Source organism: Polypterus senegalus, chromosome 18 (assembly GCF_016835505.1).
Source record: "Polypterus senegalus isolate Bchr_013 chromosome 18, ASM1683550v1, whole genome shotgun sequence".
NCBI lineage: Eukaryota > Metazoa > Chordata > Cladistia > Polypteriformes > Polypteridae > Polypterus > Polypterus senegalus.
Genome location: NC_053171.1, coordinates 21,424,756 through 21,568,934, shown reverse-complemented (window position 1 = coordinate 21,568,934; position 144,179 = coordinate 21,424,756). Strand labels below are relative to the sequence as shown.

General features: G+C 39.8%; 2 protein-coding genes across 3 annotated transcripts; both read left to right on the top strand.

Moving 5' to 3' along the window:
* The first annotated feature begins 14,709 nt into the window (after positions 1 to 14,709).
* LOC120519003 (cation channel sperm-associated protein subunit beta-like) lies at positions 14,710 to 70,246 on the top strand. The gene is made up of 23 exons (XM_039742074.1): positions 14,710 to 14,723; positions 16,477 to 16,540; positions 16,841 to 16,993; positions 17,418 to 17,510; positions 17,591 to 17,706; positions 23,661 to 23,693; positions 23,798 to 23,864; positions 24,028 to 24,068; positions 29,100 to 29,246; positions 29,334 to 29,477; positions 35,654 to 35,798; positions 35,971 to 36,122; positions 46,660 to 46,811; positions 54,309 to 54,478; positions 54,998 to 55,312; positions 56,158 to 56,297; positions 61,503 to 61,700; positions 61,998 to 62,108; positions 62,274 to 62,384; positions 64,124 to 64,265; positions 64,848 to 64,948; positions 68,198 to 68,272; positions 68,463 to 70,246. Exons 2-23 carry the CDS (start codon positions 16,495 to 16,497, stop codon positions 68,700 to 68,702), a joined length of 2,892 nt encoding a protein of 963 aa, XP_039598008.1. The 5' UTR covers positions 14,710 to 14,723; positions 16,477 to 16,494; the 3' UTR covers positions 68,703 to 70,246.
* A 6,972-nt stretch (positions 70,247 to 77,218) lies between these two features.
* Positions 77,219 to 143,918, top strand: smek1 (SMEK homolog 1, suppressor of mek1 (Dictyostelium)). Of its 2 annotated transcripts, none has more exons than XM_039742107.1 (15): positions 77,219 to 78,034; positions 91,023 to 91,078; positions 92,207 to 92,305; positions 94,906 to 95,523; positions 104,880 to 104,957; positions 107,724 to 107,840; positions 116,810 to 116,926; positions 119,467 to 119,598; positions 126,414 to 126,516; positions 127,089 to 127,247; positions 127,338 to 127,507; positions 130,803 to 130,945; positions 135,529 to 135,719; positions 136,120 to 136,337; positions 142,780 to 143,918. In XM_039742107.1, exons 1-15 carry the CDS (start codon positions 77,893 to 77,895, stop codon positions 142,900 to 142,902), a joined length of 2,466 nt encoding a protein of 821 aa, XP_039598041.1. In that variant the 5' UTR covers positions 77,219 to 77,892; the 3' UTR covers positions 142,903 to 143,918. The 2 variants fall into 2 exon arrangements, with proteins under 2 accessions (XP_039598041.1, XP_039598040.1); XM_039742106.1 differs by having other exon boundaries at positions 126,414 to 126,537.
* The last annotated feature ends 261 nt before the right edge of the window (positions 143,919 to 144,179 follow it).

Here is a 144,179-nt window from a genome sequence, read left to right as displayed (position 1 = left end):
ATCTCAAAGACATGCTGCTTAGATTTTATGACAGCTCGTGTGACGACGTGATAATCCCTGCTGTTGTCACAAGCATTGGAAACACGGAAAGCAAGTTTTCTGATGTTGAAACTTTCACTGCTACGAGATGGGCATGTTTGATACGTTTTTAGGCTTTCGCTTTCAGGTTGTGTCCCGTGCCCCATGGCTTCCATTGTGAAATGCAATGATGAGTTAAGAATTATTTTTATAATTTATAGAAAACGCTTAATATTAAAGCACAACTTTGCATGGCAAATGCATATATAGTAACTAACTAACTTTGACGTGAACAATACTGAACTTTGTCCTTTAATGCAGATGTTTGAAAGAAGCAAAAGACAAATGCACTCACGAATGCAGAAATATTACACGCTGCTGTCAAACGAAAGACGCTCCAGAGGGTGAGCGCCATCTTCCTCGGCTGCAGGTTCTGAATGAACAGGGACTTCTGGTGGCTTCTTGCTTTTTATAGTGCCAACCTGGAAAGGGCGGAGGTTCGTGGACAGAAGTGGAAACAAGGTCACTTGTCATCCGGCTGGCGAGACACTGTACTGTGGGTGAAAAAGGAGGCCGTGGCAATGCCCCCTCTCTATTCGGGGTGGTATTGCCTGCCTTCTCAGTGCATTGAAGGTGTCTCCTGCGGTGACATTGGAAGGAGCGTATCCAGAGCATTACCTCCCCCGGAGAGCTAGGTGGCAGTCCCCCATATTGTAGTGGTGCCTTGGACTCCCGCAGGGCTCCATGGGAAGTAGAGTTTGGTGTAGCCCTGTTGGGTTCCGTGGGCGCCGCCAGGGGGTGCTGCAGCTGCTGCTGAGCCCTTAATTGCAGAATTTCCACCACACCCAGAAGTGCTGCCAGATCTGGGACAACAAGCACCTGGTGCATGTCTTGGTGCCTTATTAAAGGAGCCAGCAGCCACCACATTGAGAGTCAGAGTCGAGTGGGAGAAGACGAAGCCTACCAGGAAGAGCGGAGGCGAAGAAAGAGAAAGAAGAGAAGGAAAAAGAAAGAAGAGAAGTATGCTTTTGGCTGTTGTGACTGTGCTGTACACGTGGGAAATGGGGGAAGGCGTTTCCCACGGGGAAAAAAATAAAAACGTATGCCCTGAACTTGTGTCCCACGTCTGTCTACGTTGGGTTTGGTCAGCGATGCGCCCCCTTGGTGGTTCACATTCCTAAGTTCTCATGCTTGACGTGCTGTAGCAATGTGTGGTGTACCTGGTGGTACCAGTTTATTTAGGGGGCCTCACACGTGGAACTCATGAGATGTGACATGAACCAGAGGACTCATGAGGTGGATGGTGTGCTGACCAGACCTCACAAAAAAGCATTTGAGATGAATTGATGACCACAGGCAGCATAGCGAGGGGTCGAGCACTAGTAACGTGATCTACACTGTGAAGAAATAAGATGGAGATGGAGGCTCAAAGGAGAAAATCAGGCATTCCCCGGTTTGAAATTCTTCTCAGAAAACGGGTGTACTTTTCATAGTGGCTTTCTTTTTGTTTCAATTCTTCTTGTCCATGCCACACAATGGTATGCTTTCTCTTCCTAGTGGCCACTCCTGCTGCTCGGGTTTCACTTGACGACAGTTGCTGCCCTCAGCTCACCCAAGTTTTAATAAAAAAAGGATCAGGCCTGATGAATGGAGCATGCTATGGTAACCGAGGCGTGATTTCAGGCGTCTCTCTGTTCCATTTCCAGGATGTTAGTGCCGATTTTCTTTGAAGTCAGACCCAGCGTGTCCAATTCAAAGGTCTCCCTGTTAAACAAAAAAAGAAAGGACTTAAATATTTGGCGAGATCAAGATGAAGGCTCCTTGCTGTGCCTCACCTTGACCATACAACTGCCATCGAAAAGTGAAAAACCCCGTGACGAAGGTCAAGGGCCTGCATGCTGCCATTCTAAGTGCCGCTGGTCAGCGTAACATGAGATAAAGGAATGGAGGTTGGCATAGTAGACAGGGCTGCTACCCTGCTGGTTCCAGGATCTGGGTTTGATTCCTGACTCCCTCACTGTTTACATGGAGTTTCCACGTTATTGCCATTTAATGTGGGTTTTATTCAAGTATCCCATTTTCATCCGAATCCTAAATGTGTCCATGTTGTGTTAACTGGCAGCTGTAAATTATTTTGCTGTGAATGAGTGTGCCCTGTTATCAGTTGACTTCTGTCTTGTATCTTTTCCTTTCAAAATAGGCCTTAACTCTTTGTGATGTGATATTTTTTATTTATTTTTGTTCTTTATTTCACCTTATACAATTTCTTGTGTTAGGAATTTGCATACCCCTTGGGGTCAGAGTGCATAATTGCCTGGAGCAATTATAGGTTAAGGGCCTAGCAGAGTAGGATCTTTTTTGGCAGTGACAGGGATTTGAACTGGCAACCTTCTGGATACCAGCGCAGATCCTTAGCCTCAGAGCCACCACTCCACCCCAAAAAGGAAGTGAACAAATAAAGTACTGAGTGTGGACTGTGGGCCCAGACCCTCACAGGTCCAGCATTCCTGGTAGTTTGCTGTATGGAATTTGCTCATTCTTCTTGTATATCCCAAACCTCCAAAGGCATACATGTTTAGTTAATCGGCAACTCTGAATTGTCCCTGTCATGAACTAGGAGTCCCAAGCACTTCCAGAAATGCCCACTAGAAGGGGACATACTGCCAAACCCCAACTGCAGATAAAAGGGCAAACACAAAATCCCACAAGACGAGACTTTTGACATAAGATTGTTTCAAATCCCACCCTCCTCTTGACCATATTCAACCACACATGATACTCTCACCTCTCATTAGTGTGAATGCTTTTGTCAGACACAGTTCCTGCTCTCTCAGCACTTATAAATTTTAACGTTTTCCTCGCTTTCAGTTCCCAATTAAATAAGACATATTATGTCCAAATCTTATTGATGAATTTCATGCCAAAGGGTTATCAACAGAAGAAATGAGTACACAGGCAATCCTAATACCGAGAAACAATGAAGTCAAACGAATTAACGTGAAAAATGTCGATCGGTTACACGGCAAATTGGTTAAATGCGCATCAATAGACTACGCTGAAACAGTTGGTGGTGATCATGCGGAACATGAAAACATCAACTTACAAAGTACAATAACACAAGGAATATCTACAACCGTTAACACCGTCTGGTGTTCCACCGGCCAAATCACTGTTGAAGAAGGATGTACAGTATCCATGAAAGGTAATGTAGAACATCTTCAGGGGATAACACTAGACACCAACGGAAATCCTGATATGCCATTCGCATTAAAACATTAACAGTTTCCCATTAGGACAGATTTTGCAAAGACAATTAACAAATCACAGAGACAAACGTTCGAAAACGTTGCTTTATTTATTAGGGAGAAAGAAGCGAAATTCTCTCACGGGTATTTATACATTACGTTGTCACGATGTAAAAATACAATGTAAAAATAGTTTTTACTGAAGTTTTACAGTTAAAGTGTAAGTTTAAAAAATATTTGCGTGTTAATTTCAAAGCCAAACAGAACAAAATCGAATAACGCAACAAAAAACTTGAACACAACATGAAACATAACTTACTTTCAAATTATTACGTTTTACTATTTTTTACTATGGTTAGTTACTCGCTATAATGTAAAATAGTTTGTTCTATTATGCATATGTAATAATTTCCATTAAAATAACAATCTGATTAAATTGTGCATCCGTTCCTCCTACGCGAGAGGCATAACCACAAAGTGGCGAGTGTGTAGTGCCTGCCTGGGGGTTGACGAGCGAAGCGAGCAGGGGGCAAAGCCTGTTAGTCTTCATAAAAATAAAAAGGTTTACGTTTCACAGAATGCTCCGTCACGACTCCATAAAGCACAAAAGACCTAGAAGGATTTGCCTGAAACACAAGGCAATCCAAGCGAACAAGTCCCAAAACGAAACACCAAGAATAGTCGAAATACACAGTGAAAGGTCACAAAAGGCACAGAAGAACCAGTATAACCCTCACCTCTCCTAAGTGCATTTGAAATGAACCTCCAGGAGGTAAGTGAGAGACCTTCAGGAATTCTAGGTAGGAGGGCAGTTTCTAGCAGTGGTTGGTGGGACCACCCAGAGAACACATGGAACATAATGAAGTCAGCTTACATACATAGACAACCAAAAATAAAGAAGGATGCACATAATCAACATAAATAAAAGAGTCAAAAATGAACAAACCATGGATTTGAATCCCAGCCAGTGGAAGAGCGCTGGCTCCGGCATGACAGTCCCTGTGTGAATATGAGCGCTAGTTTTCTTGGAGTGCTCCTTGGCTTATGCTTATTGTCATTTCTTTTTTTCCTTTTTGGTTATTTCTAATGTATATACTTTTTATGTGTTACCGTTAATTGTTGAAATATTGTTAATATTGTGCTGTTTATTCATTATTTAGTTTCCATGTATTTTGTGGTGTTCTCTCGTGTTCCTTGTGCTGCTCAAGAGGCCAAACCACCCTGATGTCACCGCCCACAGACCACCCTCTGCCTACATATTTGAAGCTGGTTGCAGGTCTTTTATGGGGTCCTTGACATTTGAAGGGTGCCTTTGTTTTGTGAATGTTGTTTTTCTGGATTCTGGATATTTTACTTCTGTTTGTGGATTTTAAATATTAGATTTTATATTGGGATTTGTTTACTCTGGGTGTGTTCTGAGGCAAATCATTTTTGGCCACTTTTTGCTCTCATCTTGATTTTTAGAAGTAAAGATCTTTATTTGTAAAGATTTCATTTTGGGCTCGTCCCCAAGCCAGGGATTTTCACAGCCCTTCTTCCTTGGTGGTATTTTATGGTGTATTATAGGGATATTTAAAATGTAATTTGAACTTTTAAAGCCAAGGCCCCATTTTAGGCCTTCTGAGACTAAAGCCTGCCTGTCATAGTTGCGCTTGGGGGGGCTGCCTGCCTGGTGTGAGGCCATAACTGGCCAGGTTTGGGGAAAGTCCTGGTCTGGTTTATGGGGTCTTTTAGAGATGTTATGAATCTTTGACACCACAATATAATGAAAGAGTGCGACCTTACAAAATAGCTTACACAACAGGTCTTACCCCCATCATAAACCTGACCCCACAGAAAAGGCAGGCGCTGTACCTGGTTAGGCTACAAAATGGAGCTCAGGCTATTAAAATTAAAATAACATCAAAGAGGCTCAAAACATCGTGCAGCATCCCAGACAAGAGAGAGAATCAAGAAAACTCCAACTGGGGCATAGGTTCACAAAACCTTTATAAAAAAAAAACCAGAGCAAAATACAAACAGGATGTTTAAAGCACAAAAAAGACAAAGCAAATGACACCAAAAAAATAAAACACAATCCGAAAGAATATCCAATGCTTCAGAGCTGAAAAAGTCAGAAGCCAAAATAATCAGAAATCACAACAAGTGTAATATTTTCAAAACCAACAATCTCAACCGCAGGGACTTGCTATACCAGCCTGCATTTAAAGGCTGGGGATGGACCCCCAATAATGAGGTAAGGGTGGTCCCACCTCTTGGTGGTGCACCCACAAAATACAAGAAACATAGCAGAACTTATTCTCACACATAGGAACTAAATAAGCAAAAAATAAAATCGATATAAAATAAATGGTAAAAATATATAGCAATATTTATAAAAATGACAGAGGTTAAAGAATCATAAATTAACAACAAAGAAGTACACAGGTCAGAGGAGGAACACCGACTTAAACCTAACAGGCGACCTCTCACCGTTTCACCTACTGAGAGGCTTCACTCACCTCCCTTCATTCCGTGTGTTTTGTGGGTGGAACTCCAAGAGGCGGGGCCATCATGACATCACAGCTGAAGAACCGCCCTCAGCCTTTATAGCTCAGGCGGGGAGTTGGCTTGTCGGGGGTTCATTGATTGTTGAAGGGTGCATCTTCTGTGAGTATTATCTTTTTCTGGGTTTTAAATATTTTGCTTTGTCTTCAAATTGTGGTGTCTGGATTATGGTTTTGGACTTTGGGTTACCCTTTTAGGAAAACCCTTTTGCCTTTTTGCTATTTTTGTTCATTTGTTAAATTCAAATAAATTCCTGAATTTATAAAGATTTTTTGAATAGTTTCTCGAGCCAGAAGTTTCACAGTTCCTCTCCCTTGAGGGACATTTTGTATATTTTGGGTTATTTACAGTATGTATTTTGAACTTTTAAAGCCTGTTGGTCCTTATTTTGGGCCTGTGCAAACCACCTGGGGCCTAAAATTAAAAGTATTTGGGTCTTGAGGGCCAAAATGCTGGAGATTCAAAAAGCTTGCTGTCTTAGATAATTAGACTTCAAAACGAATCAAACAGTATATTTATGTGGGTGTTTTCTGGTACAGGCGAGTCAAGAGGCACCGTATAAAACAAATGGAATGATTTCAAAGCATTCATAAATAATTCTGATGAACACAATAGCAAAACAGAAAAAAAATCACCTGCCACCAATCACATAAAGTGTTCTGCGGAGATTGACAGTGGCCCCTCCTCTTGGGAACCACCCACAAACAATAAACAAAACTGATAAAAAAATAAATTTTTATACAAGTGATTAACATAAATTATAATAACCAAAAATGAACAAACAGGACATAAAAAGAACTTTAAACATCATTAGACATTACAACAATCTAGGCAAGAGCAGGCCATTCAGCCCAACAAAGCTCACCAGTTCCATCCACTTAATTCTTCCAAAATAACATCAAGTCGAGTTTTGAAAGTCCATCAAGTCCTCCTGTCTAAAGTCCTTCTTACCTTGAACCGTGTGTCTTCTTCATTTTAAAGAAATACTTGATCTTAAAATTAAAAGTGGTAATAAGTCAGGCCTTAAAAGTGTTATGTATGAGGGCTGAAAAAATAAATAAATAGCAAAAGGGTATGAAGCCTTGAAAAAGACTCATAATCCAGGCCGGGGCATTCCCTAGACCAGGGGTGTCAAACTCCAGACCTGGAGGGCCGTAGTGGCTGCAGGTTTTTATTCTGACCCTTTTCCTAATCAGTGACCAGTTTTCACTGCTAATTAACTCCTTTTCCCTTCATTTCGATAGCCCTGTTTTTAAGGATTCAGTCCTCTGAATTGATTCCTTTCTTCATTAAATGACAGCCAAACAGAAATGAGACGTGAAACGAGCCAACAGATGAGCAGCTAAACTGGGATTTCAAACTCTGACCAATTTCACTCCAACCAATCTATTAATGAGAAGCCGATTCTTTCTGTTAATTAAACCTGTTATTTAATTTTGTGGCCTGTTGCTGCTCTGATTCTGCCACAGCAGATACAGTAGTTCTATTTTCTGTTCGTCAAAATCTTTTGGTGACCTAAGAGGTCAACCTTACTGAGACCTTCACTTCTCCTTATTTTCAGATATTGTGTGACGGGCAAAGGTAAGCTGGTCATTTTATGTCTCATTGTTGTTTGGCTGCTAATTAAAAAAGAGACAAATAATGGCTCCTGAGTCAAGTTAATTAAAACTAAAGCAAAAGAAGTTAATTAGCACCAAAAACTGGTCACTAATGAAGAAGATGGTTAGAATGAAAACCTGCAGCCCTCCAGGACTGGAGTTCGACACCCGTGCCCTAGACTGTCTGCAAACAGAACATTAGAACAATCTCGACGAGAACAGGCCATTCAGCCCAAAAAGCCTGCCGATCCAATTCACTTAATTCTTTTAAAGTAACATCAGGTCGAGTTTTGAAGGTCTCTAAAGTCCTCCTGTCGACCACACTACTTGTTCACTTATTCCAGTTATCTGTGGTTCTTTGTGTGAAGAAAAACTTCCTGATGTTTGTGTAAAATTTCCCCTTCACACGTTTCTAACTGTGTCCCCGTGTTCTTGATGAGCTCATTTTAAAGTCACTGTCTCGATCCACTGTACTAATTCCCTTCAGAATTTTAAACACTTCAGTCAGGTCACCTCTTAATCTTCTTTTGCTTAAACTGTAAAGGCTCAGCTCTTTTAATTTTTCCTCATAACTCATCCCCTGTAGCCCTGAATCAGCCTAGTCGCTCTTCTCTGGACTTTCTCTTGTGTTGTTGTGTCCTTTTTGTAGCCTGGAGATTAAAACTGCAACCAGGGCTCCAGATGAGGCCTCACCAGTGTGTTATAAAGCTTGAGCAGAACCTCCTGTGACTTGTACTCCGCAAATCAAGGCGCTATATAACCTGTTAGCCTTCTTAATCAGCCTGGCTTAAACATAACATCTTTGAATAAGCATGTCAGGAATGGCATCCTTGAGTGAGGGTGTCACGAGTGACATTGTGGGTATTGTGGACTGCAGCTCCATTCTGTTGAATTCATTCACAATTAGATGACACTACTTCTTGTGTATTTAAACACTAGACCAAGAGTTCCCAAAGTGGTCGATTTGCACTTTCTAGGGGTCGATAGTTTCAATAAAAAAATTGGGGGGGTCGACGATAGCATAAATAGACCCCCTTACTACTGCTATTTATTTATTACTTCAAAATATCTATGATTCCAATAGGTAACTAATTAAGAAGTAAAATAATTCAAAAAAACACTTTTTTGATAAAAACACATTACATACCAAACTTGCGAACGAAAAGGTAAAATGTGTCATTTAAAGAGTCAGACGTAAGAATGCATGAAAATACATGGAGCACAACCATGTCTGTGCATCGTCTTATCGAACGTATCAAAGCAAGTGCGGACATGAAAAACCGTTGCATGTCCGCACTTGCTCGTGGTGGGACGAGACGACGGATATTCGATATTAGCAGAATGTATCAGTTTTGTACGGTCATGCTTTCATAAAACACTATAAATTGGTTCATTTGATGTGACATGTACTTTTTGTGATTTGAACTTTAAATATAATTATTTATTGAGGAGCAGTACTATGAAAAAGAAAATCAGAGGACACAGTTTATTTATTCGAGTCTGAACAAACATCTTCTGTTTCAAGTAAGTCCATATTTTATTGTTTTTTTTTTTTTAATCACAGGGGCAGTCGAAATTGTTTGTTAATAAAAGTTTTTATTTCTTCAGATAATAATATGACTGAACCAAAAAAGAAATGCAGACAGTACAGCTTGGACTGTTTGTACTGTGATAATAATACGCCAAAGACATCATAAAGGTTTGGGGCAGCCACCCATCTATTGTTTTTCCCAGCTACAAAAGGGTTTGTTGAATCAAAAATATCAAGTGCATTTCACAGAGTCCAAACTAGAACTGGCTATAGTAGCCCAAGATGGAGGCTTTAAAGGCCTGGAGAGAAACTGATGTCATCAAAATGGCCGGAAACAGAAGTGATGTCATCAAAGGGGCCGGCTTTGGAAGTGATGTCAGCATAGGGGCTGGCTTTGGAAGTGATGTCAGCAAAGGGGCCGGCTTCGGAAGTGACGTCAGCAAAGGGGCGGCCGAAGTGACGTCAGCAATGGGGCGGCCGAAGTGACGTCAGCAAAGGGCCGGCTTCGGAAGTGACGTCAGCAATGGGGCCGGCTTCGGAAGTGACGTCAGCAAAGGGGCTGGCTTCGGAAGTGACGTCAGCAAAGGGGCCGGCTTCGGAATTGACGTCAGCAAAGGGGCCGGCTTCGGAAGTGACGTCTTCTGAGGCGCCGGAACCTTGCAGGATTTCCCGGGAAAGGTCTGTAGGAAACTGAGAAAGACAGTCAGCACACTCCGCCGCCCCCTGGTCAGATGTTTCATTACACTTACTCAGACACTTTAGCTGCCTCCTACTCACACGTGTGTGACAGTACTTATTTTGAATTTACATATTTATTTCATAAATGTCAAAAATGTAAAAAAAACTCTACTCGTATTTTTTTTGCTTTAATTTTCGTTAGTGCAGGTTATGATATTAAATGTTGCACAAGATAATGCTATATTCCGTAGTCCTTTTATCTTTTTCAGTCATTAATTACAAGTGATTAAAATGAAAAGTTTGATATCTAGTGAAATATTTAATATCAAGTACTATACAAATGTATTAATTTGAGTAAGTTAAGTAAATGACTAGGGGGTTGACGGTTTTAAAAGTTTTTGGTAAAAGGGTCTGCGGCTGAAAAAAGTTTGGGAATTCTTGCACTAGACAAAATTGTGGCGTGGCCTGGCTACCATAAAATATATGGAACTTTCATGGCCAGCCTAATATTTAGCCTCACATTGAAAAGAAAAAACCTTTTCTTTTCAACAGACTCCTTATCATCAAGTAAGCCCCAATCACAGAGCCAGATCCTTGAAGTTCAGTCAGCTTCCCTTCTAACTGCACAACCAAAATGGCTGATGTGTTCTTGCTGTAAGAGTGCCCTGATTCAGCCCATCAAAACACCTCTCCATTTCCTGTTCAAATCCAGCAGTGGCATCAGAGCAACAGCCTCTGCTCCACTAGGGGGAGCCGTAGTGTGAAGCTCTAATGTGTCAACCGGAAAAGGAGGCAATGGCTTTGAACATCTCTGGCCATATCACAACAGCAGTTCAAACATCCTTACAATCCTGAGTCAGACATTACGAAATGGAAAGGCATGGTGCCAAGGAGGAGAGGAGTGGCACAGAGTGGCACAGGGCCATATGCTTGAAGAAAAGAGAAATAGTGAAAGGTCATTTGGAGTGGAAAGGAGGAGGGTCAGATGGCAGAAGGTAAAGAGGAGTGGCATAATGTGAACAGAAGAGGAGAAGACGATAGAAAGGAGGAGAGAAGGTCTGTGGAGTGGAGTGGAGTGCAAGGGTAGGCAAGCATACAGAGTAGCATATAAGTGGGTTCATGATAAGCGGAAAGAAAACGACTGGCATGTGAACCATATAGACAAGGCATGGATTTCAGTGACAAAGAGTCACGTGAAGGACATTAGGACAAGCTTGACAAGAACAGGCCATTCAGCCTCGCCAGTCCAATTCACCAAGATTAATAACATTAAGTCGAGATTTGAGGGTCCCTAAAGTCCTACTGTCTCCCACACACTTATTCTGTATGTCTGTGGTTCTCCCTCTGAAGAAAAATGAACATCCGTTCAAAATTTTCCCCAAACAAGTTTCCAACTATGTTCTTCTTGTTGAAGAAGTCATTTTAACGTAACAGCAGGGATCCACTCGCTGTACTCACTCTCTTCATAATTTTGAAGACTTCAGACATGTAACTTCCTAATGATCAGCAGAATTCTTTCAGCTTATTAGTGACTCTGGTGGAAGTTAAGGGGAAGTGCATTTAGGACTGAAGCCAAGAAGCAATCCTGTATACAAAGAGTTGTTGGAATCTGGAACAAACAACCAGGCCATGGATTTGAAGGAGAAACCTCAAGACCATTTAAGAAGATGAGACATTGGGGCAGCTTAGCTATTAGCCAAACAAACAGCCGAGATGGACTGAATGGTCTCCTCTCGTTTGTCAAATTTCTTATGTTTCTATGGTTGACAGTCATGAAGTGGATGGTGTGGGATGTGTGACTTAAAGCTGTGAGCAGTACAGAGGAGTGCTGAAAAGTGCTATGGGCACTGATGGAGTCCATGAAGTGATGAAGAGACAAGGAGAATGAAGGGGCGGCACAAAGTGGCAAAGAGCTCCATGGGCTGCAGAGGCATAAAGTCAAGTCACTGGATAGAAAAGGAACGCATTAGAGTGGCAAAGAGACACACACCTCATGGAAATGAGTGGAGTGCAGAGGAGTGTAATGGTGGGACATGAAGTGGCGGAAAGCAGACCAGACAATTGTAAAGTGAAAGGAGGGTGGGGGTGAAGAGGAGTCCAGTAGAGAAACTTGGAAGTGCAAAATGGCACAGAGTGATGTAGGTGCGGCATGGAGAGGCACAGATTGGCATGAAGTACTGATTAGTGTGTGACATGAACAATGAAGGTACATCAAAAAAGGTTTGGGGCAGCCGTCCATATATTATGCCCTGGCTGCAAAAGGTTCATTTTTATGAGTTGTGTTGAAGTCCAAAACAGAACTGACTCAGGTTGGATAAAATGGCGTATTTAAAGGCCATGACTGGAAGTGATGTCCTATGGACCAGAATTGGAAGTGATGCCATCCAGAGCGCCGGAGCTGGAAGCGGCGTCCTCGATGGCGCCGGTGCTGGAAGTGATGTCATCCAAAGTGCCAGCACCTAGTGGGGTTTCCCGAGGATAGTCTGCAGAGGATGGAGAGCGAGAGTTAGTGCAGCTCGCCAACCCCTGGTCTGGTTTGGTATTACTATTAATTAAGCCCTCCAGCTGCCTTCAATGCGCACGTGTGTGACAATAGGATTGATTAGTGCAGGGGTCCTCAACCCCAGTCCTGGAGAGCCGCAGTGGCTGCAGGTTTTTGTTCTGACCTGGTTGCTTAATTAGAAAGCAATTCTTGCCAATAAAGCACTAACAAGCTATGAAATTAAATTAAATCTGCTATGTCAGGTCATTCTCATATTCTAGATTTTCTTTCCCTTTCTATCATGCAAATGATTTGAAGGCTAAAATGGACGAGTAATTCTCAGTCCTTCACTTTTTTCTCTTCATTTTTCTTCCAAGTATTTAATTAAACCCAATAGTGCAGATAAATACACACAGGTGTAAATGTAAATAAGCTAAATGGAGAAATGCTGCTCTCTCTTGTCATTTGCATGTTATTGATAATAAGGAGCAATTAAACTAGCTGTTTAAGACAAAATTAAGCAATAAGGGCTCAAAATCACTAAAGTGAAGCAGAAGTGTTACTTTAGCAATAAGTGCTTTTTATTAAGCAACTGGGTTGGAGCAAAAACCTGCAGCCACTGCAGCTCTCCAGGACCGTGATTGAGGACCCCTGGATTAATGTGGAGTGTACAGCGCCAGGGCCAGTGAAGTGCATTAGAAGAGTAGTAAGAAGTTGAAATGAGTGGCCAAGGAGGCTGTGGGGTACATGAGAACAAAGAGATTGGGTCACATTAGTGGGGTGTAAGCGGGGCACACACTGAATGAAAATATGAAATATAAGGTAGAGAAGTAGGGTAAAATACCACAATGTGATGTGGAGTCAAGTGGAGTGATGCTAAAGCAGAGTGGATAAAAATGCCAGTCGAGGGATGACCACAAAGAGTGTGACCACAACATTTGGCATAGAATAGTGTGAAGAGGGGATCAAGTGACACAAAGTTCTGAGGGACAGATGAGAGTGGCATAGTAGGCTGAGAGGAAGTAGCATAGGGTGGAGTGACAGAGAGGCTGATGTGGGAGTAAGTGGGCGAGGACTGCAGTGGCATACGGTGGCAGCTACCAGAATATATTGGTGTGTGTGTGTGCGCGCGCAGTGTTGAGAGGCATAGTGAGGTGTATGCCACAATTGGCTGTGGAATGAGAAGTCAGTGGTAGCATTGTGGACCTCGATGGTGAAAGGGGAGTAAAGTGCCAAACAGTAGCAGGTTAGAATAAACGCCTGTGAACTTCTGAAAGAAAAATGCCCACACCATGAACTCTAATCCACTCTGATTCAGACATCAGTGGGCCGCCTCCCTGTGCTGCCTTTTCTGACATCCTGACTGCACCACATCAGAAAGCAGGAGGGGGGAAGAGATAAAGAACCATCTTAAATTTCAGTCAAAAGTTATGGAGGTGCTCATGAGAGTATGAGAAAGGAGACGCACGCACCCCGATGCCAATATGATGATATGCATGTAAGCATACAAGGTTTGCTGCGGTTCAGATTTACAAAGCGTGTCACCCCAATATGTGCCACTGATTTGACTGCTCCAGAAACATCTTGGCAGTGTGTGACTGTCCTCAGATCCTTGTGCCATCAACTCAGTGGGTCAGTCTTTTGTGTAGTCAGTCTGACAACGGCTGGTGAGAGTCTAATTTCTACAGAGGCTCGGTGGTTCCAGACTGGTGAGAGTGGTGGCCAGCGATGTAGAAAGGAAGCTTAGCTAAAGGTGTCTTTGGGGTGATAGATAGATGGATGAAAGGCACTATATAACAGACAGATAGATATAAATGAAAGGCACTATATAATAGATAGATGTGAACTTCACTATGTAATAGATAGATAGATAGATAGATAGAAAGAAATTAAAGGCACTATGTGACAGATAGATAGATAGATAGATAGATAGATAGAAATTAAAGGCACTATATAACAGATAGATAGATAGATAGATAGATAGATAGATAGATAGATAGATAGATAGATAGATAGATAGATAGATAGATAGATAGAAAGGCACTATATAACAGATAGATAGATAAATAATGAAGGCACTATATAATAGATAGATAGAAATGAAAGACACTATATAACAGATAGATAGATAAATAGATATGAAAGGCACTATATAACAGATAGATAGATAGAAATGAAAGGCACTATATAACAGATAGATAGATAGATAGATAGATAGATAGATAGATAGATAGATAGATAGATAGATAGATAGAGACTGACTGACTGACTAACTAACTGACCAGCATGGCTAATGATAAGATCTCTGTCCCTGTAAGGCATTATAAAGGTGGATTGCCGAAGGTATTCCAGAGACCCCGTTGTGTTTCTTGACACTCTTCTACTCACTAATTTGTTGCTTTTTTCTCTCTTCCAGAGACTGATGGGGCACACTTGAGAATGCTGTTCAAAACACTCGACCAAAAAAGCTTCACTGAGAGCAGCTGAGCAAGAAAGACTGCAAAAAGATGGCTTATCATGACAGAAAGGGGCTTTTAAGGAGTGTGGGCACAACCAAGATTTGCTTAAGCGCCAATACCATTTGGAGAGCCTGCAAGGACAGTTGGAAATCGCAATCATGGCTGGTGAGGTGTAGCGGTTGAGTAGGGTGTGCCTCCTAGGGAAGTGGTCTAGCTCTGGCCTGCCTTAAGATAAGTTTTGGCTGTCTTATTGTAAATTTTCCAATTGCTGATTTTTTTATGACTCTGAAGTTAATCTTGTTTTATTGGTGTAGACTAGGGCATTATGAGATAAATATTACCTAACCAATACTAAAAATAATTCCTGTGATTATACGTAAACTTTGTCAAATAAGAGAGAAGCTAGCAAAATTTTGCTTGGCTACGGATAAAATTCTGAAACAGAAACATCCATCCATTTATCTTGTAAGCCAGTTTGCCAGGTCAGGGTCTCCAGGAGCCGCTAGCACTGAGCATGCGGTGGAATCCAACCCCAGATGGGGTGTCCTCCATCACAGAAAAACAGAAGAGTTCTGCACTTTTTCCTTTGTTGTCGTCATACAAGACCTTTACAGACAAAACTTGCAAACTTTTGGTGTCTTGGTCTTCATATATAAAATTAATAATATAAGGAGTAGTTCCAGTTTATAATGGAGGTGAACAAAATGAATATACACAGGAGCTTTAAAAAGAACTCCAGAAAACATTTTACAAATATGAATGTGTTGATTATTAAAAGAGTAATTAACTTTATCGTCTAATCTTCAAATAGATATGCACCTATGAGGTTCACCTTGCCAGGTCCATTCGGTCACCAACTTCCGTGTCTCATTCCTCCAAAATTTTGAGCAGATGTCCCAGGCCAGAGCTTATCAAACTGGCCGTCTCCTGTAGGTGCCATGTCACTTGTGACCCAAACTCTTCACAGAATGGCTCTCTGTTCACAGACTGGACCCCCCGAGTTAGATCCCTCCTTTTCACTTCAAGCAATACTTAGTCTTCTGGCACCACCCCAATGATCCCAATTATTTCCTTAATGCTCGAAAGTTTCAGTTACTTTGCAGTTAAATGAAGTCATCTGGCAGGAACCCCAACTAATTTTGGGATTCCGAAAATCACTTTGGTCCTCCATGGAAAAGGTACTAAATAATAATTGAATAGGTAGGAAGGTAATGTGACGATTTGATTCCTATCTAATTTTTGTCTGCACCATTTTAAAAACTTTTTTTTTGCCATCTTTCGTCAGCATGGTTACCAATTGGAAGCACTTGGGTGCATGTTGTCTTTATGCGACGGTAAAAAAGGTGACCAGATTGAATTGAATCTACTGTAATTTTACTATATTGTGTACGCTGCTTTTTTTAAGATATTTTTTTTTTGGACTACAACTTTTTGTTTCTACTGTAGGCCTTAGAAATAGATAGGATATGCTGGTTAGAATCCACTGTCTTAGACAAATTGTTGTCCACAGCGCCGAGCTTTAGATGGTGACACTGATGACATCACCACATGTGACTTCACTGGCCACACCCCAATAGTAACAGGTTGCCACATCATAGTGACAGCTGAATAAAATGGCAGCAGGGCAGTTAAACAACAAGATTGCATCACCTAACAACAAAAAACAAGACATGAAAAATGATTTTGTTTGATAAGACAAAACCAAAAGTAAAAAGTAGGTGAGATAATTCTCCATAAAGAAAAACCTGTAAACAAAATGGCAAAACATGAAAACAACCAAAGAGCAAAGTAAACACTAATTATTAATACTTCACCTGTCAGGTAGGAATAATGGGCACTGGGTGTGAAGGGTGCTCAAATTCACTTTCGAAATTGGCATTGCCAGCAGTTTTACTGTTAACTGTCCTCTCTCTATTAGACTGGTGCCATCTGGTGCATGATGGGAACACTGAGCCTCGCAAGACTGGCAGCTGCCCAGACAGGTAGGCCATTTTATGCCAGTTTTTCAGGATGTGAAGAAGCCTACAGCATTGGGCATTAAGATTCACTCCTTCTGCTTCAGAGGGTCTTAGTAGTGCCCAACCTGACTGGTCTCCTGCCCTGCTGACAAAGTGTTTCCATCAACCTTCTTCTTATATATTTGCTGGGCATGTTGGCAGGACCGTTTTTGTGTCTATTTGTGTGCCCCCTACTAGCCTCAAGAACACAATGTCTAAGCCCACCTGCTGATATCCAGTGTAACCCACTAAACATTGTGGCTTCTCTCCCATTCATGTTAACAGAGCCTATTCTCCAGTGGACTCTTGGCGATCCCATCTTACCCAGTGTCTTCTCTGCCTTCAATGACTCCATAGTGGGCTTGAAAATTTCCAGCAGTCCATGCAACCATGATGTGGCCCTGCTGGCACTCACTTTTGCACCCAATACACAAACAGGTACCTTAAATATCTCTTTTTTCAGTTAACTTCTCCCTCCAGATTAATACATCCTATCTCATCTTTTCACTGCCATCTGTCAGATGGAGTCTGTAGTACCTGTAAACCGTTGGTACTGTGCCCAAGCAGGCAAATCCAGAATTATGCAACTTGGCATGCTCAGGGAAATAGGTAGGGACTTTCTGGTATGCTGTTACTCTTCCTTATGTAGGTAAAGCCCCTGGAAATGTGCAAACAGAGAGGGGTGTGTGGGGGTAGTCAGTTAAAAAGACTCACGACGGCCCTGGCATGTGGCTAAGAGGGGCACTGGCTGTAAGGCATACAAATCTCTCAGATGAAACCTCTGAACTCTAACAGGCAGGCACTGGTGGACTGGTCCATACAGTATAATATGTCTCTTCTCTGTCTGTTTCTCATTTTTTAGGAGTATACGTTGGTGTGACAAGGTCAGCGTTCAAATCCCCCGGGACAGTCTGGTTTAACACCACCATGGCCCTGTGTTCTGCACTATCAACAGGTGCGTCTGCTCTTCATTGCTGTAGTGTCAACGATGGGTGGAGGACTTGTACATCACCTCTTGTCTCATCTCTCTTCCAGACTGTACCAGCATTTTGATGGTGGACATCATGCTCACCACCCAACATGTTTTAATCCTGACTTCCCTTGGGCTCTTCATCAGTAAAAGCCTGGTCTCGGGGCATGGAAGTTTGATGGTAAGGACACTTTAGCAGGCTCAGTGGGCAGGAGTCAGCGTGTGGCACACACTGGCACACTCTATCATGTACACACTTTGTCACATGCCATATATTGCATGCACACCAGGCATGTCTAGGGGTCTCACCTTGAGCTGTTTTTTTTGGTGGCTGGCCTGGGAATCCAAAAACAGATGGTGCCCACATCTCGTTTAACATCAAATGACACATGTGCAGTGAAATAGATACCAACATCCCTGAATTACACTGTCATCATTAGCTTACATGGCCACCGTAAAGGATCATCAAATCTGACAGAAAATCACATAGTAAAGTTTATTCGGTGTTCATTTAAGGCACTTTTGTTGGAAGAAACTCTTTCAGCTTCATATCTACGATCTTTCAATGGCCCTTTTACATGATAACTAGGGATGGGCAAGTTAATGTGTTATTATCATGTTAACGCATTAATTAATTAACGCAGACAATTATTTTATTGTGCGTTAATGCAGTTTTTGTTATTATCTCTCTATTATAAAAAAAAATCTTGGAAGGCTTGGAAGGAGATGAGACGTGATTTTCTCGGAGACACTTTAATGTCCCACTAGACAAGTCAGTGAGACAAAAGTAAAGCTGCTGTACAGGCTTTTAAATGTTTGAAGCACTGGGTGACATGTAGATCATGCAGTACGGCTGAAGAAGCAGCAGCAGCAGCAATCCAGCAGCTGATCAAGCAAAGAGGAGGTAAAAAAAAATGCATTTGGTTCCCATTCTATCACCGTTTAAAAGGGGGCTTCAAAGGAGCGACAGCATCTCCTTAGCGTGCATTCAGCCTCCCTCTTCACAACGTGAGAGGCAGAGATGCGAAGTGGCTGACGAGTAACACGCCCCCGGGGAGGGAGGGGGTGGGCTAGCGAAGCGAGCAGGTGGCGAAGCCCCCTAGTTGTTATTATTTTGAAAACCTCAGTCTCACTAGTGATCGATAGAGATCAGTGATCTTCTTGTTACAGTGCTTTTTCACTATGCTTTTGCTAGAAGGAAAGTCAGCTTTGTTGATTTGGCAAAAGAGTAGCAAAGAGCAAAACAGCTTCTAAAATCCCAAATGGAGAGATACCAAAGTGAATGCTCAAAGCAAAACAATCCTTGGATGACTTTTTTTTCGTATTTTTGCTAAATCAGACTCTGATTTGTCGGACTCACACGGGTTTACTCTGGGTACTCCGGTTTCCTCCCACAGTCCAAAGATATGCAGGCTAGGTGCATTGGCGATTCTAAATTGTCCCTAGTGTGTACTTGGTGTGTGTGTGGGTGTGTGTGCCCTGTGGCGGGCTGGTGCCTGCCCAGGGTTTGTTTCCTGCCTTGCGCCCTGTGTTGGCTTGGATTGGCTCCAGCTGACCCCCGTGACCCTGTAGTTAGGATATAGCGGGTTGGATAATGGATTGATGATTTTGATGCAAGTGATCTGGAGATGTAGACCGAAAACGAAAGTGAGGTACCAGTATCAGCTGATCGGTCCCCAGCTGATCGTGGTGCTGAACACATGCGTGTGGCTGATGCACCGATGGCAACGTTCGCCCTGGGAGGACAGACACTTATGGTGACAGGAGGTACAAAGCGTATTGTGTCTCAGTGCAGCCACCACCCCCCCGCACCTGTCTCACAAAGACAACCAGGCAGCCAGCTCACTGTGCATTCCTGCTGGCCGTCAAGCCGCCCACCCCAAGGAACCGCTGCTGTCGCAAACTGCAGACAGGCGTCGACAGCAGGCACGACAGGCAGAAACAGACGCTTTATGTTGACTTATGTGTGAAAGTATTGCTCTGTGCGCTTTTCAGAAAATGGAGTTTTTGGAAAAATAGGGGCCTTTGCCACCTGCTTGCTTCGCTCACCCACATCCCCTCCTCCCCCCTGCTTGCGATATGCGCAAACCAGTTCACGTCTCTTGTGAAGTTGGGGGCTGAACACACCCCAAGGTGACGCGGTCGCTCCTCCAACACACCCTGTTAAACGGTGATACAATAGGAAACTCTTTTCTTTTTACCTCCTCTTTGCTCGATCAGCTGCTGGCTTGCTGCTGCTGCTGCCATGTCGTGTGATCTGTGTGGCGCACTTCTGTCATATCACTTATGTTCATATATTCAATCTCTTTTCGCTTTTACCTTTTTATCAATATCGCACTGAATTTTGCCTCCGTGCTTGGAATTACATCGTGACAACGCAACATATAGCTGCCCGTGAGTGAATATCGTTTTTTTCTCTCTACAAGAAATGTACCTGACATAACCACCCCGGACTTTTCCAAATCTCTTTGCAGTAGCTCTTGTCTCGCGGGCGTGGTTACATCGCCTGGCATGAAGACTCGTCTCATGCGACGTGAAAGTGTCTCTTTGAGACAATCACGTGTCGTCTCTTTCCAAGATATTTTTTATAATTGAAATATTTTCCCTCAAAAAGTTACAACTGAAAATCGACTGTTTGTGCTGCTCCCTGATAAAAGAAAATGTTTCTGCTGGTATCTGTTCAGATAAAAAAGAAAACCGATTTAGAAATGTTAACTTGATGTTATAATGTTGTGATCGTGGCTCTGGACTCTTAAGGGTAAATTGTTTTTCTGTAACAAACTAGAGACAACGTTAATCCCCTTGCCGCGGCAAATAGGTTTGGTTTTACATTTGATTTGATTATATTAATGTTTAAGTTGAGATTCACAAAACATATTTTAACTGCTGCCGTGTAAAGGGAATACTGCTGTTAAAAAGCATCTTATTTGTTTAAAAGTGTTTGCAAACTAAACACAAGCAATACACTACTTTTGAGTTTTGCACATGATGTGATTTTTTACAATTAATGATTATTAATCGCAATTAATCACAGACAATCATGGGATTAATCACGATTAAAAATTTTAATCGCTGCCCAGCACTATTAATAATGCTATTTAAATATTAGGAGCCTCTCTGTACACTGTGTGGCAGTGTGGAGTACAGTTGGGCTGCTCCAGGACAGTCTTGTCTGGGGTACACCATGTTATATGTCTATGGTGGTCTTAATCCGAAAGTCCATGAATGTCTGGGGGTGCTAGATGGGTTTACTTATTGAACTGGAGATTTTATACATCAAAAGGTTTATATGGCACTGCCTGGGACTAAATACCGCATTTACCCGTGTACCACGCGCACATTTTTTCCCGAAAATTTGCATTACAACATCAGGTGCGTGTCATACACGAGGAAATGTGTGCGTCATACGCGAGGAAACTAATTCTGCTTGGGCTCGCTCACTCGCTCGCGCACTCGCTCTCTCTCGCTTGCTTGCCCACTCACGCTCTCTCTCTCGCTCGCTTGCTCGCCCTCTCACGCTCTCTCTCTCGCTCGCTTGCTCGCCCTCTCACGCTCTCTCTCTCGCTCGCTTGCTCGCCCACTCATGCTCTCTCTCACTCACTTGCTCGCGCTCTCTCTCGCTCGCATGCTCGCGCTCTCGCTCGACAGTGCTCGCTCTCTCTCTAAATGCTCCCTACACAATCACAACGCGCGTCGTACACGGGACAAAACTTTTTTCGAGATTTTCTTTGTAAAAATTAGGGTGCGCGTCTTACACGAGGGCGCATGGTACACGAGTAAATATGGTAAATGGGGGACAGACTGTCTTTTGGAAATTTAAATGTGGCTAAACACAATTCACATTAAGAAGAAAACGCATTACATACTTGTGGTTGTAGATGAAATTCTGCTTTGGCCTGCACTTGAACTTTGTGATTGGTGATGACAATATCCTCACTGCAGCCCCAGCACACTCCCGCTGCCAATTGAGAATTGTAATCCCCATGTTAGTTCTGTTTTTTTAGCTGTCCCTCTCTTATTATAACCCATCTTTCATGTACGTCATATAGTCTATATTTTAGGGTGGACCTATGGCAAGGCACTCAAAATTTAACATAAATTGATTCAGCTGTATTTGCGCGATTAGCAAACCAACACACAGGCATCCAAATTGTGGCAGCGGCATTGACATGGAGAGAAAAATATACAGGAGTGAGAAGACAAGAGAGAGAAAAGCGATGAAACAGTCAATGTGTCATGGCTTTTGATAAACGGCAGAAGCTTGACACTGAAAACTGGGCTTTTAATTCAGAATGGACCGAGGCGTTTATGTTCATACTTCCCATAGGAATGCCGCTGCCACAAGAGTGTCAGCTGTTTTCACTCAGAATGCAGGTTCCCGCTCCTCTATTCAGTGAAGGCCAACCCTACTCTGCCTGTGATTGGCTGACATTCTTGCCTTCACTTTGACCAATATCAGTCTTCATGCTTAAACACAACCAACTCGAACCCACAAAGGCAACAAGTACTGGCCAATCAGAGACTCGTAGGGTGTCCCTTTCACTGAGTAGCGGTGTAGAAACCGCCAAAACTAACTAAAAATCAATGATATGTCTGGGTCGGGACAGAACAGAGTCTGGCTCCAGACCCGGACTGCGGTCCACCTATTAGTGACCGGTGCCCTAGACTGTCTGCAAAAAGAACATTAGTACATGTTAGAACATTAGGACAATCTCGATGAGAACAGACCATTTAGCCCAAAAAAGCCCAGCAATCACATTCACTTAATTTTTCCAAAATAACATCGAGTCGAGTTTTGAAGGTCCCTAAAGTCCTCCTGTCTACCACACTACTTGGTCACTTATTTCAAGTGTCTGTGGTTCTCTGTGTGAAGAAAAACTTACTAATGTTTTTGCGAAATTTACCCTTCACAAGTTTCCATCTGTGTCCTGTGTTCTTGATGAATTCATTTTAAAGTCTCAGTCTCGATCCACTGGACTAATTCCCTTCATAATTTTAAACACTTCAGTCATGTTACCTCTTAATCTTCTTTTGCTTAAACTGTAAAGGCTTAGCTCTTTTAATCTTTCCTCATAATTCATCCCCTGTATCCCTGGAATCAGCCTATTTGCTCGTCTCTGGACTTTTTCCAGTGCTGTTATGTCCTTTTTGTAACCTGGAGACAAAAACTGCACACTGAACTCCAGGTGAGGTCTAAAAAGTGCATTGTAAAGCTTGAGCAGAACTTCCTTAGACTTGTACTCCACACAACAAGGTGCTATAGAAACTAACGTTCTGTTAGCTTTCTTAATAGCTTCTGAATACTGTCTGGAATTTGATAGTAACAAGGCCTCACTACTGGCAGCCTTAAGCCAAATTTTGCTAGTAGGTGTTGGCCTCCTCAGGCCCTGAAAAATGGAGAAAACTATTGATTTAAAACTCACAAATACTTTAAATCACTACTTGGAATGGGCTGGTATTTACTGGTACCTAATTTTAGTGTATTGCGGTGTTTGAACCTCCAAGGGGGAAAACCACGCTATCCCAACACAGTCTTTGATCGATTGTCAATGTAACCCTGAAACTACCATTGGAATCCAGCTTGTTGTTTGAATATTAGTATATCACAACACTCAAACCTGTAAAAGTAAATTAGTTGTTTACCTTCCTAGAAATTATCGGTGTAATGTTTGTTTTTGTTATTGCCTCATAAATTTCAACTGCTGCTGCCGTCACAGAAGGACAGTCGGAAAAAATTTTTTTCACGCATTTGTGGATAAAAATCAGCAAATTTAGCTTTTTTTCATTCATGAGTGATATTTTTCCCTAAGCCTGCGGCTTACACATGAATTGTACTGAGCCTTTTGGCCAATAATGCCACCCCCAAAAATGTGCCACTCAGTGTGGACTGCACCCTCCGCCTGCCCCTAGCTATGCCACTGCCTCTTCATAAATTTTTATACTTTCAGCTTCCTGGGCCTTTTTTTGGATTTGGGGTTGACTTGTGAGTGCCTCTACAGTCCACAGTGCCACACTGTCATTCATTGCTTATTGCTAAAAGAGATCCACCTCTGGAATGCTCACTGCCAGAATCCGTCACGACTCTTTGACGGTGCCAGAGGAATCGCTAACCTGCTTTTCTTTTGTGTTCCGCAGTTCTCAAAAGTGGATTCACTTGGCCAGCAGCAGGTCAGTTAGCTAATGTTACATGACCACTTCTGCAGGACTTCTATAAGGTCCATCTTGGATGCCACCAGCACTTAGCCCACATAAACATTGCTTTCTCTTTTCAGGTGGATTATTTGCAAGCCCGACTCTGGTACTCATCCAGCTGTTTTCTGAAAAAATTAGCCACTACTGGTAAGACCCATTTTACTTATTGCTGCCCACTTGTTTCTCAGCACTCATTCAGCATATGAGGAATCAACAATCACTGATTATGAGTCTTGCTCTTGCTACTTTTTTCTTCTCAACACACACAAATACTGTCATTACTATAATGTCTGGGTTCTTCTGCTTTCAGGGGATTATATCAGTATGGAACTCGACACACATGTCAACCAGGTAAAGTGATCAGACTCCAAGGCAGCTGATGGGACTGGGGGGCTGGTAAACACTGACGGAATACCTGAGAGATAATGAGACTGGATGCAGATGGGTAATGTACTGGGATTCACAGGATCGTTCAGTTCATCTTACTATAACAACAAAATTTAGGCTCGTCATATGCGCAGTTCAGAGACTGTGGACAAGGGTGGCAGAGTCACAGAATATCCAGACAGGCATAACCACAGAATTCAGAGTTCATGTGGGCAGCAGCCTACAATGCAGAATGGATCAGCACTTCTGAATGCAAGGCACTTCTTGGTACTGCTGCACATTTTCAGCATCTAACAGTGCCAGTTGCAGTGGGGCATCCCAGGACAGAAAATAAGTGGAGGCTGCCACTAAAAGTAGAGAGAATTCACAACTTAGAAAGCATTCAGCATAAATTGCAATTTGTTCAGAGCATCTCAGGACAAAATTTGATGCAGAATTCAGGAGAAGTTCTGGCGGAGTGAAGGTGGACATCAGGTCAGAATAGAAAATTTATGAGTACCTCCAAAGACTTTAGAAACTATACTGCCTAAGCAATAGTGGGAATAATAAAAAAAGATTAGGAACATTGTTGATATCTAAGAACAAACAGAAAACTGGATCAGATGGGCCCACATGCAGGTAGGCAGAATCATGTAGTTCTGAAAATCTCAGGGCAAAGGACAACTGGGTACATTAACTCTTTCAGGGCTGATGTTGACTTTTGTCAAAAGGAGGAGTTGATGATGGTAATCAACTATAAACTGTGACAAAACCAACCATTATGTTGGACTCTCGTTGCTAGAAGGAAAGTTAGATTCATTGGTTTGACCGAGATTCCATGTGCTCATGTGAGTAAGCAAGGCGCACACAGCGGTAAAAATGGCACTGACATCTGGTGAGAGATCAAAGCGAATGCGAAAAGCAAAATACTCCATGGACGACGTCTTGCCTATTATCTCTGAACTGGACTATGACTTGTCCGACTCAGATTTTGATATAAGTGATTGAAAACGAATGTGTGGTTCCAGCTTCAGCTGGTCGGTCCCCAGTTAGTTGTGGTACTGGCAATGTTCACCAGGGAGGAATGCCACTTAAAAATCAGATTGCAATGCACTGCGACTGTGACTGCTGCTGCTGTCCCAACCACACAAAGACAGCCTGGCAGCAAGCCTGCTGCTCATTCTTAGCAAACTGGCAGCCACAGCATGCAGCAACAGACGTTTTATGTTGATTCCTGTGTGAAGCCATCATTTTTTTGGAAAACATACTCAGCCCTCAAAGAGTTAATACATACTCAGATGTGCTTAATTCAGGGTAGCACTGGAGACAGGGTGGTAAATGGCACTGGACGGGATGTCAGTCAGTAGCGGGGTCTACTCCCCTGCACACCTGGACCATATGATTTATGAGCGTTCTCCTCATACTGTTCCAGTGTTGTGCTGAGGTGTCACCTGCTGCCCTCTGGTCCCAGTCCAGGTGGTTTGGCATGTGGTGGGTGCAGCAATGTGCCATCAGTGCATGCACCCAACCTCTCTCTCTCCATCCCTCTCTCTGACTGTTTGAAGTTGGATATCATGATAGAATTCAGTACCTAGTGGAGAAGGTGAAGATAGGCATAACCGTATAGTTCAGGACACCTCATAACAAAATAAGTGGATTGTACAGTAGAATTTAAGGGATATCCTAACTAGATGAAGATGGACACAGGGTCAACATGGGCACAGTTCCAGAATCCAGCAGTCATCAATGCAGAATTTAGGACATCTTAAAACAGAAAGCAAAACTCTCGATTTACTGGTCGATCTACATTCCTATCCTCACCTATGGCCATGAGTTTTAGGTAGTGAATGAAAAAACTTGACCGTCCGTAGATAGAGGTAGAAACGAGCTTCCTTCTCAAGATGTGTGGGCTCAGCCTTAGAGATGGGGTGAGGAGAGCGGACAGTCAGGAGGAGCTCAAAGAACATCCCCTGCTTCTCCGCACAGAAAGGAGCCAGTTGAGGTGCTTCGGGCATCTGATTAGGATGCCTTCCTGTGGAGGTGTTTGTAGGTTATGTCCAACTGGGAGAAGACCTCAGGACAGACCTAAGACATGCTGGAGAGATAATATTTTCCATCTGAAATGCATTGGTTTCCAATGGAGGAGTTGGAGGAGGTGTTGTGAAAAATGGGCATCTTTGCTTAGACTGCTGCCCCACATGTATATGTGGTAGAAAATAGATGAGCAGAACAAAATTTGGGCCTAAACCACCCTGAAATCTGAATAAAAGTTAAAGAATTGGAAGAAATTGTGCATAAAATTAATGAAAAAATTTGTGCATGTACATAAATTGATAAATTCTGCCCCAAAACTAAATCCTGCCTTCGGGCTGTATGTGACGCAGTTACCGAAGACGAAATGGTATCGGCTTTGTGCTTAGATCTAGTGACTATGATGCGATACAATAGCAGTGCACGTATAACAACAAACGCGAACGGTTTCTGTGAGGCAGAGTTACCGAAGACTAAATAGTGTCGGCATTGTGCTTTCATCTAGTGACCAAAAGCTCAAACAGTGAAGAAGTAGAAGTTGACTTCTGCTAAACGGAATTATGGTAGCGTTAAATGAACTAAATACTGATTCGAATAATAGGTTTTATTTATTCAGATGACGAAATTTCACACCACACTAAATCTGGGAATCCACGTATTATTGTATTTAAACAGTTTCATTGGTTTTTGCTCACAACAGGCTTGTCATAAAGAGTTTTGCACAGATAAATTAAATTTCAGGGACCGCAATGTGTACCACCTGAAAAAGCTCCGCGTACCACCAGTGGTACGTGTACCACAGTTTGGGAACCGCTGACACAGAGTACTTATAGAATAGAACAGAGTACTTATGGGTACCTCTGATTTGGTAGCTACACTGATTATTTGAAGGTGGGCACAGAGTCAGATTTTAAGGACCTGATGGTATTAGGCACATGTGGACATCAATGCAGAATTCAGTTAATCTAAGAACAGATTGACTGGGATCTGATAGGACCAAAAATAGTTTCTGAACATCTTAAGAAAGAGAAAAGGTGGGTGTATATAACATTGATAGTCATTCAGAGTCACAGGGGCCCATGCACTGGACACAAGGTATAGCACACACCCACCACCTGTGCGTTATAACCACTGGGCTAACCCTGGTGGGTGGTACATACTCAAATGATTTGTTAGCAATCCCGACCATCTGAATGTGAACAGTAGCCAATGGACCAGATCTGGTCTTCTCAGAATAAAAAAATAGTGGGAAACACCATATTCAGGGGAAGTGCCGAGTGGGTCAAGCATAGTAGGTACTCAAATGATTTAGGAGTGGTCCTGACTCTCCAAACACGAGCAATAGTGTCAGAGTTCATTAGCCAGTGGACCAGATTTAATTTCAGGAAATCTCAAAGAGTATTACTGGGTACTGTCAAAGAATTCAGAAGATATAAAGTAAAAATTAAATGGGCAAAGGGTGCAAATTCATGTCCTCCAAAATGGGATTCCGCAAAGGTGGGGATAATGGTAGAATGCAGGGGTATCAGTAAAGAAGAATTATGCACTAATTATGTGAAAGTGGGCATAGTGTCAGAATTTTAGGACCTGATGCCATTATGTTGTAGCTTGCATCAAGTGCAGGCTGAAGATTGAAGATTGCAACTGGTTATAGTGACAGAATTTAGAATTTAATGAGACTGGTTACTGTTCGTTGCTGCTGAAAAAAAAGAATCTTGTATCTATGTGACTAGGTGTGAGAAGGTGTGGGTGTCATGTCTTAGCCAGGGCGTCTCCTCTAGCTGGGGTTTAAATTCATGCTTAATGTCTCTTTTGTTCATTCTGGATTCCTTTTATGTTGATTCTGTATGTCTTTCTTTATTTTTGGCTTTGTCTATGTATTGTAATGAATGACGCATATGGATTGGGTTGGCCCCGTTTCCTTAAGTGCCCCGGAGGTCAATACAATGGAGAGATCGGGGTGGGGGGAGGACTCCGTTTCAAGACTGTATGCTCCCCCTACCCACTAGATGGCAGCATCCCTGGGCTTCAGCACCCATTCAAACACCTGCCAGGATATGCAGGAAACTGTAGTCTGGTATTGCAGCCATGTTGGGGTCCATGGGTGCCGCTAGGAGGTGCTGCCTACTCTTTGGGTCATCTGTACATACTTTCAATTGTCAAAGCCAAGCCCTGGCACTGGAAGTTCTCTCAGGTCTTCAATAAAAGAAACCGCACTGCCTTGTCCAAGCAAGTCAAAGCTGGGAGAGAAGACAGGCAACACTCGCTTGGGAGGAGCAGCAATGAAGAAGAGAGAAGGAAGAGTATTTTTAATTGTTGTGTGGAGGTGTTTCTTTAAAATAAAACCCTTTGTTCTGAACGTGGGACATGTCTGTGCATTCGTGTTTGGGGCTTTATAGCAGCACCCCCTGTAGATCACCTGCTTTTGTTAAGTTCCATGTATTTTGTGGGTGGTATCCTCCAGAGGCGGGGCCACCTGTCAGTCACCACCAGGAATTGCCTTCTGTCCTATAGATCCACAGGGACTTCCACACTTCCTGGTGGCTCATTGTGATTATGTTAGGGAGTCAGTGAGTGGACTTGTGTCTATTGAGGATTTATGAATTGCTCAATATCTGATGTTTTGACTTTCTGCTGTGTATTAGAACTTTATTTGACTTGAATTTGCCTTTGTATTCCACAGAGTTCCATTGTGATTGGTATCCTTTTTGTGAAGAATTAATCTTTTATTATATGATAATTCAGTGCTTGCCCTTATTACTAGCCAGGGTTTGATGGTGATAGCCCCCTCCAGTGGGCATTATTGGACGTGTTTGGGACTACCTGCTTTGGAACTCTTTAGTGCTTGCGACTTCCAGTTCACGACAATGGGAACAGTGGACACAGAAGTGCAATTGATTTACTTTTTATTTTTCCCTTTTGGGAAAAAAAATGAAAAATAAGTTTTAAAAATTTAACATCTTTTTTTGTTTCTCTGGTTTTCAGAGGGTGTCTTGCTTATATAGTAGGCAGCCATTTACTCAGTGGTATCTCTGCCCTCCACCAGCTGGCCAGCTCTGGTACCCAGGTGGGCATGGACTATTTCTGCATGACTGGCAGATGGATGCTGGAGTGGTCCTGTCTCAGCATCAGGTATCATAGACTTCCTCTAACTGGTACTGTCATGTTCTACCCAATGGACATTGACTTTCTAACACCTCCCCCCCGCCTCCCATACAGGATAATGCCCAAGTTTCTGTCTTCAGGATGGAAGGCTCAAAACTGAAACGCAATACCATATTTCCTGCTTTCCTGTTTGATTTCCGGCCCCGGGGGATGATGTTCCACACCAACACTTATAATCTCTATGTCTATGGAACTCAGGTGAGTTGCTTCAGTCCCATTAACAGTCTTTATCTCTCTTTAATTCATAGAGAATCTTCATAATGACAGTTTTTAAAGCTCTTCAGAAAATATGAAAATACAGAAACTTGAGACTAGGATTTCTGTAAGACACCGAAAAATTGTCAAGTCTTTAATCTGGCAGAGAGATTTTCAATTAGCTATGAGTGCCCCCTTGTGGACTTGGGACTAATTTCCTCTGCTTTAAAGGTAGCATCTGGGAATCTGAGGCTTCAGAATGTCTAAAAGAGCCATGAGGTAAATGTGATTTCCCAAAATAGGGACTTAAATATTCCCTTAAAGTGTTGTAGAAAGGTGATACCCACAATGCCATGCCACCATCATCATCATGGCTTATTATTGGCTTCTTATTCCCACTGGCATGTAAGACACCAGTATTGATGCTCCACTTGGTGATTTGGTTTAAGGTCTTGAACTCCACTTCCACTGTACATTCACTTCCTTTGGTCACCCTCTCATAGGTTAATCATCATCTATCTATCTATCTATCTATCTATCTATCTATCTATCTATCTATCTATCTATCTATCTATCTATCTATCTATCTATCTATCTATCTATCTATCTATCTATCTAATATAGTGCCTTTTCTATCTATCTATCTATCTATCTATCTATCTATCTATCTATCTATCTATCTATCTATCTATCTATCTATCTATGTTGTTCGGTGTATTGTATTGTATTGTATTGTATTGACCCCCTTCTTTTTGACACCCACTACACCCCCAACATACCTGGAATGGGGTCTCCCTCTGAACTGCCTTTCCCGATGTTTCTTCTTTTTTTTTGGGAGTTTTTACTTGTCTTCTTAGAGAGTCAAGGCTGGGGGGCTGTCAAAAGGCAGGACCTGTTAGAACCCATTGCGGCACTCCTTGTGTGATTTTGGGTGATACAAAAATAAATGGTATTGTATTGTCATGATTTGTACACATATTTATCCATTCATATTTATTTCCAAAGTCAAAATAAAACAATTTCTGTAGATATTTAACTGAAGAAGAAAACTCCACAAAGTTTGTGCATGTGGAAGTGTTCAAGCTCTACACATCCATACTTTATTGAGGACCCTTTTGCTGCAATGACAGCCTTAATTGGTTTGGGGTAAATATGTCCCAGTTCTTTACATTGTTCAGGAGTTATTTTTTCTCGTTCTTCTTGGCAGAATTTCTAGAGACCCTCTAGGTTGGTGGGATGGAGCCACTAGACAGCAGTTTTCAAACAGTGCCACAGATTCTCAATAGGGTTAATTAAGATCAGGGCTTTGACTTGGCCATTTCAAAGCATTCACCTCTCTATTGAGCCACTCCCGTGTCACTTTGGCCTCATGCTTAGGGTCATTGTCTTGTTGAACGATGAATCTTGTCCCAAGCTGTAGGTTCATAGCAGACTGGCACAAGTTCTCTTGCAGTATTGTGTGGTATTTGTGTCCATCCAGTGTCCCTTCAACCCTGACAGGATTCCCAGTCCCAGCACATGAATAGCATCCCCACAGCATGATGCTGTCACCTCTACATTTCACCGTAGCTATGGTGTTTTTTGAGGCCTGGTCAGTGTTAGTTTTACGCCACACACACCTCTTCGAAGTCTGGCCAGAAAGTTCTGTGTTGGTCTCATCTGACCATAAAACCTTCTCCCTCATCTTAACTGGGTCTTTGTCATGCTTTGTAGCAAAACCAGCTACAAACATGCATTTATGTGGACCTTCTTCAGGAGTGGCTTCTTTCCTGCTCCCCTCCCATAGAAGTCACTTTTATGGAGAGCTCTTGAATTTGTAGACCCCTGCACCTTCACTCCAGCTTTAGTAAAAGACCACTGCAGACGTCTGAGAGTGACGGTTGGATTTTTGGTCAACTCTCTCACCAGTCGACGACTCGCTCTGATGTTTAGTTTGGAGGGACGGCCTGTTCTAGTAAGAGTCTGGGTGCTGTGAAAAAACCTTCCTCTTTCTGACGATGGATCAAACAAGTGCACAACGGGACCTTCAAACTCTTTAATATTTTTTGTAGCCATTTCCTGACATCTTGTGCATTTCAGTAACTTTGTTTCTCACATTGGCTTAATACTCCTTTGTTTTCATTTTTACACTGATTGTCCACCAAACACTGTGATCCTTACAAAGGGGGCTTTTTATATCCAGTGTGGACCACCGAGGCTGGCACTGCCAGCTTAACCCGACACAGACAAGCATGGGACACAAGTTCAAGGCACATACTGATTTTTATTTTCTTTACCTTGTGGGCAACGCTTTCCCTGTTCCCACAAGCTCAACACGGTCCCAGCACAAGCATGGCACAAGCACAATATTCTCTTCATATTCTCCTTTCCACTACTCCGGTCAAGCTTCATCGTCGTCCTCCTCCTCCCGACTCTGGCTCCCGGAGTGGTGGCTGCTGGCTCCTTTTATAAGTGCTCCAGGTGCTTGATGACTTATTTCCTGCAGCACTTCCGGGTGTGGCTGAAGTTGCCCATAAGGGCTCAGAAGCTCCTGGTGGCACCTGAGGATCCCAACAGGGTTGCGCCAAACTCCAACTCCCATCAAGCCCTGCGGGAGTCCGAGGCACCTTTGCAACCCAGGGGGGCTGCCATCTAGCGCTCCGAGGGAGGTAAAGCTCTATCCATGCTTGATCCCCAGGTTCTTCCAGCTTGGAGGTGTCCCGGCCGCAAGCTACACCAGAGAGACGGAAAGGCCTCACAAAGTAGTACCTAATGATGTTTGATCATTGACTGTCACCTTTGTGTCATTTGGAATTCATTTGTAAACTTGGAGTTTCCAAAGCACAGCGGTTTGAATGCTTCTGCAAACACCAACTTTGGAGTTGTTCTTCTTCAGTGAAATATCTACAGAAAATGGTTTGACTTTGAAAATGTACCATTGCAGCATAATAGTTCACTTTAAAATACTGAGTGAATAAATATGTGTACAAATCTTTGGTCATGTAGAAAATTAAGATGACTTTAAAGGCAATTGAATGTTTGCATGCCACTGTATCTATTTAAGTATACACTGTAAAAAATAATGCGTTAAAAGTACTTTAAAAAAAATAAGGCAACAAATTACAAGCAATTTTTTTGAGCAGATTTAATATACTGCACTATTGAGTAAACTTTTTTTTTAAACTTTCTTCACAAAGTATATCTTGTGACAGATAAGGGGAGCTGTCGTCCCCTTGAACCCTCGGACCAGACGCCAGGCACCAGATGAAAGTCCCAATATTTGATTTATTATAATAATAAAGTGCACAAAGCACCTCCACGTCCACAGTATACAATGAAGGACCAATAATAACAATAATCACTACACAATACTAAATCCTCCAACTCCCAGACACGTTGTCACCCTTCCTCCCAACTCAGCTCAACTCGCTGGGGTTTCCCATAATCCTTTTATAGTCCTTGACCCGGAAGTGTTTCTCTCTCTCTGTCCATGTGACTTTGTAACACTTCCGGGTTGGGTGAAAACTCCTTTTTCTTCAAGTTTGTCATTTCTTCTGTCCCCGTGACTGGGACGCACTTCCGGGCTGTATGGAAAACTGTGCATTAAAACTCCAAAGACCATGATGCCCTGCTGGAATTTGGGGCATCTCCACGTTGCAGGGAGGGCTCCAACTGGCGGCTTGGGGGTATTGGCCGGGATAAGTTGTCGGCCATAGTCCACAATCTCAATCAAATAATGTCTCAGGAATGAGTGGTAAACGGAAAGGAAACGTAGAGAGTGAAAGAGTGAAATCCTGAGGCAGATGCCGCTCTTCAAACACGTCCTGCATTTACGCCAACATATCCGCTTAAATGAATGGCTGCCTTTTCCACCACTTTTCAGTATGCGGTAGCGAAAATCCTGAAATAAAATAGGACGTAGGAAATCAAACATCACTGTGTTAAAAATTAACCAGAAAACACATCACCTCTGTAGAACACTAACTAAATTAGAGTTCAAATAATACCGTGACGGTTAGGCTTAGAATAAGATATAAAAAATGTTTACATTTTAAGAAAAATAATAAGTTAGCATTATTCTTAATTTTTTTATTGAATTAGAATTAAATAATCAATAAAAAGGGTAAAACCCATTTTTATTAATTAAAATAATGATTATTTTGCGCAGGGCCGTTCTTAGTAGTTTGGGGACCCTACGCAGTTCAGAAATGTGCAGGCCCCAGATGTGTAGGCCCCAAATGGGGGGGGAGGTCCAGGCGGGTTGAGCCCCCCTGAGCTCAGAAAGGTGTTCTAATAAAACGTCCGGAAAAGAATGATAAAATTTAGGATGAGGAGGGTATCGTGACACACGACATGAGGGACTGGCACAGATCGCTGCAGTGACAGGGGCATGACAGGGGCCACAGCCCGACAACAAAAACAAAAAATGTAAGTCAGGGCTGGGCTGGGGGCCCCCCCTCACAGTCGGGGCCCGATGCGGATGCGTAGTTCACGTATGCCTAAGAACGTCCCTGTTTTGCGTATAGTTAGCTATTTTTTGCTATTATTTTTCATACATGCAAGATTTACTTTTTTACAGTGTAAAAGAGCAGTAAGGGGACATGCTTGGTTTGCACAGTCAGACTCCTTCTCCTTAAATCAGGACAGCTTTCCTGTTTAGGTCACAGCAGCAAAAAGACCCTGACAAGTCCTGAAGCAAAAGTCTGAGTGATGGAAAGAAGGTGTGGAGTTTTGTGTGGTCACTGAATCAAAAGGACCAGCAATGTGGTTGACAGAGAGGACACCTGCTTTCCCCAATTCTGTTGCCCCAGAACATGAGGTGCTTCTTAGGTTGCATCCTCTCCTCTCCCTTGTGTGACAAGAGTCTCTGTGTTCATTTGTGCTGAAAAGGGGTTAGGAGAGTCCTGATAAACATCACACACCTACTCCAATCCACCTTCCACCACTTCCTGTAGTCCTTTCACGTTTTCACACCCTTCTCCATTTCACATCCTAAAATGGTCAGACTGCCTGTGAGTGTGGGGTCCTGTGATGATGCGGGTTCAGCTCCACGCTCCCACTTCCCTTGAACCCAACACCGTCGGCGATGTAACCGGATGAGCTGGACAATGAGGACACCACAAGGAAGCAAGGGGAAAGGTGCAAAGTGCAGAAGTGCTTTTATTTTAAAAACAGTCAAAACCAAAAGCAAAAGTGTCCAAATAAAGTGCAGTGCGCCATACTTCATTAAATAAATAATCCATTAAAAACTGAAAATGTGGAGGTTAAAATCCAATAAATAAATCCATTAAAACAATGGCTGGATGCAGTCCTTGAAAAACAAAACGCGGTGCCTTCTTCAGCTGGTGGCTACTTTGCTTCTCCCAGCCGGGTCAGCACCATGGGAGTCACCCTACCTGCAGCTGACTTCTCCCATTGGTCTGGAAGCCTTTCAGTCACTGGCTCTGTAGAGCTCCGCCAGATGGAGAATTGGGTTCTCCAGCGACCAGGGTGCTCACGTTGGAGCTTCCACCTCTCAAGCCTCCGAGTCCTGCTGCCTTCCACGGCGATTCGTCCTTGATTGTGGACACTCCTGCTCCTCTCCAAAACTCAGCAGGAGTGACCCAATTCGTCTGCCCCCGGGTGCTGGCCAAACACCCCAGTAGGGCTCACTTCCAAGCTACCTTCCTTCTTACAGTGAGCCCTGGTCTCTCTCGGTCACTCACACCCATACCGGCTCTCAGCTTCCAGCTTCCCTTTCTTCCTCCTCTAACCTCCATTCTTTCTTTCGGTCGTTTTTTTCTCTCCCCTCCACACTCGCGCTCGTACTGGGGACGTGACACAGGTGTGGCGATCAGCAGCTCCCAGCATCAATTACGGATACAGACGATTCCTCACCTGTGCACTTAAGCGAGGAAACACCCGCACCATGTCACATCCGAGGACCGCTGCTGCCACACTACCATGCCCCTCTTTATGCCACGAGTGTGGCGATTATTTATTTAAAACTGCCGTGAACCCAACTATACGACAAGTCCCCAAAGCAGTATACATTTGCTTGCCTATTTACGTTAAAGGCTAACTTCAGCAGGGGGGCTTCTTGCTTAAACAGTGAAGCGGCAGGCTCTTTCTCGCTCTCTCGGCCTCACTTCCTTATGTTACAGTTGGAAACTTCTGCACAGATTGTGACCCAAGCCAAATTCTTGCTTGCTTCTCTACAGGTGTGGTTGTCTAATGACGGTGGAAATTCTTTTACGCAGATCCTGGCTCTCAGTAATGAAATAATTACCAGTGCTGCTACTTGCAATGAACACCAGGAGGTGCTCTTTATATCAAATCTGAATAAACTGTACTTAAGTCGAGCCGGTAAGTGGCACAGGGAAGTGGTAGGCTGTAATTTTTATGCCATTTGGGTGACTCGGGTTTTTCCCAAAGTCTTAAGCATTTAGAATCAGGTCTTCAGTTAATGGGGCTCTGGAGATTTAAAGCTGGTCTTGTCTGGACATTAATGCTTACCAGTGTTTGCTTTGCTCACAAGGTGTTGCCAGATGTGCACAACTGCAGAAGACGATAGTAGGCGGCTCAGCTGTGCATTGTGGTCAAAATGGTGGAGCCAGTGTTATTTCTTTTGATCCTAACACTCCGGGTGGACTGAAAGTGGAATCCATTGATACAGTTTCTCAGTTAATGGTGAGTACTGCAGAGAACTATGTCTTTCTACTTTGACCTTCTTTTGTCTGGATAGGATGACATCACCTTAATCCTGACTCCTGTCACCCTTAACCTTTATTCTGAATTTCTTAAGACATTCAGAAACACGCAGATCTCCATTTCTCAAATAAAGATGGTGCATTTAAAGCAGGCTGAACTTTTTCCTTTTGGCATTACAGTGTTTTGTTTTGACCATGAAAACTTGTAACTTGCAGCCGTGATCATAGTTATGATGTAACTTTCCAAAGCGGAGCTCATTTCTCACCATGCATTTCTCTCTTGTTCCCAATCTTCCATTCTGCATCCTGTATTCAGTGCCTTCTGTGGTGTGCTCGATGCTCAGCAGATGTCACTGCTCTTCTTTTTCCTTCTTACTATTGCAGAGTTCTTCTTCATTGTTGATGATCAATAAGTACAATTCTTACACTTGATTATAAATTTAGAAGATGTATATAGTATATCCGGGTGGATTATCAATAGATGTGCTTGCACGGATCAAGCTTTTATCATAATAAACTTTTCTGCCCACTTGGCAAGGCATTCATCAGATGGTGTCATTTGGCACAATTTTTCATGTGTGAGATTGCCACGGCCTCAAATTCTTTGACTTTACAGAATGAATCAGTTCATAAGCTTTCGATTAAGACCAAAATCAAGGTTCGAGACCCAGTAGTTTGCAAGTACCAGCAGATATTGAAGGCGCCTGAGAAATCATAGAACAAAATCCTCACAGTCCTCCAGGTGGGAACAAAGTCTTGTGGAGCAGAGAGATAATTGAGTCCACTGATAGGCCAACTTCAGTGGGTCCAGGTGGTCTGCCACAAGAGGACTCGTATAGTCCAGGACCAGCCTCTCAAAGGTCTTCATGATGTGAGATTCAAGTGTCACTGGTCTGTTGTCATTAAGTGAAGAAGTGCCTGTCTTCTTTGGAACAGGAACAATGCAGGATGTTTCCACAGTAGCAGCACTTTCTAGAACCTTAGGGTGACACTGAACAGGTGACAGAGGACATCACAAAGCTTACTGACTCCACATAACGAAAATTACTACATTGACATTGTGTTGCTAGCCATGTGTGTCGTCATGCCACTCACAGTATTTTGATCATTTAAGGATGTGCCTGTTTTGTTGTGGTAGGGTCCTGGGGTGACCCTATGCCCCTTTACACACTTTAGTTATGTAGAGTTTAGCAGAATGTCCCAAATCCCATACTCTTACCACACTGGCAGGACTGACCATTATTATAATAGGCAGGCAGTATGGCTTAGCGGTTAAGGCTTTGGACTTCAAGTCCACAGGTGGAAATTCTTTTACGCAGATCCTGGCTCTCAGTAATGAAATAATTACCAGTGCTGCTACTTGCAATGAGCACTAGGAGGTGCTCTTTATATCAAATCTGAATAAACTGTACTTAAGTCGAGCCGGTAAGTGGCACAGGGAAGTGGTAGGCTGTAATTTTTATGCCATTTGGGTGACTCTGGTTTTTCCCAAAGTCTTAAGCATTTAGAATCAGGTCTTCAGTTAATGGGGCTCTGGAGATTTGAAGCTGGTGTTGTCTGGACATTAATGACATTGTGTTGCTAGCCATGTGTGTCGTCATGCCACTCACAGTATTTTGATCATTTAAGGATGCGCCTGTTTTGTTGTGGTAGGGTCCTGGGGTGACCCTATTCCCCTTTATACACTTTAATTATGTAGAGTTTAGCAGAATGTCCCAAATCCCATACTCTTACCACACTGGCAGGACTGACCATTATTATAATAGGCAGGCAGTATGGCTTAGCGGTTAAGGCTTTGGACTTCAAATCCACAGGTTGTGGGTTCAAAACCTGCTACTGACACCGTGTAACAAGGACCAAGTCACTTGACCTGCCTGTGCTCCATGTGGAAAAAAAACTAAAGAAATGTAACCAATTGCATCTCAAATGTTGTATCTTTGTAAGGAGGATGATGTCAGCCAAATAACTAATTCTAAATATTTCCCCTTAAATTTACATCTGTAACCCCAGGCAATCAGCTAAAGTACCACAACAGGCAGGAGAGAAAGTTCACAGTTTTACTAAGCATTCGTGAAATAGATATTGAAAATACAAAAAGCCAAATAAAGTGTGAACACCATACAGCCTGTTACTACCCAGATGTTTCTTCTTACTGCATTGCTTAAAGTGTCAGCAGTAAGTCAGAGAGCATTCTTGGACTGACTTTTCGCCCCTTTTGTTTTCCTCCCCTAATTGGCTCTTTTATTGATCTTATAAGGCTCTTCGCCATTATCCAAGGTTTACAACAATAAAACCATGTTTCCAATATCAGCTGCCTTAGCTCACATTCTATACTTGTCATTCTTGTTTTAACTGCAGAACCCAGCCTCTTTTTTGGAGTCTGTCCCAAGCCTGGATAAATGGGAAGGGTTGGTGTCAGGGATGGCATCCGGCCCTAAAAAACATGCTGAAACCTGTATTGCAGAAGTCTAGTCCAAAAAATCACAACCCCATATAAAAATGGGAATAGTCAGTCATTATCCAACCCTCTATATCCTAACATTGGATCATGGGGGTCTGCTGGAGCCAATCCCAGCCAACACAGGGCGCAAGGGAGGAACAAATCCAGGGCAGGGCACCAGCCCACCGCAGGGCGCACACACACCCACACTAGGGACAATTTAGGATCACCAATGCACCTAACCTGCATGTCTTTGGACTGTGGGAGGAAACCCAAGCAGATACAGGGAGAACATGCAAACTCCACACAGAGAGGACCCGGGAAGCAAACCCAGGTCTCCTTACTGCAAGGCAGCAGTGCTACCACTGTGCAACCGTGCCGCCAAAATGGGAATAGCTATGGAAAAAGAAGAAGACATATAGACAGTGCTTTGGTTTTGTATTACAGACAGCAGCAAAAAGATGCACAGCCAAGCAATATGTAAGACTCACAATATAGCAGAGCTAATTACACTTTCTGCCTAAACTACAGTCAGGTCCATAAGTGTTTGGACAGTGACACAGTTTTCATAATTTGGGCTCTGTATGCCACCACAATGGATTTGAAGTAAAGCAATCATTGTGTGATTGATGTGCAGACTTTCAGCTTTAATTTAAGGGGTTTACCAAAAATATTGTATGAGCCGTTTAGGAATGACAGCCATTTTTTTAGCATAACCTCCCCCCAATTACAGGGGCTCAAAGGTATATGGACACTTGAGTGGTGGGAGGTGGGAGCAGTTCCGTCATTATTACATTAATTAGTAAGCAGGTAAAAGGTCTAGAATTTGCATGTGGAAGCTGTCACTATGAACTCTCAATATGAGGTCCAAAGAGCTTGGTGCCCATGCAAATACAAACAGTCCATCATTAAATAGAGAAAACAAAACAAACCCTTTACAGAGAGAGAGAGCAGAAACACCAGGAAGTGGTCAAATCAACCACTTGGTACATTCATGAACAGAAGGAACACACTGAGGAACTCAGCAACACCACAAGTCCTGGACGACCAAGGAAGACAACTGCTTGGTGAACAAGAACCTCTTCACGACATTTAGCCAAACCAAGAACACTCTCCAGGAGTAAGACCCATCATTGTTGAAGTCTACAATCAAGAGAAGACTTCATGAAAGTAAAGACAGGGGGTCTTACCACAAGGTGCTAACTACTGGTAGACCTCACGCATAGGAGGGGCAGATTAGACTTGGCCAGGAAACATTTTTTAAAAGCCTGTCCAGTTCTAGCACAATTTCTTTATACAAAGGACACTAAGATCAGCATGTACCAGAATGTTAGAAAGAGAAGAGTATGGAGAAGAGCAAATGAATTGATGAATAACACATCATCTGTGAAACATGGTTGGAGGCTGTGTTACAGTGCATCCGTAAAGTATTCACAGCACATCACTTTTTCCACATTTTGTTATGTTACAGCCTTATTCCAAAATGGATTAAATTCATTTTTTTCCTCAGAATTCTACACACAACACCCCATAATGACAACGTGAAAAAAGTTTACTTGAGTATTTTGCTAATTTTTTAAAAATAAAAAAACTGAGAAAGCACATGTACATAAGTATTCACAGCCTTTTCCATGAAGCTCCAAATTGAGCTCAGGTGCATCCTGTTTCCCCTGATCATCCTTGAGATGTTTCTGCAGCTTCATTGGAGTCCACCTGTGGTCAATTCAGTTGATTGGACATGATTTGGAAAGGCACACACCTGTCTATAGAAGGTCCCACAGTTAACAGTTCATGTCAGAGCACAAACCAAGCATTAAGTCAAAGGAATTGTCTGTAGACCTCCGAGACAGGATTGTCTCGAGGCACAAATCTGGGGAAGGTTACAGAAATATTTCTGATGCTTCGAAGGTCCCAATGAGCACAGTGGCCTCCATCATCCATAAGTGGAAGAAGTTCGAAACCACCATGACTCTTCCCAGAGCTGGCCGGCCATCTAAACTGAGCGATCGGTGGAGAAGGGCCTTAGTCAGGGAGGTGACCAAGAACCCGATGGTCACTCTGTCAGAGCTCCAGAGGTCCTCTGTGGAGAGGGGAGAACCTTCCAGAAGGACAACCATCTCTGCAGCAATCCACCAATCAGGCCTATATGGTAGAGTGGCCAGACAGAAGCCACTCCTTAGTAAAAGGCACATGGCAGCCCGCCTGGAGTTTGCCAAAAGGCACCTGAAGGACTCTCAGACCATGAGAAACAAAATTCTCTGGTCTGATGAGACAAAGATTGAACTCTTTGTTATGAATGCCAGGCGTCACGTTTGGAGGAAACCAGGCACCGCTCATCACCAGGCCAATACCATCCCTACAGTGAAGCATGGTGGTGGCAGCATCATGCTGTGGGGATGTTTTTCAGCGTCAGGAACTGGGAGACTAGTCAGGATAAAGGTAAAGATGACTACAGCAATGTACAGAGACATCCTGGATGAAAACCTGCTCCAGAGCGCTCTTGACCTCTGACTGGGGCGACGGTTCATCTTTCAGCAGGACAACGACCCTAAGTACACAGCCAAGATATCAAAGGAGTGGCTTCAGGACAACTCTGTGAATGTCCTTGAGTGGCCCAGCCAGAGCCCAGACTTGAATCTGATTGAACATCTCTGGAGAGATCTTAAAATGGCTGTGCACCGATGCTTCCCATCCAACCTGATGGAGCTTGAGAGGTGCTGCAAAGAGGAATGGGCGAAACTGGCCAAGGATAGGTGTGCCAAGCTTGTGGCATCATTTTCAAAAAGACTTGAGGCTGTAATTGCTGCCAAAGGTGCATCGAAAAAGTATTGAGCAAAGGCTGTGAATACTTATGTACATGTGAGTTCTCAGTTTTTTTTTATTTTGAATAAATTTGTAAAAACCTCAAGTAAACTTTTTTCACATTGTTATTATGGGGTGTTGTGTGTAGAATTCTGAGGAAAAAATGAATTTAATCCATTTTGGAATAAGGCTGTAACATAACAAAATGTGGAAAAAGTGATGCGCTGTGAATATTTTCTGGATGCACTGTACCTGTTCAAATCATTTTAATTGTATACTTTTCCATTCTTCTTTTCAGAAGAATAAGACACTGAAATTTTAATCTGAAAATGTGGGTCTTTTAACTAGATTCACAGCAAAAAAAAGTTTGATAGTGGTTATAATTTACAGAATTTTCATTTGACAAGTTTTGAACATAAAAGGTGCAAAGAGAAGCAAATTTGGTTATTATTGGAATACTTTCCAGATGCACTGTATGGCCTAATCATGCATGGCTGTCAATTGAAGTCGGTCACTGGTGTCTATTAATGATACGAATGCTGGCAGAAGTAGCAGGATGAATTCTGAACTGTCTGCTCAGATTCAGACAAATGGTGCAAATCTGATAGGATGACGCTTCCAAGTACAGATGGGCAATGAGCCAAAACACACTGTGACAGCAAACCAAGTGATTTTCAATGCAAAGTAGTGGGATAGATAGATAGATAGATAGATAGATAGATAGATAGATAGATAGATAATGAAGGCACTAGATAATAGATATATATTGAGTTGAATATGGCAATAAGTCAATCAACTGTAGTCAACCCAACTGGATGTGCAGTTCACTTGCTGAAGCGAAAACTGAAGGCAGAAAGTCCAAGGAAAAAGCAGCACCCAAAGAGAGCAGCAATAAACGCCTGGCAAAGCATCACTGAAGTGGATATCCAGCACCTGGAGATGGCCAAGAGTTCAGACATCAGGACGTCATTGACTAGATAGGATTTTTAACCAAATATTGAAAATGATCAATATATTTATGTTAGTTTGTTGACTAGATAGGATTTTTAACCAAATATTGAAAATGATCAATATATTTATGTTAGTTTGTCCAAATACTTTTCAATCCCTGACAATAGGTCATGCTTAAAAATGGCTGTCTTTTCTAAGCAGCTCATACCATATTTTTGTTAAACCCCTTGAATCAAAGCTGAAAGTCTACACTTCAATTGTATAATGATTGTTTTGTTTCACTCCATTGTGGTGGTGTACAGAGCCAAAATTATGAAAATTGTGTCACAGTACAAATACTCATGGGCCTGACTGTAATTATCAGGTAATTCCTCAGCATTAACACCAAAGCATTAGTGGTCAAAGTGCATTTTCAGATGCCAAGTCACATGACAAGCTGCTTTAACAGAATTGCTGTTTCAGCATCAAAATAAAAGAAAAACAAATTTTTTTAAGGTTCACTTTTTAAACATTACAAGAAAAGTCCTTTCTTTCCAGAAATGCTTTGCTCATGTCTCCAAACAGTGCCGTTTCTAAACTTTCTTCATCGATAAAGAGAAGATAATTAATTACATTTCAGTTTCTGGCTTGAATCCCACCTGTCTAGTAGTTTATTTAAGATTGTTTTCTCCTTATTTATGACATCTCCTAGCGTAACGAACCTTCTTACATATTAACTTGTCTTTGTTGAATGCACTTACGATAATCTCTGCCATTTGTATCACACAAAAACATTAAAACAGGTATGACAGGCATCAAAGTAAAAGTGCTAATAGAGCCACTGACAGGAAATTCTGCCCAAGGTGATTGCTTTCTCTAGTCTGCATTATGCTTCTGAATCCTGATGACTGGTCCAGTCTTGCCTTTGGATTAATGAGACATGATAAATTGTCACTGGCAGTCACTCAAAACAAGAGTAACACTTGCCATGGTTTACGAGTGACCTTAGCTGACCAAGCAGTGGATTCCTTACGTGACAGACCTTGGAGGTAATGTAAAGCAGGACTTTCCATTGGCTGCACCTTCCACAATGTGTGTTTTTTTTTTTCTCCTTCGTCATCTTTTGTCTATTTGATTAGAGAGGTAGTTGTTCTCAAAGTGACCTTCAGCTTGGTTGATCGTGCAGGACTATCAGGGGTAATGCGTGAGTAGTGTCTTCTTGTTTGAGATGTTGACACCTCAAGGGTGTCTTTGAACCGTTTCCTTTGGCTATCCCAGGGTCTCAATCGTTTACTCATCTGGGAGTAGCCACACCTAACTGACCGCAGCAAAGACATTTAACTGAAGAACAGGACACTTGCCTCCCCCCTTAATCAGTGGTCAAAAGTCCTGTCTTCATTGCAAAAGCACAGAATTATGAAAATTTGCCTTTCCTGTTTACGCTGTACTTTGATTTTTTCTGGAAGTACGTGCAAGTATTAATAACATTTTAACAAAAAATGCATGCGTTTTGCCCATTTTGAACATATGACTGGATAATGGACATGTGGATTATGTTACATGAGAATTTATTTTCTCTTTTCAATTGATGTTTTTCACATTGTTTGCCATTGACAGTACAATATTGGTAGGCATTCGCATACATTATATGATAAACAGTTTTCTCTTGTTTTGCATGAAAACATGAGGTTACAAAAAATTTTTCAGCCATCACTATAAAGCACATTGGGTAAGTGACAAAGACAAAAGTATATCATTTTTGGGTCAAGCAAAGTATGTCATAACAATGCCAGGGGGTGTTTCGTATTTAAGATGGCAATACCAGTTTATGGAAAGGTAACAAGCAAATTCTGTAGTATTTAGTGAGGTAAATGGCTTTCTGATCTTAGCAATAAATATTGTGGCAGACAGCCGGAGCCCTTACCTGGCCGGGTTGCCCTGAGTTTGGAAGAACCGGGGGAGAGAGTATTTTTGGGACTGGCAGAGGGCAGTCCCCTTTGGCTTACATTGGGGCCAAGGGTTATGAGCATGGAAGCTCAACCCTGCTGGGGCACCTGGACTTTTACAGGACCCTATTTGGCAGCACTTCATCCACAACCGGAAGTGCTGCTGGAATAAGCTCAATATAAAAGGAGCCAGTCACCGCCGCTCAATGGCCAGAATCGGGAGGAAGAGGACAAAGCCTGTGTGGAGGGCTGAAGGTGTCGATGAAGGGACTGTGTTGAGGGTTTGTACACAGTGCTGGACTGTGCAAATAAAAGTGTGTGTTGTGTGCTAAGCCTGTGTTGAGCCTGTCTGTGTCGTGGTTAGGGCAGCTGTACCCGCCTGGCCGTCACAATACAAATCTTTGGTGTAATCTGGTGTTTTGGCTTTATTGGTCTTGTTGGTTTTATCCTAGCTTTTTTTGACCAAGGGTTTCTTTTGTCTCCTGGTCCTATTTCAGAAATAGAATTCTGACCTTTTGTTCTAGACTGGCAAAATAATAGAGGGTTTGGGTTTTGTTATTTCTCTGCACCTCAAACAATGAAAAACGTGTTGAAAAAATTCAAATCTTAATTTAATGTGTGGGAATTTTATCATACTCGACTTCTCTGCGTGTCTCTCTCTCTCTAGATATATAAGTGCCTTGAGCATGGGAATGGAACTATATAAAATGTATTCATTTTATTGTTATTATTGTTATATACTGCATATAAACTGTGACCACCAAGGGGACAAACATCCAACACAACGGCATGGATACAAGTTCTAGTGTGTTGCAAACAGTTTCAAACCTTTACACAGGGCTTCAAAAGCCAGAATTTAGCCATGCAACACTTCTCTCTTCTCTTTTTTGCTCCTTCAGCAAGCTTTGGCTTCCCTCTCCCAACTCTGGCTCCCATGCTAAAGCAGGCTGCTTCTTTTATATAAAACACAGGAACTTTTCCGGCGTCCTGAGACTGTGGTTTTGGAGTACTTCCAGGTACACCTGAAGCCCCACAAAGCAGGGCTCACAAATCTGCTCAGCAGCCCTGTTGCTACCTACGTATCCCAGCAGGGCTGAACCAAAGAACTACAGTTTGCATTATGCCCTGTGGGTTCATAGTGGTACCATAACCCAGCAGGGGCTACCATCTATTGTGTAGGGAGAGACAATGAATTGAATACATTGTCTTCTTCTGTCCTTCCGTCACACTGGCTTCCTGGTCAGGTAAGGATCCCAGTTTGGCTCTGACTGGGATGCCAGTTTGTTTAAAATAGAATTTCTGTTTGTCTATCTGTATGTTCCCTATACAGGTTTTTTGCTATGTGGTGCATGATATGTGTTGTGAGTTGAGATAGCGGGGACTTTTAACTACAGAAACTAATGTACCATAATAAAAAGGCATATACGAGGTGTGGCAGAAAAGTAATGAGACTGGCAACACTGCAAGCGATCTGGCAACGCTGCGCTGTTGTCCTTGATAGAGCACGTGTATCAGTACCCTCCCATAGCTCCGTTAACTACGTGATTTTTGTGACTGCTATTAGCGAAATTGTGTTTTTGGTTGTGCGTCACGCAAAATGGAACAGCGGAATTTGGAGCATCGTTGTGCCATTGAATTTTGTGTTAAGCTTGGAGAATTTTTATAAAGACGTCCTCGAAAGGCTCAGAAAAAGGGTCATTCGCGTGAGACCAGACATTGCAGACAAATGGATGCTCCATCATGACAACGCCCCATGTCACACTACCCTCTCCATAACAGAATTTTTGACCTCAAAAGGCATTCCTGTGGTTCCCCAGCCCCCTTATTCACCTGACCTTAGTCCGTGTGACTTTTTCCTAAACTGAAAAATGTCCTCAAAGGACGTCATTTCAGGACTTTAGAAAACACCCAAAAGAGTGTAACGGACATGCTGAAGACCATAGCGGTTGAAGACTTCCAGCACTGCTACCAACAGTGGGAACAACGTCTCCATCGGTGTGTAGCTGCCCAAGGGAACTACTTTGAAGGGGATAACATTGATGTTTGAAAAAAAATAAAAACTTTGGTAAATAATAAATCAGTCTCATTACTTTTCTGCCACACCTCAGTATGTCATGTGCGTCTGTCCATTTGCTATGTCTCTTGTCACTCCAATAGATGGTGCATCGCAAACATTTTTAGTAATAAAATGCATTGCATTAGCCATTACAACAGATGGCACGTCATAAGCATTAGCATTCATTTTACAAATCCAATACCAAATGGCATATAACAGCATTGAAATGCGCTCTGCAAACATTAATGCTGAGGTCTACGTTGATTACTTTGATTTCTTAGATGGGCAGCACAGCTAGTTTAAGATACAATACTTTTAATTTTTTCCCCTTTGTTTTCTACAGAGTGATTCAACGGGCTGCAATCATGACATTGCCCTGCAGTACCTTAGTAGGAAAAAAGTGATGCTTCTGGAGGCATTTCCTCTTTTGGACGACGCTCCCAAAGTGCCCTGCTTCCTCATCAAACTCCACATTGGCAAGCATATAATTTTGAAGTGGGTCCTGTTTGAAAATGTGTAAATAGAAATAGAAATAGAAAAAGGCTGAGGTGGCATTCTGTGCATTAGTTTTGGGTTTGCTGCTAGGAATGTTATGATACTGAATGTTTCAGAACTTGTAGTTTCTCATCTCAGGGACCAGTGCCATTGCCCTTTTTAATATACATAAACTAGCCAACCCGCGGCCTACCATACGCCGCCTAATCAGGCCGGTTTTTTTAATGATTTTTAAGCACAGGGAGAAAATTAACATTTGAAAAATGGGTAATGTAATAAATCACCAAGAAAAGCAACATTGTAACAATGCACGGAACGAACCAACACACAATCGTCCGTGACTGAAAACTGGCAGACCGCAATCTCGCCTTCTCTTGCGAGACGGAGGGATGGGGGTGCACGGCGCGGAGTGTGGAACAGGAGGAGAGGAGAAGGACGTCCATTCAGCTCCCTCCGTCATGCTAGTCTCCTGAATTCTCGTTCAGTATGTACTGCCCGCTCATGTGCCCACCTCCAACTCGTCACTTGAGTCATTGGCTGCTTTTCTATATATAATCCACCAAGACACCCGACCACGGTAGTAGCGAGATTGGAGGGGGGTGTGCACAAAGGGTAGGGACGCAATCAGTGGGAGCGTATGAGTCGAACTTAGTGGGAATTCCACGGTTTGCAGCCCGAATGGGGTTCAACGGCTTACCCACGCGTCTCTGCACCGGGTAGACACACGCTCAGTCTCATGCATAATTATTTATTGAATGCTAAACACTTCTGGAAAGACACGGTTGTCTAAAACGGGTTGGTGTGAGAATACAACAGTAAGTGAATGAACAGATGTAACTCTGGAGAGAGCAAAATACAACACAATAGTGAACCCGCGGCATAACAAACGTTGCATAATTATTTATTGATGGTTGAACACTTCTGGAAAGACACAGTTGTCTAAAAAGGGAGGGTTTGAGGATACAACAGAAAGTGAATGAAAAGATGGAACTCTGGTGAGAGCAACATATAATTGTCTGTGAGTGAAGAAGACGCATGTTTGTCGCGGATTCGAATTGCTGTATGTAGCGTGTAAACCAGTTTGCTATGGTGCACGAGGTTGTGCGTCGTAACCGAAAACTCGGTTTTTAAAGACTGCTTACTTCATTGAGTTTTAACCTCAGTTGTAAAGGATTGTTTTAAGGATCCCATGGGATACCCCTCACAAACTGTTTTACACGCTGCATATGGCGACTCACCTCCGTGAGAAACATGCCTCTATGAACAGTCAAGGTGGCTCGGAGGTACATGAGGCCTCTACGACAGACGAATATAAATGACGCTGTTCTTTCTGTGTCGTTGCGCCCGAGTTGGTGGGCGTGGCTCTGCAAATTGTCGTATCCAATGGTCTTGGAGTTGGTGGGCGTGGCTCCTCCCTGCGTGCGCCATAGGTGTCTTGCTTGTCGGCGGCTTAGTGAATCCACGCCCCTTCCGGCGTGCTTTCCATGGGTGTCTTGCCTTAGTGAATTAATATATATAGATGATCTGGACAGGAATATAATCAATAAGCCAGTTAAGTTTAAAGATGATACTAAAGTAGGTGGAAGGGTAATTGATGAAGAATCAGCAAAATTGTTACAGAGGGACTTGGAGAGCTTGCAGCCTTGGGCAGATTTGTGGCAGGCGTTTTATGTAAGTAAATGTAATGTGTGACATTACAAAGTAAAAATGTTAGATTTGAATATGTAATGAGGGCTGAATCTTTAAAGTACCCCTTATGAGAAGAAACTGGGAGTCAAAATGGACTCATCACTATATATTTCAACACATTGATGATCAAAAAAGCTAATAAAATGTTATATTAGATATCATGATGTGTGAATTATGAGTCAAAGGAGGTTATGCCTAAAATATAGAATGCACTGGTGAGGCCTCCTCTGGAGGTCTCCATATTCCAAATTACATACAGCAGCCCTAGAGTAGGAGGGATCAGGCTGATTCTAGGACCAACAAGAGTTATGAACTATAAGGTAAGAATAAAGGAGTTAGACTTTTTCAGTTTAAGCAAACAGAGATTAAGAGGTGATGTGTTTAAAATTGTGAAAGGAGTTAGCACTGTAGACCCCAGCTATTACCCTAAAACAAGGACAGAATTGGAAGCTTGTTATTAGCAGATTTCACATAAATATTAGGAAATGTCCGTTCTCACAAAGGAATGCATTTCCAAATTGTGTGGTAGAGAGTAGGACTTTACAGCCCTTCAAATCTTGACTTAATGTTATTTTGCATAGTCTAGGCGAATAGGACAGATCTTGTTGGGCTGAATGGCCCATTCGCATCACAATGTTTCTAATCCCTCAGTAAATTAGTCCAGAGAGTAAACGTTAGTATATTCCAAGCCAATGTGACCAATTTTGTTACAGTAAAATGCCACAACAGTTTGGACTGTGCTGGGACTGATCTTGTTTAATCTCAATTTCTTTTGCAGCATCCAACTTTAATCTGTTATTGTGAAACTGTACTTGTCTAGTATTGAACTTGATGCTGATTTAGTCTCAAATGGGTGTGGCATTGTCCTAACTTATTCAAAACTGCATCTTAATTTTAAATTCTGTGTGCACATTGCAGTTTAGTCTTCTCTGACTTGGGTATGGTGCCAGTTTAGCCTTAAACAAGTTTTAGAACTTCCTGATTTTGAGTTTATCATGTAGAAAACTTGTCAATCTGGTCTCAGTTAATGAGAGACTCTGTGCTAGTTTGGTGCCAGTCTGATATTTAAATGTGCCAGATTAAAACTAAAACAGGTATCCTTCAACAAGCATGAAAATGTGTTAGTTTAAATCTTTCATGTGAATGTTTTTGTTTATAGTCTTGACTAGGGTGCGAATTGACTCATTTTACGTTGTGGCAGTACAGTCTGTAGCTGGCATAGGGATGCATCACATTAAACTAATTTTAGTTTCAAAATGGTGTAAATAATAATTATGAATTGTGAGAATGTGTTAGTTTAGACTGGGCACAGGTGGAAATAGGTCAGTTTTAACCTCAGCTCATATTGGTTTATGCTAATTTAGTCTTTGGTTAGCGTGGAATTGTACAAGGTTAGGCTAAAACTGGAGAGAAATGTGTGCCAGTGTAAACCTCGATCTGATGTGGGATCTCTTAACAGGGGTGTAAATGTGCCAGTATAGCCTTGACAAGGTGGGAAAATGACTGTTCAATCTCAGCCCGTGTTAAATTGTGCCTGTAAGGAATCAGCCAGCACAGGATTCCTAGAAGCACAGGATGCATCACCTCTGAGTGATCCCCAAAAAATACCAACACGGAGGTACATTGGAAAAAAACGGTCCTTGGTATAAACTCTCATTCCTGCATGATATCCTAAAGCAGGAGTCCGTAACCTTTCAGCAGTGTCGTGCCGAACCTATGTTTCAATGTGTCAACATAATTCTACCAATTTTGTTGTATATAGTATCAAAATTGGTCCGGTTATAATGGGCATACTTTTGAAGGCCATTATAACTGGATCTTATATTATTGGTCATTTAACATTTTTTAAATACATAGGATCCTATGTGAAAAGAATGTTTTGCCAAATTTAAATTTTCAACACATTTGTTAAAAATTGTATTACAAATTACAAATTTTTCATTACAAAATACATACTTTGAATAAGATAAAATTATCAAGAATTCTAATTTGATTAATCATTCTTTATTATTAATCAGAGATATTAGTCAATTATCGTGAAGCAATTGTATAACTACATTCGGTGGCTTTATTTTTGGTTCCAATTATTTGACTAAAATAAGTAGTTTGTGCACCACAGTGGCACAGTGGGTAGCGCTGTTGCCTCGCAGTTAGGAGACCCGGGTTTGCTTCCCGAGTCCTCCCTGCGTGGAGTTTGCATGTTCTCCCCGTGTCTGCGTGGGTTTCCTCCCACAGTCCAAAGACATGTAGGGTAGGTGGATTGGCCATTCTAAATTATCCCTAGTGTGTTCTTGGTGTGTGTGACTGTGTGCTGGCGCCCTGCCTTTTGCCCTGTGTTGGCTGGGATTGGCACCAGCAGACCCCCGTGACCCTGTAGTTAGGATATAGCGGGTTGGATAATGGATGGATGGAAGTAGTTTGTTACTTAAAGCCAGAAACAGCCCTTTTTATAGCTTCACTTTTCTCATCAGAGTTTTTAAATGTAGACTGATGTTTTGTTTGATAAAGTCCTTGTACACTTGACGTGTGACACTTTCGCAGCATAACGCACACACAGCATGATCCTTTTCTTGTACAAATCCATATTCATTCATCCAAGAGTCTTGAAAAGAGCAAACATTGAGTTTTTGTCTTTTATGAGTCATTTTTGGGCAGTAAATTACTTAATAATAACAAGAGGTTTGTTTTAACGTACCACCGTCAGCACTGAACACATGGTTTACCTTTGCATTTGAGTTCCATGTGCAAAACATAGGTGGGGACGTGGAGCTCGAATGCATACACTGTGATTAACATATAATAACAAGGTTTTTTTTAAAGTACCACAGCCTACACTGGACACATGGTTTCCATTTACATGTGAGTCGCATACACAAAACGTAGGTGACGGTGCAAATGCGTGCGCTGCAATCAAAATATCATTTTTTACTATATTTCAATTCAATCAGAGTGCCATTGAAAATCATTATGCATGCCACACTTGCTGACCCCTGTCCTAAAGAATGAAACTAGTAAGACAAACTTATTATTGAACTCACAAAATCAGGTTGTTTTTTTTTTTGGCTTAATATAAGCCACATGAGCCCATAGCTGAATTAGATTATGTTCCATTGGAGCAAAACTTAAAACCAAAAGAAAAAGTGGGAATTCAGGCTTACTGCTGTTGTGATACTAGAGACATGAAAATGACAAAAAATGTGAGTTTTTCAAAAGGCCTCACAATCAGGCCCATACTTACATGGATCTCCCCAGAAATGGTTTTAACTCAGGCTGCCAGCCCCCAACTACTACCGGTAGGCTTCACCCTTCCCAGGCCCTAAATGTGAAACTATCTTAACCCTTAAACCGCCGGAACCGGCTATAGTCTGTTCCCAATGCAATTTGCCAGCATGCTGGAGCTGAGTATATTTGGCAAAGTACATTCATGGAACTCTGCAACCGACTAAAGTTGTTTCCTAGTGCAATTTGCAAGCACGGCGGAACTGAGTATATTCAGCGACGTATATTCATTGAATTCTGCAACTGACTATAGTCATGTCATGTCCGAGTATATTCGGCGACGTGCATTCATTGAATGCCGCAACTGGCTATAGTCGCTTCACAGTGCAGTTTGGCAGCACGCCGGAGCTGATCAGTCAGTGCTGTATATTCATTGAGCAGCCAGCTCCAATCTCGCATCAGTTTCTCAGACGCATCGAAGTTTGTTGCAGCAGCGCAGTTACCAATTTCTTTTTTTTTTTTTTTTTAATTCATTTTATTGCAATCATTCCATACAAATCAATCAATTTACGGAAAGTAAAATTGAGTTAAGAACAAATCGATCCCCACCCCTGAGAGACAGAGCAAGGCAAATGGCGTAAAATTTAAGGCTTGTAAACATACCTAAAATAATAAGTTTGATAAGCTAATAGAGATGAATGCAGAAGACAAAGAAATACGGAAATAGTTACTTCCTCTGTGCTTTAAGAGTTTATTTTAAAATATTACTGATTAGATCCTGCCATATTTTGAAAAAAGTCTGTACAGATCCTCTGAGTATTTGATTTTTTCCAATTTCAAATAATATAACACATCGGTTTCCCACTGACTTAAAAGAGGAGAATTTGGGTTCTTCCAGTTTATCAGAATAAGTCTGCGTGCCAAGAGTGTAGTGAATGCAATCACAATTTGTTTGTCTTTCTCCACTTTAAACCCATCTGGGAGAACACCAAACACAGCTGTTAATGGGTTAGGAGGCATTGTGAGTCTAAGGCTGGCTGAGAGGTAATTAAAAATTTTTGTCCAGAATAATGTTAATTTGGTGCAGGCCCAGAACATGTGACCCAGTGAGGCTGGGACTCGATTGCAGTGTTCGCTGGTTGGATCATGCCCTGGAAACATTTTGGAGAGTTTTAGTCGAGACAGATGTGCTCGATATATAATTTTAAGTTGTATAATTGTATGCTTTGCATATGGAGCTCGAGTGAATTCTCTGCATTGCTACTTTCCACTCCTTTTCTGATATATTAATTGAGAGATCTTTTTCCCAGTGTCCTCTTGGATCTTTGAAAGGGAGGGATTGTAAAATGATTTTATATATTGCAGAGATGGTGTCTAAGTCCTTGAGATTGAGCAATATTTTTTCCAGCATGGATGAGGGTGCAAGATGAGGAAAATCGGGAAGGTTCTGTTTAACAAAGTTCCTAATTTGAAGATAGTGAAAGAAATGTGTAGGTGGAAAGTTAAATTTGGAATGTAATTGTTCATAGGATGCAAAGATGTTGTCTATATAAAGATCTCTAAGCAAGTTAATCCCAAATTTTTTCCAGATATTAAAAACTGCATATGTTCGCAAGGGTTGAAAGAGGTGGTTCCCCTGCAGAGGTGCCACAAACAAAAGCCTCTCCGTCTTAAAATGCTTTCTGCATTGGTTCCATATTCTAAGTGAGTGAAGCACAATTGGGTTATCAGTATATTGCAGATAACTTGCATTTATTGGGACACAGAGCAGGGAATATAAAAAAGTACTTGCAGTTACCAATTTCTGTCGCTACTTCGACGTTTAATTTCAAACCTGTTTCATATTTTCTTCTGATCGAATACTCCATCGTAGGTAAGGGATGCTCTTACGATAAAGGTGTATGAGGGTGTGAGATACAAAAAACACAAAACAGTGCAAACGTTGCTTCGGAATAGTTTGGGTATTACCGTGTGGTCACGTAGGCACAATAGAGAGAGAGAGGTTAGGAGCACACGCTGATACAGAGCATAGCCGCACTCACATAGAAAAAAAAGGTTGTGTGCTCCGTGGTTACTCTCTCAGGTGGGCATTAGCATATCGTAATCTCTTGAACCAATAGCGTGAGTTTTCCGCATTCAACTTATATGACCGACATTATAAAATACCAGAAATTATACTGTAAAATCAACTCCCGACGTATCTGCGGGAGAACATATCCACCAGTATATATGGTAAATACAATAGAAATGACAAAAAAACATGAAAAGTACAAATTCAATACTTGCCAGAACAATAATAAAACAGGAAATAAGTACAAGCTGGGGGAAAAAAACATAACAACTGGGACAAATAAAAATATGGTCAAGAAGTTGTTGTCGGGCCTTCTAAAGTGCCCTGAGTTTTCTTCAGACAGCAATAAGGACATGTGAAATTAGTTGAGTTGCTATATAAACATGTTCATAAGGTTTGGCAGTTTACTGTGAACTGCAAGGATAAACCTCAACTTATTCTGGAGTCTTCTAGTTAAGCCTTCTAAAATCTATTAGCTTCACTTGACTGTTTTGTTATTTTGATTCTATTTGTTCCAGATCTGGTGGAGAGGGAGTCATCACTCAAGTATTTCCAGGTCAAGCTGCTGAGGGTTTTCTGGCCAAAGCTTTGGTAGATATGTTGGTGGACTTTCAAGATGTAAAAGTGGTCAGCGTTGTCCTCAATGTCGCCAATAGAGCACAGAGTGACCCTACAGTACAGCTAACTGGTAAGTCTAATAAAGACCTTCTGAGCAGGCTTCAGTGTTCCTGGTAACTCCAGGCAGATTTACCACCCAGTGGCAGTCACTGGTTCACTTGCCTGGTGTTCAGAGTGTTCTTATCTGAAACTTTATACCAGGATGAGCAAGGAATGAGTTGTAAGAAGCAGAATTCAGGAGAAAGCGGGGAGATGTCTGAATTACCTAAAATGGGCAACAGGATGTTTTGTGTATGATGGGTTACTGGGTGCAATTGTTGGGTGGGTGGGTGTACATAATGGCTAAAAAGTGAAGGTGATTGCCTAAAGAATGAAAAGAAGACACAGGGAGTAAAATTAGAGCAATGGAGTGTAAGAGGCAGAAGGCAGAGCATAACAAGAGAATGGAAGAGGTTTATGTGAATGAATAACCATAAGGGAAGTGCATATGTGTAGTGATGACCCTGATAAGGTAAGTGGGTGTGATGCTGAAAGAAAGCCATTTTATTTCAGGAATTGTACATTTTGATTTAATTCATTTTTGTCACAGTAGGTGGCTCCTATGATTTCACACAAGTAAACACAGGCGCAATCATTGTGATCCCTGGTGACAGCAGCTTCTTGATCCGACGAGTGGACGACAGCACCAGTGCTACAGCCTTGGCAACCTCACCTACCTTGGTGCCTCCTCAGAGTGTGTATGCAGTGGAATGGCTACTCTTCAATGTTCCAGACAAAGCATGGGAAGTAAAAGAGGGCAGATGCAAGCACACTTTGCAGGTCCCCGATATTCTCATCAAAGATGGTATCTATTACCTTGCCTTCCTAGAAAGGCAGATTTTCAGATTCAGTGCTTCTGAGGCAGGTGAGATTCTTTCACAACAATCAATGATGTTCTTCTGCTTCGGGGTGAAGGTTTAACAAAGGGATATAGTGAAAGGTTGTAATGGAAGCCATGTAGATTGCACCATTTGCTCAGGTTGCCCCAAAAGCTAGCATTCATTGTTTCTTATATGAGATACGCTCCCCTGGCTGAAGGTACTGTAGCTGAAATAGTGGAGCACTACACTTTTCAACATAATGGTTTTAAAATGGCACTTTGTTGGATTGTGTGGTTCGCCATAGAACCATTGCTTGACAAATAACTGTTTAATTCTGGGAATTGCATATGAAATTAGTTTTTTTAGCTTTGAAAATGTTCCTACTATATGGACAAAAAATAAATCTTTTAGTATAGTATATAGTAGGCTACCTAGCAGGATATCAAGAAAACCTGAATGTAGCTGGTATTATGGTATGTAACAAGGGTCCTTTTAGATCATGAGCCCATTATTATTTCAGAAATCTATTATCACCTATCCATGGTCATTTATGGCAATCTAAATTATAAAGTTTCTTTCTGGAACCTTAATTTGGATGGGTCTTTTTGGGGACCAAAAGCGGCTCCCATATGGCATTGTTCCTAAAAACCACTTTGGTACCTTTTGTTTTTTTAAAGAGTATATGTCTACTACAAAAGTTTAGTACAGTTATCTACTTTCTCAAGAGGGTCACTCAGGTCTAGGTCATCCCACCATAAAGTGAGGCTGCTAGTTGATTATTGGAGTACAGAACGTGGTGGGGTCCAATAGATGCCCATCTTGCTTGCCATGTTAACCTTGTGGTTACTGCGTCGGTGGAATAAACTTCCGTCCAATTTTGTTTTCTCAGCCTCAACCTTTTATCAGAAGCGCCTGTTGAGTGTGACACTGGGGAACCCTTTTTCTTTCCAAGTCCATGTCAATCATTTCTGGTACTCTTCAGGAACTCACTTGGTGAATATTTCCATCTTCAGCCTGTTCTACAACACGGTAAAAAGCTCATTTACTTACCCAGTGTCCGTGCTCTAGCTCAGGAGAACTTCATACTGTGACACCGTGTTAGCAGTTCTGAATCCAAAGGCAGACATAATCAAGGCATCTGTGACATGTAGGACAGGATGTGGCTATTTCGGGTGTAACTTTCTATCTTGTATCCCAGATAGTGGCGTGTCCATAAACTGGTCTTGGATATTGTGGTATCGGTGCAGAGCTGCGCAGGAGAATGGGGTGCTGAGTGAGAAAGAGGGAGAGAGAGCCCAGCTGATATTAGAATATTAGAACATTCTAGGCGAGAAGAGACCTTTCAGTCCAACTAAGCTTGACAGTCCTATCCACTTAATTCTTCCAAAACAACATCAGGTCAAGTTTTGAAAGTCCCTAAAGTTCTGCTGTCTACCAGATTACTTGGTAGCTTATTTCATGTGTTTGTGGTTCTCTTTATGAAGAAAAACTTCGTACTGTTTGTGCTGTGTCCCCGTGTTGTTTATGAACTCATTTTAAAGTCACAGTTTCACTCCACTGTCCTAATTCCCTTTATAATTTAAAACACTTCAGTCAGGTCTCCTCTTAATCTTCTCTTGCTTAAACTGTAAAGGCTCCACTCTTTTCATCTTTCTTTAATTCATCCCCAGTATCCCCAGGATAATTGACTTTTTCTAGTGCTACTATGTCCTTTTTCCCTGGAGACCAACCCTACACACAGTACTCCAGATATTGTATTCACCATTTTGTTATAAAGTTTCAGCACATCTTCTCAAGCTGAACTCACCAGGAAGCTCTCCACTTAGAGTCTTCCTTTGCATCTGGAGAGAAGTGAGTTGCTCCTGTAGCCCCAAATACTGACAAGTAGGATGGTTTAGAGGGCCATTAGGATCCAGATATTGCAGATTCATGGCTGGCTGGCTAGCTAGTTTTGTTTTGATTGTGCAAATAAGCACATATCTTCTACAGAATTTATTCATTGCACCAAACACAATTCTGCTGTTTCTGTTCATTCTGCCAGTATCTGTATTATTGAGCTACATTACAAATAATAATAATAATAATTCTTTGCATTTACGCCAGCCATGAATCTTGAGTTTTCAGAAAGGCGCCTTGTATAAATAAATTGTATTATTATTTATATAGTGCTTTTCTCACTAGTCAAAGCGATCAGGAACTGCAGTTTAAGGGCTTTGCTGAAGGGCCCAGCAGAGCTGAGTCCCTTTTGGAGTTTACGGGATTTGAACCCGCAACCTTCCAATCGCCAGTGCAGATCCCTAGCCTCAGAGCCACCACTCAGCACACCTAGTAATACAAAGTTGTATTTCTGTGGCTCTGTGTCCAAAGGTAGTACACAATATTTTAAGCCATTTGTTACCTGTAGCAGCTCAGAGGAATATGATCATCAGTGGATCTTGTGCAAGTCTTGCTTATTTCTCCAAACCCATAGTGTAATATTTCTGTAGATTTTAATACAATAGCTGATAATTTCTGAAAGGTGGTATGTTGGTACCAATTAAGAGGTTGCTCACATCAGTTAAGAAGATGTGTTAATTTGTTAATTTGTGTTTCTTCATTTACATTGCTTCTCAAAGTTTAGTGTTGTGCACTAGAGACACCATCATTGCCAAAGAGTGTGAGGCTTGTTCCCAAACTGTGGTACGCGGAGCCTTTTCAGGTTGTACACATCGCGGCCCCTGAAATTTAATTTATCTGTGCAAAACTCTTTATGACAAGCCTGTTGTGAGCAAAAACCAATGAAACTGTTTAGATACAATAATACGAAGATTCCCAAATTTAGTGTGGTGTGAAATTTCGTCATCTGAATAAATAAAACCTATTATTCGAATCAGTATTTAGTTCATTTAACACTACCATAATTCCGATTCGCTGAAGTCAAATTCTACTTCTTCACTGTTTGAGCTTTTGGTCACTAGATGAAAGCACAATGCCGACACTATTTAGTCTTCGGTAACTCTGCCTCACAGAAACCGTTCGCGTTTGTTGTTATACGTGCACTGCTGCTGTATCGCATCGTAGTCACTAGATCTAAGCACAAAGCCGATACCATTTTGTCTTCGGTAACTGCGTCACATTACAGGCCGAAGGCAGGATTTAGTTTCGGGGCGAAATTTATCAATTTATGTACATGCACAAATTTTTTCATTAATTTTATGCATAATTTCTTCCAATTCTTTAACTTTTATTCAGATTTTGGGGAGGTTTAGACCTTGACTCCCCCTCCCCCTTACAGCTCTCCCTCCCTTTCAACAAAGTGCGGGTGGTAAGCAATGTAACTCAGGTAACCTCAGGGGGTACTTGACGTCCAAACGTTTGGGAACCCCTGGTTTAAAGTCCCAAAAAGCAGGCCACTGTAATGACACAGGGTTAATGTAATTGCCTGAATTGACCAGGAGATGGCAATGTAAGACAAACAATTCTAGTCAAAAAGTGATGTCAGAGTCAGAGCCAGACAGACAGACCGTCAGGTAGGCAAAAAAAACCAATGAGCAAAATGATGTGCAAAGACAAAGGCAAAGAGAGTTCAGAAACCAAAAACGATACCCGACATTGAGCCTACATTGAAGAAGAAACTGACACTAAGAAGGTGTTTTCTTTATTTAACTGAGCGATAATTCACAGCGGAAATACCAACTGTAGTTATATCCCTGTTTCAGCAGCATCATGAAAGTGATGACTGCGGTCACATGATTACAGGAAATGAAGACAGGAACAAAACAAAAATAAAAATACACTTTGTCAAGATAAACAAACACGGAGAAAACACCTTCATAATAAATTCTCCTTAAAAACACAAAATAAATAAAAAAAATACAAATATCAAAACATTTTAATGTGACAGCCAGGACCTTCACAAACTTGCTAACGTATGACCTCACTACATATTGCCAGCTCCCAACCACCAAAGAGAGGTTGCGGCCTGCACAGGCCTAAAAGGAGGTCCTGGCTTAAACATTGAACAATATACTTTTAAATATTCCAAATATTCTAGGGAGAGGAACTGTATAACCTCTTGCTAGAAGAGACAAGTTCAATCAAGTAATATTTGTCAAATTAATAATTTATTTTGCATTTAACAAAAAGGAACAACAATGGAAAAAGGGCAAAAATTAGGGACTTGCCTTAAAAAAGGCAATCCAAAGTTAATGTTCCATAATAAATCTAGGTCCCAACAATCAATCAACATTTATTTATATAGCACATATTCATACAAAAAAATGTAGCTCAAAGTGCTTTACAAAATGAATAGAAAAATAGAAGACACAATAAAAAATAAACATAAGTCAACATTAATTAACATAGAATAAGTAAGGTCCGATGGCCAGGGTGGACAGAAAAAACAAAAAAAAAACTCCAAGAGCTGGAGAAAAAAATAAAATCTGTAGGGGTTCCAGACCAAGAGACCACCCAGTCCCCTCTGGGCAATCTACCTAACATAAGTCAAACAGTCCTCTTTGTATTTAGGGTTTTCATGGAAGGACCTGATGATGATGGTCACGTAGACTTCTGGCTTTCAGTCCATCAATGTTGGTGCGTCATGATGCTTTGAGTAGGTGGTGGTGGCGCAGGCCGCCACCACAAAGAAACCGGAAAAGAAACAGAAGAGAGTTGGGGTCAGTACGGATTTTAGAGCCACTATGAATAGTTATTGTGATGAATTGAACATACAGAGTATCAGGATTAAGTTAAAGTGAAGTTATGAGAAGGCCGTGTTAAAGTAATGTGTTTTCAGCAGTGTTTTAAAGTGCTCCACTGTATTTGCCTGGCGAATTCCTATTGGCAGGCTATTCCAGATTTTAGGGGCATAACAGCAGAAGGCCACTCGCCTCACCACTTCTTTTAAGTTTAGCTTTTGGAATTATAAGGAGACACTCATTTGAAGATCTAAGGTTACGATTTGGAATATAAGGTGTCAGACATTCTGATATATAAGATGGGGCGAGATTATTTAGGGCTTTATAAACCATACGCAGAATTTTAAAGTCAATCCTGAATGACACAGGCAACCAGTGTAGTGACATCAAAACTGGAGAAATGTGTTCGGATTTTCTTTTCCCAGTTAGGATTCTAGCAGCTGCATTCTGCACTCGTTGCAAGTGATTTATGTCTTTTTTGGGTAGTCCTGAGAGGAGTGCGTTGCAGTAATCTAGTCGACTGAAAGCAAAAGCGTGAATTAATTTCTCAGCATCTTTCAATGATATAAGAGGTCTAACTTTAGCGATGTTTCTTAGGTGAAAAAATGCTGTCCTAGTGATCTGATGAATATGCGATTTAAAAACAGCAAAATTCAATAAAAGATAATTAGAAAATTCCCAGCAAACTCAATAAACCACTACTGGGGCTTTCTCTCCAACCTCAATATAAAGGTTTACATATTTATTAAAGATCAAAAACTGAAATCTCTTGTTCATGGAAGTATTCAGACCCTAAAATCAGTATTTTACGGAAGCTCCTTTTGCAGCAATTACAGTTTCGAGTCGCTATGATCTTTGCATACCTATATTTGGGCAGTTTATCCTTAAATCCCTAAAGACCAGTAAATAGCTTGCCTTTTGTGCATGTATGTAGCATTCAAACTGTACAAAAGGCAATTTAAATGCATACAGGTAAGCATCACAACAGGCCCCACAAAAAGCAACCCATCTATGCCCTCTATATTAAAATGTTTGGTTTTCTTCTGTGAAGGGTGACCAATCAGGGAATGTGAGGTTGTAATGAGCAGGATCCAATCAGGAAAGGGCTACATAATAAGCATGAACCAATCACAGTGTGATTAGAGTCTGTGTTTTTAAAAGTCTGCCTTTTATCAGTCCATCACTGTTTTCAGCAGTATATTGCTCTGGAGAGCTTTTTTAAAAGTTTCTGTTTTCAGGGTCTGAAAATACTGGGGTAGTGCGGACAAAAGGAAGCTAATGGCTGTGTTTTTCAATGAAAAGAAAGTAGTGTGGATGTAGCCTTAGACTAAGGCTAGCTGTTTGTAATGCTATGGCTGTTGCGAGCATCATACCATTAATTGCCAAAAGATGTTCCTCTTACTCTGAGATGCCAGGGGGTTAACTTTTTACAATCAGGGTTTTTGGGATGGAAAGGGGTGAAGTGGCATTCATGGGGGGTTCTGGCTTGTGTTTTTATCCCCTGCTTGTGTTTTTTATGTCATTATTTGCTAACACATGTCTTTTCACCTAACCACAGACTTGGGCCACCGTAACTGTGCACATGCCTGGGGCCTCCTTACGGTGCTCTGTAACCAGCTTCACCTTTGCCCTCCTGAATTCCTGTCCCCCTGAACATTACATGACATATATTCCTGAGGTGGTATTCAGTGAATATGAATTATTATATGGAGAGCCCCTGGATGAGATGGACCGAAAGATGCTGATGAATTTGCCGGTAAGGAACTGTCTGTAGACACCTGGAAATTAAAGGTAAGAGCATTTAGAACTGAAGCCAGCAAGCACTTTTTTACACAATGAGTTGTGGGAATCTGGAATAAACTACTGAGACACAGTTGGAGCAGAAACCTTCAAGAGGTATCTGGAAGATATCTTGGGTCAGCTAAGCTATTAGATAAACAAATGAGCCTAATTGACTAAACGGTTGTCAAATTTCTTATGTACCTGCCTAAACAAACTGTGCATGCTTCCACAATATCAAGATGCTCCTAGAATCTTTATCTATCCTATTCAGGTGAATTACAAGCCTCCATCAGATTCTCCTGACCCAGTGTCGCTTTCATCAAACATCTACAATGCTGACCCCAGTAAACCATTTGAAATATCCAACTACCCAATTGTGCAGGTAAGCTCTATGCGACAGGGAGTCTGAGCCACAGAGTGCCTTAATAATTTGACAAAAAGATGGAAGGCCAGACCACTAAGTATCGGGTCACCTCTGTTCAGTTTACTTTATTTTTCAATATCCTTATTTGTTATTTTTCTTGACTCTTGGGTTTGTTCACTTCAGAAAACAAGCCACTTCAAACAATGTGAATTCAAGTCCACACGCCAAGAGTGCAATTGTACCAGTGAACTGAAGCTGTCACCACTTGTTATCCATTCAGACTGCAGAGAACGGGTATGATATCACCTTGTGCCTCTCTCCATTCAAGCGTATATTTGAGCACATCGTTAGAGTCATCAGCAGTAATCCTTATCCATTCAGCACACAGTAGCCCAACAGCTTTCTATTCAAATACAGTTTTAAAGTGTGACTACAGAGCCATCAGATGTTCCCATAATCCTATAAAATGTACCACTGATCCATTCTGGAGCTGCTATTTAGGCATTTCCTGTATGCATCCTCAGTGGTTGTTCACACAGTATGTATTATGCTCCACTATGTTCCCAAACCGGGCACAGTAATGGGTAATGGTCCAGTTATCTAATGCAGGGCCATCATAGGGGATATAGTGCCTTGAGATGTCCCTCTTATACCTTTCTAGCCTATAAAGAGGACAAAAGGCTTGAAGATGTACCTCATTAATCAATTTGGACCCCAAAGCGGGTGCAGGTCTTCACCATGGCCCATTTGCCAATGTTCACTGCCCCTTTGTAAATACTGGACACTTACTACCAGTCGAAAAAGATGAGACTAATAGAGACAAGCATGTTGTCTGACTGACTCCACAACAAGACAGCGCCTATAAATAGAAGTATTCACCTGCCTTGAAGATTTTCACTTTTTCTTATTATACCACATTCAATCACATATTTGAAATTCAATTAGACCACTCTGCAGAGATCTGTTTTCATTTTGACATTAGATAGTCTTTTTCTGTTGTTTAGTGTCAAAAAAGGCAAAATAAATCCACTGTAATTTAATGTTCAGTGACTATCCATCCATCCTTCCATTATCCAACCCGCTATATCTTAACTACAGAGTTACGGGGGTCTGCTGGAGCCAACCCCAGCCAACACAGGGCGCAAGGCAGGAAACAAAACACGGGCAGGGCGCTAGCCCACCGCAGGGCGTGCACACACACCCACACACCAAGCACACACTAGGGATAATTTACAATCGCCAATGCACCTAACCTGCATGTCTTTGAACTGTGGGAGGAAACTGGAGCACCCGAAGGAAACCCACACAGACACGAGAAGAACATGCAAACTCCACGCAGGGAGGACCCAGTAAGCGAACCCGGGTCTCCTAACTGCGAGGCTCAGTGACTATAGAATGCAAAAACTTCCATCCATCTTCAAAACAGGATCGTGGGGAAGTCGCAGCCTGACCCAGCAAGCACAGAGCACAGGGCACAAAGCTGGTACAAATACCTCGACAGGGCACCAGTACATCTCTGAATAAAAACATACATAAGGGTCAATTTCTCAATGGCAATTAACCTCACCTTCATGTCTTTGAACTGTGAGAGAAAACTGGAACACCTTGGGAGGAAACCCATTCAGACATGGGTAACACATGCAAACTTGACACAGGGAGGACGTGAACTCTGGTGTCTTTAATGTGAAGCGGTAGTGCTGCCATTTGTGATAACTTTGACGGGAGTGAATACTTTTTATAGGCGCTCAACATAATAACACACAAGTCTAAGACTGCTGTAAAGACAGAGGGACAATCTAGACATAAAGTCTTAAAATACACCTTTGATCCCCAACTGGGTGGATACGGGCAGGGGTTCTCATGCTTACTCAAATCACCTACAGGATCAGCAAGTGTGCACAGAGTCTTACGATGTTCGATTGCCCCCATGTGGGTCGTCATGTGGGCACAGGACACTGAGATATTTGTCTTTTCTAATGAGATGTACACTCATGTCATGATATGCATTACTGCTGTTGCTTCTGTTCTCACAGGTCCTCCGTCTGCCCTACCATATAAGGAAGGTCAAAGTAACACTCATTTTACAAAGACCAGATTATGAAGACCATCCATTAAGTCCGGTGTGCTTTATCAAGATAACTGAACTGAACAACAGGGCTGCTTGGGACGTCTTTGGTATTTAATATTCACGTGTGACCCTTAGTACTTTGCTCCTTCTGACTTTGCATGCTGACACTACCTGTAGATTTTGCTTGAAAGAGCCTTAAACTTTGATGACCTTTCCTACATCTCTAAAATGTAGACCTTACTAAGCTGAGGTCATCTTTTCTCCCTACGCAGCATTGCCAAGGGATTACAAATAATAATAATAACTTTATTTATATAGCACCTTATACATTTACATGCAACTCGAGGTGCTTTTCTCTGAGTAATCAACAAAAATGATGAGTTACTTGGATATTATCATTGATTAATAGTACAATAATTTCTAATAAATGTAAGTATACTAAACAGAAAATCAACCTGGGCATTGTTAAACACAATTTAAACACTAAAGAACAAAACAATGCTTCAGTCTTATCAGAAACAGGCTCAAATTGTTTCTAATTAAAAGCCTTATACATAAAGATGGCAAGAGAACAACCAGAACTAATTTACATATATTTAAAATATATACAGTATATATCTATATTTGACTTAGGCAATGTATGTGTGACCCCTACAGTGATATTTTGCTGGTCTTGTTTGTTTCCTCAGCTCCGCAATTGCATCCCGCCTTGGAAAGGCTGCGGTTGTATCTGACCAGAAACTTGAATGAAGAACTCTACCACCCAGAAGGGCTCAAGATAGGTGTTAATGTAAGACCATTTAAACAATATTCTTTTATTGCCCGAAAACGTGATGCCTGAATTGATATCAGTGCCAGGTGGACAATAGTTCTGAGGCCTGAAAGAGAAACTCTACATTGGGTAATGGGCCAATGTAAGTCAAGGCCAAGAGGGCATTAAAGGTATACTTGACCCCAAAATGATATTTTTTATACGTTACTTACCCCCTGTAGTTTGTTGTGATAGGTGAGAAAAAAACTTTTATCTCATATTTTCATGCAGAACAAGACAAAAAAGTGTGTGAAATAACAGAACCCAATAATGAACTGTGCTGTACAATGCCAAACAAAATGAAAAATGCAATATTGTACTCGTATTACATAATCGAACAATTAATAATAAAAGATTAATGATTAAAAAAAAGACAAAAAACAAAAATAAATATACACATAGGTACAAATGTAGTATAATTCACATAAAACATCTTACACAATTACCAGTCAATTAGAGCAAGTCTCCTGATTCAGGCTCTTAGCTTTGCACGTGTGCGTGCACAGTCGGACAACTGTCTGAAAGAAATGGTGTAAATTCACTTGTGGTAGGGTTGATCAAATTACATACAGAGGAGGAGGAGGTTGGAAGTATACGCTTATTACATCGCGCTGCTGCACCAACTACAGAACGAACCACCCAGATTGGGACCTAAGTGCAGCCGTGCAACAGGTGACACATCAGCACCACACTGGACAGTGTGAGGTTTTTTTTTACAGGGGCTGGAGTGCCAATCCTGCCAACAGCCCCCAAGTTTTCCCTGCAAGTTGGAGGACCTGTTTGCAGGGTTGGCGGTCACAAGAAACAAATAACAGTGCCCCCTGTGGGACCAGCGATCAAAATTACTAAACTTATACCACGAAAGTGATTTGTGCAGGTGGGTCATCCTCTCATTGTTACTGCCTTTCTAAGGCATTTACCTTTACATATACAGTATAGTAAATCATGTTAGTCATCCATCCATCCATTATCCAACCTGCTATATCCTAACTTGCAGGGTCACGGGGGTCTGCTGGAGCCAATCCCAGCCAACACAGGGCGCAAGGCAGGAAACAAACCCCAGGCAGGGCGTCAGCCCACCTCAGTCTTGCTAATCAAACATTACAAAATAAACATAGAAGAGCCAGTAGACATGTGACTTAGAATAAACTAAACTGATGTTACATTCATAAGGTGGTTGCTGGTATCATCATATAAGGAAATAAAACACCTGATCCATCTACTGTCACAAAACTAAAGTGCACGTTAGTGTATGCCCTCAGCAGAGCTTGCTTTCTTTTGTACACTCTCCTATTTCAAATGTGTCCTTTTTGTAGCATGTGTAGTAGCGCATATTCAAGTAGTGTTCCAGTTCAATGATAGGCATTTTGCTCAAAGAAATATGTTTGGCAAATAACAGTGGAAAATGCAGCAGTGTGCAAACCATTTTGACTCGGCTGGGGATAGGGGTGGAATGTTTTGGCCCAATGAAAGCAGTCTACGACGTATCTTGGGATGATCATTGATATGTTTAGTGCGATTTAAAGTTTACATTGTGAAATGCAACCAAAGTAACTGGAAATTGAAGCAACACAGGAACAAAGCAAACAGACTATGAGTGTGAAAATGTCTTTAATCAAATTGACAAAACAGTTCTCCTCATAATCTTGTTATGTGTCAGCTCAGCATGCTGCAAAGGTGTCACTTTGGCAGGCAATGTATTCATACTTTCATCCTGCTTTGTCCAATTCATAATCAAGAGGGAACATAAGAACATAGTAAGCCCTGGATACAACTTCATAAGAGGGTGCACTCACACCAATACCCACTGTCAAACTGAAATAATTTAAAGCCACCAGTCATCTTAAAAGTCATGTTCTTGGGGTGTGGGGGAAAGCTAGAGTGAATGAAGAAAATACTATATAGACAGACAAGCTTCAAGCAAAAAATCAGCAAGCTTCGGATTGAACCCCATTCTCCTAGAGCTGTGAGGCAGCAGCACCAATCTATCTACTGTTGTGCAGTAAATTAGAATTAGTAGTTTTTCAAAATTTTACAATCTTCCATCTATTATCTAACCCTGATTTATCCAATTTTGTGATCACGGGGGGCAATGCCTATACCAGCAGTATTGCATTATTGGTCCCTTGTGACAAATGAGATGAGATAAATTTTCCTAATCCCATGGGGAAATCCAGATGCATACAGCAGCAGAAGCGTAAAAAACAAAAATCGCTTTGAGTGTTTTACTGTCAACACAGATGGAATAATTTGTAGCCACCACTTTTCCTGCTCCTGCTGCTGGGCTTTCTGATTTTAAACTATGAATGGATGAACCACCAGTCATTGCAATAAAAATCTCTCCACCAATGAAGATTACACTATTTCACTAGTTGAAAAATTGTTCACATTTTTTTATCATTCAAACGTGAATGAGAAGCTTCTAAATCAAAGTTCATGCCATAGTTTATTGGGGGCTGTCATACCTGACTATAAAAACATTTTTTTTTGTGAGCTCTGTCTTTACACCTGTTAGTCTTCTGGTACTTTCTAGAGTACCACTCTGGCTCTAATTGTGATAATTGCATCTGACCTTTCTCCTACCATACAGTTTGCTGGCAATGCTAATCATATAGAGTGGTGAGTGAGATGGTTGGCAAAATATTAAAAGTACACTGTTTAATAGTTTTAATGTAAATGCTAAGCTGATTTTCTTTTGTAAGAAATGTATAAATTGTTTTTGATCTACAGAAGCTATATTGACAATCTCTGAATGTGTTTGCCTGCCTTGCTAGTGTTTCTAATCATGAACCATGAAATAATCACACTGAAACCACAAAGGTTCACAGAAAGATTAGGCTGAATTCAGTCTAGAATAGTCGTTTTTAAAAACACAGCATGTGGTTAGGATTCTCAAAGCTGATTAATCCAATTCAAGTTCATGGGGATGCCACAGTCTAACATTTAGCACTGGGTACAAGGAAAGAACCACGTCTGGATGGGGTGCTAGTTCATCACAAGGTCAACTTGGGCACACGTGTGTATATTTGCTATACTGTACTTACATCCACAAAGGAAAAATATGCAATTACGAGTTTACCTAACCTATATGTCTTTAGAAATATAACAAACTATCAAATTGAACATTATGGAAATGTATTTTTCAGAAGGTAGCTATGCTGCTTTTTCACTAATTAACTCGAACTCTCACTGCAATTCTACTAACTTGAACGTCTCTCTTCCCTGCAGGCCTATGAACTCTATCATTTTCGAATATCTCTTTTCCATGGCTGCATGCCTTGTGACTTAGAGCAGGAAATTCAGGTAAAACAATCTTGGCCTGTTTGTTTAAGCTTATTTTCCCCTCAAGTGGTGCCTGGTTGATCAGCCCAGCTTCATGAAAGCCCTAGATGCTGAAGAACATTAGAGGCGCATGCACACATCTGATAGCAAAAAGAGTACAAGGGCAGACTGGGCAGTTAGCGTTCAGCCATCTTTTTTGTTTCACTTCCAGGTTTTCCATCACAACCCACTGCGAACATCAATAGCTCAATGGATGCTGTCACTTAGTGGAACGACCTTTGTGTGTCTGATAATACCATTTGCTGTCCTGTATAAAATACATGGTTTTTCTTTTGTGAAGAAAACTATCAGGAACTTGAAGAAACGACAGACTAGAGTCCACCCGTATACTGGTCCAAAGGGCAAAGGAAACAGCAGAAGTGAAAGTGTCAGGCTTCCTGTGCTGGCTTAGGGGTCAATGCAACATCCCTGGGCTTACTGCAGGAGAGAGCAACAATATCTGATTGTCATGTACTTCGTGGAGACTTACAGGCATAACTATCACTACTATTCTGTGGAATACTGCAATACTTTTGTGTGTCTTTTAATTTCAGTCCATCTACTTTTTACAGAGCACCTGTTCATAATAACCAGCTTACTTGGGACATTATATTAAGAGAATATACTGGGGGACTGGCATGGAGCCATGTTTAATTCATTGTCTGTGTGAAGAATAAAAAAAAATAATACCGAAGAGCATCCTGTTGGTAGCCATTGAGTACTACTTGTCCCTTGCAGTTTATTAGCACTATTGACCCACGAGTGGCTTCTGAAAAAGACTAGAAATGCTACAAGCGTATAGTTAAGAGATCAATTGGACTAAGTGGACTAAGTGGTAACAGGCAAAGTTGGAAGTCTTCTATAAAGAGCATTTTTACAGAATAATTTGGTAAGGGGACCTGAATCAGTAAGAGTGACTGCAGAATGTTCGATAAAGACAAAACTGTCACTAGATCTAGATGTTATTATTAGAGTGCCAGATAATGAATCTTCAAACGCTACACAAATTTGCAGTTTTTTTTTTCTAGCAGGAGTCAATGTTAAATTGTATTTTTCAATTTGCCGATACAATGAAGGCTACTTTCTTAACCCACTGCATTTCCCATCATGAGGATATCGTTCTTTTGATTTGGACACCCTCCAAATGCTATTCTAAAACTGTCAGTCATGGCTGATGATGACCAAGTATGCTCAATTCATGTGCTAGATAGCTCTGTGGGTTCGTTCAGCACCTATTTACCCTTTCTGTGAACCTAGAGAGGGTTCCACAGTGCTGGAAGACATTGTGCATAGGAGAGATGTGGACCTGACTTGGACTCGAGTCAACAGTTTGATGACTTCAGACTTGAACTCGACTTGGATTTGAGCAGCAGTGTCTTCAACTTGGACTTCAACTTCTGCCTTATGACTCAAGAAGACTCAAGATCAAATCCAAACTCTTTTACACACCAGTATTTAAATGAAGGCAGAAAAAAAGCGCTTGAAACATGCTCCCACAGATTATACAGTTTAATTACAAATACTATAATATTGTTCACAGGAAATGAATTTCAACATGCAAAACATGTCAGATAAAAATCTCAGATGGATGTACAACAACTTTGAACTCTGTTTGACATTTGAGGCTACACAAAGAACGGTAAGTGGTCTATGTAGTAATTAGCATTCATGAGCCAGGGGTAAATTACAGCTAAACTATAAGTAATTGTGAAAAGGCAGTAATTTTAACTTCAGTTCAGGCTATTTATTTGTTTTTTCTTTTTATTTTAGTTTGTGGCCATTAAGGAATGGTAACATGAAGAGACAGCATCTTTATTAAAACTTGACAAAAAGGTTTGCATGATATGTCAAGCCTCAATAGGATGTCACATTGACAACTCATTAAAAACATAACTTGTCAAAAAATGTAGATTAGTCCAACAAAATAGACACACTGCTGAATAGAGGAAAAGACAAATAAACCCTGTGCTTGTGTTTCACTGCAAGTGTGATTCTTTTTGTGCCAAAAAACAAGAAGTTGAGCTAAGTGGCATCCAGTGCTAGTGAACCAGTCTGGAATGTCATCATTCCCTTAAACAGACAAAAATGAAAACAAGAACATTACTACCTTAATCAGTAATGGCAAACACTGAGAATGATTTCACTCTTAATTCTGTCTGCAGAGCAAAATTGGCTAAAGTCTAATTTTTACTATGAAATTTCATAAAACAATTACTTTCCGTAATGCTACTGTTAAAGTTCATGATTTTCTTGGTCAAATGATGTATTCCATGCTGCTCTAAGGAGGCTCCATTATTCGTCCTGACTGCCCAATGAGTGCTGGCCAATTTAGTCAGTTGTAACTAATTTGTTTGCAGTACAGTTTTATTATGTTCAGTGGCACTTTGGAAATTGTTCCACGTTACATTTGTATTTGCACAGTGATTTTTCTTTTATTTATCTATGTAGAACATGGAATTGATTGTTGGGAAACTGTAATAGTACATTTGGCAACATTTTAAAGACAAGTTTAAAGACTAGAAATTGCATTAAGTTGGGTGCAAAACTAATTTTCACTTGTTTAAATCTTGCCTGGCTTGACTTGAGACATGGCTCAAAATTTGAGACCTTTCAATCAGAGCTTGGGACTTGGGTGTAATCACTTGAGTCTTGCCTGTTCCTTGCAAAACAATGATTGCACAGTCCTGGTGGTTAAAAATGGATACCCCCTGTTCTTTTGACAACGAATAAGTTATTCTCTCATCACACATCATGAAATCCTTGGGAGAAGCTGGTCCTGAAACAGCTATTACTCTGGTTACAAACCACCTCAGTGCCATGCAATACCCCTACTAAACATATGTCAGGATGGATGATCCTCTAATACATGTTCTCTGCAGAGACAAAGGTCTATGGTGAAGATCTATGACAAAATAAATATGCAAAGAAACAAATGCATTGTGAAATGAGACGATATACAAATAATGAAGTGAAGTGTGAGCATAAATAATTAAATGTGCAATGAAATTTGTTTTTTGTTGCTTGTTTCTTTATTATTGTGACACTCAGGGTCCCGAGACAACAGGATCAAAAGGGACAAAGTGAAGCTGAAGTCAAAAAATACTGGAGAGGCCAAAACTGGAATAAAAAAAACCTAAAGCTAGGGCCTACTTTAATGTAAAGCTAACCAGAACTAAATAGCAAAGGGTTTTTTCATTCTTCAAGGACATCAGAGAATGAGAGCTCCGACATTTATAGCTTCACAACCTATGATGTCACAATTGTGATCATATGATCAATATTGAACATCACATAAAGAAAGTCAAGACAGTAAATAAAAAAATATATACTTTTTAAAATCAAGACAAATCACTAAACAAACACCAAAATTAGAATCTACATTTACAAAAACACAAAATAATATGGCTGACCCTGCGCTCTGAACCCAAGGGGTATGCGAGAAACCAATGTAATTTCCTTCAGGATTAATAAAGTATAATAAAAAAATAAAAATAAAAAATACATGTATAAAGAGGTGAAATTGCTACATTTATGTACTTCTTTAAACTATTTATTTATTTTACTGACAGGGCATGCAACATAAAATTTGACTTGAAATGAAGCTCTCATTTTCACCTGTCAAAGTGAACTGCTGAAGCACATCCTCAAAGTTGTGTGTGTCTATGGTGGATGTGTGGGCAAGACAAACACGTCCACTGTCACTGTGTGAAGTGGCTACTTTAATCCAAGAATCTCTGAAATCATCATCAGGAGTCTGCATCTGAAGTATGTGCTGTAAAGGAGGCCCTTAGCAGCTTAACATTTATGTCCACTTTACTGAGAATTCATCGGTCAAAAAACAGTACTTGCAGTTTTCACTTCCACATCTAGTTCATTTTACTCATGGTGTCACTTAAATAAAAAAATGAAGGATTAAATAAAAAAATGAAAAACATATTTAATGAAATATTTAATTATTTATGCTCACATATCATTTTATACTTTACTGTCATATTTCACAATGTGTTTATTTTTGTAGTTATTTCATTTTGCTCAAAATATTCCCTATATGGAATAATCTGTTTCATTTCTCCATGCCTCTAACACTATCTAGACTCTATATTAGGAAATTAGCTCAAGGCTATGCAGGTGAATGACTCCTCAGTACCCTGGATCTTGGACTGACAACTGACAGTTTGTGAGGATCCATGAAAATGTGCAGGAGATAGTGGTTATCAACACAGGGGTACCATACGGAACTGTTATGTCGCCTTTCCTCGTCCTACTCTATACAACAGGTATTAAGTACAGCTACTTGTATGCCAGTCCTCAGATGAATCCTCCATTGTAGGCTGCATCACTCTGGACAAACAGGCATATTCATTTTTTTTTGGATCTTAGTGCAGCATTTGACACCGTTAGACATCAGAATGGAGAACATTCTGGGTACCTCTGGCAGTTTAAGCTCTATATGACTGATTGGTAACAGTTTGTTAGTCTTGGCAACAGCAGATCAAGCTCTGCGCCAGTCACACAAGGAGTTCCTCAGGGCTCCGTCCTCAGCCCTCTGCTCTTCTGTATCTATATGCTTCCCCTTGGCCATATCATTCGTAGCTTTGGACTGGGTTATCATTTTTATGCAGATGATACTCAACTCTATTTCAATGTTAAAGGTGAAACTTCATCAGAGCTTTCTCAGCTCACAACTTGCCTCAGTGAAATTAAAACCTGGATGGAGCAGAACTCTTTAAAATTAAACTACAGCAAAACTGAACTACTGCAAATTGGCACTAAAGCGCAACTTAAGAAAATGAGTTCCTTTTCAATTACTCTTGATAGTAATCTCATCAGAGGTTCTTCTACAGCAAGGAATCTTGGTGTTATTTTTGATTCCTCCCTTTCATATTCAACCCAAATAAACCACATTAAGAAATTTTCTTACTTTCACCTCCGTCACATATCCCGTGTTTGCTCATTCGTCTCCTTTTCATAAATGCTGAGCAACTTCTTCATGCTTTTATCACATCACGCATTGATTACTGTTAACTCTCTACTGGCAGGCGTCCCTTCTAATCATATATCACAGCTCCAGCTGATTCAAAACTCTGCTACAATAGTCCTAACATGGACAAGGAACAACAAGCACATAACACCCATCCTGCTTTGCCTTCACTGGCTTCCTCTGTCTTACAGAATTGAATATAAAATTCTATTATTAACCTACAAAGCTGTAAATGGCTTTGCACCGGACATAATCTGTGACTTTCTCCATCACTCTGCTCCTGTTTGCCTTAAGGTCCTCTAATTCTGGCAATCATGTTGTGCCCCACACTAACCTGCAATCTATGGGTGACCGGGCCTTTAGCTATATAGTGCCCAGACTTTGGAATGACCTCCCAACATTAATTAGATCAGCTGACTCAATTCATTCTTTTAAAAAACAACTTAAAAGTCATCTGTTCAGGAAGGCTTTTAACTTAACCTGACATTCTGCCCCTTCTTTTAATTTACCTTTCTGTCCAGATGCTCAGAACAATTTGTGTGTGTGGGTTATATCACAAATTTTATTTGTTCAGGATTTTCCTTTAGCATTAAATTTAGCATATTGTCTTTATTCTTGCTTTGTATGTCCTGTATTTATCTGCTTAGTGTTCCATGCTGAAATATTTGCACCCAATGTTACATACAGGGTATACCCTTGCTGTTTAAATAAGTGCCTTGAGCATGGGAAAAGTGCTATGTAAATAAAATGTAGTATTATTATTATCATTGTACAATGGAGATAAGGAGTAAAGAAAAGTGAAAGAATTTGTCATATGTTGAAGGGAGAACTATGTTCCAATGCACATTCCTTAGAGAAAACTATCTAGGATCTAAGGGAGCCTATGAGCCCAGTCAGTATAATGCTAGAGGAGGCGAAGGGGGTGTAGTCCTATAAATACCTGGGGATCCAATTGAACAGCTAGATTGGGTGAACAATATAATTCTACATTACAGAAAGGGCCAGCTATTTCTAAGGAATCTCTGGCCATTTAATTTCTGTGCATATATTTAGCGATGAAAATCAGTTTAATATACAGTATATCATCCATCCCATCCATCTATTATCCAACCTGCTATATGCTAACTACAGGGTCACAGGGGTCTGCTGAAGCCAATCCCAGCCAACATTGGGCGCAAGGCAGGAAAGAAATCCTGGTCAGGGCGCCAGCCCACCCAAGGGCACGCACACACACCCCCAAACACCAAGCACACATTAGGGACAATTTACAATCGCCAATGCACCTAACCTGCATGTCTTTGGACTGTGGGAAGAAACTGGAGCATCCGGAGGAAACCCACGCAGACACGGGGAGAACATGCAAACTCCACGCAGGGATGGACCGGGGAAGTGAACCAGGGTCCCGTAACTGCGAGGCAGCAATGCTACCCACTGCATCACCATGCCACCCCAGTATATCATCAGATACCAAATATAATTATTTTGTTGTCAGGAAAACCATCTATCTTTAATTTCACACTCAAATTAACAAAATACTTTCTTATGATCACTGTAAGGAATCATAAATACTATCCATTTTTTGTTCTTTTTTGAGGTTGCCACCCATCCATTCATTTTCTAAAGCTGCTTTATCCTGAGCAGAGTCATGTGCAAGCTGGAGTGTATCCTAGTACGTATTGTGCATAAGGCAGGAACTATCCCTGGACAGGGTGCTAGTCCATCACAGGGTGAACACACATAAACACACACACTAGCTCCAATTTAACATTACCAATCCACCTAACTTGCATATCTTTGGACTGTGGGAGGAAACTGAAGCACCCATAAGATACCCATGTGGAGACTGGGAGAACATGGCAACTCCATGTGGGGAGGACCTGGGACATGAACCCTGGCCTCCTTGTTGCCCTGCAGAAGTACTACCTCTGTGCCTTCTCATTTGAGATTATGATTAACAGTTTTTTTTTTTTTACCTAACTAATGTTTGATTTATACTTATCATAAAAATATTTAGGTAAAAATAAACATTTTTCATATTCATACAAAATATGCATTATGTGAATTTCCCCTTGGGATTAATAAAGTATCTATCTATCTATCTATCTATCTATCTATCTATCTATCTATCTATCTATCTATCTATCTATCTATCTTTGTCACTAGTTGATACGTGTGAATACCAACAGTAAATAGCACTATATTCAATTGGATTAAGGAGGTTCAGTAACTAATTGATGAAAGGGGAATACACATAACATACAGTCAATTTAGTGAGTGATATTTTTTGTATTCAACCAGCATTTTTCAGTTAGTTGTGCATTTTGTGGAAAACACGAAAGGCTCATATTTACAGGAACTTATTGCCTGAATAAAAAGCAAAATGCAAACTATTATAGTATGCAGATGCTTTTCATTTTCTTATTATTACAAGTAAATCTGAAATAAATATAAAGGAAGTAATTAATTATGCATTTTGTTAAATAACCAACAACTCCCCCACCCTTACAACACATAAAATGTAAATGCTTTTAGAAAAAAAATGCCAATGTGGTACTTGGTCAAACTATGTACATTTCCCAATTGCGCTGTTTTGTAAAATGCAATTTAGCATGTAGAAGTAGTTCTCAATATTTACTGATACAAAGACGAGCATTACATTTGGAATCTATCATATTCACATAAGAATGTACGTCTGTTGGACATATTGAAAGTCAAAACTGTATACACAGTTGCGTGCAGGGGGTGCCAAGGCCGCGACGACCCCGGGCATCCATATCTGAGGGGGATATCCAATCCGAAGAGTATGCTGTCTAGGAGAGCCCTGTTTTCGAAAATAATTTTAATATAATATTAACAAATTTAAATTATTGTAGCTCATTTACAGTGAGGCAGTATGACTTCTAAATGCTGGAAGTGCACGCACCGGGCCTAATAGGGCCCCACGCAGCAAAAAGAGGCCTTCCCTTGAGAATATTATGAAAAATATGTTTATTTCACATGGGACTGGAAATTGAACCCTGGAGTCAAACGACCTTGAAAAGGGCTTCAGCACAAGAGACATGCTCTGCTCCCGTATGCACAGTGAACTTGTTAAGGGTCATTTGTCCAACCTTGGTGCAGTGAAGTGTGTTTCTGAGACTGAGTTTACCTCACTTACTTCATCTCTCGTGTTCTTTTTCCTAGCTAGTCCAGTAAGGTAAGTCGGAGAAATCTGTAGTCTGTGTAGTCAGAGTAAATCTGAGTTATGTTATAATTCTTGCATGTACAGGTTCTCGACCTTTCAGATCTTCCATGTCAAAAGAGCGTCAGACCAGCCTGGCTTTAATCAGCTATGAAAAAGAATTCATCACAGATGATGTATAAAATGAAGTAGTACAATTGTTTTCGAGGAGGAGATCTAATTTAGGGAAACAAACTTAAATGAATATTGAATTTGAATAAAGTGTGTATTGCTTTTTTTTAATAAGCCTTTCTTTATCACATTCATACGCCTTCTGGACCATTCACTTTGACAGCACCTCACCTTAGGGGGCATACAATCAAGGAGTTTGCCTCGGGCATCCTCTAGCTTCTGCATGCCAATGTGTATGTGTGCAAGACAAATATTTAGAAGTACTGTATTGCATTATCTTGTAATAATAACATCTGTATATATATATATATATATATATATATATATATATATATATATATATATATATATATATATATATATATATATATATATATAAATATAGTATATAATAAATAGATACATTAAAAATAAAGGTATTAAATAAATATAAATATATAAAAGGATACGGCTCTGTTATTTCTATACTTTATCCTACAGTAGCCTGTGCTGCTGTCCTGCACCTTACGACTGCTTCTAGTGAGCGGCGCGCGTCATTGGAACTCGCGCTCCTTTAAATAGTGGCGCGCAGCCCCTGCAGCCGCTGGGCGTGAGACCCCGTGCTGACATACTGAGAGGACCCAAGATGGCGGAGCTCCGCGAAAAGGAACTGTAGTTATGAGATTAAAAACACTATTATGAAACACCGGCGAGTCAGTAGTCGACAGGTTTTACATAAGAAGGGAGTAGAGCAGATATCCCGATGTTGTTTTTTTTTAGTTTAATTTACCGCAAAAAGTAAACGGAGAGGGCCATATCTGCTTGTTTGAGGCCTGCGAATAGAACATGGCGGAGTGGTCGGTAAATATATAAATAAAAATAGTTATAATACCATTAGTTTTGGTGTTTCTCCTTCGGTGGCTTGTTTTGCCGTTCTGCCTCCGCTTGGAAATGTATCAATAACTAATTTTTAAGGATGAGGGGAATTCGGAAGGGAAGAGAATTGGGAGACAATTGACCACTGGGCACGACTGCTTTTAGCTTTAGTTTTTCAGGTGTTTTCGTTGTTCGTTTCGTATTTTAATTGCGCCTTAAGAGACACCGGTTAACGCAGTTGTGGCTTTTACTGGGTTGCATACTCGGGGCTGAAAATGTCGAGAGAAACTTAAAGGAGCAAACAGGAGGCCTCATTCTGCGCTTGCCGCTCAGGTGGGAGAGCGAGCGAGCGTCGAAGGGGCGACCGGGTCGGACACGGAGGAACTCTCTGCCGGCTGCACGCGGCACGACAGCATGACGGACACCCGGAGGCGAGTGAAGGTCTACACCCTCAACGAGGACCGGCAATGGGACGACAGGGGCACTGGCCACGTTTCCTCTGGGTACGTGGAGAGGCTCAAAGGCATGTCTTTGTTAGTCCGGGCAGAAAGCGATGGTAAGCACTACTTCTCTTTTATTTTAAGGTAGTTTTGGGTGGCAGCACCAAGAAAACTAGAATGGTGTTCCAAAAATAATAAAGCAGTGATTTGTTCTGTAGACCGGGCTGTCTTCACTCCGGCTCGAGTCCGCCTAACTGATTGCAGTTTTTATCCACTCCTCGACCGTTGAAACTTGTTCTGCGAGTTGTCAAGTTTATGGTTCTCAGGATTTCTTCCTTAATAATTGAAGCTGCCATCTGCGTTAGTGACCTCTACGGAAACAATCATTAGGTGTTGAGGGTGAGTGTCATTGTTCCTTCTTCATAGATAACGACATGAAAAGAGAAGACTTTATTTGGGTATGTATGACAGTTCAGTAGTTTTTAGTTATACTACAAACACACACACACACACAGGAGTTATGGTATTGCAGTCCTAAAACTGCAGCATGCATAATTCTTGTCCAGTTGTCTTGTTTTGGTATTGTCTATAGTTTTCAGAAAACGGTTCAATCTTTAGATTTCCACACACTATAGGGGCCGGTTGTGTGCTAAACAAAATAGAAGTATGGAAATGTTTTAAGTGCTATATGTGGCAGCAAGGTCTGGCCAGTAAGCCACTACTTGGATGCATTTTGCAGTAAAACCTACCACTTAAGTCTTTCCTTCTACATTGCAAATGTGTTTTGGGGGGGTACCTGTACGGAACCAAAGGGCAAGGGACTGCAATTTTGGGGCTCCTTGTAGAGGTTTTACAGTTATGAATTAGTTTTATTTAAATTGTTGCACTGTGATGTTGGTGGCATGGGAGCATGTGTGTAACTAAGAAAAGCAATCAATTTGACAAATGAGGAGTCCATTGAATACATCAAGCCTGTTTGTTTAGCTAATAGCTAAGCCCTTCCATCCACATCCATATTACATCCACATCTCTCTATTATAAAAGAAAATCCTGAGATGAGACTATTGCCAACAATTTTTTTTCCAAGTCCCACGAGACGAGACTATTGCTAACAGATTTTTTTTCAAGTCCTGTCCTCCTCCTCAACCATTTCAGGTTAATGGCCCATACCCACGGTCCTCTCACCTCTCATTCATGTGAATACTTTTGTCACAGTTCCTGCGCTCTCGGCTCTTATGAATTTTTATGATCAGATTGGTTAAATGCGTATCAATAGACCATGCTGAAACATTTGGTGGTGATGTTGCAGAAGAAAAAACATCAATTTCCAATATCCCATAGAATATCTACAACCGTTAACACCTTCCAGTCTTCACCGGCCTAATTACTGTTGAAAGAAGCATGTATCATGATGGTATTGCGTAATTTATGTATGAGTGATGGGCTATGCAATAGGACAAGATTAGTTGTATTAAAAATTGGTTGAACAATTCTGATATGTAAAATTTTAACAGGTGACAAGAAAGGTAATGTAGTACATCTTCCGCGGATAACATTAGACACCAAAGGAGATCTTTATATGCCATTCATATTAAAACGGTTTACAGTTTCACATTAGAATAGCTTTTGCTATGAGGATTAACAAATCTCCAAGACAAACATTTGAAAAAGTCAGTTTCTTTATTAGAGAGGAAGAAATGATATTCACTCATGGACAGTTATACGTTGCATTATCACGATGTAACACCAAACACAGAATCAAACTTCAATGCGATATTGTAGTTTTACAGTAAAAAGTGTGAGTTTAAAATGTATTTGTGTGTTAATTTCAAAGACAAACAGAACGAAAATGTATAACGTAACATGAAACAATTTTCTTTCAATTTATAACGGTTTACTATGGTTAATTACTCGCTGTAATGTAAAATAGGTCGTCTATGCATATGGAACAATTCCCATGAAAACAACAATCTATTTAAATTGTACATCTGCTTCCCCATATGTGAAGTGGCCAGCATGTAGCGCCTCCCTGGGGTTGGTGAGCGAAGTGAGCAGGGGGCAGAACCTTCTAGTACTTATTTAAAGAAATGCTCCACTCAAGAATTTTGTTTTGAAATGCTGCTTACCCCATGTGCTTAATGGTGACTGCCAAGACAATTTTTTTCATCTCATGTTTTCATTCAGGAAGGAAGTTTTTCACTTGGCTTTCACATTAGGTGGCCAAAGCAAGACGATGGCAAACAATATGAAAAAGTTGAGGAAAAAAATCTCTATAGTTGTCACAAAATCCATATGCAAAAATCACCCATTCATTTCCTCACAACTTCCACAAACATGCATCATTGCTAAAGTATTTTTTAAATAAACCACTTCTGGAAAATGTTCTTGAGGAAGAAAAGCATGCACAGACCATCTAAACTAAAGACCTGCCTCTTCACTGGTCAGAAGTCCAGTCTTTGTACTGTCTACAAAGTATGCTGATTTTTCACTGTTTGCATGTGTTGAGCATTTGACTATTTAACACACATCAGGATTATTTGACACGAAGTAACAAAGATTTTTTTTTTTTTCCCTACTTTTTTTTTACCTTGGACATTTTTCACATCATTTGCTGTTTTTCAGCATTGGTAACCATTACGTTCCATTATTTGAAACTTTTCCACATGAAAACATGCAATTAAAAAATTCTCTGCCATTGCTGTAAAGCACGTGGGGTAAGAAACATTTAAACAAGATATTGATTTTGGGTAGAATATTCTACCCAGGTTGTCAAAGAGTGCATTTACATGCATACATAAAACCGGGATACGTTGAGTAACCTGGTTACGGCAAAAACCTGGTTTCTTAAAAACTTTGTGTGTAAACCCACTTATGGAGTTAATGTTTTTAGCAAAATGCTCTATCATAATATATTTTATATGAAAACAAAAACATCGATGGTCACTGAATCTGAAAAAAAAAAACAGTTTCTTGAAGTGTGGTTATTGTTTTGTTAGCAACTTCATTACATTACTTACAATAAAAGTAAATATGTTACATAGCTACTTCTAAAACGTAATGCTTTGTATCTACATAGCTGAAGAAAATAGCTGGATCAAAATTGCACTGACACCATTTCACTTAGTGATTTGAGCCATACATAGGAGTGGTTCACTGGTAAGTTTGCTTCTTGCTGTGAACCCAGCATAATAATAACACAGGTGATTTTATTTTGGGAAGATCTATATAAAAAGTAGCATAGGACCTCAAAAGTGCCTCCATATATGTAGGCGCTCACCCATTGACCACTCTATAGGCAAATATGGAGGATCTAAACTTAATGCGTTCTGCTACAGGGAGCCAGTGCTTATAGTGTTGGACAATATGTGACAAGTTAGCAGACAGCTAAAAGCCCTGAGATGCATGATTTTTCCCAGCAATCTTTCTTTCAGTTACAGATGTCCTTTACATAAACTTGGCGAGTCAGAACCATTTTTGCTGTGCTTGGTGACTAGCAGTCGTGCAGTCTGAAATACCTAGTGATTTGGTTCAACCAGTGTGTGACTCGACAAAAAAGTGTGATTTTTGTCCTTTTTTTTTGGATAGAGAGAGGCTTGACTGTCTCGTTTGTCATGCCACAACAGAATGTTGGGTGAGGGATTGGTGGGAGGCGTAGACTGATGCTGAACTTCTTGTCACTGGAAAGCATTTATTCACCACTGGCTTTGTCAATAGGATTGTCAGATTAGCCAAAAAATATAGGCTTGAAAATTCCAAATAAAAATAAGTAAATGTTCAAATGTTTTTTAACTTGGATCTTATTGGCCTTTAAATGAACATTTACACTTTTTTATTTTTTTTATTTTATTATATTATGGTAAAGTTTTCAGTGGTGGCCACAACAAGAACATGCATCAGCAGAAAAAAGAATCTTAGCAGTACTCGGGGAAGCTGTTATTTAAACATCAGATCCTTCAAAATCCAGAGCAACTGCACTGCTGTTGTGTTTCCAATCTACTACTGACAACTGCATGACAAAGTCTTTAAACTGCACAGCCTGTTTGGCATGAGAGTATATTATCCTTCACCCTTGTCACTCAAATGTCCTGTAACTTCACAAACAAGTGGTTTCCCCTGAGCTCCACCAAACTCTGCTTCCCATTCCTCACAGGTGTTCTTGCAGGAACATCACAATATGTTTGCAGAGCAGAACAGCAGCTGAGTGCTAAAAATAGAACCACGCAACATTGTTGTATGTGCTTCATGCCTTGCAGAAGCACTGTGAATGAAAAAGTTTAAAAAAATTAAATGATAAAGCAAAGTGTGGTGCCAGTGTATGTGGCTCGTAAGGATGTAAGCTCCTTTCCATGGCTTCTTTAATGGCTTGCTGTACTGACAAGGATCAAGATGAATACAGGTTAGTTAGTAACCCCGTGACAGGATGAGAATAGTTAGCAAAGTAAAAGTGCAGGAGAACTGGACGGGTTGGAAACCAAGCTTGAAGGTGGCTGCAAGATTTAACAAAGAAGATGTGCAAACAATTCAAAATAATGAAAAGGCTGGTTGTGGGTGTGAAGTGCAAAAAACAAATCTGTATAATACTGCAACTTTGCATAGTGAGTCTGAACTAACGTAATGCCAGAGTTAGTGCAGGTAAAACAACCATTGTTTTACAATTTGTATGTCAGCTCTTACCTTCAAATAAGACCTTTTTCAAGTACATTTGAGTAGTGGTTTTCGATCTGACAGCCCTGTTTTGTCAGGCAGCATGTTATTGGCTACCAGCATTAAGCAGCAAGCTTGTAATGTTTTGTGCCAAAAAGTTATGGAGTTTATATCATTTCATAACCTGCCATTACTAGGCTTGTAATTAAATGTCCTTGGGCAACAATATCTACAACTGCAGTTATCAGGTTTGAAACCCCCTCTGACTAAGAGTTGTGTAATATGCCACAGCTTTAAGACACAGACCTTTTGTGAAACTGGTGGTTGGTTAAGGTAGTTGACTTGCATTGAAAAGCACTTAAGTTGTGATTTTTGTCAAATCAGAAATTTGGCAGTTATTCCTTTGGTACTTCATCAGGAAAAAAGAATGCTCTTGTTTGATGCACAGTTCTAGCATAAAATAGCCATACGTCAGGGATCTTCTGTTAAAGAGCAATATTCAGGGTGTCTGAGAATTGTTTAAATCTGTTATTGCTGCAGCTCTAGAGCAGAAAATTGGGATAGAAAGTCTTTCTTCAAAATCCAATTTGAAAGGGTGTTTAAGTTTAACAGCTGTTATCTTAAGACATCCATAGAACCTAATGAGGGATACAACAGGTGGTTGAGCCTTCAGACTAATGGTGGACTTCATGGATCTTGTGACTTTGATGTTGCGAGTTACTGACTGGCTAAGTGGACTGCTGAAAAAGTGTATGCGGAAGCAAATCTCAAACATTAGTGGAGATTGGAGAGGCTGTGGTAAAATATTATTGGATGGACTTTCAGCTGTTCTTTTAAAATTGTTTGTAACCTCACAAGAAGGAGGCATGATCTTGCCCAGCGATGAAGAGATGTTGACCTCTTCTGGAGAAACTGAGTGATGGAAGGAACACTTTGAGGAACTCCTCCACCTGGTGGACATGCCCTCCTATCAAAAGGCAGCATTGGACATGTCTGGCATGTGGAGTCAAAGCAATTATTCGATTACTGGAGTTGAGTTGTGTTTTTTTTTTTTTTTTTAAGTGATGATTCCAACTAAATGTAAACTGTATTATGTGCTTTTTTCTTCTAGCTTTTTGATAAAATATGGCCTCAAGTTTTGTCTTTTTAGTTTAATATTACTCAATGTTTATAACTTCTCTAATAAGTAAAGCCATAACTGCATCACTAAATCCTTTAAACTCTTTAACAGGTTAGGGTGCTAAAACGTAACTTGATGATTCATGTTGGCACTGATACAATGCCTTGTATCTTATGGTCTGTTCTTTCAAACAACATAGTAAATATTTAAGCTTAATTACAAATAAAGAAATCTGAGTCAGTGGTACCTTAAATTGAGAAGACGGATTTGCATGTTTTGTGTATTGACTTCACAGCCCTGATCCTATCACTGTTGTTGTAGTTACTATAGTGGTTTGAGGACTCTATAGTGGTTAGGTTGTTAGGGTAGATGAGGTCTGGCCGGAGTTGTTGAAAACATTGGATGGTGTTTGGATAGTGTGGTTTAGGCATCTATTTAGAGTTGGTGCAGTAGCTGGAGTGTGTCTAAGTATAATAACCCAGTGTACAAGTGTTCTGTCAATTTTTGTAAAAAAACATATGACCATATTCCATGGCATTCGTTGTGGGAGTGCTACAAGAATACCGGGTAACAGGGCCACTGTTATGTGCTATCTGTTCCCTGTTAGAGCTGTGTCCAAATATGTGTCATTAATTAAAATTTGTTTACTGTGGGTGTTTAAAACCAAAGCCATTTCTGGTCACCACTCCTGTTTGTGGTTTGCATTGACTGTATGTCATGATGCCGCCTAGGATGTGATGGTGTGCAGTTGGGAAGGCTAGGGATAACCCTTGTTGCTTTATGCAGATGGCGATATCCTCTTTGCCTCTTCTGACTGTAACCTTCAGCAGGCTTTTGTGCAATTTACTGCCTAGTATGAAGTAGTAGTGGTGCAGATCCTCATTCGTATGTTTGAGGTCATGGTTCTCTGTCAGAAAGAGTGGATTGTTCTCGCCAGCAGCTTTAACTTGGGAAGGAGTTCTGTCTAAAAATCATTCATCTTATTCTTTATCCATCAAAAGAGTGTGAGGAAGCTAAAAATGTGTATTTTCTTTGTTGTACTATGATTTGAACTCTCAAAGTTTAAGTAATGCAGGGAGTTTCTATGTTGTACCCTTTATAAAAGTTTGGGTTTTTCCATTTTGAGTGTAAGAAGGTCAGTAGGTTGTAATAGACCACATTATTACAAAGTAGGGTTCCTGAAGCAGTGGTGTATCTATGGCTAAGAGGGTACATTTCAAAGTACCTGAGGGAAGGCATGGTTTCTAACGTACTTTTTGAAATTGAAGCCGCTCCACTTCTGTTACTTGCGTCTGTTTGGCAGTATTACATGTTTCTAGTACGTAAGAATGCTCCAGGTAATTAGTTTGCTCAAAAGTTAAATTAGTTAGTATTAGTTTTTTTTTTTTAAAAAAAACCTGTCTTACCTTTACAAGCAAGATAAATGAAGAATTCTATAGCTGTCCAAAAGATCGTTTAGAGAAATCTGAAAATGCATTTTTTAAAATGTCTTGAAATGAATTACAGATTTATAGATTACACTTGCATTTATTTTTAGATATATTGAGTGCATTTTAATATCTCAGTTTGTAAGAGCTCTTGTAATGGTAACACTGTTCATTTTGAGATCTGAAATGCAATTCAAGATATCTCTAAATGGCTTACTGTAAACTTGGCTATTTTCTCTGGGATTTCTGTTTATTTTAAGGAATCTTGGAAAGGATGTGAGGTATCAAAATGAGCAGGAAGTTGTTCTGGGATATCATGAAGTTCATTGTAGATATCTTAAATGTGTTGGAAGCTGTTTTAAGGTTGAAGTTGGGAAGCATGCGCCAATTACAGCGCATTGCCGCATCCACCACACAACGAACCACTCAGGTTAGGACTCGAATGCAGCCATGCAACATGACACCTCAGTAACACACTGGAACAGCAGCTGGAGTGCCAATCCTGCCACCAACCCCAGAGTATTCCCTGCAAGTTGGAGGACCTGCTTGCAGGGCTGGATGCAGGTTAACGTCATACCCAGGACAAAGCAATTGCAGGTTAAGGGCCTTGTCCATGGGCCCAACAGAGTGGAGCCACTTCTGGTACTTGCGGGATTCAAACTGGCAACCTTCCAATTACTGGCGCAGATCTCTAGCCTCGGAGCCACCACTATACCCTAAAACTATTTTAGGGCAGATGTCGAGTTTTGTTGACAGCAGGGGTTGAGGGCGACAATCCTCTGTTAATAACGACAAAACTCACACGTCGCAGGCATTCCCTCTCTGCTTGGAGGAACGTTAGACTTATTGACTCGGCATCTAATCCTTGCGTGTGCGTGAGTTAACGAAATGTAAACAAAGGCATGATGGCATCGACCTCTCGCAAGGGAGCGAAGCGAGTGCAGTAAAGGAGATACTCGTCAGACGATGTTTTGCACACTCGCTGAGTCTGACTCTTGATTTTTCAGAATCTGATTTTGTTGAAATCGAGCAAGTGAGTGAGGAACTGCCATCAGCTAATCGGACACCAGCCGATGCCGCCCCAGCTGATTGGCTGCCAGCTGAGTGCATTTGCGCAGCCGACGCACCTACGGCAAAGTTCGTGTGGGAGGAATACCCAGACATTGATCCGTGGGAGCCAAACTGGCTACCAGACTTCACAAGGCGGCATGTCTTGCTGTTTGATACAACAGATTGCCAGCTGCTGGACTACTTCAGGCTGCTCTCTCCTGATGCTGCTTTTCAGCTACTGTCAGACGAGATAAACAGGTATGTAGAGCAATTTTTTGAATCGTGAGCTGCGCTTGCATCACATTCTCGTTTTTTCAAAGTGGAAACCCACAACAAAAGATGAGATCAAGGGCTTTGTGGCATTACAGATAGAGATGGGACTACACTGGTGATATGACTTCAGGGAGCATTGGTCCAAATATGCTTTGTACCCTGGTGGCTTTGGACCGGTTATGTCGTATGATAGGTACTTGCTGCTGCAAAGTTTTATTCACTTCTATGATAACCAGAAGCAAATTCCAAGGGTTGAGCCAGGCTATAACCCCATGTATAAAGTTCAGTCTATGCTTGACATTGTGGAACCAACATATAAACGATTTTATCAGCCTGGCCGTGGTTTGTCTGTGCATGAATCTATGATAAAATAAAAGGGATGCATTTTTTTTTTTTTTCTGCCAATACAGCGGGATGCAAAAGTTTGGGCGACCTTGTTAGTCATTATTTTCCTGTATAAATTGTTGGTTGTTACGATAAAAAATGTCAGTTAAATATATCATATAGGAGACGCACACAGTGATATTTGAGAAGTGAAATGAAGTTTATTGGATTTACAGAAAGTGTGCAATAATTGTTCAAACAAAATCAGGCAGGTGCATAAATTTGGGCACCACAAAAAAGAAATGAAATCAGTATTTAGTAGATCCACCTTTTGCAGAAATTACAGCCTCTAAACGTTTCCTGTAAGTTCCAATGAGAGTCTGGATTGTGGTTGAAGGTATTTTGGACCATTCCTCTTTACAAAACATCTCTAGTTCATTCAGGTTTGATGGCTTCCGAGCATGGACAGCTCTCTTTAACTCACACCACAGATTTCCAATTATATTCAGGTCTGGGGACTGAGATGGCCATTCCAGAGCGTTGTACTTGTTCGTCTGCATGAATGCCTTAGTGGATTTTGAGCAGTGTTTCGGGTCGTTGTCTTGTTGAAAGATCCAGCCCCGGTGCAGCTTCAGCTTTGTCACTGATTCCTGGACATTGGTCTCCAGAATCTGCTGATACTGAGTGGTATCCATGCGTCCCTCAACTTTGACAAGATTCCCAGTCCCAGCACTGGCCACACAGCCCCACAGCATGATGGAACCACCACCATATTTTACTGTAGGTAGTTTTTCCTCCATGCATAACGCCCCTTGTTATGCCCAAATAACTCCATTTTAGTTTCATCAGTCCACAGCACCTTATTCCAAAATGAAGCTGGGTTGTCCAAATGTGCATGAGCATACCTCAAGCGGCTCTGTTTGTGCTGTGGGTGCAGAAAAGGCTTCCTCTGCATCACTCTCGCATACAGCATCTCCTTGTGTAAAGAATGGTTGAACGATGCACAGTGACTCCATCTGCTGCAAGATGATGTTGTAGGTCTTTGGTGCTGGTCTGTGGGTTGACTCTGACTGTTCTCACCATTCGTCGCTTCTGTCTATCCGAAATCTTTCTTGGTCTGCCACTTCGGAACTGTGGAAACAGACTGCTTAAATCTCTGGGACAGCTTTCTGTATCCTTCCCCTAAACCATGATGGTGAACAATCTTTGTCTTCAGGTCATTTGAGAGTTGTATTGTGACCCCCATGTTGCTACTCTTCAGAGAAAATTAAAGGAGGAGGGAAACTTACAATTGACCCCCTTAAATACTCTTTCTCATTATAGGAATTAACCTGTGTATGTAGGTCACGGGTCACTGAGCTTACCAAGCCAATTGGAGTTCCAATAATTAGTTTTGGAATCAAAATAAAATGACAATGGTGCCCAAATTTATGCACCTGCCTGATTTTGTTTGAACAATTATTGCACACTTTCTGTAAATCCAATAAACTTCATTTCACTTCTCAAATATCACTGTGTGTGTCTCCTATATGATATATTTAACTGACATTTTTTATCGTAACAACCAACGATTTATACAGGAAAATGACTATTAACAAGGTTGCCCAAAATTTTGCATCCCATTGTATATGCCAGACAAGCCCACAAAGTATGGGATAAAGGATTTTGTACTGGCAGAAGCAAACACTGGTTTCTGCCTGAAAGTAATTACATTTACAGGAAAGTATTTCAAAGAGAGAACTGTCCTTTGACAAGTCTGGTTGTGCTGGAGCTGCGTCGGGGCTATGAACATTTAGGGTCATGTTGTGTACATGGACAATTTTTGTACATCACCAGAATTGATCATGAAGCTACAGAGCAGGAGAATTGGAGCTTGTGGCACAGTGAGGGTGAACAGGAGACACATGCCTTCACAGTTGAAGCCAGACAGGCTGAAGTTGAAAAGAGGTGGCAATCCGGTTTTCATGCGGGTGGAAAACTTGGTGCCAGTGGCATGGCACGATGTCAAATGGGTGACTTGTGTCTCTACAGTACACACTAACAATATATGTGTGAGTGCAGCAACAGACAATTGAAAAGGAAACGCCAGTAAGAAGTGCAATGTGGCAATGCATGCAATTGGCTGCTTTGAGCGATATCAAACTTTGCAGGACTTTACTGCGTAACATGCCTCTTTTCATAATAGTTTTGTAATTTGTCATTGAAGACCAATTGGCTGAACTTATTCAGATTAATTAAACATTTCCTATTGATTGGCTTTTACTGGTAGTAGGTGATAGGCTACTAAAGATCATTTAGTACCACTTTTCTCTCATTCAAACATGCAAAAACATTAAGGCAGAACTGCAATAGTTTTGCAGACAAATTCTCTGTATATTTCAACCTACTGTAACTGGACTGAGCAATATTCTTGCTTATTAAATGATAAACTGTACTTTAAATGCCTCACAACATACAGTTCCCTGCTGTTATGAACCACAGGGAATGTCCTCCATGCATGTTGTTTTACAAGCGTCTAGTCTTGTTCTCCTCCCACTCCTTATCATAATAAGACTGCTATCTGTGATCTTTTTGGCCAATGCACTATTTGACCATATGACTCCCCTCTATTAACCAAGTCCACCCCAAAGCTCCTGAATGGGTCTCTCTCTCTCTCTCTCTCTCTCTCGGATGCCCTTTGGAATTTCTACCAACAGGCATTCATCGTTAATGTATGCCTGTATGATTTCTTCATTGAACCTTCTGTGCAGACATGCTGCTCTGTCTTATGAGTTCTTCATACCCATCGTTTTGGGTGCTGCTTCTACATCTAAGCATTTTCAATATATTACTGAACCTATTCAGGTTTTCTGTTGTCATTGTTGTACTATATTATTTGGAACCACTACTATATCAACAGGCTGCCACTCCTTCCCATTGGAAGTGACCCCAGAAATTGGGAGCTTTAGAAACCAGTTTGAAGTATTTAGGCATTTTTAATAGATTGCCCAGATGACCTAAATAAACATAAATATCCAGGTGGGGTAGGCCAATTGGCCTAGGACAGCTCACCAGATTGTAATGGAAAGTGTCTCTCCTGAGCTTAATTTTCTCCAGAAACGCCAATGTCTGGAATTTGGTTTTTCACTCCACTGTTGTCAGCAGGCCATGTCTCAAATGTGTATGGTGTTAATGGACTTGTATTGTCATGATTTGTTAAGTTTGTTGTTCTGCTTTACTGTAGGTTAAGTCTGACATATGTGATCATGTATATAACTGACACTAAGACGTTTTTCTCTCCAGTTTTTTCTTGTTTTTTAGTCATTCTGGTGTTTGTTCAGACCAAAGTGTGTGTGTGTGTGTATATTTTATTTACTTATCTACATATCTAAGGAGTTTCTGTAAAAAAGCCACATTTTTCCCCCGGGGGGGTCAAATAAAGTTCCAGCTATGTAGAAATGATGTATTTTATGTACATATTTATGTTATTGCATTATAACTGTAAACTTGTGTAAAAACTCTACGATTGTACACTGTACAAAAATTGAATTATAGTTAAGGTCACACCCAATATAAGAAACCTTGGCGTCTATTAACTGATCCAGTATGGTCCTGTGGGTACCCAGACAAGCATATAGTCATCGTCATGGTTTAGTTTGTACTGTTATTTCTTGTGGCAGAGGAGCAGAGTGTATAGCACTATTGACTTTCAACCAAATGTGACTGTTTAAAGCTGAATTTTGCAGCAAAATGCCCTAAAATTTTTTTTGGGAGATCCTGACAATAACAAATGTGGTGGATGTTACATGGCACCTGCTTTCAATTCTTTAATTTTGGGAGGTAGACTAGTCACACCCTATCTAGATAGTGTAAGCCATAATTCCAAAAATGGTATTTTAAGACACTGGGAGGTCTATAATATTGAATGAATCTTGACTTTGAATCTTTGGATGATAACAATATATCCCTCGTACTTTGCACACGAGAAAGTGTAAAAATCCTCTCTTTAGGTATAAATGGCATAAAAGAATAAACAGCTCTGTTACACTGATAAAATATATGCAGACTCATTTTATTTAAGTTTTCTTCCATATTTTGCAGGCTTGTTCTGTGTTTCTGTTCACTGCATACATCCAGGAATTTCAGATCAGTGATTCAGAATCACTTTCCAGAAGAAATATAGCCTTATGATTTCTTTTAGTTTTTGTGTTCTTATTATATGCTTTGTGGCAAAATTGGCAATAAAGTAATTTAACACTGTTATTGATTTCCTTTTTTTCCCTTTAGGTTCTCTTTTGCTGGAGTCCAAAATCAACCCAAATACTGCATACCAGAAACAGCAGGTAAAATCTTTTGTGTGCAAGGTTGTCTACACATTATTGACTTGTGTGATTTTATTAAAAATAAAAGGGTATTATAGACACAACTTGTGGTACAATTTATTTTTTAAAACCAATAAATGAAAGAAGGTATTTATATAGTTGTGCAAAAATAGTGTATCGTTTTGTGTAATGGTGAGTTGAGCAATGCAGTACAGTTTAGGCTGGATAATGTTGTTGCCTGTGTCATATTTCTGTTTAGCTTATGTTTCCCTGTGTGTTTGAGGGAGGCTTCCTCATAATAAACTGGCATTCCTGTCACATTTACCTGCTGCTGGCTGTTGAACAGGCATAGTTGCACCATGACCTGTAATAAATGGCCATGTGTAGGGCTGAATTGGTTTTATTCTCATTTCTTATGTTTCAAAATTCAGTGCTCTTAATTTGTCTTAATGTACTTGCTTTTCCAATGCGTATGGTTCTGTTCTGTCTGTAATCAATTTTTTTTTTCTCCCCTCTAAAACTTATTGCAAAGGAGCACTTAAATATACTTTATGCTTTAAGTGTACTTGGTTACAATTTAAAGTTGGTAAAAACAATTTGAATCTAGAGTATGGTGTTTTCATTTACTGTATCTGTCTAGTTTCATAAATTACAAACTTTATTAGGTTCCTGATCAAATTTCTGTACCACTGAATGTAGTTCAATGTAAAATTCAGCCATAGTCGAAAACACACCCTTCTCCAAAATTGTACATATTTGTGAAATTTATAGTTGCAAGTTTGTGTACACTTTTGGGACATAGCAGAAGAACTAGAACACCAAAATAAAAAAAAACTTTCAGATACAGTATTTGCAGGTACCTCATGTGGTACCCAAGCAGCAGCCCTGGCTTTTCAAGTTTGCTTCTTGATTCCTTTAACAAAAACAAAATTCTCATCCCATGTATAGTTAAATTTAGAATGTTTTTTGTCTGTGCAGTTTCAGGTCAAGTGGTTTACTTTGCTTCGAGCAGCGAATTGGTGCATTTGCAGTTTTATGCTTTGTTGAGGCAAGCTTTCATTGCATCCTATAGACAAATTGACAAATGTGCAGTTTTATTTAAAAAAAAAAAAAAAATAAAAAAATTCTTATTCTCCCCTTCTCCCCAAGGACACGCTGATAGTTTGGTCTGAAGCAGAAAACTATGATCTGGCACTGAGCTTCCAAGAGAAAGCAGGCTGTGATGAAATATGGGAGAAAATATGCCAGGTGAGTTGCATAATGCAACAAATAAGTACATAGAACTGTTAATGAATAAATGTGAATAATTTGAAATGCACAATAAAATCACATGCATAATTTTTGTAGTTAGTGGTGGTAGTGTGTTTTTTTTTTCTCCTCCTCTCTCACCCCATCCCCAAACTTCTCCTTCTGGCTGAAAATGCATAGTAAATGATATTGGGCAGAACAGCTAAAAGTTTATAGAAATTTAAACAGGAGAACTTGATACTTTGTGTGTATGTATGTATGAGATATGCTGCAGATTCTCAGTTTCTTGTAGAATTACATCATTTCAGAAATGGAGATGTGTTCATAGGAGATTGCACATGATATATTGTCAGAATAGTGTGGTATTTTGCATATCCTTCCATTCATGGAAAAAAAATCTATGCAAGGGTAGCTTCCCCCTTCACTGGGAGGTCATAGTCATGGAGTAGATAATTTTGTCATGCTTAAACTGGTCATGAACATAATTAAAATGCCATTTTCCAGGTGTACTCTCTCGTTCTCCAGTTGCCTCCAAATCTATTCCCTCCACACTCTGAAGTCCTGAGTGTCCTTTGGAGCAAGACCCAGTCTTTTGACATCTGTGACAATGCGGGTTTGCTCCATGTTCCCCTCCGACTTCCGGGAGCTCTTGAACCTAACACAGTTGGCAGTGTCGCCGAGATGAGTTGACAAATGAGGACAATTCTCAAATGAAGCCAGGGGATAATACAAAAAGTGGCAAGGTGCTTTTATTAAAGCAAACTGTTGTGTCCAAGCAAAGTCAATAGTGCAGTGTTTTAAATAAATAAATAAATAAATAAATAGTACATACATTCTATAAAATCCAAAGGAGAATAAAAATCAATAAATCCGTTAAAATGCAGTCTCTCTCATTACTCTGTCAGCCCACCTTCGTCTCTCATTCTCCCTGGCTCACCCATTGCTCCTGTAGCTGGCGGAGACCCAACAGACACAAGCTCTTTTCAGATGATCTCCATCTTGAATGCCTTAAGGACATCACAGCCAGACTGTACGAGGTCAACTCTCCCTTCTACCTTTGCGCTCACATAGTCGCTCCTCAGATCCATCGGAAAGACACCTGCCTTGCTCACCCCACTCCAACCAAACAATTAGTGGGGTGGACTAGCCCTGAGAGCACTAGAGCCAAACGCTCCTTTGCGGGGCCCCAGCTCGTGCTGTCTCTTTCCAAGTGGCCAGATCATCCTGCTAAGAGTGCTCTTTCACGTCCTTTAACCTTTTTTTTTTTCCCCCTTTTCCTCGATCCATCCAGATTTCTTGATCGATCCCCTTTCCTTTGTGCCGACCTCTCTGTGTGTGTGTGTGTGTGTATATGTGTATGTGTATAATATGGGCACAGCGCCTTAATCACACACTGCAGGAAGCCAATGAAGCAATTGCGAACGATTGCACCCACATGTGCAGGCGCGACTCGCTCCAACTACTCCAATTAACTCCGCACGGCCATGCAATCACACCCACGGAGAGTGACACGGCTTTATGGATTTAAAAGCTGGCCCATTTTCTTTTGAAGCTGCGGACCTGCTATACCACGACATCCTTTGACATTACCTCCAGACACATTGTGTTTGAATTCTTTGGCAGTTTTCCCATCTCACCCAATCATCTCCTGTCTTTCACTCCATAAGTCCATCTTAGTATCTTTCTCCTTAACACCAAGTGTATCTTAACTCCAAATTCATTTTCTTCTCATTCTGTGACACTCTACATATCCACCTGATCTTTCTTTGTTCTACTTTATCAGACATTTCTCTCCTCTTGAGCATACCACTCCTGACTCAGCTTTCATAACCTTTACCATACTCTTGAATGTTCATAAACTTTTTGTTTAGGCCTAACTACACTTTATTTCATATAAACTGGGTTGTCCTCATGTATTTGATTACCCCTAGTCAGCCTTGTTTTCAATTAGTTTGTGTAATCTATGTTTTATGGTGTATATATTAAATGTTAGTCCCTGTTCAGTGATTGTGGTGATGCATTTTATTGAGCCTTTCACAGGCAGTGGAAGAAATGTCACCACTGACACCATTTTCACATCACTTTCCATGGCATAAAAGTTGCTTGCCAAAAATACCAGCCATCTCCATATTTACTGTAAATAAAATTAGACTGGAGCTGCCACACCACTCTTTGAAAGGCAACAAAAGAAATGGTTGGCAAAGTAGACATTGATAAATTCCAGTGGCAGTGTTGCATTTTGTAATCTATTATTAAAAAAAAAAAAAAAGTGTCCATCTGAATTGAAGGTTTTGCCTTTTTATGATTGAATAATGAAGTGGTTTTATTCTGAGCAGCAGAGTGACTTTTGGAAAGCATCTGTTCCGCTCTCATAGTAAAGAGATCTGTGTGAAATGTCACCTTTGAGTTTTGGGAGCTGCTCACTGAAGTATGGCAAAAACTAGTTAACTGCTGCTGTGGACTATATTGTAATAATCCTAGTTCCCATTTACATATCCATAGAAATATTATTGTAAATCTTTTAACTCTTTCCATAGAACAATTTTACAATATTAACATTTTAATTTGAAAGGATTTTTTTCTCTCTCCCCTCCATGCAGGTTCAGGGTAAGGATCCATCGGTAGACATTACACAGGAGCTAGTAGATGAGTCTGAAGAAGAACGCTTTGATGACCTCTCCTCCCCAGGACTGGAACTACCACCTTGTGAACTGAATCGGCTGGAAGAAGTAGCTGAACTAGTAGCATCCTCTTTGCCTTCCCCTTTACGCCGTGAGAAGTTAGCACTGGCTTTGGAAAATGAGGGCTACATTAAAAAACTTCTGGAACTTTTTCATGTATGTGAGGACTTGGAAAATCTTGAAGGACTACACCACTTATATGAAATAATAAAGGGAATTTTTCTCTTGAATCGGACTGCACTTTTTGAGGTCATGTTCTCTGAGGAATGTATAATGGATGTAATAGGTTGTCTGGAATATGATCCTTCTTTACCCCAGCCACGAAAGCATAGGGAATTCTTGACAAAGACGGCCAAATTTAAAGAAGTAATCCCTATATCGGACCCTGAACTGAAACAGAAAATTCATCAGACGTACAGAGTACAGTACATTCAAGATATGGTCCTTCCAACACCTTCAGTCTTTGAAGAGAATATGCTATCAACTCTTCACTCCTTTATCTTTTTTAATAAAGTGGAAATTGTTGGAATGTTGCAGGTAAGATTCCACTTGTATGGTACATATTTTGAAGTGTTGCTTTGGAGACACTAATTTTCTCGGTTTTAAAGAATTTTACACATAATTGAAACCAACTTTGTGTAGAAGAGCTCCTTAAATATAGCAAGGTTTGGAATAGTATGTCTTCATGAATTTTTCAGTCAACATGCTGTTGGGATTTTTATTCCTTATGTTTTTTTCCCTCAAGTTGTCATTATTCTGAGCTCACCTACCTTATTTTCCATCTGTGTTTGTATATGTGTATATGATCTTTATATAACAGTTAATTCCAGAAGGAAAGGAAACATTTAAGCTTCACTATTTCACCAGCCTATGATTGTCATAATTTGTTGAATTTCAACACTTAAATTGTTTTTCAAAATGCATACCAATTAGCATTAAGGCTAGTCAACCTTTTGTCTTATAGACCGCAGAGCTCTTTTCCTATGTGCTTTTTTTGTTGTGTGGGGTTTTTTTTTTGTTTTGTTTGTTTTTTGGCAACTTCATAATTGGAATTCATATGTTGTGCTTCCCCACCACTCTACCATTATAACCCAGATTGCAGTTCCTTAATTATTTACTGACAAGGTTTTTTTAATTCTGATTTTTAACATGCTTCAAATGGGACATCTGGTTCTTTGTAGATTAATGGTAGTTTTGTGCATCATTCATTTCCTGATTTAACACCTGCTCCTTGGTAATCACAGTGCCTTATCTTTTTATATCTCTTGCATTCCACATGATGCCACACAGATGAGTATTTAACATTAGGACAGTCCGGTTCAATTTTAGTGCACACTGGTGAATCTGTCAAATGTGGGCCACATACTTAATTCAAATGGCTGCAGGTTGAGCCTGTATTTTTTTTCTCTTATCCGTCATGGCCTTGGTCCCAACCCCTGACAGATAATCAAGGTTTTACTATACCAGTGATAATTGAAGGCTATTTAGAGTTATTATAATAATTTAATAATCGGGATAGAGTTTGTGGGTAGACATGATTTGAGACATTGGGATCTAGTGACCCTAATATAATAGATTTCAGAGTGTTTTAGTAGTGTTGAAAAGTTTAACTGTTAGAATTAATTTTGGTAGTGAAAATTTTTACAGGATGTGGAAAAGTCTAAAGGTAAACTCGGGCAAACTTGAGGACGGAGACTGTTGAAGTGCAGTAAAAAGGTTCAAAAGCATCTGCATGCAATGCCGGACAAGCTCATTCTGAAATTTAGCAGTTTGTAATTAAAGAGAATTATTCAGATTATAGGTAAGAGGTGAAAAAGATTGCAAAGAAGGATACTGTAAAATGCGCAGAAGACAAATCTTGCATTCTAACCAAAGTGTGCATAAGAGCAATTATTGGAAACAATAACAGCAAAACTAAAAGGGATTTGGAGAGAATTATTGCAGAAAATGTGAAAGATGAGTGTGTTCAGTGCTTTAGTAATTAAGAGATGTTGCAAGAACCAGTGCCAAAGGCCTGAAAAACTAATGGTTCCAGCTTTTTTTTTAATTTTTTTTATTTTAAAAGCATCACTAGTACAGAGAAAGCTGGCACTGTGCTCCTGCCTGACTTCTAGTAGATTTTTTTTTTTTTTTGAAAGGCACAGTAATACATGAGCAAAGAGAGAGTATAAACTACATATAAAAAATAGGCTAAATTGTGATGCTACAGTATCGCATCAACACATGTCAAAGATGAAGTGCACAACTTATGTCTACAAATGCATTGTGTTTGTGCTGGAGAATTTTGGTGCGTGAGTGCACGGTAATGAGGTAATTGTGCTTGCAATGAGCACTTCAACAAATGTCTTGAGTTCAAGCATCTGTCCTGTTTGCATGCAATTCCATGTTGCATATCGAGGAGGGGGACCTTGCACACATCCATAGCTGTGCACATAGGACTGTGGGATGTGGGAGGATTGCTAGTGCAAATGGTTGCTACAAGTAAACAGACATAAGAGTCAAAAAAACTGGCGACTTGGCTTGTCTACATTGGGGGATGGCACGGGTTGCTTATTTAATTTTTAAATGCCAGACTAATATTTTATTTTTAATTGCTTTGAAGAACAAGTGGCATCTCCCAGATAATGCTACTTGTATCATGCTAACAGAGACGGCGATTTGCCAAAGCGCACACTTAGCAGGACAAATACTACCACGTACTTCACTGTTAGATTAATCTGTAAAATTGAAGTTGTCGTATGTTTGTCTTTTAAAGGCAATCTGCCATTCACTTGTATAACCTGCAAGTGAAAGCACATGCATATGAATTTGTACACTGAAGGATGTAAAGCTGCCTCACAGTTAGAAATTTTGAGTACAGGTAATGACAGCCAAATCACTTTTCTGATTCTGGATTTGTACAAAGGCATAAGCAATAACAAAATGTGAGCACTCGCATACGAAACCTTGAAAATATCAAAACCAAAGGCTGTTTAATAGGAGTTCAAAAAAATACCGGACAAGTTTGATTGCATATAAGAAACTTTATAGTTGGGACAAATTGCCTTGAAAGCTTGCATATTGTAATCTTTTTAGTTAGCCAATTAAAGGTGTCATTTTGCTTGACTCTTCACTACATTCATAATGGCTAACACAGTACAATACCCTAGTACTACAGGCAAATGTTGCAAAAAAGTAGAGAAAAGGTCATCCTGAGTTTCTCACATTTGAAATGTGAATTAATTTGACTCCTCCATTAAATGTTGTTCAATAATTTTAACTAGCTAATGATGCAGATAGAAAAACTTACAATAGCAAATGTTACAAGTTTGAGAGTAGATCATTTACAAACCAGAATGTTGCAAAAAATGGAAATATTCCAGTTATCCTGCAAATCAGTAATTCAGCAGCACAAGTATTGTGTGAAGTTTTTTAGTATAGATTTTAAGCAGTATTTTTCTCTTACTGGACAGAAAATGTCATAATTTTAAAATATGCACATGGTGAGTAGTTTTATAATACCATTCTCTATAAATCCTATGCCAAAATCACCCCAAGATGATAAACCCCATTTGTTGTTACACTGGAGGATCCCCACCACTGCCACACATTAAAGTTCAAGCCCTGCATTGTATTTTGATGATATGAATGCCAGTACTTATTTACTTAAATGATATAGTTGGGTAAGTGCTTGGCCAGTATTTTAAAGCTGCTACTGTTAGTATTCTTATATATTTTATATTGTTTTGCAGGAAAAGGCACAATATTGTTTACTTCCATATTGGAGGTACTTAATAAAAAGCCATCAAATGAGATTTCTGTTTTAAATGATGTATCCAAGGGTCTCAAGTCAGAGCAAAGATGCTAAGATTTGCATTGTGTGTGACGAGGATGGATAGGATTAGAAATGAGTACATTAGAGTGTCAGCTCAAGTTGGACGGTTGGGAGACAAAGTCAGAGAGGCGAGATTGTGTTGGTTTGGACATGTAAAGAGGAGAGATGCTGAGTATATTGGGAGAAGGATAGAGCTGCCAGGGAAGAGGAAAAGATGAAGACCTAAGAGAAGGTTTGATATGGTGAGAGAGGACATGCAGGTGATGGGTGTAACAGAACAAGTTGCAGAGGACAGAAAGATCTGGAAGAAGATGATCTGCTGTGGCAACCTCTAACGGGAGCAGCTGAAACAAGAGGAAGATCCAAGGGTGTCAAGTATTATAAAATGTCACTGGTACTGGTATTGAATGTGGAAATTCTGGTGTAATGATATCAGTATTAGTAATAAAAGAACTGTCAAGGTAAAAAGGTGAAATGAACCAGTAGTGTTTAGATCCCAGGACTTTATGGTGACCAGTACTTGGCTACAGGAAACCCTTCTGCTTTTTATACTCTGCCAATACATGGAGGATGTCAGTGCTAAAATAAAAAAGCCACCAAAACCGGCTGAATTGGGTCCTTTTACTGTGGAGAATCCAACACACAGGGCACTTTTCTGGGTAGGTATATTAACTACAGTGGCACTGTTTTAAAGAAGTACTGAGACCTGTTGCAGAAAAGAAGTTCTATGTAAAGAAACATTTCAGTGGCTTGTCAGCTTTGTGCTGTTCACTACATTTCTAACACAGCACTGCTATGCAAGGGTATTTATTATACAGTGGATTCCAAAAGTCTTCAGACCTCTTCACTTTCTGCACACTATTGTGCTGTAGAGTTTAAATTTGAATTGATAAATATCCAGGTTTTCCCCATCAAACTATACTCCATAACCAATAATGGCAAAGTGAAAAACGTTTTCAAGGTTTACAGATTCATTAAAAATTTAAAAACTGAAATCTCTCATTTATTTAAATATTCAGACTTTTAATTTACTTTGAAGCACCTTTGGCAGCAATTCCAGCTTTAAATCTTTTTGGGTAAGTCTTCACAAACTTGGCACACTTGGATATGGGCCATTTATCCCTTTCTTACTCCGGATTCTCCTGGCCAGTCTGTTGTCGGGATCATTTCTTTGAAAAATAACACAGAACAAATATTTTATTTATTCATTCATTCATTTTGATTTATTTCTGGCCACTGCATCCCAAGTTATCCCATGTGTGAGTTGACTTGTGAGGGGGTATGAAAATATATGTACATTTTATTTTAATGCAGTTTGTCTATTCGGTTACTTTGAGTTGTAGGTTTTTTTTGTTTTTTCATTTTAGTTTTGTTTGTGAAAATTTTTTTTAAATAGTTTTTGTCTTCATTTTAGTTTGCATTAAAGATAGTAAATTTGTTGCTCTCCTGTTCCAGAACACTGTATTTGAGTTATTGCATGTTACATGTCTTTTTTTTTTTTCTGTGTTACTGTGCACTGTCCTTTCACATATGAAAGTTGTATAATTGCACATTGGCCATAGTGACTTTGGAGGTGTGTGCAGTGTGATGGGCTGCATCCCTATCCAGACTTGGCTTGCATTGGTTGCTCATTGTTGCCAGAATAGGCACCTTTTCCTCATGATCCTAAACTGTTTCAGTGGCTTAGAGGTCCTGAAGGTATAAGTTTCAATTCTGAATGCAAACAAAGGTAACTAGAAGCAAAGCTCAACATTTTCATCAGTCACTTTTATTTTACTCATGCTGTGTGTGTTGGGGTGTTTTTTTTTTTTTTTTTGGTGCAGATTTATTAGAATCTGTGTGGTATTGATTTATTTGCTTTATTTGGGTCTCTGCTAAATAAACATTTTAAACTGGGAATTTTGGTTAGGCTTAATTCTCTTCTGTTAATTTAAAAAAGGTAACCAAGCGTATATTAAATAGCCACCAAATAGAACTTGTTGAAGTGATCCAAGGCTAATTCTCTCTCTTATTTTGTCATATCAGTTTTCTTATCAAGGCTTACATTATGGCTAAAAAACAGTTTTACTCACTATATTAGAAATTGACCCCACTTGTACCCACTTATGCAGAGAAGTGTTCTAAAAACAGTCTCTTGTAATTTTGGCTTTTTACAAAATGAGGGTGTCATGGCTATATGGTTTACCATGGTGGCATGGCTACATGGAGTACACTAACATCCTTATGCTTCCATGAGGCCTGACAAGTGGAAGAGCATCCAGATGAGTGGTTCTTGAATTTTATTTGCCTGGCTGAGCTTCAACTTCACTTTGATATAAATAGGTCAATTTTTTATTTGGTGAAGCAGAAATTGCTTGCTGTGAAGATATATTACTATGTTTAGTACTTGTGTAGTTTGTCGTCATTGCTCTGTCCTTGCGAAGGTAAAGCAATTAGTAACTTAATACTTTGGTACATAGCTCTTTATGTAATTAGCCCTATCTATTTATTGGCTATTGTGGATTTTGAGCTCTTATTCCATTCCTTCTTAATAAATTTAGTGAAACTGTGTCCCCATACTAGCTCCGTAGTTACGATTTTGTTGTCTCAAGCCAGAATTCTAAAGTGATGCCATGTAGGCATTTGAGAAAGACCAGAGGTTGTGCTTAAGGTGGGTTGAAATTGTAATTAGATTAGAATGCTAAAAGATTGACTGCATGCTACCTTCTCACCAGACAACCATTTGTAAAACTTTTTTTGTTTTTTTTTTTAATTTTAATGTATAAATCTGGTGAAAGCAAAAGAAGATGAAGAGTGTTTCTATACTACCATTTTTATAGTGTACTCCAAATCTCCACAAGATGTCTTACAGAACCCAAATGTTTTCTAAAACAGTATTACATGAGTCCCTCTTGTTTGATTCATAATGGGTCAAGTTAGGGATGCCCTAGTATCATATTTTTTGATGATACAGAATACTTAATGACCACTGTAGGCCAAAACAGTACAGAATGAATGTTTTCATTTTCAACAAATGGGAGAGCAATCAAATTTTATTTAAGGAGCATTAGTAAGTGAAGCATTTGGATTTTAAGAAAGAAGAAACAGTTAAAAGTGTTTTTTTATTTGCAGTGAACTGATGTAAACAATCTGGAGTTTTAATTAAAAAGAATATTATTGTAATTCTTGGTAGCTGAAATACTTGTCTGACATTTCAAAGCTCATTTAAGATGGGTTCCTTTTAGAAAGTGACATGTCGCATCTACCACAGATCAGTCTGTTTCTCCGCTCATCTCCCTTTAAAGCTGTGCTAAAAAGTCCCTCAGTGACCACATTGGTATATTGCGCTGACAAGCTTTTGTGCTAAAGTAGCTTAGGAAGGCAATTAGATTCTATTGCTTGCCCAATGGTAAAGAAAGTGGTCTGATCTTATGATATCTTTTGAGTCTAACACTCATTTGGTACTTTAAAAAAGCCGTACTTCTGAGCCAATATCAAGTACCAAGGCTGTAGAATCAGTACATAAAACCTTTGATTTCAACTTGGACTCCTCAATTTATGATACCATCTAAGCTAATATATATTACTGGTCAAAATTTTGTGATCACCCAGAAATTTTCATATGTCTATTGTCCTGAGAGAAGGCAGTGAGCTGGATCTGATCAGGAGAGAAAAAGAATGGGAAGGCTCAGATGAGCAACTGTATAAGAGGATAAGAATATCTGAGTGTGTAGTTTTGTTTCTCAGATGTGTTATAGGTCCTTACTTGTTGTCTTCACTAAATTCCAGCGTCATCTGCAACAGAGAAAAGACGACTCTGGTATGCTGATCATAATACACTTTTCTAATCCTCTTCTGTTCAGTGTCTGTGTCCTATTAGCCTATTTAATCTTTTTGCTTTTATTTGCTAGTTTTACTTATGGCCTTTTCTTTGAATCTCTGCCTCTATGGCCAGAATGCCAGAATAGTCTTTTTTCCCTATTGCATATGACACTAGGATTTTCCATGTATTTAAAGAAGGCGTCAACCGAGGACCATTAAGGTGTTTGAGAAACAAACTACAGATTATGATGCCCCTATCCTTTTGTGCAGTTGTCCATCTTGGCCTTCTTCCTCTTTCAGTGTACTGGTTATGTATGGTTTGTGGCCTTCTATTTAGAAATTGGACACTTTTGCCTGAAATCTTCATTTTATTGGCGAACTGTCACATAGCCCTCAAACTGCCAAAAAAAGGGCTTGTTTCTTAAACTAATTTTTATTTTGGCCAGGTTTGAACCCAGAAACAAACTTTTGGAATACCAGTACCTTGTAACACAAGTGATCAGAATAACGGTGCTAATGCAATTAGAACTTTTTTTGTAATAACTAACATGTACACAACTCTTTAAGCTTTAGGGAGTTTTAACATTAGAGGACAATGAAGGAGCTTATACTGAAAATGGGGTATGTGCATATGTCATGTAACAATCATTCACCCCTGAAATGCCTTTGGTGTATTTTTTAAACCAATTTAATGAGATCTAGGTAAATTGGGTATGAATTTCTATCAAAAGTATTAATTTCTGAATGCCCCAAACTTTCTCCACACTGTTCACCCAGTCACTACTCCTACTGTGCAGATCCACTCTCCATACCACCCTGTGACATTCTAGGTGCTAACTTGCCTTTCAACACGGTTGGTTATAATAGCAAGGCAGAGAAGCAAATTATCTATTCAAGAATGTTGGATATTAGCTTGTGACAGAAAAAGAGTGATGAGCTGGTAATGAATGTCTATTAAAAAGAAAATGAGTAAAAATGCTGCATAAATAAAAATCAAGAACAAAAAATTGTCCAATATGCGAAAGAGAAATATCCCAAGCAATATGTGAGCAAAAATGCAAGTCATATTTTGGTATAGGTGTTAATGTAATTTTTTTTATTACATTTTATTATTCATTGGTATATAGAATACAGTTGTAGTGAAATACTCAAGTAACTTAATTTTCTTTCTATAGAAGCTAAGGACCAAACTGTCTTCCTCCCGCGCCCCTCTTTAAATACAATCGATTTTTCTAACGGAGGTGCGCCCCAATGCCTTTCAGGCAAGGTAGTGGGTGCCCAGTGCAAGCCCATGGGGATTGGCAAGTGAAGTGAGCAGGGGATGGAGCCCCCTAGTATTTATTAAAAATTTGCAAACATTGAGTAGCATTAAACAAAAGAGAACTTAAGGTTAAGAGTTTTTATATTTTTATTAAAGGGCTATATTTTTATTAATGGGCTAGAAGAGAAGTTTCTATGAATTAATATATGTGAAATTGGAAATTTTAACTGTTACAATTTACATTTAGTTAGAATCAGAGTTGCTTCTAAATTACAAGCTATTTTTTTCTGTAATGTATCTATCCTAAACAAGGCTTCATTAAAAGTAGTTTTCACCATTTCTCTAGCAACAGAAAAATATATATACTGTATATTCTCGCACAATCAATTGATATTGGCAATTAAACATTGCTTCAATGTAAATATCTTTTCTGTAACCAACTCTGACTCCACCGCCTGGCCAAGTACATGTTCCTTTGTGGGTTGTATTGAACCAGCATGTGTACCAAAGACAAGTATAAGTGTATCGGTTTAAATTTAAGCAGGAAACTACAAGATAAAAGATTTTTTTGCCGAAACTACAGGGCAACTACACCGTACAATATAGGCCATAATACTGCATCTGTTAACATATTTGGAAATGTAATAATATTGAGCCAGGGTTTTTTTTTTTGTTAGACCAATTCTTGATACACTACTTTAGGATTTTCTTTAAGCATTTCAATCTTCTTGCTGAATTTTAAACTTTCATGCTGTTTAAAACTCATAAAATATTTGCATCATTACGTAATTATCATACATTTTGGACTTGCTGTTACCTGTTTAGTCTTATTTGCATAAAAATGATCGTCGGTAGGTTGGTTTTCAATTTTTGGTGTATTTGTGTACTGAAGCAAGATGACTATTTTTGTAAGTTGTCTTTAGGTGCATAAATATGGTTTTGCTTACTATAAGCCTTTATATGTCCAGGTAAATTTTAAATGTCTGTGTGTATTTTACATGCTTTTGTGAATTTCAGGATGATGAGAAGTTCCTCACTGACCTCTTTGCACAACTAACTGACGAAGCAACTGATGATGACAAAAGACATGAGTTGGTAAGAATTCAGATTGCCAGTAAAATGCACTTATAATTAATATATATTCTATTGGAGCATGTCCGTTTTTAAAGGTTAACTCTACTGTTATGTGTTAATGATAACATTCATTACTTGAATTCAGAAATGCATTTTAATATGTGATGCATTTGAATATTCAGGTATTGAAAACTTGAAAATGTTTCCAGTCAGCATTGCCAATGCTGCACTGTATGATGATTTTGTTTTTTTTTATTTTTAACCCTTCACTGCTCCCATCTAAATCTTTATATTTGCGTTGTATAGAGTCTGTTAATAAAATGAGCATCCCTTACAATGACGGGGAGCAGCTGTTCCTTTTTCCTGGCCAGAACGTAGGATATTGATAGTTGCAGTTAAAGATTAATTTTCTAATACATGCAGTGTCTAATTGTAGAGGATCTGTGTGTTTAAATTGATGTGTTGAAAGGGAAATCATGATTTTGTTTTTTTTGTCCTGCAAGTCTTGTTGTTCCAGTTATACAGCAGAGCTGTAAAGATTTTCTACAATGAAAAAAAAATGGCAATTTCTCTTTGCTGTGGTAGAGCGTGGTAGTTTTTTCTTTCTCTATAAAGGGTGGATGATATTTGATTTTGTGCTTTTAAAGGGTGCAGTTTATTGACTGTAGTTTTATAGGGCGACTTAAGTGCTCATGTGGGTATTGATGGAGGTACCTGAAGGGGTATAATTGTGGGGAAAAGGCCTGTCTGATCTAAATCCAGGTGGTGAATTATATTTTCGAAGTAGTCCTGGCTTGTTCTTAAGCAGAAGGATTCTCTTTAAGTTTATCTGGTACCACAGTACCTTGGGGTAAATATGTTTTTAGGTTTTGTGGGTTTGTCGGCCAGTTTCACACCACATGTTATAGAAACTCTGGTATATATCAGTGTCGATCTGTTGGCTGATAATCATTTGGTACTGAGCTAGTACAGAAGGACCAGAAGCACAGTGCAAACCTGAAAGATCAAAGTTTGTGGTAATAGTGATCTCTTTGGTGAGACCAGCTAATATCTGTAGTTGAAGCAATTTCAACTGTTGCTCCCAGATGAGCTTCTCCTACATATTGGTAGAGGATATGGATTCTGAGTGAACCCCTTTCAAGATCTTAGTAGTGGAGGCAGCTACAAGAAATTATGATCAGATGATTGTTGATTCTGGTCATGGTGAAATCCCTAGGACCAATTGGTGGATACCTGAAGCAAGTAAAGTTAAATTAAGAAGCCTTGCATGCAGTGTTAGCTGTGGGCTTCCAAATTTAACTGAGAGGAAAAAAATTTCAACAAGGTTAAACCAAGTAAAAGCCTGTGTGTGGGTATGGGGCTTAAGGACATTGAGATTATTTATTTATTTTAATCTTAAAAAAGCTTGAGTTAATGGGAACGTATTTGACAGCTTGGGAAGGGTAACCATGGCATTACATAGGTTGTTCTTGGCAAGGCTGAGAAAATGTTCACCTCAACTGTGAGCCTTACTGAGCAGTGAAAAGCGCACTTAATGTCCACTCTGAGGAGGAGGCAGTCCCACGCACATTGGTTGGCATTTGATCCATTTATGGTTGCGGTAACTTTGGTGATTAAAAAGCTCCATAGTGGGAAAGTTACTGGGTTAAATATCTTACAAAAGTTAGTTGAAAGAGTTGGCTGTTCTCTGTCAGCCAAAAAAAACACAATTTTATGAGTAATATTGACACAACCACCTTAGGACTGGCAGAATCGCATCGTGATCTCCTTTTTCTAAAATTGGCCTATAGTCTTTGTTGTAATTATCAAGGGATCACCCTTTTCAGGGAACTGGAACAGTTGATTGTCTGATTCGGGAGTTGCAATGTGGTCTGTGTCATGGCACTGGAAACGGTATACCAACTCTTTGTCCTTGAGGTGATATTTCATGGTTAATAGTTTTGTCACTTTTGTCTGCATTGGATTTTGGATTTGGAAAAAGCTTATGATTGTGTACCCCATTGCTTTTTGTTAATTATCTTCAATAAGGCAGATTCGAGGATTGTTGCTGTTTGTCATTTGGTCCCAGTATTAGAGAGTGGAGTGAGTCATGTGTCCAGAAACTTGGTGTCCAGTTGAGTTCGGTTTAGGCGTTGGCCTCTGCCAGGGGTGCGTCTTGTCTCCTCTCCTGTTCATGATTTTCATCGACAGGATATCAAGGCACAGCCAAGGCTTGGAGAGTATGCGGTTTAGGAACCTAAATGTTGCATCTCAGCCGTTTGCAGATGATGTCGTCTTGGCCTCATCAGACTGATCTCCGGCACACACTGGAATGATTTGCTGCTGAGTGTGATGCGGCTGGGATGAGAGTTAGCACCTCCATATCTGAGGTGATGGTCCTCACCTGGAAAAGAGGGTCTTGTTCCCTTCAGGTAAGGGGTAAGCAACTTCCCCAAAGTGGAAGAGTCTAAGTTCCTCGGTTGTCTTGTTCGCAAGTGAGTGTAGAGATGCTCATGAGTGGACTGTCAAGTTGTTGTTTTATCTTGTTAATGTGGTAGACAGTTACTAACTTTATATACAGTAGGAGTGAAAAGTGAATTCCTGTAAAGCTGCCTGAAATATAATGCCTGTCATGATTTTGTTTGACACCTTCTATGAATTGAACAAAATACATAAAATAGCAACTATTCAGCTTAGGTGCTTTTTATACAATTGGAAAGAGAATGCATCTTTAAAGTGCAGCTTTTTGATGCATATGTCACAGCTTAGTTATACAGCACAATAATTTCTTCCCATTTTTTTCTTTAGGTAAATTTTCTAAAGGAATTTTGTGCTTTTTCTCAAACACTGCAACCTCAGAACAGAGATGCCTTCTTCAAAACTTTGTCAAATATGGGCATTTTACCAGCATTGGAAGTTATCCTGGTAAGTAATGAAGTAGGTTGTTAATGTCAAAATTATTAAAAAAAAAAATTGCACGGACCTTCAAGAAATAATCTAAATGAACATTTTTCAGGATCGTATTTTAAAAACCTTAAAACAATTTTTCATTTTGTATGTTTTTAATATTTTAAATGTTTAAACACAGAACAGAGGATTTCATTTTGCAATTTTACTGTTTAAACTTGTTTAAGTTGATTTTTCAACTGTTCTGCTTATGAAAAGTTGCATTGGGTTTTGTTAGATATTTAGATATGTTCAGATATTTGTAGACATAATGCCCTTTATGTGCCCTACTAGGTATACATGTGTTGCAAAATGTGCATGCCATTTTAGAGAACATAGCACCTAAAATTATGTTTTTAGGGATATTTTAACATTTCATCTGCCTCATCTGAGCAACTCTATCCGATGCCTTGTTGTTAGAAAAGAAATTAAGTTTTGGACATCTTTTTAAGCTCTTACAAAAATGCTAGATGAAGTTTAACTTGATAAGGAAAACAAAGCATTTGATGATGTTGCACATGGCTAGCGACTACATGCTGCAAATTAATTGCTCTGAACATTTAAGTACTCCTCACTATTTAATGCAAATTCGTTTATCAGTGAAGTTGGCAGTGTTTATTCAGTGAGTGTTTTAAGGATTTTTCCTTTAAGTATTGTGTGCTCTTCAGAATCCTTTTGAAAGGTTTGCTGCACACAACTTTTCAGTTTGAGAAGCCAACCAGCATGTTGCTTTCTATCTATCTATCTATCTATCTATCTATCTATCTATCTATCTATCTTCTATCTTCTATCATCTATCATCTATCATCTATCTTCTATCTTCTATCTTCTATCTTCTATCTTCTATCTTCTATCATCTATCATCTATCATCTATCTATCTATCTATCTATCTATCTATCTATCTATCTATCTATCATCTATCTATCTATCTAGGTTGAGGTCTCTTGAAGGCAACTTTTAGATTTTCTACTCATAAGCTGACAATAAGAAACATTGTGTGTCTGTTTTTGTAATTGCACGTGGTAGGGATCTTGGAATTCTTGTATTGGAAGCCCAGGTGAGACCACAAGTGATTAATTAAAAAGTATTACACATGGTTGTTACTTACTACTTGCTTACAATTAAATCATTCTTGTTGATGCTAGATGCAGGATCACTCTGTCTCTTATGTAAACTGGGGCGCAATAAGCCTTTACATATTTAACAAATGGAGATTGAATGTACAAAATTTTATACTGCAGTGAGCAAGTGGTTCCTTTTTATTTTAGTAGAAACCTTTATTTAGTAATGATATAAACATTCTAAGTACTTTATTCACTAAAGTATTTAGCAAAACACTGCAAAGTTAATAAATGGCACCAAACTCGGTGTTAAAGGAAGGCACAAAAAGCATAACAAAAGTTTCTCCTAAACCTTAGTAAAGTCTAGCAGTCTAGGTAAGCAAAGCATTAGATACAGAACAAGTGCCTACTATATGAACATATTCCTCTGTTGAGTTTTTCTTGGATTATATGCCTGCTGTCTTTAGACCTGCAACTATTTTTTGATGCTCATCTTGGAATGCTTGATTCACATTTACTACATCGTATCTAAGTTAATGTGCTTAACACACTGTTCCCAAAAAGTGATAATATTGTGAGGACCTGCGTGCTTCACTCTCAGTTACACAGGGAACTGCTATTAGTTTCTCACAACCTATGATTTGGTTTGATGGACCCAGTCACAAATGACTTTACAGAATTTATTTTTTTTTTGATCAGTTTATTTACATTTGCTTTAGAGATGGGAGACTCTGAGTCTAATTCATGTGCTAGGCTGGCTCTACGTACAAGCCAGTTTCTCTTAACTGTGATTGCCTAATTATTGGCAGCAGTTGAGTATTGCAGCTACCACATTGCAGTGGGGTGATATAGTGATGTCTCGCTATATCGCGCTTCGACTTTCGCAGCTTCACTCTATCGCGGATTTTAAATGTAAGCATATCTAAATATATATCATGGATTTTTTGCTGGCTTGCGGATTTCTGCGGACAATGGGTCTTTTAAATTATGGTACATGCTTCCTTGGTTGCTTTGCCCAGTTGATTTCATACAAGGGACGCTATTGCAAGATGGCTGAGAAGCTACCCAATCAGAGCACGTATTATATATTAAATAAAACTCCTCAATAATAAACAATATGCTTCCCGTGCGGCGATTCGCATACTTGAAAGCCCAAACAGCACATATTGATTTTTGATTGTTTGCTTTTCTCTGTCTCTGTCTCTCTCTCTCTCTGACATTCTCTGCTCCCGACGGAGGGGGTGTGAGCAGAGGGGCTGTTTACACAGAGGCTGTTTGCCTAGAGCAGGGGTCTGCAACCTTTAAGACATAAAGAGCCACTTGGACCCGTTTTCGAAAAGAAAAAAAAACTTGGAGCCGCAAAACCATTATGCAACGCGTACATGCATCTATTATTTAATCGAGCGTTTATTTACGTTTAAACTTCTACTTTTATTCATATTTAAAATGCGAAAAAACTTGGCGAAATCACAATAAACAACCACGCACCAACTCTGCAACTTATTTACAAGTTAGTATGCCAAGTTACATATCAAAATGCTCGGCAGCTCATTGGCTGTAAGTTTTGAGTGTCAGTCACAGTGTCCAATCAAACTGGTAGATTCTACCAGAGTTCAGAGCTATACGTCACTCTCAAAGCTTTCTGTGACACTGGTTGGCTATACGAGGTGCCAGTCAACCCCAGACCCGTCGTAATTGGCCAACTTAGGTGTCTTTCGGAAGCTAACACTTCCGTGTTTCATGCGGTAGCATGGTTATCGCCGACAGAAACAAATTACGTCTAATATGAGCAATATAAGTGAAAAAAAATTACGTAGGTGGTCTCAAGTTATGAAACGTTTTCTGGAGTTTTTGTCCCTTTGAGAATATATCGTGCGTTTTGGACCTAAATCGTTTTACTGGATTATATTCGCTGGAGCCTTACGGACACAATGGGATCAATACTGCTCGGAAATATTGATGTTTGACTTGCAGGGGGTCTTCAAAAGTAGGCACAGTCAACTCTTAAAAGTATGTACTTCTCTGTAAAAAAGGCTTTAGTGTCAGTGCTGTGGTTGTTGTGTGTCAAAATAGTTTATATCATCGGAAAGACGAGACTTTGAAGTTTCATTTGATGGGTAGGGTGTCGAGATGCATGGCAGATGGGCATGCACACATTACTGTAACGTTTTTAAAACGTTATGTCCCGGGACTGGCACGTGTGCGCGTTAAGAGAAAAGAAAAGAGGGGAAAAAAAGTGTGACTTACCTCCTGAGAGCGAATCACGCGCCTTCCTTCAGCCCGGTCCTCCTCTTTATGGCAGGCTCGGCAGCGCAGCGGCAGTCTGGCGGCGCGATGACGCCTGCACCGGTCTGGCGGCCTCTCTGATAGGCTGCCAGCCAGCGGCAGCACACGTCATCCTCCGGCGAGCAGCCTGACAGGTAAGGCGGCGCCTCCCATTCTTCAGGAGCGCGCCGCAGCCACTGAAAGACTCCGGCCCGCGTGACACACTACCGGAGCCGCGGCAAAGGTGAAAAAGAGCCGCATGCGGCTCTGGAGCCGCGGGTTGCCGACCCCCGGCCTAGAGGATACGGATGCTCCTCTACAAAATGCTGAAAGAATACCTTCACATTGCTGCCTTCCTTGTAGATGCTTTGTACGGCGGTGCCTCACATACTTAAAAGCCCTATTGATTTTTAATTGTTTGCTTCTCTCTCTCTCTCTCTGACATTCTGTGCTCCTGACGCACACTTTGAAGAGGAAGATATGTTTGCATTCTTTTAATTGTGAGACGGAACTGTCATCTCTGTCTTGTCATGGAGCACGGTTTAAACATTTGACTAAAGGGTGTTATTTCATGTCTAGATGGCTCTAATAATGCTAGAAAATGTATTTAGAAGATCGTAAACAGGTTTTCTATGCTGTAACTGCAAAAATATTCAATTTATAAATAAGTGAATTTTAAGTGAACGGCAGAGTCTGGAACGGATTAACCGCGATAAACGAGGGTTGACTGTACTGTAAATCAAAGTGTGTATGAAAGGAAATGCAAAATGTGATTTTGTTTTTTTTATGCGAACTGTGTGTAATAAGTTAGCCTAGGAAAATTTGGAGAGTCAATGCAAACAATAAGGGATCCAAGAAGCTATGTTTTTTTTTTTATTTTTTTAATAACTGCTTAGAAGCATGAGAGAGAGAATGAAGCTATGCTTTTGTTGGTTTGATTCAAGGTGAATACATACACACTGAAATCTATGAGTAACCAAGTGTTTCAATGGGTAAAAGATGCAGTTATGTATGTTAGAATTATCAGTAATAGATATGTTTCAAAAATGTTTCAGTATGAAAAGTATATACAAGTACATTATATCAGAATTAGGGTTAAAACTGTCATTAAGTTATTTTATGCTGTACTACTTACTGTGACCACCACAGCACATTCACATTTTGCTCTTTATGAGCAATATTTCCCAGTGTTAGATACGTCCCATGTCTGATCATATTTATACCTTATGCAAACCACTCCAAGGTTGGCTTATTACTGTGACAACACCACAGTTTTTAAATAAAGTCTTTGTCCAGTTGATTTGGATCACATCAGATTGAGATTGCCATGTTTTCATCTACATAAAGGGACCAGACTATAGGGAAATTGCTCCAGAGGAACTAATTATGGAAACACCTTGAATCAGTTAAACCCTCAACACAACAAAAATATCAGCCTGCACAAATAAGTCAAGCTAAAACTTAAATAAGCAGTTACACTTGAAATCAGTGGAGATCAGTCGATGGTTGCAGTTAGTTGTGTTAAAGGAATCGTCTACTGAAAAATAACATCTATTACCTGCTTCACATTGTAAGTGATGGCTATACAAGAAATTTCTTCAATTCAAAAGCTCAAGCTTACTCTGGCACGCTGCACTATTGTGCATTTTGGTGATTTTTACAGAAATGGGTAGCTTATTCTTTTAAGCATTTTCCATTCTGAATCAGTCATTTTATATGCTCTTGATAAACCTTTGCCTTTCTCTTGACTGACAAGGTGGTCAGAATTTTGCCAAAACACTCTCCTAACTTTGACAGAAACCATAATTTTCAAATATTCGGTGCTCTTTCTTGTAGTATATGTGCTCCCTTATTACTCCATGGTGGTTCCTTGCAATGACGTACACATTTAAAGCAGAAATGCACATTTCAATTCTAAATGTTTTAAATAAAGGGTTAAAATAAGAGTGATTTTACAAGGTCAATAATTAATTGAACTTGCCTGTGACAAAATAACAATTGGCAACACAAAAAAACCTTGAGCCAATAAGCATGAAACTACAGGGTTTTGACAGTGTAATTTGCTGCACCTGACAGGTCATTTTGTTATTGCTAAAGGGATTACTTTTTAGGCATGGAGTGTTCGTTTCCAACCAACTAACACATGCATTTAATAAAGGCAATATCACAAGCATAAAGGATGAGGCTATATTATTCTACACATTTTAGGAATACAGTATCATATTTAATATAATACATTTGACAGTGTTTTCCTCTAGAGGGCACTAGCTCCCTGGATGGAATAAGTTCGTTTACAATTGCAGCATCTTAAGGAACCCGAAACTATATAGATATAATATTAAAAGGCAATACCTCTCCCTTAGTGATACGACGGTAAGAAATCACATAAGAAAAAATAACTTGGCTTTCTTTAATGATGATTTACGCAGCATTACAGACTAAGGAAGGAAGCCATAACAAGACTTTTTTTTTATCAAGGTGGGGTCTCGATGTATACAGTCTGCCATTTTTGTCGCCGTGCTGGAAGGGTTCTTGGGACCAGATGACAATATTCCCCATCCATCCATCAGCTTCGAGGTGTTTGGCTACTGTCCTTGTCTTTTATATTGTTTTCTCCACGTGCAGGCCCTTAGGTAAATCATGCCATTCCAAACAAGGCAAAGAGAGGCATGCTTACTCGTAACACACAGAAATAGTGCATGTTGCCCATTTGTCTCTGTCTATCTTGTCCTATTCTTGGGCTAGCAGTTCTAAATGCTGAGCCCCTTTTTACTAAATCTGGCTTAGCTGTACATGTAGAAAGAATAGAAAAGCAGATTTAAAATATTCACACAGAGCACAGTGACATTAAACTTTATTATTCTGATTACAGACAGGGAAAAGCCACCCACCATCAATACTCAATTACATGAAACTCATTCAAACATTAAGCAACTTGCAAGTATTGGTCACTTTGGTCATCAGGTGGAATGAATAGAAAACCTACTGAGACAGATTAAGCGTGTCCCGAAAGCAGTAACCAGTGCTCTCCAAATGGTTAGGCAAAATTGGGGCGTTCCAGCAATTGGTATATATGTTGCAAAAAACATTAAGTTTATAGTGCAGATGTTAAACAAGCGAAATGTGCACAGCTTGAATCTCAATACTGATAAATTCCAAGATACTTCATTATTCTTTGGCAGATTAGTGGGGTGGCATGTACTTATCTGCTCTTTAATGGAATTATTTAACTTTTTGCTGCAGCTTCACTTGATTGTCTTTTTATACTGGGGCAAATGTTGGCCAGCTTGCATGGTGATGAATCAAAGTATAATTTGTCCACCTTTCCTTTATGGACACACAATTTTGTGAACACTGCAGCTCTTGGAGCAAGGCGTTATATGGGTTATTTCCCACTCTTTCTCTCTCTCTCTCTGTCTATTTAGAGATTGCTCAGGCTTTACATCTACTGGAGAGTAAATCTGCAATATCATATACTGAAATGAAGCTTATCTAATATGTATAATGTAAAAATGAAATTGAAGGACATAACTGTATACCCTCAGCAGAGCTTGCCGTGTTCTATAGGGGTCGTACAGATGAAACATGTCCTTTCTATGAACTCTTGTAGTAATTGGATAATGGCATTCTTGATACACACACTTTCCAAAAACAGTTATCAGATAATTATTACAAATGTGGTGTTGCACAAATGTAGCTGCTGTTAACCTACCATGATGATTTTTTCCCTTGGTTTAAAAAAAATCTACCCAACAAGACATCCATGACATGTCTACAGGACATTATTATTATTTTCTGGTTCCCTTAAATGTCTATTGTGTGAACTGAAGTTGAACTAACTGGAGATTGAAACAAAGCAATACTTTCAGATTAGAAGTTCAGCGTTTTTTCTTCATTTCAATTGTGTAAAATTCAAGGCTTCTTTTGATTCATTGCTGCCAGAATAGTAGAAAAGCTGTCCAGGGTGGATGAGTGTATTTTTGACATTAATGGTGCCTAGGTTTTCTTGTGACTGCTCACTTTTTTAGAAAACGACTAATGACTTAGCTTGTTGTGGAACATGCTTTAAGTATACACAACTTCCTTATACCCAGGGCTGTGGAGTCGGTAGATAAATGCTCCGACGACTCATTTTCTAAATCCTCCGACTCCTCTGTATGTATATACTATGCTAATGTATTTTCTACATCCATTGAAGGAAAGGAAGGCAACATACATGTCATTTCACCACAGAACTACTGGCTAGGAAGCCAACACTCTACTATAATGCCAGATTAAAGACAAACACAATTGATTGGCGGCCGCAGATTGCGGGTGTCCACATGGACGGCAAATCCAGCTTGCGAAAATCTCGACCACCCCCCATCCAAAGTAATGTGATGCCTCTGTCTGCTGCAGTGGCTGTCTCCTCTGTTAGCCAGCCAGAAGTTTAGTGCATTGTGTCACTCACCGGCCAGCTGATCAGCAGAACGAGCCTCTGTTGGAGACAGGTATGGAGATCTGTGTTCTCGGCTCCTTTGGCCCCCTTTACTAGCGCATAGCGAAGGGGAACTGACGGAGCTGAAAACACACCAGATGATTTTTCAGGCGTTTGACACGTGATGACTCGTTGAGTGGTCGAAAAATCGGCAGTGCATTTATAAATGTATGGGGGCCTTTAGGCTAGGTTTCTCAGTTCCCTGTAACAGTGGAACACGACACAATGGAGAGCGGTGCCGCACCTTACCTGTGCATTACATCCCATATAGTGACGCATACAGTCAATGAAAAGCATGCTTCATGGTTACTTGACATGTTCGTTTTGTGGTAACATTTATGCACTGCATGCATTGGGCTTTATTCTTACAGCAGAGAAGTAGTTCATTATGACTGTTTGTGAATTGGGACATTTCAACTTACTTTTTTAATTCCCATTTAAATTTAGTAGGAGTCGGAGTCGGTTAACTTTTTGCCGACTCCGACTCCAGGTACCCAAAATTGTCTCCGACTCCTTGACTCCGACTCCACAGCCCTGCTTATACCTTACCTTTAGCGCATGTATTTAAGCACATGTAAGAGTATAGATAGTGCACAAAACAGAAGTCAAATGTGCATTTTTTTTAAATTGTAGTGCATTTTTGAGTGTGTAGGAAAGCCAGTGACTTTAATGCATTGGAAAAAGTCCTTTTAGGAAAAATGTTTCTTCTCTAGTTAAAGCCATGCAGACACTGTGGTCTAGTGGCTAAATCTTTGGACCTTATACAAGGGTATTTGGTTTTCTTCCTTCACATCACCTTGGAGACCTGATGAAGTTTCTTTGTCTGGTTGTATTTAGACTAAAACAAAACAAAAAAGTGTTGTAATCCTGATCTTGTATGTTGATTTGGATTAAGGTGTCACCCAAGTAATGAATGCATTAATTTATCATTTAGTTATTAACTTTTCGTAACCAAATTGTTCACATATTTTCAGAGGTGAATGACAATTGGCTGTTTTTCTTAAAGCTAAAAGCACTCCATGTCCCAGAATATACATTAGTATGAATTGTGTAAATTACATTGAATCTTCATTGTCATTGTGTATAACTTGTATGTTTACTTAAATTGTAATTTGTGTCCTTTTTGTTTCCCCCTCACTCCCAGGGAATGGATGATATCCAAGTTCGTAGTGCGGCCACTGATATTTTCTCTTATTTGGTTGAGTACAACCCATCAATGGTACGAGAATTTGTAATGCAGGAAGCGCAGCAAAATGATGATGTAAGTGGTGTTCTCAGTTATTCTAAATGCTTTATTTTATTTTTTTTTAATATGTATATGTTGCTTTTAATAAAGTTATGTGGTTTCTAGATTATAGGAAATATTTATTGTGGTTTTTAGAATGAAGATCATTGAGCAATTACCCCTTATTATACTCCATGCAGTTCACTTTGAAATACTGACATACAGTGACTGTAAAGATGTTTTAAAGCATGTATAACATCATTCATTTGCTTACTATTATATTTAAAGTTTAATCCCTTCCCATTAAAATACCATATTCCATCCTTATCTGGGACTCTTCATTAGCTTTACAATCTGCCATAAAGACTGCTACAGAGACAACTCCAAGTGAAGGCTGGGTATTAGCATTATCACTTGATAGCTAAGATTATCTTTGTTCACAGGTCAGATTTTTATCCTGTGAAAAGTGAGCATAAGTGTACAGTTGTGGTCAGAAGTTTACTCATAGACAAAGTAGATAGAATAATGGAGGACTAGCTCCAGATTCTTTAACAATCTCATATCAACAGCTACACCGCTGCCACTTGGATGCAACTGGGTTTTCCAGCAGGACAATGATCCCAGATGCACATCAAACTGCTTGTGGAATGGATAAAGCAGACTAACATTAAGTTTTTAGAATGGCCTCCCCAAAGCCCAGACCTCCACCCTTTTGAAAATTTGTGTACTGTTCTTGAAAGTTGTGTCTGTGCTAGGAAACCAACAAATTAGTGGTCAAATATCCAGCCAGAATTATGCCTGAAGCTTGGTGATGGATACCAAAAGTGTCTGGTTGAGGTGTAATTTGCTAAGGGACATTCAACTAAAAAAATAAATACATATAAAATTTTGACCCTATGTGGATTTTAGAAAATCGAAAATAAATTCAAACTTGAGCACCAAATTCTTGTTTTTAGAGTTAACGATGTATGTTATACAATAATTCCACACCAGAATAGGAACAGTTCAAAGAAATAGATAGCATGTGCTTATGGTGCTTTGCCAATAAATTCTTGTGGGGGAGAAATATTGATCGTTGTATTCTCACAATAATACAGGTGCTAAGTTGTTTTAAGTATAATAAGTTTGGAGTATGTTTATTCACTGTATGCAAAACAAAACTTAGAGCTCTTTTCCCATTTCATTAAATTCTAGATAATTGTATAGATAAGTGTATGCTTTCTTTGCTTGTGAAACATCTTTGTAATTGTAAAAGTAAATTCCGTTTCCTGGGCTGGAATGACTTCAAGTAGCAGATGTGAATTGATGTGGGAGAAGTTTGCTGAAGCTTTTGCCTGTGCAGGCTGCACTTTCAGGCGCAAGTTTCTGCCACACATGTGACTTTGCTGTGTTTCACCAACATGTATTAGGAAGTTTTGTTGGACCAGTAAAAGAGGAAAATATACAAGTTAAACTGATCCTGCACAAGTTACATTTAAAATGGTAAACTAATGTGTAATTTAATGTTGCATGGGTGACCTGCATCCAGTTTTGTGGGTTGGTGAGAGTTTATTATTAAACTGTAACTATTCCACTCCTGTTAAACTAGTGTGGTACTGAGATGTCACCTGTTGTATGGCTGTGCTCGGGTCCTGATTTGCGGTATTGAGGGGGTTCATTGTGTATTGGGTTTGGCAACATGCTGTATGCATTTTCTCTCTCTCTGGATGCATCCGTTTAACAAATGTACGTCAACTAATTTAATAAAATACATTCCAACATGTGGAATATATGTTGGAGCTCAGTGTTTCTTTATTTTGTATGGTAGGGATAATAAAAAATATTTTCACCCCAAACTTGACAAGGATATGGAGTGCTCCAGTTGATTGGCTGCCAATTCACTTTTTTTTTTTTTTGGCAGATCACACAAACCGATCTTTCCAGCCACTGTTTTAAAGTAATTTTAGTTGCTGTGCTCGGTGAAGTCTGTGATCAGTATCGGCCTTTTAAAGGTAGACTGAGTGCCCATGATAAATAGGTAAAGAGGGAGGAACAGAGTTTTGGGAGATTCTGGCAGTAGTTTAACAATAGAGAAAAGCTGGACATACATAAACTAATGCTAAACTGAGTGAATTCCTTTTAGTTACCTTCCTTGCATTAAAAGGAAATTGTTTTCATACCTAGTTGCTGCTTGTATGCCTGTGTGTATTGCACACTAACCATGTGTTGATGTGGCTGTAACCTAACGATAATTTTAGTTAATATTCTCCAAATCAGATTAGCTTGTGTGCTTATTTGTTAAATTTATTTAATTTAACAAATTATTTGTTAAAAAAAAAATTCATTATTAAAAGCATTTTGCTAACCTGATAGATACTTAGATTCAGGTTATTGTTTCTCATAAAAATGGTGTGATATTTCAAGGTAATTGTTGAAAGGCTGGTTTAAAAATATTTTCAGTATCTCTGCAAGCTGGTTTTCAGATGAGCCATTCTCTCCCTGTTTGTGTCCTTGTTTAATTTCAAAACATTTTTATTGGCTAGCTGTTTTATTGTTCCAGCTTTTGACCTATTTTAATTTCAAAATCTGTTTTCTAGGATATTCTTCTGATCAATCTTATAATTGAACATATGATCTGTGATACTGATCCAGAGCTTGGGGGTGCAGTTCAGCTAATGGGTCTTCTTCGCACTTTAGTTGACCCAGAAAACATGTTAGCTACAGCCAATGTAAGTAGAAAATCATAAGCTTTGTCTTACTGCAGAGCTGTACCATTGTAAATGTTTTTGCTAAATATCTAGATTTTTCAAGTTATTTGTTTAGTTTGTCTTACTTTAATAGGCATTGAGGTTTTCAAATGCAAGTATTGCTACTTTTTTCAGTTCCCTGCAAAACCCTCCCTTTCCCAGAATCAGTGGAGATGTGTTTTTTGGGGAAAAAAATGTTATTTGGAAGATTGTTACATTGTAGTGGTGGTGTATAAATGTCTGTCTGTGAAGATGCAGTATGGGTTTGTTTAAGAGTTGTGTTTTTTTTTTTCCTCTTCTCCCCATTTGTGGAAATTTGGTGGTCTATGGCTTTTGTGCTTTCCTGCAAACAGCAAAGAAACATTCAATTGACGTTTTTCCAGTTATGAAGTCAAAGGTTTTACTCTATTTTATGCACTTTGGCAATAGAAAGAATTTAACCTTACTGCTTTGGGCCACGTTGTATAAGCAGGCTCCAAAATTCAGTCATTTTGTAAAATAAATTTAAACATTTAGGCACATTCTGAGCCAAGTCTGGTATATGGCTGCATTCGAGTCGTCTCTGTTCTACATTTAATTGCTTTAACATAATATAGTAAAGCAAATTTGTTTTGTAATTCCCCTTAATTGAATGTGCAAAATTTTTATCTGTGCTAAATGTAGTGTTTAGCACAGTATATTTTATCTGCATAAACAGTTGAAAGAAAAAAAGCTCTGACTGTGCATGGCAAGAGAGATTAGAATATTAAACATCATCGGTATATTATGATAGCAACATGAATATATACGTATGTAATTGAGCTTTCAACTGATCCATCAGTTACAATTTACATATTTTGCTTTAAAAAATAGTTTTTCTTTATTTCAACAAGGTTATGGATAGATGGATGGCATAGTTTACTGTCAGATAATGCAAAGAGTACACAACACGTGTTTCGCCCTTATATTGGGCTCATCAGGCATACACACTCCACTGCTCCCCTTGCGGGGATCAGACGTCGGTGTCAGAGACGAAGTCCCTTTACGCTGTGCCACCGCGTGTAGTTCATATATATAGTTTAGTTTAGTTTATTTGTGTGTGTGTATGTATGTATGTATATGTAAAATTTGTGTGTGTAAATCTATACTAATTAAAGGCAAAGTCCTCACTCATCACTAATTCTCCAATTTCCCGTGCAGGTAAAGGCTGAAATTTGGCAGGCTCATTCCTTGCAGCTTACTTACAAAAGTTAAGCAGGTTTCATTCCAACTTATGGGCCCATCTTCAAGAAATTTGGTACGCGGGTTCCCAACGCTAACTGATTCCTACTTCCGTACATATATACGTCCATAGCCTGCAGGTTGGTCACCGTGTGAGGCGGCGTTGAGTCCCCCATTCCCACATCTCTCATGTAGTTGACTGCCTACCTATATAAGGCCGTCCATCGCTCTGGTATTTTCATTACCTTCCTTGCTTTGACACGGTATTCACGTCTCCCTGCTGATAACTGCAGCCTTTTTATTTAATCCACGGCTTCTCCGCTGTTTTATTGTTTGCTTATTATGATTATAGTTATTGTGTAGGTATTTTAGACTTAGTTTACATTGTTCAGCCAACCGTACCCCCATTAACATGTTTATCGAGGTGATCACCATCGATCAAACTACTGTCACTTACTGAGTGGTTTCCATGCCCGGAGTGGCGCCTGCCTTTTCCATTCTCTGTGTTACATATTGCACGGCCATATCAGGCTCACTCTTGATATCCGGAGGAACATTGTGTCTTATGTATTGAATGACTGGGACAGGTTCAAGGTGTGAACTGATGACGGTACAGGAGATAATTATACAACACAGGAGCACTATAAGAGTGAAATGCTTAAGCCCTTCACCTATTGTTCTACATGTGAGTTGATGGCTGCCGCTGAATTGTTCGGTTGTTGCTTTCAATAATACCGAAATGGCCAAATATTTTATACCTTTGGGCAACCACCAATGCCTCTTAAACATCTTGGATTCACAGGTGACAATTTGAGTAGTGGACACTTTGATGTTTATGAATGTTTAAACTCTCAAAAGCTGGAAGTGAAGTTATCGATGAAACTGGTTGTATGCTTACAACGCTTGATAGTCCTGCAAATACTAACGTTATTTAAAAAATTACCATGAAACTCAAACCGATTATGACCGCAGCAATCCAAGCTATGAGAAAACAGTAAAAAGGAGGCGTGTCAGACGTCATGATGCAGCTAGACGGAAACAACTTTGTGACGCTGCCGCCAAATACTCGCAGAAAAATCCACAAGTTAATAGACAACGCTGTCGCTAAATACTCGCAGGCAAATCCACAAGTTAATAGAGCTTCTGTTTCTAGGTACGATCCCAGTAATGAAAAGTGGCTCATATGAAAACGACAGGTTTGGCTCAAAAAAGCCGATTGTGGATTTGCGTATGACCCAAATATACATTATGAATCTGACAAAACAGTACACATTGGATCCATGGATGTTGACTATGAGTATTGTCAAGCTCATAGGTGGAAATGAGAGTCTCCTGGCTTGTGCTGTAACGGTGTTAAAGTCTCTCTCACTCCTTTACATAAGCTTCCTGACCTTCTTAAGGGCCTGTTAAATGGCGAACATCCTCAAAGTGAGCATTTCTTGAACAACATTCGAAAGTACAGCAACACATTTCAAATGTCATTTGGTGCTTACTGAATCGTTGAGGGAAATTTTATGCCTTCATTTAAAATCCAGGGACAAGCGTATCACTTATTTGGCAGTCTTTTACTTATGCCGACTGAGGAACACATTTTTGCAAATTTATTTCGTTGGGGACGATGAAAACGAATCACAAATGCGGTGTGCTAATGTTTCTGGAATTAACATGCCCCTGGTGCAGCAATTACAAAAAATGCTGCATGATTGTAACACTTACATCCAAGACTTCGACAGTATTTCAGATGAAGACAAAGACTTCAAAGTTGTCATTCACGCTGACAAAAAACCATTAAATGCACACAAAGGCAGGTTTAATAAACCTGCAGTACGTCAAGTTGGTGTTATCATCGTTGGGCAAACGTTGAAAAGCAGAGACAATAAACTGCAACGCATTAAGGAAACCCACAGATCCTATGATGCACTTCAATATCCCCTCATATTCTGCTATTGTGAAGACGGTTATTCTGTGTCTATACCTCAGGTTCATGCTACCAGTAAGTTACCTATGAAGAAAACCATCTCTGCAGCAAACTTCTATTCATATCGGCTTATGATCAGAAAACATCATGATAATAGTATCCTTTTCTTCCTAACTTTATTAAATCAGTTTTTAGTTGATATGTACGCAAAAATTTAATCCGAAAGACTAAATTATATAAGACTAAATCAGAAGAAACTATGAGCTGAAAATTAACTTGAAAGATGTTATTGACAAAAACAACAAATTTAAGGGAATTTGGTCAAGCTGTGATATTACCATCGTCGTTCTCTGGAGGACCTCGCTATATGCACGAGCGTACACAAGACGCAATGACATACGTACATCATTATGGCCGCCCTGACTTATTCATCACATTTACTTGCAATCCTAAATGGACTGACATCACTGAAGTTCTCCTTCCGCGTCAAAAAACCTCAGGTTTACTTTTCTTCTTAATAAAAATTTTAAGGCAGTACTTCGCTGCTGCGAAGCATGGGTATTTTGCTAGTAAAGTATATATTCTGCTTACTTTGACTAATTGCCTGTACACCTAATGTGCTGATTAAATGAGTAAAAATGCACAAGTAATTAAATTTAAAAAGTGTAATTGTTTAAATGTATTATTTCAAATAGTTCTCTGGGGCAAGGGGCACCTTTCTAGTCTGTGTGTGTGAATTTAAACGGACACCTGTTTCGCTTACTGTAGGTGCTTTCAGCAGTTATTTTTCTCCTTGAAGCTGAGAACGGAGGGCATATACCATATATGCTCCAATAAACGCCAAGTCTCTTATTGTTGCCGGACTTTACTAAGAGCTGGGCTTCAGAGGGGACACGGCCTAATAGTAGCCGATCTCTAACAGTAACCGGGTATTTGATATTTGCCTACTAACGTACATTGTGTCTGTATCTTTATAGACGTGTGTAATACATGTGCATGTCGGCACGTTGCATATATAAGAAATACGAATATATCGGTTTCATTGCCTTCCAAAATGCAGCCGAAACGGTCTTTTGACATTGCCTTTAAGATTAGTGTGGTGGAATACGCGAAAGAAACTTCTGGTGAAGCGGCCACTCATCATTATTGTGTTGATCCGAAAAGAATCAGAGAGTGGAAGAAACAATATTGAGAGTCTTGTGTCGGCGAAAGAGGACAAAGATGCAAGCAGAAAGCGGTTAGAAGGAGGAGGAACCACGAAAGTTACTGAAGAACTTGAAGACCGTGTATTGTCCTGGATTCTCAAGCAGTGGCGAAAATCCAACTGCATTTCCAGAAAGATGATTTGTGAACGAGCGAAACTTGATTTTCAATACCGAGATCGATGAATCCAAGAGAAAAGAGACTTTTGTTATGAGTTTCGGCTGGTTGCAAAAATTAATGGAGCGTAATTCGTTATCTCTCAGATGAAAAGCAACTGTGCTTCAAAAAGATCCAGATTTACTGATTGACAAATTTGTTTCTTTTGTGATGTGGATTTCTCGGTTGCGGATGACCAAAGGTATCCGAGAATGCAACATTATTGGAATGGTTGAGACGTCTGTTTGGTTTGACATGCTGGTGAGACAACCATTCATCCCAGCGGAGCAAAAACAGTCTCTATCAAAACTACTGGTCATGAGAGAGAGAGAGATCATTTTACATTGGTTCTTGCGACCAAGGGTGATGGAACCAAGATGAAGCCGTTCATCGTATTTAAACGCGGAATACGAGAAGTGACAAGGTTGCAGCAAAACGTTCAACTTCAAGGAGCCGTCATAATGTGTTTCCAAAACGGATGGATGAATGAAGATCTCACAATCCAAAGGCTACAAAAAGATTGTGGGAAATTTTCATTCCACAAGAGACTTCTGGTTTGAGACTCTTTATCGTTGCAATACCAGTGCAAACATTAAATGGGAGCTCAAAAAAATACAACATGGACACAGCAGTCGTTCCAGGAGGTTGCACAAAATTTGTGCAGCCAGCAGACGTTTCATGGAACAAATCTTTCAAGGACAAGATCACAACATTCTCTATAAATTGGGTGGCAGGTGTCTATGACAAAGAACTCACACGAATGCGGAAATTTGCGCACACCTTCGCGACGTCTGATGGTGACATGGATCATGTCTGCATGGGATGAAATCTCAAATCAAATGATTCGGGAATCTTTCAAAAATTGTGGCATCACCAATTCTACTGACGGCAGTGAGGATTCATTAATTCATTGCCTCAAAGAAAATCGGCCGTGTTTTGAAGGAAGAGAAAAATTGTCGGCGGCAAGAATTCAAAGCGTCGTGACAAACCTGGAAGCCGTCATTGCAGATTTGGACGACGAATAACAGTGAAAGTTACAGAAAGACATTGCCATTTATCTTTAACAGTCTTATTCAGCATGTGAAATTCAAATGAAGTAGCTGTTTGTAATATTAGCTGATATTTTTGTGTACCTACCTGTGCCGACACGTGCTAAAAAGTATTGCGTTTTGAAGGGTTTTGTTAATAATGGCCGGTCTCAAGTGCCAGGAGACGAGGCTAGTTTTGCAAACAAACGCCGGGGGCTTCTGTTGGAGCGTAAACGGTATGCATTTCCTTAAGCTATGTTCTAGTTAAATGCTTTCTATAAATTAAAAAAAAAGCTTTCACTGCACAGGTGCTTTACAGTGGAGGCTGCATGGTGCATAGAAATTTAGCCTGTCTGGGTGTTTCAGAGTTGGCAGTGAAAGGGGAGAAGACTGTCTATAGTTGTGTTTGATTTTGTCTAGCTGCATTGTCAACAATAACTACAGCGGCTTCCCTTTGCAATTTGATATTTACTTGTTCTAGTGATTTCTGTAAGTAGTTCTTTCTGAATACAGAATAATAGTTGAATTATTTTGCTTTTTCGAATTATTTAGCTTTTTCTTTATAGTTTTCTCATACCGAGTTTTAACATACACAAGCAATTTTCAATCTGACTGTTTAGAGCTAGACCGCTGCAGGCACATTTTGTCTCTAGGTGGTAATTGCTTTTTGTACCTGTCACTGTTTTCACTGGACTGTACATTCCCTGCACACACTGGTCAAGTTTAAAACTCTTTCCACGCTTGTCATTGTGAGTGAAGAACAGATACAAGTAAATTATTTTTTCAGAACCCTTCTTCTGAACATGCCTACATCAAAATAGGTTTAATTACTTATGCTGCTATTTAGCCAATTCTAAGGTTTTTTTATTTTCAGATGTGTATATTTCCTCTTTAACCTTCTTTTGTAAGCTTCTCTGTGATGATATTTGAAAGTGACAAATAATGCATTCAAGCAAATAAGTACATAGTGTAAAATTTATAAGAAGGGTTTTTGTTGAAAAATGTGTATTAAAATTAAACATTGAGTGCTCTGGAAAATGCTAAAATTAACTTGTTTCTTTAGTATATGATTCAAAGCAACCAGAGAGAATAACCCAAACAACCCCTTGGGTGAGGGCTGTTTTTTTTTTTTTTAATTTATTATGAATCAAGGCTTTTTTTTTTCTATCCCAGTTTTATATCTGGCATTAAAAATGCAACATATTTCTTTACTTTTGAGTGATAACAGAAATTTTGATTATAGTTTTGTTGGTGATGGTTCTCTTTGAGTTTTTATTTTTTTGTTTTCATAGAAAACTGAAAAGACAGAGTTTCTGAGCTTCTTTTACAAACACTGTATGCATGTTCTCACTGCCCCCTTGCTGGCAAATACGACAGAGGAGAAGCCCAGTAAAGGTGAGACTACAGCAAACAATGGTCAGTACATTATTCATATAATTTTGTTGCGCAATGCATACCGTGTTTTAAGTTGTAATTTAGTGTAAACCTGTGTCCTCTTTACAGATGTGTGATGTTCAGAAATCTGTATATGTACATTTCCATTACACTTAAGAAATATTTAAGTTCTAGTTTTTACTTCCAGATATTTTACTCAGTGTTTAGTTTGATTTAATAGTTTAATATCTGTGGAATAAAGAATTAAATGGTTATAAGTGACTTTACGTTATTTTGACTAGTACATGTAAAATACTATATATAAATTTTGCTTTTTGGCTGTTTCCAAGTCTTGTGTTAAATCCACCCAATGTAATTTTTCTTTTTGATACATTTAAAATTGCATTCTGTTTCGAGAGAGTGGTGTTTGTGATACATCAGGGTACATATAGGTATCTTTAGTGCATGTTACTGCATATCTAATGTAAAGTGGAAGGCTTGTAAATAGTTTTAATATTCAAAGAATGTCCAGTTTGTTTCCACAAGTTTGTGCAGTTCTTCATATTTCTAATTTTTTGTCAATTTTCCTGCAGATGATTTCCAAACGTCTCAGCTATTGGCCTTAATATTGGAGTTGCTGACATTCTGTGTAGAACATCATACATACCATATCAAGAATTACATTATTAATAAGGATATCCTCAGAAGAGTTCTGGTGTTAATGGCTTCCAGACATGCTTTTCTTGCACTGTGTATGTATGACACTGCAATCGGCAAACACTCATGTCTTTTGCAGTAAAATAACTAATTGGCTTAATATTGCTTCCTTTTACCTCCACCAGGTGCACTTCGATTCATGCGAAAAATTGTTGGTCTAAAAGATGAGTTTTACAACCGTTACATAATGAGAAACTTCTTATTTGAACCAGTAATCAAAGCCTTTCTCAACAATGGATCTCGTTATAACTTGATGAACTCGGCCATTATCGAAATGTTTGAATACATTAGAGTGGTAAGTATTGGCTGCTTTTTGTTTTATTACTTAATAGTTAGTAAAAAAGTAGGAGCCATTCTAAGCAGTGTATTATGCTTTACATTCTGTCAGTCCTTTGGACAGTGCAGAAATGGAGAGACAAATTGAATGTGCTCCGCAGTCTCTGCAAAGCTTTATACCTGATGAAGTCTTTGGATTTTTCCAGTTTGTGAAGTATAATAGTCTTTCATAATAAATTAGTATTAATAATTAGTGTTTTGAAATGTATTCCTAAATGAAAAATGGAAAATTATGCATATTTCCCTGTCTACATAGCCTTAAAATAAAAAATTCTTAAAAGGATCTCTGCAATACCCATACCAATAAAATGCCCACAACCCTATAGATGAGGAGGTTGCCATTCTCGTCAGCAATGTTCGGTTTAGGAGCAAAAATACTATGGTTGCACTATTAACAACTGATGTACAGTTTAGGGCTCTTGCCAAAGGCTTAGTCAGGGTTCCCATTGATCCTTAAACTTTGAAACTAACATTAATCTTCCATTCAAGGAAAACCCCTGGAAATGAAGAATATTGTCAAATTTCCTTTAAAGTGCCTAGAAAAATAAAGCTAGGTTTCTGCAAGCATTCTGGTTGACACGATTTTTCAAACACTTTGTATTCACAGCTGGATGGGGGGGCTGGGGCAGTAGCATAAGCCAGCAAATGGTTGGTCTGTGTCCCACAGGTCTCCCAAGACACAGCCACCTCCAGCAATAAAAACGGTGTGGATGTCTTCAATTGCTGCTTTACTTCTGTTGCAGTATAATTGTTACACTGATGAGACAGTTTTGCCACTGTCTCACAAAATGTCTGTAATCAGTGCATTAGAAGAAAAACTGTATTACTTAAGTGTTAGTAATATTTAATTGTGGTACATTGTTTACTTTTGCCACTGACTTTGATGTTGCCCAGTATTCTAAGTTAATAATTAAAACCGGTGTTATTGAAGATACCTATTCTGTTGCATTCTTTTCACATTTCACAAATCTGTCAAAGGCACCATCGCCACATCTACTCTGACGATTCACTTTAATTCCAAAAAGAAATTCTTGTGAGTTTGTGAAAAGATGATTACCACAGGCTCCTACTGCACTGTCATCAAGAACGCACACAAACGTGTGAAATATTCACAGGTGGCGATACTGGATATATCGGAGGCCCCCTTTTTTTGGTGGAAAGAAAACAGACTTCTGAAGTTGTCAAAAATAAATATGTTTATGTCTGTATGTATTTGCCCTACCAGGACTTCCTTTGAACACCTGTTAAAAACAGAAATGAACATAGGAAAATCTCCATTTAAGCCGTGCAGATCTTCACATATTTCCTCTGTCATGAAACTTTTGTTGTTTCAATTGTTTGCATTATTATAATTTTGTAAGTGGTTATAACTTGTAGCTTTTTGTTATTTATAGGCTTCTGTTTGCAGTGAAATGTCTGCTTAAATGTAAATATGTGGATCTTGTGGGTGTCTTTAGGTGGGTACAAAATTGTCTCGGACACAGAAAGCAAGGGATTATGGTAAGGGGAGCTTTTCAGAATTGGGCGATTTTTAAAAATGGTATCCCTCGGGGGTCAGTTCTTGGGGTGCTGCTCTCTTGTAATATATGTAAAATACCCAAGACAAGAATATAATCCAGTAATAAATTGGTTAAGTGTGTAGATGATATCAAACTAGGTGGAAGGGTAGATTAATGTAGGATCAGCTAAATTGTTACAGAGGGACATGGATAGCATACAAACTGGGCAGATTAAATTTAATGTAAGTAAATGTAAAGTATGACATTTTGGAAGTAGTAAAAAAAAAAAAAAAAATTTGAATACACAAAGGGAGGTCTGAAATTTGAAAGTATACCACACAAGAAGGACCTGGGAGTCACCACTATCTGTGTCCAGACAGGGTACAGAAGTGATGATGAAAGCTAGGAGGGTGTTGTATATCACTACTGTGTTCAGGTTTGGTCACTATTTCTAGAACTGTTCAGCCATCCCCCCCCTTAAGTTTACAGAAGAGCATCTTGGTTGATACCTGGTCTAAGGGACATGATCTATGAGGAGATATTGAAGAATTTGAATCTTTACATTTTAAGCACCCGGAGATTAAGATTGTGTGTGTTGATGTGTTTGAAATTCTGATAGGAATTAGTTGGGGAAATTCCAGGTTTTACTTTAAAAATCTGCAACATGAACATATGGGGGAGCAGTGGGAAATGTAATGGTAGATTTCACATCAATATTCCTTTTACTTCACACAAAAAAACATAGACACATGGAATAAATTACCAAAAAGTGTGATACAGTGTGAGAGTTAAACCTTCAAATCTCGATGAATATTTTTTTGGATGATCAAAGTGGGATAGGATGGTGTGGTTATTGGGCTGAATGGCCCATTTTTGTCACAACCTCTAATGTTCAAAGGGTATCGCATGAACTGTACTTGTGCTTTTTACTAGTTTTGCTGGGGTTGGGTCTAAAGGACAGGTACTTGGTTTCATTTTGTAAATTCCAATTTGCTGTTCTGTGTTAAAGATAAAATTTCTGAAGTGGTGTGTGAAAGGGAGATGGGTTGCAACTGAGTATGCATGATGACTTTGAATCTTATCAATTTTATCCTTTTAAGATTTTCATAAAATCGGTATTGCTACTATTTGTAGTCATTTATGTGTAGAAAGTTCAGATTTCACATCAGAATTCAAAAAATGTATTTGTAGCTTTTTTTTTTCACCCCAGATAAGTCTGGGTAATTAAGTTACTGATCTACCACAACACAATTGCAAACACTGCCTTGCCCAATCCATTCCTTTATTTGTTTATTTGTTTGTTTGTTTGTTTATTTATTTTTTTTGTTTTAAAAGGACTACAACCAAAAAAATGTGTTTCAGATTTATGGCCCTGCATGACCCTGAATTGGACCAAGTTGGTGTGAAAATTTTGCTAAGTGAGCTGAAGTTCCTGCCAAATTTAATCTCCATCAGTCATATTTTTTTTTTTTTTTTTAACGGTTTTATAGTGTGCAGATGATCCTCACCACTCACCCAATGCTTTGAAGCTTGATTTTACCATGTCCATATTCCTGTTAGGAAGTTCAAGTTAACTTTCACATGCCTATTTTGACTAGTACACTCACTATTCTGTTTGTTTTTGATTTTGTGTGCTTGTTCTTGTTGTTCTGAGGTGATGATTTTACTTTGCTGCTGAGGTGCGAGATTCAGGTCAGATTTATTTCCAGGTTTACGGTTTGTGCCATGATTACTGAAACTTCAGTGTTCTTGCAGGAAGATATCAAGTCTCTGACGGCTCATGTTATTGAAAATTACTGGAAAGCTGTTGAAGACGTCAATTACGTACAGACGTTCAAAGGATTAAAATTGCGTTATGAACAGCAAAGGGAAAGGCAGGACAATCCTAAACTTGACAGGTGAGTTATCTGACCGAAAAGGAATTATAATATTTACAAGCATACTAGTACTGTTCAGTCTTTTGGTTGTATCGGTTCAACCAGGGCTGTGGAGTCAGAGACAATTTTGGATACCCGAAGTTGGGGTCGGAGTCGGCAAAAATGTATCGACTCCTAATTTTAAATTGTAATGGGGAAAAAAATGCAGCAAGTTCAAATGTCCCATTCACAAACAATAGTCATAATTAAGTACTTCTCTAATGTAAGAATGAAGCCTAGTGCATAGTTGTTACTACTTGTGTGAAGTTCAGCCAAGCTATTATACAACATGACATTCACATTGTAATATGGATTATGGTACATTACAAAAAGTGTTTTTTTTTATTTCAGATATAATATGTTTAACAAGTTCATTTGAGTGTAAGCAAGTGTAATGGGGTAGGTGTGTGCTATGGCCTGATGTGTGTCCAGGGCTGTGGAGTCGGAGACAGTTGACAATTTTGGGTACCTGGAGTCGGAGTCGGCAAAAAGTTAACCGACTCCGACTCCTACTAAATTCAAATGGGAATTAAAAAAGTAAGTTGAAATGTCCCAATTCACAAACAGTCATAATGAACTACTTCTCTGCTGTAAGAATAAAGCCCAATGCATGCAGTGCATAATGTTACCACAAAACGAACATGTCAAGTAACCATGAAGCATGCTTTTCCTTGACTGTATGTGTCACTATATGGGATGTAATGCACAGGTAAGGTGCGGCACCGCTCTCCATTGTGTCGTGTTCCACTGTTACAGGGAACTGTGAACCTAGCCTAAAGCCCCCCATACATTTACAGTTGCACTGCCGATTTTTCGACCGTTCAATGAGTCATCACGTGTCAAACGCCTGAAAAATCATCTGGTGTGTTCTCGGCTCCGTCGGTTCCCCTTCGCTATGCGCTAGTGAAGGGGACCAAAGGAGCCGAAAACACAGATCTCCCTACCTGTCTCCAGCAGAGGCTCGTTCTGCTGATCAGCTGGCCAGTGAGTGACACAATGCACTAAACTTCTGGCTGGCTGACACATTACTTTGGATGGGGGCGGTGGTCGAGATTTTCGGCAAGCTGGATTTGCCCGTCCATGTGGACACCCGCAATCTGCGACCGCCAATCAATTGTGTTTGTCTTTAATCTGGCATTATAGTAGAGTGTTGGCTTCCTAGCCAGTAGTTCTGTGGTGAATTGACATGTATGTTGCCTTCCTTCAATGGATGTAGAAAATACATTAGCATAGTATATACATACAGAGGAGTCGGAAGATTTAGAAACTGAGGAGTCGGAGCATTTATCTACCGACTCCACAGACAGAACTTCTGTCTGCACTCTCCACATATGCTCCCACCCAGGGCTGAACTTTAGCATAACTTTGCACACCACTTAAGTACTAGGAAGTTAGTTAAGTGGCCCCCCGGAGCCTCCCACTGCCCTGTCTTCAGCAAAAGATCAGCACACATGGGAAAAGGTAGCAGCTTCTGCCCAACTTCCTCTCTCTGCTAGAAGAGCTTAGAAGAAGAACTTGGAGGAACAACTTCTTGGATTCAACTCTAAGTCAGTGGTCATGTTTATTTTAAAACTGCATGGCTGCTTGTGCATATGATGGAAGAGCGTGTGCATGTTTCTGGATAAAACTGCAGGGCTATGTGTATGTTTGTGTGTATGATACAGGAATGTATGAATCTTTGTGTATAGTGCAGATTGTGTATGTTTCTGAGTAAAATGTAGGGCTCTGTATTGTGTGTATGGCACATGTCTGTGCCTGTTTTTCTGTATAGGGCAAATTGTGTCTAGGTTTAATGCTGGGCTATAGCTTATTTGTGTGTGTGTATGTATGTTTTTGTATTTAAATCAAAGTATATGCTAGTTGGTATAACATATTTTATATTTATATTTTGGTGAAAGCGGCACCTCATTCACAATGGCAAAAAGACTGTCGTCAAACACAAGGGCTGCTGTTTATGAGCACTTTACATTATCAAGTGATGGGAAACCTTAAATGTGCCAGTGTATTCTAAGATAATGGTGAAAAACCAATGTGATGCAAAAAGTAGAAGTTTCAATGGGTCTGAAGAAAAAGCACCTAAAAGCGCATCAAATTTGAAAAGACGCAGCGTTTTCATCATAGAGTGTTAGAAGTTGTGAATGAGAAAGATAGCAAAAACATTCCATCTACTTCTGGGATAAAACATTTTCAGAAATCTACTGGAGAACAAACACAACTAAGAATATTCTTTATATCTGACAAAGTTACCATAACAATGACACCAGAAAAATTCAATTCATTATTGAAATGGTAGTAAAGAATAGTGTGCCACAGTCTGACTGTTTCACAGCCAGCTTTTTTAGGCCTGCATGGAGAACTGGCTAAAAAGTTTGGTGTTTCTCTGGAAAGAGAAAGTATCAGGAAACTCTTATAACTGAAGAGGCCAAATGTAAAAAGGAAGAACTACGAGAAGGTCTGAAGGGACATTTTGTCTTCATTAAAATGGATGCATGCACACATCACAGAGTCAATTAATTTGCTATTAAAGTTAGATTTGTTTATGTAAGTAATAAAACAGTAACGCAGACCTTGGCAGTAATGGACACCCAGGCATATCACTCCATTGACTATCTTCAGAAATTAGTGGAGGGTGTTCTAGAAGATTTTGAAATTCTAAAGAAACAGATTCTATGTATTGTGACAGATAATGCTACTAATATGTTAAGCACAATTGAGAAAATGAACAAAGTAGATGAAGAAAGTGACACACAGATATTAGAGGAAGACAGTTCTACAGGTATTGGAGAAAGTGAAACCGAAGATAATAATGAAACTTTGGATAACCTTGCTGAAGAGGCATTTACGCTTACTGCTATTCAACATATGCACTGTGCTGTTCATACTCTGCAACTTGCAATACGAAATGGATTGAAAGATCATCCTGCAGCTACTCCAACTGGCAAATTGAGGCAAGTAACTGTTGCAGCCAGGGACCCTAAAACAGATGTAATTTTGAAAAGACGTGCAGGAAAAGGAGCCATTTTGAAACAAACCACACGCTGGGGAAGCACTTATTTGATGGTAAAGCGTTTGCTTGAACTAAAAGACTTTCTTGAAGAACTGGACAATGAAAATGTTTTATTAACTGAGAGCCAGTGGGCACAAGTAAAAGAGCTGGAGAGTCTACTTTCTTACCCCTTTACTGTCGCCAAGAGGTTGCAATATGAAGATTTTACACCTGGTAAATTTTCTTGGAATGGAAGAGCTCGATATATTGCTTGAACAAAACTGGAGGGTTAATAGCTAGGCATTGTATCTTAATTGAAGAAAAGAGAGAGTCTCTTACTTAGATAATCAAATCTTGTTAGCTGCTATTTATGTTGATCCAATGAGCCAAATTTTGTTGAGCAGTGACCAGATTGCTAATGGGGGGAAAAAGGCACTCTATGATGTAGCAGTTCGCATGAAGGGCTTACTACCACCTGAAACCTCACCACTGGATGAAGCTATAAACACTGGTAACTCGAGATCATCCTCTTCAAATGAAGAATTCGGCTTTGATTCCTACTTGCACAAAATGGAAGTATTCAAAAGTAAAGTGACATTGCCTATGCATGAAAGATAAACGACCAGTAAATGTCCAAATAAGGTGATTCCAGCATGAGTTTTTTAATGAATTAAAAAGTTGAAAAGTATGATCACTCATCGAAACTGACAGTAGAAGAAGCCATCCTTGTTTATCCAGAGATTATTAGTGATGTGGCTAGAACTGTAACAGCAATGCCACCCACCCAAGTCAGTGTAGAAAGACTATTTTCAGCTCTAAATATAATCAAATCAGATTTAAGAGCTTCTGTGAAAGAGAATCTGGCAGAAGCAATTCTATTTCTTAGAACACTACATTGAGTTAATTTTGGATTGCATTTAACAGCTATTCTACTCTACAGCTACATTCCGAGTTTAATATATACACTGTTTTAGGTTTTCAGCTTTGTTTTTTGTTCATGTAGTTAAGCTTTGTTTTTGTTTTAAAACTACTAAAGAATGTGGTTTATATTTTTGAACTGGGAAAGTTCATGTTCCTGATTTTTATGCATGCTAATACTTTATAGCCACTTGATAAAAACAATAAATAAAACCTTATTGTTTACATATTTTTTTTTGTCTTTTGTTTAAACTGGTCAATATGGTAGAGAGTCGGCTTCCTAGCCAGTAGTTCTGTGGTTAAATGACGTGTATGTTGCCTTCCTTCAATCAACATAGAAAATACATTAGCATATTAAATACAGAGGAGTCTGAGTCAGAAGTACTGGAAACTTAAGGAGTTGGAGTTGAAGGATTTATCTACCGACTCCACAGCCCTGAATTTCAACTTATATGTTGGTCAAATTTATATACAACCATGAATGAATAAATGAATAACCGATGGTGTAATTTTCTTGGTAAAGTGCATTCAAGTTCAGTCTGATTTCATTGTCCTCTCAGACCATGGATACATTAGAGTGAACTGGAAATGGTGGTATACTTGTTTCCAAATACTAACTTCATTATTCTGAAAGAAATGTTTCTGTCTGAACTTATTGCAGCATGCGATCAATTTTAAGGAACCATAGATTTCGTCGGGATGCACGTACACTTGAAGATGAGGAGGAAATATGGTTTAATACAGATGAAGATGACCTTGAAGATGGAGAAGCTGTTGTCCCTCCATCAGACAAACTCAAGGCTGACGAAGACCTAATAGATCCTATTAGTAAATTTATGGAAAGAAAAAAATGTAAGTTATGGTAAAGCATTGTGTTTTAGTTCAGTGTAGATCTAGATGTACCATTTTATTGCAGTTTGCTCATGCTCATTCCATCCCACTAAAAGAAAAGTTGTGAGATGGTGTTTTTTGTAGGTTACTGCCCTTTGCCTAATGTAGAGCTATTCAGTGTCTGACTGAAACTGTGATACTATTAATATTTATTTACATCACCTTGTTGGCCTGTGTCATAGCAGCCTGATAGTCTCAAACTGTCACGTTTTGCTATTTTGAAACTATTTAATAAACAAGTTATTGCCAGACAACAGCTGGCTTGTCTAGTTTGTTTAGCTCAGTCATGCTCTTTCCCCACTTACCCAACCTACCTTTTTATGTGTGACGGATTGACTGACTTAAATCTGTTTGATTATAGTGAAAGAATCTGAAGAAAAGGAGATACTTCCAAAAACTAATCTCACTGGTCGACAAAGTCCTAGCTTCAAGCTGTCTTTCTCAAGTGGAAACAAGACCAATCTCACCAGCCAATCGTCTGCCAGTAACCATCCTGGCTCACCGGGTTCTCCAGGTTCACCAGGCTCACCAGGCTCTGTAACGAAAAGCACCACTCAGGCAGCAGCTATCACGACAAAGGTATAGTAAAGGTTTTATCCTCTGTTTACTGAGCTCAGTTATGCCGGGCTTGACAGTCCCAGTTTGTAATTTTTAATGTGTGTGTGGGTTGTTTTTTTTTTGGGCATTATAATCTAGCCTATGAACTAATACATCACACATTTAGATTTTATTTCAGAAACTATGTTATACACTTTTTTTACAATTTGACACATTACTCACATCAAACATCTGATCTGCTCAAGCATTTCACAAGACTACAGCACACTTGTGCAACTAGCCCATAAATGCTCAAAACAGTTGTCACATGCATTAAAATATACTACAAAGTTGATTATTTTTTGCAAGACCCTCACCAAGTGGTTATATTCCATTTCTCATTTACAAACAAACCACATTACTCTTGTCTGTTTATCAAAACAATAATGATGGTATTTGGAACAAAGATAAAAGCGGAAAAAAGACACATGAGAACATTCACCTAAATGAATTGTCTAGTTAAAAATATGAAACCACTATAAGTAATAAACATGGAAACAACTCTAATAATTGGTACTGAACAAAATTAGTGTTGCTGTAGACCACTGAAATTGTATTGCACAGTGAACAGATGAAAGTAAATAAAAATCATATTTGTCATATACTGTACTATGTGTAATTTGTATGTAGTGAAATGGTTAGTTGCTCAACTCCAATGACTGTCTGAGAAGAACATAGTGACAATTATACACGACTTCATCAATATTAAAAAATCATTAATAGAATTATATGTGATTTAAAAAATAACTAAAGTAATTTTAGAGAGTTTACAATACAGCATCATGTAATTCTACACACCTTTTTCAGCATTGTTGGGTGAGAGCTTCACCTCGGTCTCTCTCAAGTGGATTTTAGACCATGGCACAGAAAATAAAATACACTTTTGTTGGGATGGCTGGTGTCATGGATAATTTTCTTAGCCCTGATCCAACATCACTTGCCATAGATGTCCAGGAAATTAGGGAATGCACACCCAGGGATGCATTCAGAATGACTTCACCACTATTTGCAGAGTGTTGCAGTTCTACTGCATGTTTCCAAACCAGGTGGTTATACTTCCTGTTAGGATACATTCAGTAAAGGATGTATAGAAGTTATTCAGTATCTAGGAAATGTTGCTGTACCTTTGTCACCATGGTGTCAATGTGCTTGGACCAAATCAGGTTCTCTAACGTGGACACTGAGGTATCAAACTGTACACCCAAGTGCTGTTAATATTGAGAAGGTTAATAGAGAGAACTCTGGGATTCCTTTAACCTCTTCTGTCTGTCTCTGCCCCCTCACCGTCCTCAAATACCTGATACTTATTTGTGCACTCCCTTTTCTCAAAGTCTTGTGATTGCCTTTGATCAGCTCTCATTTCATGTTAGAGCTATACAGTGAAGAAAGGAACACGGGCAGTATGTAATTGCTTAGGAGTAAGTCAGTTTGGTGATATCCACCTGCATAATGAAATTCACAGCAGGTGCATACATTTTTCAAAAGAATGAAATATTACAATGCTAAAAACATTGTTCGTGCCAGTTTACATACCACATGCAGGAAGTGTTTTGCATACTCTGGTTATATATATATATATATCGTGAGCTACTGTGTCAAAGCGAGAAAATAATTCTTTGAGTTCACTAGTAAGTGGGCCAGCTGTTTTTAATGAGGTTGTAAATCTCAAGTGAGAAATGCAGCATACAATGAAAAATGTGTTTCTGTTGTGCATTATGTGCATCAGCAGTTTGAAGAAAATGAGCAACTGTCAGTGAGTTGTGACCAAATGCAGCAGTGCTATAGCAATTTCCTGAGTTTCTGAGAGTTTTTGTTGTGATGAATGTGTTAAATGATTGCAAAATTATAATAAACTGTACTGAAAATGTTTTAGCTCAACAATAGATCTCACACTTTTTTTTAAAAATAAGAACAAGTTGGCATTTAATTACTTTTCTTGCAGCATCAGCACTGTTACTTCTGTTACATAATACTGTAGATTTGGTCCCACTATAGTCTGTCTATAAGTTGTTTTAAGTTGACATGTCACACAGAACTCCAAAAATGGGCTGGACAGAATTATTGGCACCTTTTCAAAATTGTGAGAAAATAGTTTTATTTCAAGCATATGATGCTCATTTGAACTCACCTGTGGCAAGAAACAGGTGCTAGCAATTCACACCTGAATCCAGTTAAAATGGAGAAAATTTGACTCCGTCTTTCTGTTGTGTGTCTGAGTGTGCCACACTAAGCATGGAGAACAGAAAGAAGAACAGAGAATTGTCTGAGGACTTGAGAACAAAAATTGTGGAAAATAACAATCTCAAGGCTACAAGTCCATCTCCAGAGATCTTCATGTTCCTTTGTCCATGGTGCGCAACATAATCAAGACGTTCACAACACTTGGCACTGTAGCTAATCTCCCTGGACATGGATGGAAGAGAAAAATTGATAAAAGACTGCAACGAAAGATAATCCAAATGGTGGATAAATGGCCCCAATCAACTTCAAAACACATTCAAGCTGTTCTGCAGACTCCGGGTGCAACAGTGTCAGCTCGAACTATCTGTCGACATCTGAACAAAATGAAACGCTATGGCAAGAGAGCCAGGAGGACCCCACTGCTGACACAGAAACATAAAGCCAGACTGGAGTTTGCCAAAATGTACTTGAGGAAGCCAAAATCTTTCTGGGCGAACGTCTTGTGGACAGAGGAGACCAAGGTAGAGCTTTTTGGTAAAGCTAATCATTCTACTGTTTACAGAAAACAGAATGAGGCCTACGAAGAAAAGAACAACACAGTACCTACAGTCAAACATGGTGGAGGTTCTAAGGTGTTTTGGGGATGTTTTGCTGCCTCTGGCACTGGATGTCTTGGCTGTGTGCAAGGCATCATGAAATCTGAAGACTACCAAAAGATTTTGGGGCGCAATGCAGGGCCCAGTGTCAGAAAGCTGGGTCTGCGTCAGAGGTCATGGGTGTTCCAGCAGAACAATAACCCAAAAATACCTCTAAAAGCACCCAGAAATGGTTGAAGACAATGCGCTGGAGAGTTCTGAAGTGGCCAGCAATGAGTCCGGATCTAAAACCGATTGAACACTTATGGAGAGATCTCAAAATTGCTGTTGGGAGAAGGCGCCCTTCAAATCTGAGAGACCGTGAGCAGTTTGCAAAAGAAGAGTGGTCGGAAATTCCAATTGAGAGACGTAACAAGCTTGTTGATGGTTATAGGAAGCGCTTGATTTCAGTTATTTCCAAAGGGCGTGCAACCAAATATTAAGTTGAGGGTGCCAATAATTTTGTCCAGCCTGGTTTTTGAGTTTTGTATGAAATGTCGTCAGATTTTGCTTTTTTCCCTCTTTTTTTAGTTTGTGTTGTTCCAATGCACATAAAGGAAATTTAACGTGTATACCAAAACATTTGTAATTGCAACAATTTTGCTTTTTACATTTTTAAACCTATGACGACTTAGGACAAAAACTGCACTTTAGTGAAATCTTTTGGTCAATTCTAACTCCTTTTATGGGTCGGTCTGCAAATCTTGACTGGAAAGCACAAACACGGAGAAGTTAAAGGGTTCTTACCACTGTCTTGTCTGCACAGAGTTGTTTTGCATATCTAGGTGACCAGACCATCCTTCTCCTGACTAAGTTGCATCTCTGTGACTCAAAGGTTTACAGCTGATCACCATGTTCTGAAAGTAAATGGTGTCTCTGTCCTTTTTTTCCGCTGCGTAAGATGCTAGTAGTGGTGTTTTGGTCCCACCCCCCACTTTTAATATCGCTTTAGTCAGTCAGTCATTTCCCAACTCGCTATATCCTAACCGTTTCATGGGGGTCTTTTGGAGCCAATCCCAGCCAACACATGGCGCAAGGCAGGAACAAATCCCCGGGCAGGATGCCAGCCCACCGCTGGGCACACACCCACATGCCAAAAGAACAATTTTTAGGATCGCCAATTAACCTAATCCGGAATGTCTTTGGACGGTGGGAGGAAACTGGAGCATCCGGAGGAAACCCTTGCAGACACGGAGGACATGCAAACTTCTAGCAGGAAGGACCCAGGAAGCAAACCCAGGTCTCCTTACTGCAAGGCAGCAGCGTTACCACTGCGCCACTGTGCTGCCCTAATATCACTTTAAGAACCTACTAAATACAACTTACAAAATGTACAAACCTGGCCAGTATCTTCATTGAGCTTTGCCAACCGTATGTATTTTCATGCAAGGACTAAGGGCATGTTTATACTTCACGCTCAGAATACGCACGCATCATGGTTGCCACGCAATCCCAGCGTTCATTTGACACGTCTTCTGAGCATGTTCTCAGAAATGAATGAGATGCGTGGAGGAGTTGCAGTACCAGCAAAAAGTCCGGGGGGGGGTTCGCAATGTGATAAGTCGGAATTTGACATCATAGTCTGTTTACTATCTACATGTGACAGAAGGCCGCTTTGAGGATCCTACAGGATTGATGTGTGTGTACTGCAGTGTTTGCATTTTGTGTCACCACATTGAACCATTCATCAGTCAAGCAAATGCATTCGTGTTACTTTTATGTTCAAGTGTTGCGTATGTCTACTTTAACCTTGTAGTTTATTTTGTCATTAAAGTAGACTGTCGTAATCGTCATCTTAAAACCAACCCAGTTGTTAATCGCTATGTGCTTCTGGGGCTTCCTCCTGAACTGACAGCAGCAATCGCCACAACACATTACATTTATGATATTCCAGCTCTCTGCACATTAAGAATCCTTCAATGTATTTACTGGATACAATTTTCATGATGAAATGCATTAAAGTATGTATGTTGCATTTTACAGATAAGTCATTATCTTCATTTAAATAATGAATACTGATAATTACACATGTTTGGGTAGCACGGTGGCAGAGTGGTAGCACTGCTGCCTAACAGGGAGTCGCATCTCTTGTGTTCCCTGCCTTGAGTTTACATGTTTTTCTGGTGAGTTTCCACAGTGTCTCCGGTTTCCTTCCAAAGACAGGAAGGAAATAGGGAATTTGGTGACAAAAATGGCGTTTGTGTGTGCTTGTGTTCACCTTGCGATGAGCTGATGCCCCATCCTGGAACTTTGTTTTTCTCGTGCCTGATACTTGCTAGAATGGGCACATCCCCGGATTGATGGGTGTAATCATTAAATATCCTTTTCAGAGATATTGTGGCAAGATGTCCTTGTGAATTGCCTGAAGCATCAATTAAATTCCAACATCGCAAAGCTGAATGTTTTCTCACAGTGGTGATCTTGCACTACCACCTGGTGGAACCTTTCAGATTTACGTAATGTACGCTCACAAGTATAAACAGACGCATCACGGCAAGTATAAACCTGGCCTGAGATTATTCTTCACTATTCTTTGTTGCCTTTTTGTTTAGCTGCTTTACTACAGTTTTTTATGTTAATTCCTCTGGTAACACTACTCTTGTTCCCAGAAAAACACATCCATGCCCAACTGATAATTCTAATACAGGTGTGTGTTGAAGGCTCATAACTCATTGACCCCACCATGCTGTCCTTCCATTACCTACTTAAAGTATTTTGGACAACACAGTGTCTATGTGTGTTAAATGTTCTTCCAGATTGAGTAAGCATCCTTAGATGTGATCAGCTAATAGTTTATTAACTGTCTTGGCACTTTGTGTGTTTCAGCATATCATTTTTGGCTAGGGCCCTCTTGAAAGAGCTATCAGCATTATGTCTGTCTGAGTAGCGAGGACATTGTGGATATGCACATAGAGAAGTATCTTAAGGCATAACTTGCTTGCTTCATACATTTTTGCACCCTATTCCAGTTACCAGACTGTAGCTCTGAGTTACTGGTAGTGGAGTTCTTTGTAATTTCTCTGTCCAGTTGCAGTTACTGCATTTTTGATTATGCATATATACAGTATTGTAAACATGTTACAGGCTTTTAGGGACATTATTGTCATGTACAGGGAGCACAGATTCTTTTCTTACACAAACGTAACATGTAACATGCTGCCACTCAACAGCACCATGCTGACAATCTTACTTTGAAACATTTGTCTTCTGTGCCTGAAATATCTCAGAACTCAGTTTACAGTACTGCTTGCCTTTGGGATTTAATGGTGGAAATGTGTAACAATAGACTGCACTGAATAATAATCAATAAATGCCCTGAAATGGGTGGACCATGTATAAAGTGTTTCTAATGTGTGACCAAAATGTGTGCAAATTCTTAGTTTGCAATGTGCAATTTAATCACATCTGAATTCTTTGATTTGTAATTTTAAACTGTGAAGGAGATGAGTAAATTAAGAAAAATGGGACAAAGACACACCTTATGGAGGGCACTGTAAATGGAATTGCTGCTTCACGTTTCCTTTAATGTTCTCAGACACAGTTGTACTACTCTCTCTACTTTCACAGCTAGTGCCATTGATGATTTGATCAAATCTGTTCTGTTTCAGGGGGGCCTTGTTGGGCTGGTTGATTACCCTGATGATGACGAAGAGGAGGAGGAGGAGGAGGAAGAAGTAGAAAGCAAGGAGGAAGGCCCACCTCTGTCAAAAAAATCTAGGCTGGGGTCATAACTGCACTTCCTGCACTAGCATGTGGGTCTTTGCCCACTTCAGTTATCTTTCGCTTGGAAGAAGTACAAACCACAGTAATCGAGAACCAAGTCCACCACTTTCAGTGAGGGAGCTGGAGAGCCTAATAAGAGACGGATCTAGTATAACCACAAGGAATTCTGCTGATCAAGTGCCAATCTGAGGAAAGAGGACAGAAGTAGATGAATGAAAATAAATATATATATATATATATATATATATATATATATATATATATATATATATATATATATATAATTTGCAGATAAATCAGCTAAACAATTTAAGGGGAAAAAGACTGATGCTCATGAACTTACGGGTTCGGACCACACCTTGCCCCTTTCTCAGGGATGGACAAAACAGCAAAGCCCAATGGGCAGCACATTCAGCACCAGGATGTCTCCAGTCAAGAAAGATAACTTTCTCTTGGACCAGATAGAGACTTCGGAAGAAGAGGCTGTTCAGCAAGAATTCTTCCCAGAAAAGCCAGCAGTTTCTTGATATGAAGAGACCTGCCTTTAAGTAGAACATGTTCTGGATGTTTTAAACTACACTAGAACAGGTTTTTAAAACCTTCATAGGGGGAAGAGCTAAAAAGTCCCCCATTTTATTCTACCCATTTTGCCCTTTAAAACTGCAAATTTTGGAAATTTATGATCCCTTCTTGATTAAAGATTGAGTGGAATTCTAGATGTGATCATTTTGTGTCATATCTTTGTTTTTCATTTTCCCTTGAGTGTACACTTAGTTGTTGAATATATTTGGGACCATTAAAAAAGGAAGAAAAAAATCTTTGTAATATAATTTTATTGTTGTGCTGGTTACCTGCATTGTATTTTTGTTTCCTTGCACCAAGATGCAGTGAATTCAGGTGTAATGGTTATCTAAACTGCATCCAGTAGCAATACATTTTTGTGACTGAATATTTTATATTGAACTTTACAAGTTGTCAAATGCCGTTCATTACAATAAAACAGCACTGTTAAATTCTAATGTTACACAATATTTTAAGTGAAGTGTTTCCCAAACATTAACTCCTACAAGTGTGCTGGCATTATGGCATATGGCTATTTTGTTAAATTTAGAAAGCACACTGCTGAAGGTGCCTTATGCAAGTTGAGCTTGTCTTGAATTTCAAGATGTGAAATGTGTGTGTGTTTTTTCCTTTTTGAATAGTAAAAGTTATGTTGCCAAAGAAGACTTGTGTGTCCTGGTCTGGTGCAGTGCAGTTTACCAGGCTGTAACTTGACTTTTCTTGC

What these genes read in the sequence shown, in the direction of transcription:
- LOC120519003 (XM_039742074.1), top strand. Translation starts at nt 16,495, where the DNA reads ATGATGGGAACACTGAGCCTCGCAAGACTGGCAGCTGCCCAGACAG. An exon ending in CCCTACAGTACAGCTAACTG is followed by an intron (nt 54,479 to 54,997) that starts GTAAGTCTAATA and finishes TTTTTGTCACAG; the next exon opens with TAGGTGGCTCCTATGATTTC. An exon ending in TCAGCCTGTTCTACAACACG is followed by an intron (nt 56,298 to 61,502) that starts GTAAAAAGCTCA and finishes ACCTAACCACAG; the next exon opens with ACTTGGGCCACCGTAACTGT.
- smek1 (XM_039742106.1), top strand. Translation starts at nt 77,893, where the DNA reads ATGACGGACACCCGGAGGCGAGTGAAGGTCTACACCCTCAACGAGGAC. An exon ending in TGTTTGAATACATTAGAGTG is followed by an intron (nt 127,508 to 130,802) that starts GTAAGTATTGGC and finishes GTGTTCTTGCAG; the next exon opens with GAAGATATCAAGTCTCTGAC. An exon ending in CAGCAGCTATCACGACAAAG is followed by an intron (nt 136,338 to 142,779) that starts GTATAGTAAAGG and finishes GTTCTGTTTCAG; the next exon opens with GGGGGCCTTGTTGGGCTGGT.